The sequence below is a fragment of the Aulonocara sp. 'chitande type north' Nkhata Bay genome, linkage group LG16, assembly GCF_057382095.1.
Source record: "Aulonocara sp. 'chitande type north' Nkhata Bay isolate Kocher_YH1m ecotype deep benthic linkage group LG16, A_spYH_male_GT1.1, whole genome shotgun sequence".
Taxonomy (NCBI): domain Eukaryota; kingdom Metazoa; phylum Chordata; class Actinopteri; order Cichliformes; family Cichlidae; genus Aulonocara; species Aulonocara sp. 'chitande type north' Nkhata Bay.
In genome coordinates this window covers 38,607,356-38,751,534 of record NC_141359.1, presented here as the reverse complement: position 1 = coordinate 38,751,534, position 144,179 = coordinate 38,607,356, and the positions used below count along the sequence as shown (strand labels likewise).

General features: G+C 43.5%; 2 protein-coding genes across 5 annotated transcripts; both read right to left on the bottom strand.

The window, feature by feature from the left end:
* Positions 1–29,402: 29,402 nt before the first annotated feature.
* Positions 29,403–66,046, bottom strand: epb41l5 (erythrocyte membrane protein band 4.1 like 5). Of its 4 annotated transcripts, none has more exons than XM_086266548.1 (27): positions 65,843–66,046; positions 64,430–64,641; positions 55,200–55,304; positions 54,231–54,273; positions 53,928–54,006; positions 53,748–53,792; positions 52,738–52,790; positions 50,252–50,372; positions 49,859–49,946; positions 49,569–49,657; positions 49,402–49,471; positions 46,588–46,757; positions 45,851–45,957; positions 44,967–44,985; positions 44,128–44,173; positions 43,829–43,947; positions 36,654–36,805; positions 36,188–36,285; positions 35,905–36,039; positions 35,616–35,683; positions 34,859–34,933; positions 34,158–34,239; positions 33,154–33,234; positions 32,977–33,039; positions 32,602–32,750; positions 31,244–31,347; positions 29,403–31,028 (listed from the first exon to the last, which is right to left on the bottom strand). In XM_086266548.1, exons 2-27 carry the CDS (start codon positions 64,607–64,609, stop codon positions 30,973–30,975), a joined length of 2,397 nt encoding a protein of 798 aa, XP_086122674.1. In that variant the 5' UTR covers positions 64,610–64,641; positions 65,843–66,046; the 3' UTR covers positions 29,403–30,972. The 4 variants fall into 4 exon arrangements, with proteins under 4 accessions (XP_086122674.1, XP_086122676.1, XP_086122677.1 ...); XM_086266550.1 differs by having other exon boundaries at positions 34,859–34,930; XM_086266551.1 differs by lacking the exon at positions 31,244–31,347 and having other exon boundaries at positions 65,843–66,045.
* A 1,901-nt stretch (positions 66,047–67,947) lies between these two features.
* Positions 67,948–138,922, bottom strand: ptpn4a (protein tyrosine phosphatase non-receptor type 4a). The gene is made up of 27 exons (XM_086266547.1): positions 138,388–138,922; positions 111,710–111,864; positions 102,935–103,042; positions 101,828–101,870; positions 101,148–101,226; positions 99,638–99,682; positions 98,578–98,630; positions 95,127–95,247; positions 94,008–94,095; positions 92,973–93,061; positions 88,909–88,972; positions 86,386–86,558; positions 85,349–85,417; positions 85,133–85,267; positions 84,091–84,252; positions 80,838–80,997; positions 80,020–80,103; positions 79,721–79,777; positions 79,363–79,519; positions 77,491–77,657; positions 77,197–77,287; positions 76,898–76,959; positions 75,850–75,996; positions 75,295–75,423; positions 72,354–72,502; positions 71,792–71,927; positions 67,948–71,710 (listed from the first exon to the last, which is right to left on the bottom strand). Exons 2-27 carry the CDS (start codon positions 111,845–111,847, stop codon positions 71,330–71,332), a joined length of 3,087 nt encoding a protein of 1,028 aa, XP_086122673.1. The 5' UTR covers positions 111,848–111,864; positions 138,388–138,922; the 3' UTR covers positions 67,948–71,329.
* Between the last annotated feature and the right edge of the window lie 5,257 nt (positions 138,923–144,179).

The window sequence follows — 144,179 nt, the reverse complement described above, 5'->3', positions numbered from 1 at the left end:
TAATCATCTGTGTCAGCGTGATTGATGACTGACCGCAGTCGCTGTTTAAACATTTAAAATCTTCGAGGACGGAGAAGCACAGAGGAGAGCGATGCTTGGAAAGATACTTTTTGAAAAAAGAAGGGTAGAAGCGGAGCGTCTTAATCATCAAATTTAACGTTACATAAACAGGACAAAATTGCACATCAACGCCATTGCTGTCAAACCTTTCTTTCATCCCACATGTATCCATCCTTAAAGTGCTATGTTAGTTATATTCTGGGTTATATTATGAGTCACCACGATGAAAAGTAGGAAAGGCTCTGATGAAAGGCACTTTAAACTAGCTGGTGCATGTTCTAACTCCCGGTGTTTTAAATCGCCGTCCCCTTTTTGCTGAAAGAAAGATGTGATATTATAATGTGGGCGTATGAAAAGCCGTCGCCACACGGTTTGGAATCTGAATAAAACTGTTTTTACAGCGCGAAACTTCAGTTCATGAAACCGGACACATGGTGCTCACAGGGTTGTCATGTTGAAGGGTAGCTTTCTTTTTCTTTTCGTGTCTCCTTCCACGATTGCTTTCTGTTCTTTTCCCTCCTTTGTGATCATCTTGCTCCGCCCTAACCTGTCATTGATTGCTTTCACCTGGACTTTGGCTCCTCCCGTGTCCTTCAATCAAACCTCTGTATGTATATGCACATGTATACAGACATGGGTCGGCTGGCATATTGAATCTAGACGACGTCCAAGTTTGATGTATAACTGGTGACCCAGTGTTTATGTTTTTGATTATATTCTGTGAGTTAGTGGTTTTCTCATGGTTTAGTCTTTTGTATTTTCTAGCTTTCTAAGTTCTTCAGTGTTTTGCGATTTGTAGTTCTTAAATTTTGTTCCTGTGCCTCCCATGCTTAGTGTGTCACGTCTCTAGTGTAGGTTTAGTTCTGTCTCCATGTTTAATCATCTGTCTTCCCTGATAGCCATGTCTTCTTAAGTCTGCATCTCCGTGTCTGTCTTATAGTTAATGTTTTACTTTGACTTGATGGTATCCTGTGTTCAGTGTTTTCAGTTTTGCTTCCTCCTGCCTTGTTATGTCAGATTAGTCCCAGCTGTTTCCCTCCTGGGGCCCGTTCTTCGTACCTCGCTAAGTAAGTTAGCCGGATTTGAATGTTGACGATTTCGCGTGATCTTGGATCGTTCGGTTCTTCGAAGCTCATCCGGGACTTGCTGTCATAGCAACAGAGCCGTAAGCGTAAACCTGCTCGGGAGCAGGTTTACTTTATGTAAACAGGATTAGATCGCGGCCACGCAGGTATGTCCGCTTCATGTATACGAAAGCAACAGCGATATTCCACCACTGTTTCACCATAAATAAATATTATCAATGTAACTAAAGATAATGCAGCACTTGATCCTTTTATTGATTTCACACAGATACATACAGGTCATTTCCTAAAAAAGGGAAATGTACTATTAACATTCTATTACATGTATGTGATTATTACAGATGTAATTCATATTTCAGAGTAGTAATTGGAAATTACTTCGTGTAATCAAGATGATAGACCACGGCTATAAAAGCGAAGGTGGATTTGGGAAGTCTGTCGCAGTCATGTCCTGTCCGTATACGCGAGCCACCCATTGCGGAAGGTGCAAGATTGATAAGGAGAGTCCTCAGAATTCAGCGTATATTGCGGGATAGACAGGATCCTTTAGCTCAGCACGACAGTGTGCTCATTGCGAGATATCGATTTTCCCGTGAGGGTATTATTTACTTAACCAACTTGTTGACGAGGGGGTGCAGGACCACCACCTGTCTTTTTTTGCTCTGCCCTTTTCTTGGTTGCTGTTATGAACAAACAAACAGATTATTCCAGGGTCTCTTTCCAAGAGACGAAAAGCAATATAAGTGATAAATATTACCATTCTGTAGAATATTCTTATGTTTCACTTTTACTTGTTCCCATGTTCTAGTGGGTCCTGTTGTGGCTCTAATGTGTAAGGGGATATGATATAATATAACATATTATAATATAATATAATGCCATATAATATTGGACAATATAGTGTCATATGATAGATCTACCCTACCGCCTACTGGTGTTGGCCAGAGGGGCCGATGGCGCGATATGGCAGCCTGGCTTCTGTCAGTCTGCCCCAGGGCAGCTGTGACTACAACCGTAGCTGCCTCCACCAGTGTGTGAATGTGAGAGTGAATGAATAGTGGTATCGTAAAGCGCTTTGGGTGCCTTGAAAAGCGCTATATAAATCCACTCCATTATTATTTTTATTATTAACTTACTTACGAGTTTAATTTGTCAGCAACTTTCTGCCAGCCCTCTCTCCTTGCTTTTGCAGCCTTTGCAGTGTTCCCTTGCGTTTTAATTAAACTCTGAAACTCCTGAAATCCCTCACTCAAGAGTTCTTGCTCTGCTGCCGGAAAATACCGAGCGCGCCCCTTCGACATTTTCGCCGACCAATCAGCGGGTTGCCGATCAATGTTTCTACTATCGATGCGTAGCCCCTTTTACGACACCCAGTGATGTCACATTACTGCGTCCAGCTGTACTAATCGTCAACGGAAGGTGTGTTCGGAGAACCGGATTAGCGAGCTCACGGTTAGCGCGATGGTTTGATCTTGGATGTGTCATTTGATCTTGGATGTAGTGAGCGACGTACGAAGAACGGGCCCCTGTTTCCCATTCCCTCGTTACTCCTGTGTGTATTTAATCTCTGTCCATTTTCACGTTGTACACCCTCTTTGCTGAGCTCCTGATAATGTCTTAGTTCTACATTTCCTACCTTGGTTTTTCTAGCTTCCTACGTTTCCTAGTTTGAGTTCTGTGTTCCTAGTTTCTGAGGTTTTTGTATGAGTTCTTTGATACAGGAATAAAGCTGACTCCCTTGATTCATTGCTTTGTTTTTGAGACCTGCATTTGGGTCCAACTTCCTGCCTCCCACAGCAACACACATGGCACCCCGGCAAGGATTCGATCTATTGTTGGCAGTCTTATTGCTACACTATCCAGCTGCTGGTAATAGAAGCATAAAGAGAAAAAACACTGAAAAAAGCCAAACAGTAATATTTTTAAGTTATCTAAGTGACTTATATATCATGTTTAACCCGAGTAACGAAAGACCGCGGGGGTCTGAAAATGATGTGCAGGGAGTTCGCTGTTATCGCCCCGGCTAGCTTTCGAGCTGGTGGGTAACAGACGTCTCCGAAAACATTGGAGCACTTCTGCAAATATGCGGTGTCTTGATAAACCGAGCAGATATTTGAAGTTTACACAGCTACATTCTTGTCTGAATATATCTTACAAGTGTATTTTGTGACCCAAAAAGAGTAAAGGCGATCGTGGCTCAAGAGTTGGGAGTTCGTCTTGTAATTGGAAGGTTGCCGGTTCGAGCCCCGGCTTGGACAGTCTCGGTCGTTGTGTCCTTGGGCAAGACACTTCACCCGTTGCCTACTGGTGGTGGTCAGAGGGCCCGGTGGCGCCTGTGTCCGGCAGCCTCGCCTCTGTCAGTGCGCCCCAGGGTGGCTGTGGCTACAATGTAGCTTGCCATCACCAGTGTGTGAATGTGTGGATGAGTGGATATGTAAAGCGCTTTGGGGTCCTTAGGGACTAGTAAAGCGCTATATAAATACAGGCCATTTAATAGGAGTAATATTAAAACTTAATAGCAGCCGCCATTGTTGGAAAGTGAAATTGGCTCGCTATGAATTCTGGGATATGATGGATCACGTAGGACACACTCGACCCCAATGTTCCCTCTAAGCTGTGCGTGTGCGCAATTGCGCACTGCTGGCACGGTCTCTGCACACAGAAAATCTGTGTTGTGCACAAAAAATAATCTAACCTGAATTGAAATTAAACTTTAACAATTCTGTTTTGTAGTGTTAGTCAGTGAGTGACTGGCTGCTCCAGTATGGGATTAGAACGATGCCACCTTATCCCATAGTCCAGCCAATAATGCGATTCACATTCGTATATACGTAGCTAATCAATGTCATTGACAGGCTATGACAGCGTCCTTATGTGCCGACACCGGTGTTTTAGCGAGCAAAGCGGCTGATGTGGAGTGAAGCCACGTTAATGACAACCTGTACAACCATTGGAGATGTGAGCAGGACAGACGGAACAATTGACGGAAAAAGTGTGGACTTTATACCAGTTTTTAAATTGTGTTGATCGGCCACGTAAAACCAGAGTTATGATAAAATATCTGCAATGTTTGGTTTTCTTCCTGAATACTGTCGTTGTTTATATTTACTGCAGGAAGAAACGGTAAAAACGGCGTTTTATAAGGAAAACGCTCGAAAGCCTGTGAACAAAAACAACACCAAAAAAACCCCACCCTTTCCTATTGGTGGAAAAATGTACCATGTCGACCAATCAAAAAATGATATGGCAACATGGCATTTAGTTGTTTAGGAAGGGGGAAGTTTTAGGAGTGACGGCGGTGTTTTGAGATGTGAGAGATTTGAGATGTTTAGCGCAAATCTTGTGTAGTTAGCGTGTAGTGTAGTCAATAGTTTTGTTGTGTGTCAGAACAATGAGGCGACTGCTGAGTGTTACAGGTGTTACAGCAGTGATACATCTGCTGCTGTCAGGCCTGCAGGTATCAGGCTGTTGTTCTCCTTCATCTCATAGTGGACAGAAGTTATTTTTGGAGTGGCACAAATAATTTGTGTGGCATCAGATTTGATGCAGAACAGCTGATTGTTCTGTAAATAGTTTGAAATGTTTATTTTAAAAAATGCCTTGGCTGCATTAAAAAAAAATAGCTGCAAAAAACGTTGTTGTTTGCCAAACTCAGTTACTTTTTTTGAAGAAGAGCTTATATTATATTTTTACATGCTGTAGTGCCATTTTTGGGAGCATTTCAAGTTGATATACATCAATACAACCATTATAGCCCAAATTTTAATAATATGTATGCATTACGTCCATAGTCATTACATAAAAATTGAAAATCTTTAACATATATTAGAGGCATATCCCTCAAAACTGTAAATACAAAAAAGTTGCACAAAATAGTTTCCCACCACAGGAAATTTATTTTGAGTGTCTTCATAGTTTTATTTTTGAAATACACCAATTTTTATATACTGCGGGAAAAATGAAAATAAATATTATAATGCAAATTTGCAAAAAAACAGCATATGCATCAAAATAAACTATTTCCAGCAGTGCAATTTTAGTCCTAAGCATCCCAGAAACGACACAGAAAGTCATGAAGTCAAACATAACTTTTAAAACCACCAGTATAGGCTCATGAGGCCCTGATGGTAAAAAAAAAAAACTACATTTCTGCGAAAATGACGTCACTTCCGGTTTCGGGCAGGACATGGCGGACATGCGATAGTTCGCGCTGATGGACGTAGGAAGTGTTACAAACAGCTGATCGGATCGGCAAAGCGTATTTCTGGAATATTATGTTTTTGTTGCTGCAAGCGCTTTTTATGCAATTTTTGCAAAGCTATATGTGGAAGGAAACCGTGACCGAGGACAAGATGATGGCATAAGATGTAAGTACAACTCCTCCAGTTTCATATGCAAAAAAAATTATTGCGCTAGCTTACGTGGTTGCAGTTCTACAGGGATTTAAAAATAGTTACGCAAAACGGAGCGTGTCTGCTCCGACCGGTTTTACAGGGTTAATAAACCATGTAACTTGGATGGATTCGATGCTGCCGTGACCACATTGCACATGTCTGCTGTTGCTCACAGTGGTCCGAGGGACCGCTCAGGGAGTTTGTGTGTTCGCTCAGACACATGAAAAATTAGCGGGAACATTGCCCGACCCATCCTTCAAATTCGGGGAAAAAGAGGACGCATTTGTCGGCTGCATTCGGAGGAGTCTATGAATTTGGACAGCCTTCGGCATGTCACTGTGAAGTAATCAGTCTACAAATGCGGCCTCAGGAGGATGCATCCCATGAATTTGGACACCGCCATTGTCAGAGAACCCAAGCTTGAACATCGCACACATTTTAAACATTGACGGCTGGTGGTAAAAATCTGGGGGTGGGGGAACAGCAGACAAAGGCATTGCTCACCCCACATCCAGTTAGCCATCTCTGCTTGTCGTATATCGTGCTAGAGAAGGTCCGTGCATATGCTGTCCCACGATCCGTGGACTGTTGGATCCAAGCTCTGTAATTCTTTTTTCTTCAACCGATTACCTTGTTGTAAATAAGCCACTGAGTTTAACTTTACTGTTGCAGCAGTACTTGAAGTCAGCATCCTCAGTCACGAGTGAGCTAACGAATGAGTGCTGGGACGACGGGTGAATGGTGTCAAACTGTCCAATCAAAATCCTAAATGAGGCAGGTAATCTAAGCTGATTGGTCAGGGACGCACAAAATTGCATCCCGAGGGCTGAATTCTGAGCTCCAGTTGAAACTCGGCGTCAGACCCTCGTGACTGAAAAACCTACGGTCTGTCCACAGATCGAAGTTGGCCGGCATCCACACAAGGATACATAATGATATCATTCGTAATTTAAGGATTTTTTTCCTCGCAGTGTTTTCACTGGGGCAGCGCCCTCTATTGATGAGCCTGCACAGACACCACGCGTTAGCAGGTAAAAGGGAGATTTAAAAAAATAAAATAAAATCTGCTCTTGCCATTTGTCAGATTATCTGCTTGTTTACCGCAGCTTGTCTAGCTCTTCGTTTCATTCCCTGTTCGTTTGTTTCCTTACACCTCATTTTCGTTTAGCTCTTTGTGCTGGATTACCCAATTCTCTTGTGCGGTGCTTTCTGTTTACATGTTGTTAGTAATAAAGTTCGTTTTTTGTATCCACATCCTGTATTTGGTTGCTGCCAGATGGTTAAACAGTTTTTGGCTCATCCAAATGAACAAATGTCACTCGTAGATGCAATCCTCAGTTTTTACAGCTAAAAAAACAACTGCAGTGATTCAATCAGGCCCGTCACAGACTGAAGATACACCACTGAGGCGCAGAGCAGAGGCCAATACAGCTTGCATTAACTCAGAGTACAGAGAAAAGTGGAGGAGCAGCAGATAATAAGTCTTCAACAGGTCACACATTTCTAGTTCTTCACATTAAAGAACACTTGGTAGGAAATCTCTCCAGTTACTGAATAAAGTGAAAATGTTGTTCCTTCTGGAACAAACAGAACAATTATTTATATTATATTTTACATGTTTAACATACTTTGTTGACGAGCACAAGAAAAATAATCAGCATGAACTGAAATGAGGCCTAACCCTCCTACGACAGCTCAGAGGTTACAAACATTAAGCATGTACAGAATGACTGCTGTCCTGAATTACCCTGATGACCGTTACGCTCCATCTTTGATTAAGATGTATTTGCTCGATGTGTAAACTTCTCTGTGTGTAACTAATATATATGTCGTATGAAGCCCACCCTCAAAGTGAGTTTGGTCTTTTTAGGTTTAGGTTTCTTTTTTCTTATCAATCACCATCGCTGGTGGCGATATAATAGCACCTTCATCAAAAAGAGATAAAGGCACAAAACCTTTAGCTGCAAGCCAGAATTTCGTCTTCCTTCCTTAAACACAAAAGTGGAGCTTCTGAAAATCAGTTTTCAGGAACTTAAAGAGCGTTTACGTGAGACGAACACACAAACTGAGTCTTCCTTCAGTTCCTGAAACTGGCTTCGTGTAGACAAACTGTCGGATAGCTGCTCGCTGTGATGCACTCGGTTTGTTCACAGTTGCTTGTAAAGTGCAGAGTATGGCTCTGCAGGTAAAGTATTAGTAAAGTGCAAAAGATTTCAGACAAGCGCAGAGAAAAATCACTCCAATCCCTTCTTGTTGCAGATTCACACACTGATACTGGGAATACATTTAGATCACATTTACATTTACAAGCCTCATATTTATTCAGATATTTCTTTTTTCCTTTGAGAGCTTTTCCAGTCATCTAATAGATGAAATCACCATTGGCCAGCATGTTGGGATGGTGTGTTGATCGCGTTTCTTTGGCATTTATTTGACTAAAAAGTATGAATAGATAGGGGCTCTTTGTTTCACTGCACCGAATTTCCCAGAGGAACCCACCCGAGGGATTAATAAAGTTCTATCTTATCTTATCTTATCTTATATGGGAGTGAAAGTCTTTTGGGAAAAGGTAATAAATCTGTTAAGCCAAATCATTGCTGATGTGATTCCACTTGATCCCAAAATATGTATTTTACATATATATCCGAACAATTTTGACCTGCTGCAAACATCAGAGCTCTGTTAACGATCGGACTTTTGGAAGCCAAGCAATGTCTTGCTAAGTGTTGGAAAGATCAAAAAAATATGTGGCTTAATGGACTGACGTCTATACTAACTCTGGAGAAAATAACTTATGTATTAAGAAACCAACTGGACAAGTTTTGGGCCACATGGTCAAAATTCTCCAACTTTTTGGAGAACTGCAACGTACACACTGTGGACTTGACGGCTTGAAGTGCTAATTTGATGTCTGTCTGCCCTTCCCTCCCCTTCTGTTATGGTTTGCACTATTTTTGTTTCTATTATTATGTCTTTTGTCATTATTTTATCTTATGTTCACTGTGTTTTATGTAAAACCTGTTAAAACCAATAAACAAATGTGTGTGTGTTTTTTTAAAGTATGAATATACCAAAATATGGATGCACCAAATGTTCCTTAAAAGCTGTCACAATCTGTAAACCATCAAACTTCAGTTTTAAGACTGAAAAAGAAGGAGTGATCTTTTCTGAGACTGATAGTCGTGTGTGGACTAAAATAACAAGAAGAGAAATTTCACATGTTTCTATCAGTCTGCAAGGACACTGAGCAATGCCCAAGTATCACTAAAACATGCTCTTTCATGGGGACTTGGACACAGGTGTTACAGCTGCAAAGGTAAAAAAAAACAAGAGACGATTGAAACCAATTCCTTAAACGTTCATGGCACAGAAAACAGGAATAGGTACATGCTGGCATTTCACAAAATCCCCGGCATTTTCACTGGGACCAGCTGGTGGTAGGAAGTAAGAAAAAGAATACGGTGTGGGTAAAATGCTCTTCGGCAAACTGTTTGGATTTTTGGATTTCTTAGCTGATGTTAGCCAGCACTAGGTGATTTCACGCAACACGTGGAAAGCCAAGTGTGTGCTGCAGGATCAGGGGGTGTTTTTAGCCGACGTTGGTGGAAAACACTGGAGGTTACACAGAAAACTAACAGGTGTGAAACACCAAGGTTTAAGCAGTGGGAGGACAGGAGGAAGAGAAGTCACAAATAAAAGAATAAAGGAAGCTAAAGTTGGCGTGGATGACAGATGGGATTAAAAAAATCAGCGTTTTAAAAAGAACAGGCATGAAGGACAGAGGCATGAAGACGGGGAAACGGAAAGAGGACAGACAAGCATATTGTGTGTGTGTGTGTGTGTGTGTGTGTGTGTGTGTGTGTGTGTGTGTGTGTGTGTGGGAGTATGCCAGCCTCAGACAGACAGTCATCCCACTCCAGCAGTCTGGATGCTGAACTGTTCTCAGGGTTTCCAATATAATTCACCCGTTCCGCCATGTCAAGTTCCCCATCATGGCCCTGTAGGGCTCGCCACGCCTCCCTTTCTCCTCGCTTCCTAATATGGGCATCTCGTCCCCCCATGGCGCTCAAAGGGATTATTATGTTTATGTCTGCGCTGCTCCAGTGACCCTGTGACAGAAAAGAAGAGAGATTGTTCATGCTATTTTCACAATGCTTTCTGCGCTGGCAAAGCGTCTCCAGGACGTCGGACAGATGTGTGTGTGCGTGTTCCTATTATTATGTCACAGTGGGGATTGAATGCACTTGTATCCATGGGGACTTTTACTGTGAAGCCAAAGATGGAGGTGCTCACAGTTAGACTGCTTTTTCAGGATTTAACAGGATTTAACATTTGGTTTTAGTGTTAGAATCAGGTTTAGGTTAGGATTAGTGTCAAGATTAAGATTAACTTTCAAAACATTTAATCATGACATGGTGGAGTGTTTGAACCAGGCTGCAGGTGTTTACTGATGTGACTGCTAGGAAAAGGAGCAGGAAGGTGGCTGCAATAAAAGCCCAGAGATCATCTCAAGGGCGGAAACACAGCCCATTCACCACAAAGGATCTTCATCCAAGTACTAGAAACAATCCTTATATTTAAAATTATATTTGTTTGTCCAATTACTTTTGAGATCCTGAAAATGGGTCATTATTCAAAAACCTTATGTACCCATGTGTCACTGAACGTAGCATCCTCTGAATATAAAGTAAATATGTGATGCGGGAAAGCTAGCTTAACTCTTCACACGTTGAAAAAAAAAAAACCCAGATTCGCTGCAGTTTTACGAGCAGACGGATAAACTCACGAGTCTTCCAACGAAACAATCGTATGTTCTGTGAAATCTCCTGAGAGGACACCAGGCTGTCACTGAACTAAAAGAGCTAAAAATGAGTCTGCGTTAGGAGGCAGGTGGTGTGGTTGTGCATGTGAAGTTTCCACATTAACATGTTGACTATAAGACATAATAACAGCTTACACATATAACAAACAGGGAGAGGAGTCAGGAAGTTAGGCAGTTACTGCCTACACCAAGTAATAAAGTAAATAATCAGAGAGCCTGAGGCGTGCTGGTAGGCAGGTTTCGCCTCTAGCCTCACGTTCACCACACTGATAGGATCAGTTATCAGTTTTCCAATCAAAATAGAAACACACTTTAGCCAAAACATTAAACTTGAAAATCCGCCAAATCTTTTCCTTTTCAGTAGCTTGTTTTTAAATCAAGTTAAATCTAAAGTTGAATTGTGGTAAATGGTTCAGAGTGCTTTTATGACCGACCGAAGAAAGGGAGGCTGAGCAGGAGGGGAAGAAACAGAGAGAGAAGACCGGGCGGGGGGAGGCGGAGGGGAGGCAGGAAAAACCCAAAACAGGGTCTTTAAATGAGTTTATAGAAAAGCGTCCTGGCATTGGAACAGACACGCCCCATCACACAACGGTCGAGACATTAACTTCTCCGCTCTGTGTTTCCCTCTCTGCCATCACTCTTTCTCTCCCTCCCTCTCCTCCTTCTCTCCATCTGCTCTGACGCTGCACCTGGCCTCTTCACTTTCTCTCACTCCATTTCCTCCCTTTTACTCCTTTTCTCTCTCCTCTCTCATCATTTCTCTTTCTTCTCACTTTGCCAGATCTCACCCTCATCCTCTTCCTCTCTCTCCTTTTTTGCAGATGAATAGTTCTTTTTCTTTTGTGCGTCTTCCTCAATCTGTCTCTTCTCCCGACAGCGTTTGCGTCTCTGCTATTGGAGCCTTTTACGTCTCCGTTTCCTCCCTCTCCTTCCGTTTGATTTTTCTTTTAATGGCTTCAAAGATAATGCAGGGATCTGTTTTGTTCAGTCTATAATATCCATTTCTCATCCCTCCAAGTACTATTTCTTCCTTTCCTTTATACAGCAGTTTTTCTGTTTCCACCCTCCCCCCTTTCCTCCCATCCAGGGGGCTCGCTGTCACTCTGTCTTGGCCTAGCATGAGTGGACCACGTCTGGGCACAGAGAGTCGGGGCTCTCCTAAATATTCCTGGAGTGGTCTGACAGAGTGGCCATATGGCAGAGCACGGAGCTAAAAGCTCCAAAGACAGAGAGGGACAGCACAGACTCCAACAGGCGCCCACAGTGTGAAGGAATGGATTGTGTCCCCCTGTGACCAGTGGGCATGTCCACCACTCATTAGTTTCCCATGGAGAATTGATATTATTCTCAAATCTGCTCAGTTTGCCACAGAGCACAGCCCTGACCTCATGAATATGTGAATGACATGTGTTTGGGCAGAGAGGTAGGAGGAGGTTTTGGTGAAGCACTTGCAAATCTGATGTCAGTCTCTTAAAGGCACAATTGTACAGACTTGGGCATCACAAAAACAACTAAAATGGACCCTTAAATTCAATTTTACTGCCATGAATAAAGAATAAAGTACACGAGGTAAGAGATTTGTGTAACGGTGCAGTTGTGAAACAGAAAAAGAGACAAGAAAGCAAAACAGTGATGCTAGCTGCTTTGTGAGGCTCACTTGGCTTTCACGTGGTCCTCAGATGGTCCCGTTTCCTGAGTTGGGTAACAGCTTTTCAGACTTTGATTTGTTTGTGTGCTGTAAAGTCAAACTGTGGAAACAACACAAAGCATAAACACCTCTCTGATAAATGTTACTGCTAATAAAAGCTTTTCTGCATAACTTCACAGTCATGTGAAAAACTATGTGCTCCCTTACTGCTTCCATAGGAATAAAAGTGTCAGCCAGGTATCGCTAATCACTTGATTAGCTGATTATCAGCAAGTGTGACCACGTCTATGAAAGCAGAAGTCCTGGCGGTTTGCTAGTCTGGAGCAAATGGCAAATGTGAGAGACTGATGTAGTCCTACAGAAAATAATTCCTTCAGGATTCTGCTGCTAAATTTTCCTACTCAGTTGTATATAGTATTTGTATTTCTATTTTATTCTATTGTATATAGTATTTTTATTTTATTTTATTGCATTCCAGTGTTTTCTAATTTCTGCTACATAACTTTGCACTTTTGCTGTAACAAAACAAATTTCCCACCTGTGGGACTAATAAAGGTCATCTTATCTTATCTTAAATCACGGGGTGCACTTTTTCCACAGGACTGCAAAGATTTTTCACGATTGTACAACCTGATGCTATGATTTACCTGTTAACAAAAAAGTTTGTCATGTCTATTTGTACTGAAAAAAATAAAATAAAATAAAATAAATGTGAGCTAAAAATTTAATCTTTTCTGCCACTTTTCTTCTCGCATGACCTCGACAGCTTGGTAAACTGTGTGCTAAATTTTTGTTGACTTTCCAAAGATTTTCAGGAGAATTTTCATGTATTAGATATTACATGGTGTTTTAGCTAGATGGATGAAGTTTCATGCTAACAAGCTAACACTGTTTTGGTTTTTCAGGGAATATATAATCAATATTATTGTAAACACAGTACAAAGGTATTTGGTTTTTAACAGACATTACAGGGTAATGCAAACAAAAACTGGGTAAAAAGTTTAAGACCGTACAACCTCTTGGTTTAGCATATTAGCATATTAGCTATAACGAAAACAGCTAAAACTTAGGAGCCATTATATTTGCAGGTATTTGGTTAGAAAATAGTATTTGGACTAATGGACAGGTGCAATAAAGCCACTGGTCTTATACTTAGATCCTGATTGTATTTCGGGCAGATGTAAGAATCAGAGTTTTTAATCTATATCTGAAGCTAACTGACTAGCTGAGTTTATAGCAAAACCTGACTAAGATCTCTACTTGGTCCTCCTACACAGCCTCCAATACTCAAGCTTTACTTTTAGGTTTTGCTGCTGGTCTCTGTCACCTTTGCTTGTCTAACAGTGGGACCCACATTCTTAGAGTTTCCACAGCATTTCCAGCTGTTTCACTTCCGACAACTTCAGCTCCCGGGAAAAACAAAAAAGTGTTATTATTAGTGAAGGCAAACCGACTTAAACACTGATAACATCATTATTCCACCGCCTCTGCACTGCGCAGTTGACATCTATTTCATAATAAGTTAAAAGAGAAAACTTGCCTATTGTCTGTTTTACTCCGAACTTCAGTGAACATCTGTCTTAACTATTTATGATTCGATTTTGTGGAAAGATGAAACAAACGCGAGCGAGGCTAGATTCATTTTATTGACATAGATGCTGCGCTGTGTCTCATTGTAATAGTTTTTCTTTGATGCAATGTGTGCGATGCAGATTTTTCAAACACAGCCGGCGCCGTTACTTATTTCCACAGCAACAAATGATGCTCTATTATGCATGTATACATGTACGTGTATGCAATCGTAACAGCTTTGAATGTCACTGAAAATATACATCATTATGTCGGAGTACTGGAAACGTAGTGATTTCCCTTACATTGCCTTTTTTCTCTAATAAGATAATCATTTTTATTCATTCCACTGATTCTGCCCTATTCAGTGTGTTCCTCGCCATTACACACACACTGACTAAATTAAAAAGATTACTCACTTTTGACAATTTCAGTGTTCCTGTTTTACGGCTGGCCCATCACAGTCACAGTTCATGTAAATGAAAATGTCTGCAACCAACAGAAACCTTGTTTATCTTTGTGTTTTTGTTTTATTTTTCTTTATTGTGCTGCAACTAACAGCCGGCGCAGGCGACTGATGAAAGAAGCATCGTGACATGGGAGACTGAAACAGTGACGCAGCACAGTGCGAACATTTAAACTGCACTTTATCCCGATTATCATGGGGTCAGAGGGCTGTGGTTGCCCTGCAACACGTTATCTTGTGCATGATGTTCTCTACTGTCAATCAGAGCATCGGTATTTTAATTAATGCAAAACAATCCATCGCTCTCATGTTAAGACAAGGTTGCCCGTTCTTTAGAAAACAGAATAATTATTCAAAATGCACAGACTCCCAACATCAGCTCAGTTTGAAATCTTATTCAAGGGAGTGCATTTCTTCACCATGCCTATTGCCTTTGGTGAATCAAGTAACCCTGAAATCCCTGACTAGTGCTGTGCATGCATATTTGCATTTGTCAAATTTGTGTGTGTGCAGGCGTTGTTATGAGACTTGAAGGCTCGCACTAGTTTGAGGAACAAAGCGCTGAGTTTTAACTGGGGCAGCTGAACACAAAGACAAACGCATGACAAGGACAACAACACCGTGTTCAAAAAACAAGCAAACTCCACATTTCAACTTCCTGTTCTGTGCTGAACCATCAAAGCGCAGCGCTTCTATTTCGTGAGTAGAGACAGAGCGAAATGGCAATAAACCAAAGTTCAGACTGAATCATCCCACATCTGTCTGTAGCTCTCTCCAGCGATCTAATGAGTAATAGCCTCTGCTCTACTCTCTGCTGTTCTATGAAAGCCTCTGAGCTTTTTCAAATAACAGAAATGTTTTGCAAATATGTTGCCAGCGTGCATGTCTGCACAGTACGGATGATTGGTTCTTTGCTTTTCTGAACGATCTTCCATTTCCTGCCTCGACTTTGTGTTCCTCTCTTTCTCTCAAGGTCAGTGTTTCACAGAGCTGCAGGACCCTGAATACACTGTGCTTTCTCAGTCAACATATACTTTATGATCACCTGCCTAAAACTGTGTTGGTCCCACTTTTGCTGCCAAAACAGCCCTGACCCATTGAGGCATGGACTCCACTAGACCCTTGAAGCTGTGCTGTATCTGCACCAAGATGTTAACAACAGTCCACGGAGGTGAGGCCTCCATGGATCAGACCCACAGATGCCTGATTAGATTGAGATCTGGAGAATATGGAGGCCAAGTCAACTTCTCAAATCATTCCTGAACCATTTCTGATTTGTTGCAGGCTGCATTATCCTGCGGAAAGAGGCCACAGCCATCGGGGAGTTCTGTTTCCATGAAAGTATATATCCGGTCTGCAACAATGCTTAAGTAGATGGTATGTGTCAAAGTAACATCCCCACGTGGATGCAGCACCAGGTTTCCCAGCAGAACATCACCCAAACCATCACACTTCCTTTACCAGCTCGCATCCTGGTATCAGGTGTTCCCCCAGGTAAGCAACGGACCCACCCACCCGAACCCTGCCATCCACATGATGTAAAAGGAAGCGGGATTCATCAGACTAAGACTTCTTCAGACTTCTTCTGTGGTCCAGTTCTGATGCTCACGTATCTATAGTTGGTGCCTTTGGCGAAACACAACAGACTGTGACCCTCTGTGTATTCTGAGACCTTTCTACCAGGACCAGCATGAACTTTTTCAGCAATTTAAGCTGCAGCATCTCGTCTGTTGGATTGGACCATATGGGCCGGCTTTCGCTCATCAGTGAGTCTTGACGGCCCATGACCCTGTACACCGCACAATCTTGATATCGTCGTGTTGGTTTTGTTCCCACATCATCATAATAACTGTTGTTCCAGGTTCAACATTGCAAGTGACCAATCACATTGTTGTGACGTCATACTTTTGCGACTTCGGAAAAAAACGCCGTAAAAAAAATCTACTTAACTTGCGAGAAATCGCCTCTGTCCGCCGATCCAGCAATTTGAATTCTTTGCATTCCAGGATGCTGTTCTTTAATAAACGGTAAGCATTATACATATTGTCCTTGCAACATTCATAAATGAACAAATCACTTGGCTTGCAAAAGTATTACGTCACAACAATGTGATTGGTCACTTGCAATGTGCACCTGGAACAACATTTATTATGATGATGTGGGAACAACACCAACACGACGATATCAGATCATCCCTGTACACCATAGTTCATTCCTTGGACCACTTTTGATGGATGCTGACCCCTGCAGGGCAGGAACGCCCCAGAAGAGCTGCAAATCTGAAGGTGCTCTGCCCAAATCGTTGTCACAGTTTGGCCCTTTGTCAGACTCGTTCAAATTCTTACACTTTCCTATTTTTCTTGCTTCTAACATCAACTTTAAGGTGAAAATGTTCGCTCCTGTTCACAGTGCCACGAATAAAAGGTTACCAGTGCTTAGTGGTCAGACCAATGAAGATTCTCATCATTTCTGACGACAGACTGTAAAAAATGTTGAAACCTTTGGGTCTTAAAATTAAAGTCAGTCTGCACTGTTTAGAATGGCCTACAGGGGGCGCCTTCTCTGGTGGCAAAAAGACAACAACTCTCTCACTGTTGCACCTGTGGGCTTAGTTCTAGGTGGAAGTCTTATTGTTCATTATGTCCATTTTATAAATGAGGATCATTATAAAGTCAGAGCAGGATGAGTATCAAGGATATACGTACAGTAAGGTTCAACTACAGGAGAGTTTTCTTCTGAGGTCTGTTGTCTTCATTATTTATGCTGCATCTCTAATTTCTCTAAGCAGCCCATGTTCCAGAAAACAGATGTTTGAGAACCATTGCCTCCTGACCAGTCATTTCTCTGGGGATAGTGAGAGGCTCTGTTTTTATAGACCGTCTAAATCCTTTGGTTTTCCCTGACGATCATCAATAAGAGATACAGATTCTGAGCAGAGGGAAATTTATTCCCCAGTTTATGTTTTTCCTGCTGGCGGTAAGCAGTTTCAAAGCCATTTCAGCGTTCTGTAGGCATTTGTGTAGCAACATAATCCTGAGAAAAGTGAGCTGTTAGACCTCGTTGTCTGCTTGTTGACCTCATATTAGCAAAGCCTACTTACTGGCTCTCCACTTGCTCCCGAGAGCCCCTCCACCCAAGATGAATACATTAAAGTGACACATGATTGTCAGTGATTGTCAGATCTACCTCTGTCTTAATGATGGTGCATAAGAAGGACTGGTCAGTTGTGCTCTTTCACCAGCTCTCCTAACTTTGGCTGCACTTTATTAGGTACACCTTGCTCTTACACAGAGCTTCATTCCGTGTTTCATGTTTCATGTTGAGATGGAGCATCACACAGCTGCTGATGAGTTGTTGGCTGCACATCGACGATGCTAATCTCCGTTCCACTGCATCCCAATGGTGCTCTGCCGGACTGAGATCTGGTGACCTGGAGGACGTTTGAGTACAGTGAACTCATCGTCATGTCTGAGATGACTGGAGCTCTGTGATCAGATGAAACCAAAGAACATATCCCACCCACCAGCCTGAACCACTGATCCAAGGTAAGCCTGTCAAAAACCATAGGATCCCTGCCACATGATGATGAGATATTCATATTAAATTAAAAATTTGAAGCCATTTTAAACCAACTCAAGACAGAATTGAGCTTCTTTGGGTTAGGTGGTGTAGGTTAAGCTCCCTTCATGCTACGACGTTCATTCTCCTGTGCTTTATTTGAACTGCTGACGTTCTCTGAGCTCCGTCACTGAGCTGTTGCTGCACTTGAACCCTAAAGCCTTGTTTCTTCATTGGCATTATTTTTCTTTCAATATAAAACAGAGACAAACAAAACGAATACAGCATCATGCAGTCGTCTCAGCAGATGTTATCTCTATGGCACAGCCACACAGATGGAGAGAGACCCTGAGTGACAGAATTACAGTTCGCTAATTACCTTGAATAGAGGCCTGATACTCTATCCAGACAGCATGTGTGAGAGAGTGAGGAGGAGGAAGAAGAAGAGCGATGGAAATAGACATGAGTGAGTGATCATTATTTTCTGTTTGAATCGGTGGAATAATAACATCTTAAGTTAAGCAAATGTGACCGATGCTGTCACTGAAATATTTATGAGTGTGTGTTTGCGGCGTTTGCGTGGACAGTATGTGTGTCCGTGTGCATCGTTCCCTTCTGAGTTAGCTGACACTCTACAAAGGCTGCGGTTGCCTATCTCAATAATGGTTGTTATGGAAACGTTGTTTGGTGTGACAGATGCGTTTGTGGCAATTAGGATACGGCAAACCACAAGGGATGCTGACGGATTTGGAGGAAGTGCTGGCGAATAAATAGCCCAACAATATAAAGAATCAAAACACAATACAAACACATCACAATGGACTCGGTGGATGAACGCTTTCATCGAATGAAAAGGGGTTTGCTAAATGCCAACAAACTGGAATGAAGGCGTCAATCTGCAGTAGTATTCCACCTGATTAAAGACTTAAAGACTTAATTAAGGGTAAATATTATGAATCATATCATTACCAAGTACAATGAGCGACAAATTCAAGCATAAAAAAAGATTTATCTCCCGTCATTGTAATAACTTGGTGGCATTTAGCTGAGATGTGCAAATAAACATAAATAAAAAGGACTTTTTATTCAGTACTTTTGGACAACGCCTCCATCAAATAGCACGTGAATAAAAACAACAACTGGCAATTCATTTCAAAGTTTTTCTTACTGCTGCTTTTATCACTGAGTTAAACAAAAAGAGTCGGTAATTAATCTAATACACTAAAGAACAATACACTTTATGAATGGACAATCTGAAGTTTGGCTTAATTGTATTTTAAACAAGCAGACTTCAGTAAGATTGAAGATTTACAGCACGTAAAAGCTAAACTTTGAACGCTCTCTAAACTCGTTGACTGTGCATGATAGTCATAGTGTCATGACTGGACCAGGTGAAGCCGAGGCAGAGGCGGAGGCTGGACCAGGCGTGGGTGAAGACACGGAGGCTGGACCCACGCAGCTTCACCCACCCACTCTGTTCAAAGATGGTCGCTCACAGTGGACATAGATGTCTTCTTTCACTCCTCTTTCAAACCATCTGTCCTCTCTGTCCAAAATGTGAACATTGGCATCCCCAAAGAGTGACCTTTGACCTTTAGATGCTGAGTCTTGTCCCATCGAGGTGGCTCGTCTATGTTGTGCCATGCGTTTATGAAGTGGCTGTTTGGTCTCTCCGATGTAGAGGTCTGACCAGTGGGTGGGAGCACAGATGCTGCCTCCATCTTTTCTGCTCCCTGTGTTTCAGATCTGACCTGGCATGTTTCCCCATATTCAACCATGTTTGAGATGCTAACTGTTCCACTGTGAAAAGGCCAGTCACCCTGCACGACACACGTTTTCTATTTCAAAGGTAATAATTTAACACATATGAACACTAAACAGCGCTACAGTGTGAGTAAAATCTGATGATGTTAGCTGGGAGCACACGTTAGCGTGTCAGGCTGTGCTCATGCTAAATTCCTCCTGCTAGCACAAACTTGGCTGCTCGTTCCTCCTCTTCTCCTCAGGAAGCTAAGGCATTGTGGGTAACCGACACCATCGCACACTCTCATGTAGCTGTACAGCTCCAGGTAACATGTCGTTTCTCTCATTTTTAGTTAAAGGTTTGCTCCTCAGTTTGGCTTACAGTGGGTTTACTACCTTCCTGTTGTCTGACTGAGGTCATCTGTCCCTCATTACCTTCCCCCCTCTGTGTATATTTAGTGTCTTCCGTATAGCCCGAATCCCACTCGGGGTACCTGCACCGTGGCCACTGGAGCTGATCCACCACTCAAGCTAATAAGTGCTTTGAAAGCTTCAGAAGCTTCACAAGTTTCAGAAGCTAAAAATATGCAGGATGAAAAGCACAGAGCAAAGTGATGTGGTGCAGGCCCTCAGGTTGCTTTGAAGCCAGCAGAAGGATGGAATAAAATCAGAACGTGGCGTGGCGGAGCTGCACGCGGGCTCGTCTTTGTTGCATCATGGAGCCGTCCTCCTGTTTCTGCGCTTGCTCTCCTGGCTCCTGCTGCTCCCTGTTTGCTTTCTGTGTCGTTCTCTTTGGACTTTTCCTTATTTCACTGTAGATGACCTGCTTCCTTATTGCAGAACCTTTCTGTAACCATGTACATTTTTTAAATTTAACTCCTTATTTTCACTACCTGCCCTCCGGCTCCTGAGTGGGTCCACGTCAGAACTTTTCTGTGTGACAAATATTATAAAAAAGAAATTTTAAGTCGCCACAGTACCTGCAGTCAAAGTCTTTACATGTTTCCAGCACGCTGACACACACTTCAGCTTCAGCTTCAGGCCTTTTCTTACTGCCACCCTGTTGTGCATCCACATACATGTCTCAGTGAAGAAGAAAGTGTGGCATTAGCCCACAGAACAACGTATGGGTGGATTTGTAAGTCAGTAAAGGGCCCTGTATGTTTGTGTGTCTGTGTGTAGAGGCTGTGCATGGAGGGGGTGTCCCACCCTCATCTTTGCTTGTGAGTGACACCTGCTCCCAGTGTGCACAGGCGTAATGACAGCAACTAAGAGTGACGGGCGAGAGCACGCAGCCTGTTGTGTGTGTGTGTGCATGCAGATGACGCTGCAGACCCAGGTGTTTGTGCATGCGTGTGTGTGTTTGTGTGTCTTTGTGGTCTGGCTGATGGGTTGATGTGAGGTCCCGTTGGCATGTGGGATGATTGGCAGCACCCGTCTGGGCATTGTTGATAACACACAGGAGGGTGACTGCCACAGATGAGCTCTGTCAAGCTGTCTGCCCGTCAGCCACCCACACACAGACACACACACACCTACAACTCAATTTCTTTCTTTCACAATGACTCTTGTTTGTGTTTAACACACAGAATTCGTCTCTGCTCTCAAGCACACACTTGCCGTATAGGCCCAATATCCCCTCTATCCTGCCTCTGCGCGCACACACACACACAACCTGTCACAGCCCTGCCCATGGCCAGCCACTGAACCTGCTATACTGATAACAGCAGCCCTCTCCTCTGCAGGGTGAGGCTGTCTCATTCATATGCATCTTCTGATGTGTCGGGGAATCTCTGTCACTGTGTTTGTCACCGTGGATTGTTTCAAAAGACCGGGCTGACATTTGGAGAGAGAGATTTCACTACAGAGGTTCAGAGCTGCAGAGGGAAGCAGTGCTTGAGCTCAGCTGTGGACTCTGAGCCGCACTCAAACATGAACATTTCCAGGATTTACTCAGTAGAACTGAATGTCCAACACAGTCACATGGAGCATCAGCTGTTCTCTGACATGCACACACCTGCTTAGTATGAAGCTCAGATAATATCAGATTGCATCGTTGTGCATGCAGCACATCTAACTGCCTGACTCAGACCGTTTCGTGCATGTGAGAAAGAGCAAATGTGGAAAATATCCTGAATTAGAAATTTCCCAAGATATGGTGGGAAAATGACTCGCTGTAACGTCTCTTTACATAAAAACTGAACACAGTCCTCGGTGGTTAGCTGCGTTATTGCAGAGCTGGCTGGTCCTGGAGACAACCATGCACTGCATAGAAGATGGGCGACGCCATCATCCGTAGTTTAGGATGAAATCCTGGTATTGTGGCTGCCTCATGTTTGTTTTTCAGGATCAGACAGAAGCCACGCCCCTAACGCCATCATCCAAGCAGATGAGTTATAAAGAAACCCCCCAGACTTGACTTGCTTTTGGAACCGGCCCCAAGTGATCATTGAGTGAACTGCAGTTTTCAGCTTTACCTTCTGTTTTCAGGTCCAGGGAACGCTGCTCGGTTACAGCCTGGGCCAGAACAAGACCCTCCTGTGTGGAGCTTGAAGATTTTCCATGTGCCTGCAAGAGTTTCCTCTGGGACTTCTCCCACCGTCAGACACTCGCAGGGTTAATTCTCCCGTCACTCTGCCCTCGTGGCTTACAACTAGAGCTGGTCCCTGGGTGCTTCACCGTGGTTGCTCACTGCTCCTAATGTCTCAGATGGATTAAAAGCAGCGAATGAGTTTCTTTAGAGGAAAATACAGGGTATCTTTAAGCAGAACAGCATTGTTCTGGAGGGTCTCACTATTACACTGAGCAGGTTTATTATTATTATGCCCAACCTTTGTCCCTAATCAGGCTACAAACACAATATAGACTTAAAAAAAAGTTAAATCAATAAATCACTTTAACACATTGATAATCTGGTTACAGTGCAGTGAGTTCTTACATCAGGTCCATCAGCAGGAGGCTGCGTCCCACCAAGTCTGATCAGGAACAACAATAAAGACCCGAGTTTTACTAAAATGATGCTGTTATTGGCATCTACCACCACACCAAATTTGAAACTGTGGACAATGGACTGCTAACAGACAAACAGAACCGACTGCAAACTGCTAATAATAATAATTAGAAACAATAATATATAGTTAGTTATATATGTTCAAGACACAGGCTGGCTTTAAGACAGCATGTGACAAGGGGCCACTCGGCTCAAAGTTCACGGTGGTCAGACGAGCAGGCGGTACAGCGAGAGTCACAGAGGAGGAAGATCTCAGAGCGGTGATGTGCAGAAGGTCAGAGAGAGGTGGAGGTGTGACATTATGGGCTCTTCCACCCAGGATCTGACTAAGGCACAGAGTCTGTGTCAGGTTTGAGCTCGTGGACTCGGGAATCAGACTCAACAAGCCGACAGCAGTTTTACAGCATTTATTAAAAAGTAGGCACGAGTTAGCGGAGAGCAGGGAGGTGCCTCGAGAGAGCGATCTGTCAGCAGGAACACAACCCGAGGCACTGAAAGGGAAGAGAGATGGAGTTCAAAATTCAACAGGATCCTGCAAAACGTATGCTCAGTTTCAGCTGCCTTAGTCTTTCTGTCTCTCGTACAGCTGCTGGAGGGGTAAACGGCGGGCAGGTTGGTGAGTGGCGGTGAAGAGCGGGCAGGCAGGCAACTGGATTATTGATAATTAATTTCCTGTGAAGGGGATGATATCAGCTGGCAGTGTTTGCAAAATTACTGAGGAAAACAGGGACTTCAAACAGGGAAATGGGAAGCAGGCGGGAACAAGCACACAAAAAGCACCATGAACAGGGATCAAAGAGGGACTGATTCCCACCATATTAGCCTGAACAATCTGGAAGGAACGGCAGCAGCATCCAGCCTTTAGATACTATGAACTTACCGAACCAACACAGAGCAGGTGCGAGAACGGCAGCCCAAACAGGAAGAGACATTCCCACAGGAAAGACGGGAAAAAACCACTGGAATAGTCGTCAGACGTCTTTAAACACCTCACTGTGCATCAATAAACTCAGGAGAGGTCATCACATGTCGGCTTTATGGAGGAAAGAGTTCATACGTCATTCTCGACTTACCCCGTTCACAAAGTTGGGTGTCTGTGCCGCTCACCTGGCTGCCCGACAGCGTGACAATAACACCCCATCGGCCTTCTCTTACAGCTGAGGGGTAAAACGTGGACATTTAGGAAGAACGAGTGCACCGCAAGTCGAGCTCCGATCAGGTGTTTGCCTTCCTGGAAGCGGTGTAGCAGAAACCTGAAACGATCCAAGCGCACAGACACGACACACGGTGCGTGTCTACAAACACACACTGATATCCAGCCTGCTGGACTCGAGCAGACACAACACAATACTCAACACATGACAGATAAATAATAAGCTTTTCCTAAAGAGAGACAAACTGCTGACATGAATATTGCCAATTAAAATGACTGTCCGTGTGTGTGTCCTTTCTTGTGTGAATAATGAGGCTTTTTACTGACTCTGGCACATCACTATCTCACCTGGCACACACACACACACACACACACACTTGCTGGCACAATGCAACCCTCTAGGGATCAATTACTGCTCACTCACGTCTTTTTCATTTCAGAGCTTTAACTATGAATACCTTTCTACACTGACCAGACATGTACAAACTCTGTGACACACACACACACACACACACACACACACACACACACACACACACACACACACACACACACACACCAAGGATGTAAACCTGTTCCGATATCGGAGATGTGTAAGCTTATTATCAAAACGCTCCGACACAGGAATCCGTCTCCTGCAAACACGCTTGCCAGAAAAAACAAAACACGGGTCTTTATTGTTTTGATGGACTGAGTCTCGTTTGTGTCTGTGTAACAGAGACACTCTGGCTTTTCCCTGTCGTGGAGATTAACTGTTGAATTTCCCCGACATCTGGATGCCAATCAAACATGTACGCAAACACACACAGTCAAAAGCAGCACTATCTTTAGTTCTCCCTTTCTCCACCCGTCCAGATGCTCCACCATTTGCTCATCTTTGCGGCGGGGATTTTTCCCCCGCCAAGGTCAGTTTATTCTGCAGAAACAGGAAACTTCATCAGGATCTGACAATCACAAGAAAGAACGCCACGCAGACAGATGTGGGGCCAGGAATAGAGGACATTTCATCAGCATCTGGATTGCACCAAGCAAATGAAAGTATGTTTTAATTTGCAAAACAAATAAAGCCTGTGAGGTGCAGGTCTGATTAGAAACATTTGATTTTACATCTCTGAAAAACATCCTTTTTTCTCTCAAACTCTATGGACACAACTCAGGTTTGCTTGGAGAGGAAGTTTAAATGAAGTGGTGGAGAGCTGCCACTCCATCCATGAATCCATAAACTTTTTCCTGTTTCTCTTTGAGCCGCACCATTGAAAACACTGTTGTGAAATCTTACCTGGATCTTACTGTGACATGTAACAGACAGCAGAAACATTGCTACGGACCTTGCACAACCACCCATCGATGGCTGAGCTGCTGGCCTCCCTGTCTCGTGACACAAGACGTTGCAAAAACTTTTATGGATTAGCTTGAAAGAAGATGGCAAAAAGCAGGGGGCTCATCAGCATGTGCAGATGAGGACAGAGTTATTAGCCCCCCTGTGAAGATTCAATTTCAAATTTCATAAAAAGTATTTCCCAAGTGTCGTTAAACAGTCGGAATTTTTGTTACAGCTTTCCCCCAAATCCTGGTTTTATTTTGGATGCTTACATAATTTTACTTTACACACAGAAACAAAATTATTTCACAAAAACTTCAGGGCTCAAAATTATTAGTCGACTGATGCTAACAGCTGCAGTCGACTGCTGTAGTTTCCAACACGTCTCGCATGCGTCTCCTGAGGAATCCCGGCTCAGACTTCTTCGGAGAATCTCGCGCTCCTCCAGATTTGATGGTTTCCAGCATGGACCTTGGTCTTCAGTTCACTTCAGATTTTGAGTGGGATTCTAGTCAGGACGTTACCGACTCTGTAGCAGGAGAGTCGGTCACTTTGGTTTCTTGAGGTCGTTGTCATGTTGCAAGGCAACGCGATGACCCCGACTCTGATTTTTCTGTTGACTGCTTGAGGTTTTCTTTTAAAATCTTCACGTCTTCTTTCCACCTCGTCGGGATTCCGACGTCCAGACACATAATACTGCCACCACCGTGCTTCACCGTGGGGACGGTGGCTTTGGGCTGTATGCCTCGCCCTTCTTTCTCCAAACATACGCATCATTTCTGTGGCCAAAGAGCTCTGGTTTCATGTCATCTGCTTCCAGTCTGCATCATCTTTCTCCAGGTTGTCCTCAGCATGCTACAGGCTGGCTTGAAGGTGTCTCTTCTGCAGAAGTGGAGTTTTTCTTGGTCTGCAGCCTCGTAGTCCAGTCTGTGCAGCGTTCTAGTGTTGGGCTTCTTTGAGTGATTGGCAGTTGTTTGGGGTTGTTGGGGTCCAGGTTTCTTTCCAGTTTTTGAAATCTTTTGCTCCGACCTGTGCCAGGCTTGTTTTGCACTGTGTGACTGATGAGTCTTCTCACTCCAGTTCTTGACACTTGGAAACTCTGTGATAACTTGTACATCCATCTCCTGCTTTGTGAGCATCAACAGTTCTTCTTCTCAAGTCTTTTTTTAAACATTTTTAACAAAGGAACAATAGCTTAAGACAAAGGCTTACAAAATAACAGGACAGGCTGTAAATGACAGGAGAGACAGTTGGTTAATGAGATGCAGTCAAAAGAAAAGGAAAAGGGACAAACATTATCCTGATATACATGTTAATCTGCGCACATACAAACACAAACATAATTCTTTTGTGTACAAATAAAAATAATATGAAATGTTGAAAATCTCGTCCTCTGTGAAGATTTTGACAAATACAGTTTCATAAATTTGTCCAACATTGGTTTACAAGTGTCTGAGAAATACCCGTGATGGCGAGTTTCTCTTGGTTTTCATTTCTTTCGGCGCGTCAGCCACTGCCGACGTTTTTGTCGCCATGACTCGTGATGCTCGATCTAAAACTCATATTTTTTTGACATGAGTCAGATATTCGTATCAAGCTTAAGATTTGAACAGATGTTGTTGCTCCGTCTTCAAACTGTCATCAGAAAACTAACATATATAAAAATCCAAAGTAGCTTCCACAAAGTGTTGATATTAAAAGAAAAAAGTGACAGGTCACATTTTGGAGCCTCTTTCTGTCACAAATCACTTCCTCTTTCTAGCACCTCTTCTTGTGGAAGTGAATAACAAATAACTTACTATAACAAACACCTGACATTTTACTTTTTTGGTTATTTTTTGTGAAGAACTATGCAGTTATGTCCTCTAAACCTGGCTCTAACACATCCTTATCAGACCAAAACCCAAACTCTAAACAAGGCTGAGTTTCTAAATGCATTTGGTATTCACCCAACAGTTCTGATAGCCGGCCTCAAAGACCATTAAAATTTAAGAGAAGCCATGTAATGTCTGCTTGGTGACATCAGGGCACGGGCTGTTAGCCAAATCTGCATGAATCAACCCAGAGCTTTGAGCATGCTTAAGCAATCATGACCTGGCATAAGGTCCGTGTACGTAATCAATTATTCATTTGGAAGGTGTGGAAAGTCGGCCCATCTGCTGAGGGGAGCAGTCCTGGCTGAGTTATTGAGCTGTAGGCCGCTCTGCCTCTTCATAATGATCCAACTATGTGTTGCTCTGCAGCCAGACCAGTCACCAATGTAAACCAATATGGCTATTCGCAAATATCAGCAGGCTCTGCTTTCATTTTAACACTCGCTGAAGACTTTTCATTTTTATTTTACTTTGCATTAAATGTTTGGCTAAAGCCACCGAGCACGGCTCCAGAATAAGCACGCTGCAGCTTGTTTATCGTGCCTTGAAGGATGTTGATGTTTTGTTTCTGATAATGAAGCAACTGGAGAGATGATGCACCACTTCATCAAAAAGGGACGACTTCTACTTCTAGGGGGGGAAAGGAGCTCACTCCTGATACAAGCACACTGTCACAAATGACTCCTGTGTTCCTCATACAGACATCACTCATATGAAATCTGATTAACAGCAAATCAAACACTAATCTTGAACACAGAGATGTGATTTATAGACATGGCAGAGTATATCCAGGGGGCGAGATCCACTGGAATCCCAGTTTCAGTCTCTGATCACTCTGTTCAGATTCTTTAAATATTTTTATTACTACACATCAGATGGAATTATAACTCCATGTGTTGATTAAAAACCACCGAGTTACCTGGATCTTCGTTGGAGCTACACTGCGCCCTAGAGGTTAACAGTAGTAAAGAGCAGTCAACAGGTCCACCCTCTGCTACTACTGGACCTACTGGCCTGTGTTAAGACTCTGAAAGAGGATAAAAAAGGAGAAAACATCGACTTTTAAAGACAAAATACGCCCTCAGCAGAAAAGGCAGAGACTCATCAGACCAGGCTGTCAAGACTCGACCTCTTTGGCATACCTTGATTGTAATGAGTGCTTAGTAGAAACTAAACTAAAGCGATGGTTGTGTTGAAAAATGCCAAGAGATCCACAGTTTCTGAAAAACTCAGACCAGCAACCACCACGCCTCGTCCAAATTCAGCTTTCCTCCTTATTCTGATGCTCGGTTTGGCGTTCAGCAGGTCTTCCTGGTCATGTCTACATGCTGAAATGCATCGAGAGCCTGCCCTGCAATTGGCCTATTTGATATTTGCATGAATAGGTAGATGAACAGGTACAAGTTATTTCATTTAAAGTATACTAAATAAAGGTTTCAGTGTTATAAGCTAAAGTCAGTGCTTTGCGTGCCATGGCTGTCATTTCAGATAGACCGTGTTGGCTGAAATAGATCATTATGTGCCAGGATGCAGTCTTTTTTCTTTTGCCTTGTTCACGCTCAGAGACGAGGACTCAAATGCAGGCTCAGCTCTTTAATGACTTCATGAGTTTGATATTTGCAGTTCTGCATGAAGCCATCTGTGAAGTGATGGAAGGTGGAGCTCTGCTCAACGCTGGACTGCATCGAGAGTAACAACGGTACTCGTCTGCCATCTAGTGGTAGAAAACATGGACTACATTACTGACGGCGCTGTTGCAGCTCTGGTTATGAAACGGACCGCTTCATTCACCTACGTCAACTTTGCCATTTGACTAGTGGACTTTATTAAATAGTTAATTTGACAGTCGGTACAAACGTAATTCCCCTGTAATAACATGCAATTTCAATGTATTTGAAATTTCAGCGCAATTATATTTTACTACAAATACTTAAAGGTAGGTACACTAGAATACGAGGGTAGGGAGTCGGGTTTTTACAGGAAACAAAAAGAATACATACATATTAATTATAATTCACGTGAACGTAAGTAATTTTAAGTGGTACACAGCAAAATCTCCAGCGTTAAATTAACACTGGAGTATTTATATGAGTGCACACCTCTGAGTGTTAAATACAACACTGTTGAGTGTTAAATTAACACTTTGACAGTGTTATATGTTTAAAAGTAACCTAATTCATTTTGAAGATTAACAAAGACTAACACTGAGCAGTGCTGATTTTCTAACACTGGAAAATAACTCAAAATGTTAGAAATATTCCAGTGTTAGAAAATCAGCACTGCTCAGTGTTAGTCATTGTTAATCTGCAAAACTGACTAGGTTACTTTTAAACATATAACACTGTCAAAAGTGTTAATTTAACACTCAGAGGTGTGCACTGGGCTCAAAATCCCAAACAAACAGTGTCCCACATTCTTCATTTTTAGTTCTTATGATGACTTATTACTCCTGAAACTTTGGAGGTTTTAGCTCTTTAAACAGTAAACTTACAGGAGGATCTTGGCTCAACAACGTTAAAGCGAAAGTAACGAGTTTTGAAAATGTAATGTGCAGGAATTAGATATTTGTTTAAACATGCAGGGAGTAAAAGTAAAAAGTAGGAAAAGAATTACATAATAAGTGTATTTCAAAAGGAACATAAGCGTGTGATGTGATTATTACACTCACCGCAGTTTTAAAATGAATGAGAGACAACGACTCCTACTGTGGCAAAACTTTACTGAATCATGATCAGGTGTTCCAGAAAAATACGAGTTTATATAAAAATGAGACTTCACAGTCTGATCTGTAATACTTCCTCTGTAATTAGAAAACACCTCAAGTCTCCTCAGAGTAGTAACTATACTGCCAAGGTAGTCTTAAAAAATATACGTCTACTTCATATCAACAGCAGCTGAAGCAGTTACAGTGAAAACGTTAAACCTGTATGCTACAACATGTAATATCTGAACAATGACACTGAGCTGAGGCGTAAACGCTGCTAAGACGACATCGAAGAACAGCCGGCTTCCCTTGTTGAAGACATAATGAGAAGTACTACAGAGCCACAACCTGAGTGAGTGGCCAGACGTGGTGGTTACAGTAACAGTGAGATACTACAACTCTACCATTCGAGGGTCAAAGTAAGATATTTAATAACTCCCACGGTGCCGACGTAGGCCTCACCTCGCTCTCATACAAAACCAGCTTTCAGGATATTTCACAGGTTAAACGATTCCAGCAAAGGTGACGTGCGAGTGGCATCTCCAGCATTTCCCCATCAGACATGTAGAGCACATTCATGTACATAAGGCAAAGTAACAGCTACGACATGTTGGAGAGTCCAATCCAGTCAGATACCCGGACACATCTCCCACCACGCAGTCCAGCGATCACAGGAGCTAAAAGTTTAATGATGAGTGAGCAGGAACGAGAGTGGGGTAAAAGTGTGGATTCAAATTTACATTATAAGATGTGATCGGAATCAAAACAGGAAGTCCTCATGATGGTGGTGGTGGTGGTGGTGGGGGGGGGGGGGGGGGGGGGGGGCATTTAAAAGCATCGACAGCTACAAAGAGCAGGAACAGGATCATAAAATAAAAAAATCAGCTGAAAAACTAAAAACATCATCATCATCATCTAATGTGGGAAAAAATAAAAATCAGCTGAAGGTCCAGTGTTTGAAGGTAATCCAGTGACGTTTCCAGATCCAGTGGCTACATCATGTAGCGTTAGCGGGTTTAAACGCGCTGCACTGCGTGATCTCTTATATTCGAACACTTCAAGCTCTTCATATCTCGTGCGTCCATCATCCAGTGTCGTTCAGCAGCTTCTCAGAGGAAAGCTCAGAGATCCAGCGGTTTGCACTGCCGGTGCTTAAACTCAGAACCAGGGCGAGAGCTTCCACCAGAGTCTCAAAGCAGGCAGAGATGCTGCCGACAGCGCTTTGGGTGACTGGATGGACTCTGTAATGGCAGGTTACTAACGTGGTGCACAAACAGGAGATTAAAAATAAGGTTTTCTTAATACTGAGGCTAAAATGTTTGTATACACCATCTTACAAAGACTAAGCTCGACGCCATGAGATCATTAAAAAAAAAAAAAGTACTTCATATTGCTGATCTGTGTAGCTACGGTTGTGGTCGCGGCGGTTTGCAAGCTGCCTCTTCTTTTGCGTTTTCAGACTCGGCCGGCCTGCGTGCGGGTGGGTGAGCGGGTGAAGCGGGAAACCAGGCGGGAAGATGAAGAGCGTGATGGCGGCCGCTCGTTTCTTCATCAGAGCTCAGTGGTCAAGAGACCTCTGGGTTTGGCTCCATCCTCTGAGGCTGGCGGCTGAGCCACAGTGCTGTGGACGAAGGAGTGGAAGAGACGGTCAAATTACTGCCTCAGAAAAGAGAAAACGTTTGTGTGCAGGAACCAGTTTTAAGAGTCGTAAGTTTGAAAGAAATTGCTAAAATGCGAACACGCTGCAGTCTGACAACCTGCGACAACTTAATAATAGCTTTATAATTTTACCTCGTTCGATCAACAGTAAAATAAAATGTTATGCACTGAATTTACATTGTTGTGTGTCCAAAATGGCCGAGAAGGTCACATGGTTAGCAGTCAGGCTTCTATAAACCGTCCATATCTCACACTTACGACCTCGTAGGAGCTTCGAAACACTGGAGAAAAAAAAGTGACATTGAAAGCCCAGATTTGATGGTAAATGGCCTGTATTTGTACAGCGCTTTACTCGTCCCTAAGGGCCCCAAAGCGCTTTACACATCCAGTCATCCAGACATTCACACACTGGTGATGGCAGCTACATTGTAGCCACAGCCGCCCTGGGGCGCACTGACAGAGGCGAGGCTGCCGGACACTGGCGCCACCGGGCCCTCTGACCACCACCAGTAGGCAACGGGTGAAGTGTCTCGCCCAAGGACACAACGACCGAGACTGTCCAAGCCGGGGCTCGAACCTGTATGTATAAACCTATGAATCAGAAATGACTTCCTGTATGGAAAACAAAATGCAAGGCTCCAATACATATATTTAAGCTACTGTACACACAAAACAAAAGAAAGAAAATAAAAATCACTCGTCCTTTTATTTGTATGGAAAAAAACGTCTTTTTTCTTCTTCGTTTCCAGAATTGAAGTCAGAATTCTGACTTTTTCTCAGAATTCTGCAACAGAATTTTCGGTGGCACTAATCCTCTTCCGTATATTTGCCTTCTGTGGGTTTTTTGGGTTTTTCTGACTGCAGCTTTTATTTTTCAATAAATTTCTCATTCGACCTGCATGAAAACGCTAAAACGTCCAGCCGTGTTTTTAGAGTCTGACAAAGTGAAACCAGCTCCATCGCTATTTACAGGTGACAAAGCACAAATGTGATCTTGAGCTCAGTTTGGTGATTTAAAAATCTGGCTCGATGTAAGGAAAACATAAAAGAACCAGACACACCGTCACATTACGAGGTTAAAGAGTCGTATCCTTCAGACTCTTCTAATCACAACTTTTGAAGAACTGAGGCGTGAATGAGACGTCTGCTTGAACTCAGAGATCCTCACAGAAAGTTTGATTTGTGATGTTCTGACTTGCTGTCACTGAAACACCTGCTTTCAGCTCAAGCATGTGTTCAAGTTCTGCTGTTCAGTATTGTTTTTCATTTCTGATTGTTTAATACTGATTCATTCACAAACAAAATCATAAAAAACTAAGAAAAAGCTGTGCATAAAGGACCTGAAAAATAACTAATTTGCTTTGCTGTCTCTTCCTCCACAAACAAAATGCTCTTAACGATTCCTGTTAAACTCTCAGGGATGTTCTCTTCTGAAACTTCAGGCTCAGTGAAGTGAGGAGGAGACGTTTCGTGCTCTTCAGCGACGGCTGCGATGTAAAAAACAAACTTTGGGTTCAAAATGCAAACACTTTTACCTGGTGGAGAGGGTGGAGACGGCGTTACGTGTGTGAGTGAGGTGAGGGAGGGCTGAGGTGAGGGATGCTCCCCCATCTGAAGGGAGAAGAGGGTTGACCTTAGGCGGGGGTTCAAGGTCGAGCAGGCCGTTAGTAAAGGCGCCGGGAGGCTGCGTGAGAAGGGGGTGAAGGAGAAGGTCGGAGGTCAGTGTCTACAGCGCCTCTACATTAGCCAAACTGCACAGCGACTATGGAAGTGCAGAGAAGTCCAAAGCCTCGTGGTTCAGAACAATGAATGCAGTTAAAACAGCTTCTAAAACATTTTAACATTTCACAGCCAAACCTGGAAAAAACATAAACAGGTGAACTTTTAAAAAGTGAGGCTGATAAACTCACAGCGGTTGTGGGGACGATCCAGCGCGGTGTGATGAGAGGTTTGGTCGGCTGCACCGGTGGGAGCTACAACAACATCAGAAGAATGTTAGCATCCACGCTAAAGGTCTACTTTAACCCACACACATGCAGTGGGAGTTTCACTGCAGATTATTCAGGACACAGTGCAGTAATTCTTACCACAGGAGCTGGATCAGTGAAGTCAATAAGGTTGTCAGAAAGTGGGGCGGCGCTTTGCAGGTCGACCTCCTCTGCTTTAACCTGCAGCGTGATGCAAACACTCTTTATTAGCACACGCAGGCACTAAAGAAACCGTCTACTTCCTGTGTTAGTCACACGCAAACACCGGGCTGCGTAGGCACAGATTGAAGGGTAAATAAACTCTACTCACGCAAAGTGTTTTATTCACACATTCACAATCAGATGAATGCATCTCAGAACAACTCGCTTCAGTTTCTTGCTCAAGGATACTTTGGCATCAGACTGGAGCAGTCCGGGATCAAGTGGACGACCTGCTATTGTTACCAATTACATCACACTGAAGACTGAACCTACTTTCACAGAGTAATCAATATGCACTCACAACCCACCTCACCTGCTTGTTAATGAAAATATCTAATGAACCAATCAGATGGCAGCAACTTTATGCATTTGGGCATGTAGATGAGAAAGACGACCTGCTGAGGTTCAAAATGAGCATCGGGAGGTGATGTAAGTGACTCTGAACGTAGCTGAAATTTTTCCCACACAGCCATTTGCAGAGTTTATGCAGAACACAGCAGATTAAAGCCTGAAGCAGAATGGGGTGCCATGCTAGTCAGCTAAGAACAGCAAACTCAGGCTACATATGCTAAATGTAGCTTGCCTGGTCTGGCAGGTTTCCATTTATGATATTTAGATGGTAGGATCAGAATTTGGTGCATCCAACACGTTCAGGCTGTTGGTTGTGTGATGGTGGTGGTGGGGGCTCAGTATGCTGACCGCATCCATCCCCACATGACCACAGCGTGTCAGCAGGACAACGCACAACACCACAAAAGTTTCAGACTGACTTCATGAACCTGATGACGAGTTCACTGAACTCAAATCCCCCAGTCTGATACTAGCAAGCTGTGCCTAAAGAAGTGGCTGGTGAGTGTAAATCACAACAGTAGTCATTACCTGTGAGCGTGCAGTCACGTTACCTTTGGTGCCGGGGCTTCACTGGTCGACTCGGAGGACTTTTTGGGAACAGAAGCTTTTAAATCTTCAGCCAATCTCTCAGCGCTGAAAACAGGAGAAGAAATGGTATCACACAAGCATGTGACCGCGTACTTTTAACAACTTTTAACACTGCGAGTCACCAAAACCAGCAAAGACAGTTTCGCCACTTTTAAACTCAAATTTTAAGAGCACAAACTCACACAGCACAGCTAACTGTGCGTCTGCTTTTATGTGTCACTCTCTGCAGAGACGGCAGCAGTATCCAGGCAGAACTCAAGTCATGTGATTTAACACACAGACACACACATGCACGAATGCATTACTCAAACACACCAGCAGATGTCAGCAAACACTATAAGGACTTTAATCTGCCCCATTAATGTTTCACTGCCTGTTTGGCTGATGCAGGACTTTACATGCATCTCTGTTAACATTATTTTAAACCATTTGATCTAAATGTGCAACATGTTTTGTGTTAAGCTTACCTTAACACATTCTTGAAAACAAATCACCTTTTGCTAACTATGAAAAATCAAACTCTTTACCTTAACTTCAATCAACCTACAAAGCCAGGACACTTTGTCACTGGTCTTTGTCAAGGCCTTAACTATGACGTGTGAGAGATCTGATGCAACGAAGTACAAACCACAGTAATGTTTTGTTTTTCTAAACAAAGGCTCACCTGGCGCCTGCAGATGAGACCAGGGAGGATGGTGGCTTCAGCAGGTCCCAGGTGTCCTGGACGTCAGGGCGGCTGCTAACACAAAGAGACGAGTTACTGCACCTTCAACCTGGCAGAGAGACACACATAACGCTTATTCCTGCATAAAACATTCACTGTGGTTACCACAGAAAGACAGGAGGTCAAACTTCTCCGACTACATGAGTAAACAAATTACTTTTAAACAGGTTTCATTATTATGAGTTTCAGTAGAAATGCTTTTAGAACAACATGCAAACGGGAAACATTTGCTAAAACCGTCAACAACAGAATCTGCCAAATCCAACGTTGTTTATTCTCCAGCGTGAGTCGCTTGCTGCTTCGGTTACGAGCCGTCGTGGACTCGTTTGTCATTCTGTGGAGCGCTGCCGAGCTGCGGCTGACGTAACGTTGTGAGCTATGCTAATAATCCTTATAAATATTCAAGAGGTTAATCAGCTCGAGCAGCAGCGAGCGCTGTGATTGGCTGGGATGAAGCACTGACAGTTGGCATGACTCAGTAAGATGAAGGAACGAAGGCCGAGTTTCAAGACAATGAGGCGCGGTGACAGTGTGCCCTGTGCCGATAGCACGGTGCGCTCTGAAGAGCTGCTTAATGCAAAGATCCTAAAGGGTTAAATAACAGTCTGAGTGGAAACGTGATTCTATTTTCTTTGATTCTGAAGCTGAACATAAGAAGTTATCATATTCCTGAAAGTGCAGGTGAGTGAAAACGTACCTCGCAGAAGCCTCCTGCAGGTTACAGTTTTTATCTCCGAGCATCACAGCGTGTTCCTCCAAAGCCCCCTGCACAGAGCAAACAGGCGTTTATGAGGAGAGGGCTCACACACATGAATCAAAACGTCACTTTAGCTGTTTTGATTTAAATGTGTTTAAAAACAAAAGGCTACAAAATACTGAAGGCTTAGCTAAAGACCGCTCAGCTGATGAGGCTTTCACTCTGATGGATAAGCAGAATCAGAGTACATCGGAGGGCCCTCTTTTTCACCCCCCGGTCTGTTGCGCACCTTGAGCGCGGCCGCCTCGGCTTGAGCCTTCAGGATGTTACTCTTCAGATCCTCCGGGGTGCGCAGCGGAGTCACGCATGGACTGCTGCCCGCACTGTTCAGCCCGCACTTCTCTGTGAGCTTCACCACATCGTCCTGTTGGGTCAGATGTCACAGAGGCTTCATCACGCTGTGCCGCACATGTGTTTGTTTATGCTGAACTGCCAGTGAACTACACAGAAGTGCTGCTGGTCTCCATCAAAGCAAGCAGAGTCTGATTTTAGAGGAAATAACAAACACTCACCTGGTTGTTCATGGCCACGTTGACGTTCATGTTATTTCTCGGCGCAGCGAGAAGCGGACTGCTCTCCAACTCCAGCTGCTTCAGACGAGCTGCTGCTTCTGAGTCGCCGCACATGAACACAGAAAGACAAACAAACAGAGTTATCTTCGCTTTATTTATATAGTTAGCAAGTGATCGTCTCGTCTCAGGACACTGATGTTTATTAACAGTCAGCTCTGGGTCTTTTTCATAACGGTGTTGGCTGAGTGTAACTATTGCTTGCATTAACAGAAAAATATAAGTGAATCAATGGTCAGTAAGGTCGCACCAGGCGGCAGCCGTCACGGTGAAAAATGAGGCTATAGAGTCAAAAACTGCAGTTATGTCAGTCTCTTAAAACAGACATTTATTGTTTTACAGCAGTTTTCTTTAAAGCCTGGCTTCTAAGGAGAGTTTTTAAATATTGGCCAGTTCGCTGCAGCCTTACCAGCGAGACTCAGCGCATCTTCTGCAGGGACGCTAGCACCGGCATAGGCAGCGGCTTGTACGGGCTCCTCGATAGCTGTGACTGCAGGGACAACGGGACCTCTGAGGACATCGTCGACACACGTCTCCATTAGGTCAGCAACCACTGGCAAACTAGAGACATACAAGAAGAGAAAGCATGGCAGATTCAGCCTGAGTTGTGGATGGAAGGGTTAATGATAAATACATTCAAAGAGAAAACAGAGAATAGAGGCTGTTTTATGGGTTTTTAACACAAACTGGAAGAAAAGGATTGTGATTCATACAGCTTACCTCGACAACGTATGTACAGACTCTGCAGTGATGACAGAACTGATCCGCGCTGATACAGCAGAAGGTGTTTAAGAGCAACACACCAACATCCAATAATATGTCAAATAATTATTACTAAAACCAAAAGAAAAGCATAAAGTACTTGTACTTGTAATCCATAGTCATTAACCATTAGCATCATCACCAACGTTAACTTACAGGGTCACGTTGCCGACATGTGATAAAACGATTGTATTTTACAACATAAGTATGAAACCACGTTTGAGTCCACTCAAAAATGTCTCCGGAGGTAAAAACACTGCCCACAAAATAACTTCAGCAGGAAATAATGCGGTGTAATATTCTCAGAATTAGAGGTGCTTGAAGCAGAACATTTGACACACGGATCTTAGCAGAAGCTCTTCCAGCAGCTCTGTAATTACCTCATATTTCTGTAGCCTGAAGACACAGCAAAACATAACAAATGTTGTATATTACAACATACTGCCTGGAGAGTACAGGGGTTAAAGAACAACACACAAAAAGATGTGAAGAAAAGTGCGATTCTTTGTACGTGGGCTCAAAAATCCAATAAATATGTTAAAAGATCCACCGTGAGGAGAATCGAGCCGTCGCGTGGGGAATAAGACACGAAGGCAAGTATGACAGATGCATGTACCACCGAGGAGACGCACACCGACTGGAACTGAAACCGGCAACCGGTTACTCCCTAGTCTTTATTCAGTCCTCCACAACAGAAGCAGCGTTTTTAAATATCTGTTTGCACACGTTTATCCGATACAAGATCACTGAAAAATCCTACATCGTAATCCAGTAACCCGGTACGACTCACATATATCGACATAATTATACAATCACCAGGATTTGACTGAATATTACAGCGTGACAAATGTAAGTATCAAAGTATCATGTAAAGTATCAAACTGGGCCGAAGACTTACAATCAGGAGCTTTTTGGGTGATGATAAGTAGGGCTGCCACAAACCATTATTTTGATAGTCGACTAGTCACCGATTATTTTTGCGATTAGTCGACTAATCAGATCATCATCCATCGGACATAAAACGTACAGTTTATTGCACCAGCAGCATCTGCTCTTATATAACTATCATTAGCTTACAGCTTTAAGTGTTTAAGGTCTGTGCTAACTAAAAATAAAGACAAGATGATAGTTTATTAAATTTTAATGACATTTGCAGATTGTTTCGGTGAAGTTTAATAAACTCCTTGCTATCTAAAATATAAAAGGACACCGGAGTAAATTCTCCAGCATCTCACACTTCTGATAATCAGCTGTCTGCTTGATGTTTATTCAGCTGTGTAAAAACTATAACTTTAATCTCAGACAAACTGATTTACTCAGGAACAAATAAAATACTGAAAAAAAGGCAAACAACATTTTTAAGTTATCTAAGTGACTTATATATCATGTTTAACCTGAGAAGTGAAAGACGGTTTGAAAACGATTTGCCGGGAGTCCGGTGTTCTCACGGCGCTAGTAAGCCTAGCCCCCGGCTAGCTATCGAGCTAGTGGGTAACAGACGTCTCCGAAAACGTCGGAGCGCTTTTGAAAATATGTGGTGTCTTGATAAACTGAGCAGATATTTGAGGTTTACACAGCTACATTCTCGCCTGAAAATATGTTAAATGTTTATTTTGTGACCCAGAAAGAATAATAAGAGTAATATTAAGACTAACTAGCTGCCGCCATTGTTGGAAACTGAGCAGGGCCGCGCTATGAATTCTGGGACACAGCTTCTTCTTCGTCGGGGTTTAACGGCAGCTGGCATCCTTGTACATGCAGTGCTGCCATCTTCTGTTTATGTCTGTTATTACACTCTTAAATCCTGCTACTTATTCCTGCGTCTTTTGGGATCTGACAAAACTTCAAACGACGCGTCGACTATTAAATCAGTCGTCGACGATTTTAATAGTCGACGTAATCGTGACTAGTCAACTAATCGTGGCAGCCCTAATGATAAGTTGATTTGTTCCAAACCGAAAACACAAACTTTATCACATTACAGACAATAAAATGTTATTTTCACTATATTCTAAAGCAAAGGTGAGAACGTAAATGTACGACTTACTTCCAATGTGTATTTATTAGCTTTTTTAATTGGCTTAAAACAATTGAACATAGAATGACAAAGTTGTGACCGTGTTAAATAAAATATTTCTAACAAACATCCAAAGTTGGAGCCTTTTCTGATTTCATCATTTCAAAATAAGACTGATCTGAAATACAACTAACTTTATTTAAAACTATCCTGCTTTGATTTAAAATCGAACACAGTTTCTAAAGACAAACGCTTTGGTCATGTTGTAAACAATTAACTACGTAATATTACATATTTATCTTCATTTGGTTGAGATGTGCAATAAACAGTGTAATTACCATGTAAGATCAGTGCATTTGAATTATTTACGTGATTATTCAGCATTTAACTGTGGCATGCTCGCAGGTAGACGTTACTGTACTGCAGCACGTTTCAATGCATTATTCTAGCTCGATCTCTTGCTAGAAGTTGAATGGGGAGGCAGCATCGGGTTCATTTCAGAAGCTTTCACAGAAGCTCAACATAAAATATGATTAGACAACAATAAAATTTAACTAATCCAGACATTATTTGGAAATAGACATGGTGAACCGTTAGCTTCATTTTTCACCTACAGCTAAAACCCTTTCAGACTAATCTGCCTACAGGTGAACGACACCCACCCTCTTATCCAACTCCCTTTTAAACAGAGCAGCAGAAATGCAAGAACAGATTCACTTAAAAAAAAAAATCGAATTCATTTCATTTATAAAAATGTTTAACTGAATTTAAACACAGCAGTAGTGTGTGAAATATTACAAACACAGGAAATTGTTTCTGAGACTGAGGGGGGGAAAGGAGCAGAAGAGGACCAGCCTAAATCCCCCAGAACCTCTGACCTGCTGTTTCCTCACAGAGTCAAGACTGGAATTGAATTCATAAAACTGAGCCTGATACCATCTCACCCCTGCCTGCCAGCCTCCCCCCTGAGGTTTGGCATGAAGGTCAGGAGGAGGAAAAAAAAGAGGGGGGAGGAGGACAGAAAGGAGAGGCCAAGGAAGCAGAGGGAAAGCAGCAATGGGAAGTTATCTTTTCAAAACTGTCACTGAGCCAAAGGTCAAGGAGCAGAGGCATGAGGTGCAGAGATGGACTGAAGGGAAAGGGGGGGATGTGGGTAGTGTTAGACTTCTGCTGAGGAACGCTTCACTTAATCACAAATCTGTACATTTGCACTAGGCGAGGCGAGTCACTTCACTGCTGAGCCTTTCCCATTCATTAACGTGCAGACCAGTTCGCGCCGGTACAGCTGGTGAGACGGCGGCCAGCTGGTCGGATCTGTCCCACTCCGTTTGGGGAACCTTGATGAAAAAGAGCGGGGAGGATGGAGGGAAGAGGACACCTGAGGACAACAGGGTGGCAGTGAAAGAGTGACAAAGGGAAGGTGATGAGGTAGTGAAGATACAGGGTGTGTGAGGTGAAGTAAAGAGTGAGACTGGGAGGAAAGCAATTATTGTGCAGAAGAAGAAGATGGTTAAAAGAAAAGAAAGGGAATAAAGAAGGCAGCAGGAGGCTGATAACATGAACGTAGGAGAGTGTGTAATAACTGTGACAAGTTGTGTAAATATGTTACCATTTATTCAGTGACAAAAGCAGCTGCTCTGATGGGCATAAATCATTCTGGATAAACGAGTAAGACGCGGGTTTGCGTGACGAGCTCTGCGGTCAGGAGTATGCCATCCAGCTTATTGCAACACGTCTGCCAGCGTGCACTGAAGTGTGGTGTGACATGTGCTGTCACATAAACACTTAAGTGAAGTGACTGGACGTCTCTGGGGCATCGGTGACCCGGCTTTGCACCTCTAGGGGCTGATGTTTGATAGCTCATGTCAAATCCACGTTCATACTGTTTATATATTCCTGAGCAGAAGCTTTTATCCACGACGGGTCTCCTGGGAGTTTGAGTCCAAACTGGGACTGACTTGATGGTACGGGATGATAAGTGGGTGAACTTCCAATGACCTTTAGGTTTTGCGTGCAGTGTTTAGCAACAGATTTGATTTGTATTTTTCATTTTATGTTTTTTAAATCGTTACATTGTTTCCAAAGAGACTGAGCTGAGACCGACCCACTAACACTTACGATAACGTTCAGAGAAGTAAAACAGCTTACAGGACTGAATAAGGGTCAGGGAGGGGGCAACCTTTAAAGACACATGGCAGTATGGGACACTGATGATGTCACCGTGGGCTCATTAATGCCTTTTTTTAAAAGTTTGTAGAAATTTCAGTCGTTATTTTTAAATTAGTATTTCTCACATTTTAATTTCACTTTGTTTTTTGCTGTTACGCTCGCCTGAAATACTCCCCAATGTTTCCACTCTCACCATAACATCAAGGCTTTTCTAATCTGCTGCCACTGATGATTAGTCTTATTTATTTTATATACATGTCACAGAGATGATCATAGCGTATGTATGCATGTTAATGAATCTGGATGACACCATATAAACTGCCCAAGATATCAAAACTGTCGGCATCTATAAAGCATTTGGGGATTTTTATAACACTCGAATCCTTACAAATAATATGTGTTATGTGTTTTTATGCTGAACGGCGATGTTATGTGTGCGTTGTTGTTCTGAATAAAGTTGGTTTTAGAAGTTCTGCCTGTTATATATAATCTAGACTATAATGTCTGTATCACAGTTTAAAATCAACTTATTTCTCTGTTGACTGTTCATGTTATCAGGCGGGTTAATGGGGGGTGGGGTGGGGTCCATGCAAAAACCCAAAACGCCATTGATTTCAAAGCGAGAGAGAAAGCAGAGCTGGAGAGGAGAAAGGAAAGAGCACGGGGGATTAGTCGAAAGCATTAGTGATGTAACAATGTCACTGTCAAAGCATCCTCCTCGTGTCCACTCAGTCGGTTATAAACAGACTGAGGTCATCTCGGTTTAAGATCTTAGGCTGATGAAACATTTTTAATGAAGTCCCTGAAGGGTCGACAGCATCGCCTCAAGAACACAGCATCGCCGGCCCGTACGTGTCGCTGAAACAACATCAGACGTAAACGTAATCTTTCCTAAAAGCTCTAAAACTACTGGAGGCAGTCAGTGCTCTACCTCAGCCCCTCAGTACAGGGGCTTACGGTATCACAATCCTACGTCGCCTCATTCTCGAGTTATCACATTCACAAACTTGGGCTTCCACGCCGCCCGGCCAGTGGGTGACGCCAATACCCGATCAGCCTTTTATGGCTGAGGGGTAAAAACAGGAAATGTGTAACAGCAGCATTTTAATCTGTGTGAGAGCAGGAATGCTGAGATTTTTATGAAAAATCGAGTGAATGAATAAATGATTACATAAACTCATTTCAGGTATTTGCAGTCTGCAGACTGAGGCCATGTAAATGCTTTGGCCTGATTTAAGATCGTCTTATGTCAATTTAAAGGACAATTACGTTTTTTTCCTACTGGGCATCATTTACCACAATGGTAAACTAATTGGTAAACTGCTCTGAATCTCTTTAGCCGAGGGTACAAATGACTCATTAAGCCACATTCACAGGACGTGAGCCAGGATTATTGTTTAAGTCTAAAAACAAAAATGAGCCAGTGCACCACAGACGTGACAGGAAGCTGAGCAGAAATGGTTTCAGCCCGAGCTGCAAATCCAAATGAGCGCGTGAATGTTTCTGACCCGCGTTCGGGTCAGAAACATTCACGTTTATGCTGGGAAATCCTCGTATAAAAGCCGAGGTCTCTTCTGGGGATACGATATGATATATCTGACAGATCTGTAAATAAACACCGATTCACGCACAGCTGTGGTTCTGATACTTTCCTTAAAGTTTTCCAGTATGAGGTTGGTGGTTCACAGGATGCTCAGAATGACATCAGTAGAAAAAAAAGCAAGGATACCTACACACTACAAAGCACCAACAGTATCAAAGAGAATAGATCCAAAGCTGAAATCACATCGCCGATTCCCGCACAGCAGCCAAATCACAACACCATTCCCAGCACCGATTTGCTGCATTCCATGCTGATCAAAAGGGAACAAACAGCAAAAGGCGGCGAATTGCTGTCTGTTCGGTGCAAGAAAACCCATTTCCAAAGCCGCAGTCTCAAAGCCGATAGTGCACAGCGAATGATTGGTTAAAGCGAGAGCATGTTCAGTCTGACTGTACCTACCAGCGTGCTGCCAGACAATTATCCTCAGTACATAATCATACTGGAACACACAAGGAAACACGGGAGGTTTATAACAAAGCTGGATGCTTACATACATTCATGCAAATGCACATTTGTGTTCAGTCACACACACACGCACAAAATAAATCCATAAATAACAGATCAAATCAGAAAAAAGCCTGAAATTATTTACACATCACTCAGAGGCTGAATGACGGGATTAAAAAAAAATACAGTAGAAAGATAAAAACTGAATATCCACGTCCTGTCCACTCCGGGGTCGTTCCATACTCGCGGTCTCACATGAAAAAACTATTCTCACACAAAGGGACTCGCAGCACGATGAGGCCAGTATCATGGCCTGTTTTTTATCCAATCAACAATCAGGAAACAGTCAAAACATTTAAAAGGAATCGGGTGGCCTTCCCTTATTTTTAACCCAAATCTTTTTGCTGTGTGTCTTCCTGCATCTTTCTTTCATACAGCAATGAGCAGCTGTAAGTCGTCAGCGACATTCAAAAATAAGGAATCAACTTTAAAATCCTGATTCACTTTTCTAAAATGCTCGTCAGGGAGAAAGACGAGCTCAAAAAATTAAAGATCTAGAGGAGTCTTTAAATGTGCAGGCACCAACCTTCTTTTTTCTCCCCCAGGACTCCTGGGCAGAGCCTCGATCTCAATCGGTCCACAGGCAGAAGCAGCGACCGGGCTGACCACGGGCATGGCTGCCCATGCACTCCTGCTGGGGGTCACCTGGAGGAGCACAGAGCAAACAAGTTAAAGCTACACATCCACAGATATGGCTGAACGGATGATTAAACCTGACTTCATTTGTTCTCTCAGTGATAACATCTAAACCTGATGCTGTGTTTCACTGCTCTTCTCTTTCCCCAGATAACAGTGGAGAAATTAAACAGCAGCTTTTCTCCTCACCTTTCTGTCTTTGCTGGAATTGACTCCGTTGCCTGAGGAAAGAGCCCTAAGAGAAAGAAACAGATTTTATTTGAAGAGCAAACAGCTCTGCTCAAGCATTCTTAATACAGGTTATTTGGTTTTACACTGCAAGTAACTGAAATGACAGACAAAAACAAAAAACGCTAAGAACATTTAAGAAATAAGAATAAAGTTTTCAAGTCTTGCAAATTTGGGTGAGCGACCATCATTGGTGGCAAAGTGTTCGTGGAGCTTCGAGCCTGCAGGCCAGGACACATGCGGCACATTTTGGAACAATGAAAACATAAAAGTTGTCTTAAATTATGACAAAGTTTTAATTTAACGTCTGCCCTGAGGCAATTTGAAAACCCTCATACATAATTAAGACAGCAAGTCTTGGACACAGCTTTAAAAAAAAGTGCAGTCTAATGAGCTGTAATGTAGTCTCATTTATCATAAATGCTTTGACTCAGCAGCTCAGTTCCCACGACAGCTTAAAGCTACAGCTGACATCACGTCTTAGCCCCCCCACACACACACACACACACACACACACACACACACACACACACACACACACACACACACACACACACACACCTGTAACAAAAGGCTCTGTATCGAGATCATAGCTCAACCTGATGATTAACCCGAAAACAGTGAAAATACTCGGATAAATTTATATCATGTGACCCAGTATGGATGTTCAGAACGAAAGCCCCCGTACAATCAATAAATGAGACATAACATTTACATAAATTAATGTGAAAATGGTCACAAAAAAGACAAATAAAGTATCTTAAATGTACAAGAACACATTTATACATCTCTGTACTCACTCTGGTGGGTTGAACGGTCCTGGAAAAGCAAAGAAAACACATTAAGAACTGTGTCCACATGAATAATGCTGTTTGTTTACAGCAGACGTGACTATTTTTACTCTTGTTCATGCTGAACCAACATTTAGACCCTGAAGTCATTTCTTTGCAGAAGCGTCTTTGAGTTTAACACAAGTAAAGCTACAGTGTAGGCTGCACGAAGGGTCGAGGCTATGTCCAGCATTTACACTGGTGCATGGTGTGCCTGTGTTATAGTTTAGGGAGGGGCTCGTGAGGTTACAGCAGGTTACTTATGTTCTGTAAGATCCCCCTTAAAGGTGAGCTACTCTGTACTCTGGGCAGCTTTTCTTCAAGGACCTCTCCTTCCATCCTTCCTCCAGTACGAACCGGTTTTTCCTGACCCTGCAACACAAAGGCCCCCTGGCATGATGCTCATCTTGGAGACTACGTTAGCCTTCACATAGCTAATCCAGGGGGCACTGCTCGGGTGATGAGGAGTGCTCGTAGCTCTGCCTAGGTGGGGCAAGCAGGTCATCGTATGCTTTTTACACAAGGAGTAGAGGATTTCTAAAGCTCTGTTCATTTGTGTCCCAAGCGTACAGTGTTCCTGACTGCACGGCTCGGCACGCAGTGCACATAGGGGGACCTTGTGTGCACAGGTGCAAGTCTTCCCAGCTACTTCAGCTCTTATTCATTCAACTCACAGGTGAAATCCTTTGTGGCCAATCAGTCAGTGTTTTTAATTTTCAGAAGTTAAACTGACAGGAAAAACGTCACAAGAATACTTTCTACTATAAAATATTTTGCCCTGATGTTGTGATGCATGCTTCCATGAATATTTGTTCCCGTGAGTGTTAATGCTGACTGTCACGTTTCAGGCTCACCTCTGCTGTGCATGGTTCTTCTCGAGTAGCGTCTGCTCGGTCTCCTCTCAAATGATGCCGAGCGCCTTGCTTTGCTGGCCTTTGTTGTCTGGTATTCAGTCTTGCCGCTGATCGTGCAAACACAAGAATTTCTTTACAGTTGCAAACTGTTCCCAACAAACATTTCTTTCTTAACGATGCTCTGTGGCAAAAACAGGCGCAGCAATGACCCCTGCTGAACCCTGAAAGCATCCAGGCGATAACCTTTCATTAACAACAAACCCCTTCAACCCCCGTGTTAAATCAACATTACTGCAGAGCTTATCCAACTGGGTAATGTTTAAACACACAGTTGGGAAGCAGCTTGCTACTGCAGCATGTTGATACCGAGTGCCTGTCAGTACCACTGCAAGTATCTGTGTGTACACACATGGGCTACTTGGCATGTATAGAGAGTGATTAAGCACTGTTTGTCAATCTGAGACGGTCTTCTTGGCGCACAATGACAAACACACACATCTAATTTGTGACATATTAATCTCGAGCAGTCTGCCACAATCCCCAGTTTACGTTTGAGTCTCCCACCACAACCATATTTCTCAGAGCTAAAATCCTAATTTTATCCTGTGATTTCCTTTTTAAAAAAGCTTGGGAATTATATTTTTTATGATCTGGGATGTAAGGTTACGTAAAACTGACTAAGACCACATACACACAAAGACTCTGAACAACCACAGCCCTGGCTGTGCATCTCTCACCTGTATCTGAAGCGTGAGCCCATGCGTATGAATCCAGAGCGTGCAGAGTTCTTCTCCACAGGTCCTCTCAACCTAAAGAAAGCGTGGTGCTCCACAGCACACTTCCAGAGATGCTTACAGGCCTTGGGGTGGTCCATCCTGAAGACAAAGGTGTGCTCCTGCTCTTTACCCTGAGGAGAATCGGGACAGGGTTGGACTCGATTAAAGCGGTTTGACATCATTAGAGCAAATTGTGAACTTCTGCAGCTGGAGTAGAACTTGAAAGTGCAGCAGTGATCTGGCAGGTAAAAAGGACTCAAACAAGCCAGTGATGTCTTTATTTTTTATTTACAATTTTTATGATGAATCTAATATTTTAAGTATAGTTTAAAATCCCTGCATTTTACCAGAAAAACTAGTTGGGGCAGGAAAAACTGCATAACAAGTTTTGATTATTTTTTCCATGTCTGCATTACATGCCCCAACTACGCATGTACTTTAGCCATGCATAGACTTACTGAAGTGTAATAGGAATGACTGCTTGGTCATCGAACCTCCAGCTTTTTGCGTCTGCGATGGAGTACAGTCAGAGCTTTCCTTACTGAAGGGGCCTGATATGCGAGGAATGAACGGCTGTACCACCAGCGCAGGTGCTGCCTCATTAATTTGATTTCTCAGAGAGGCGTGGATGAAAGCCCGCCTGGCACTGCAGCCAGTTACAAGACCTGGAGCCGGTCCAGTGCCAGTCACACTGTTCCTGCATTTCCATCTATTCTCAGGTGTACTTCTGGTATTTCACACATGCATGAAGCTACACCCCAACCTCCCACTCCAAGGGGGAAAAACACAACATCCTTTACACAACAGGGGTTTCAGCAAAAAACAGTCACGTGAGTTAACAGACTGGCCAGCTGTTAGAAAAAAAAATGGTCTGAAATTTAGAGTGACAGATGAGGGGAAGTGACTGCTTCACTTCCTCCACCCGAGCAGACGGGTTTACTGTCAAAGTGTGTGTGTGTGTGCGCATCACATTACTACAGCATACATTTGTTAAAGGACAGAGTTAGGAGGTGAAAACTGTGTGTGTACCTGTTTAGACGTCTTTATAAGGACCAGAAACTGGCATTCCACTATACTTGTGAGGACACACACGCTGATCCTCACAAGCTTTTTGATGCTCAAAATGTCAAATCAAATCAAATCAAATCACTTTTTATTGTCACATCACATGTGCAGGCACACTGGCACAGCACATGCGAGTGAAATTCTTGTGTGCGAGCCCCACAAGCAACAGAGATGTGCAAACACAACAACACAAACGAGCAAAATACAAGAATGGCCAACCTGAAACTAATAAATATATGTACAATATATAATAGTGTATGCATTTCTGGATGTGTATACTAAATATTTTCCTACGTGTGTGTGTGTGTGTGTGTGTGTGTGTGTGTGTGTGTGTGTGTGTGTGTACACATTTTTACAAATTAAATAGTAAAAAAATAAAATAAAATAATAATAATAATAATAATAATAATAATAATAATAATAATAAAATATATAAAATATACAGAGTTGAATATGTGCAGAACAGTGGCATTTATATACAGTGTGGAGTGCATAATGTTGAAGTTCCAGTAGTGAAGCTGAGGTGTCTATGACGTGTTCAGCAGTCTGATGGCCTGATGGAAGAAGCTGTCTCTCAGTCTGCTGGTACGGGACCGGATGCTGCAGAACCTCCTTCCTGATGGAAGCAGTCTGAACAGTTTATGGCTGGGGTGACTGGAGTCCTTGATGAGTGGTTTGTGTGGTTTTAATGTCAGGGTTACGATTAGGTTTAGGGTCAGGCATTGCATTATGTCAATTACATGTCCTTGCTAAGACAACAAAACGAGAATGTGTGTGTGTTGGGAGGTTTGGGGGGCGCATACCAGAAATACCAGAGGGGGCAGGCTCCTTTATTAACCTCAGTCAAAGACCCGAGGGACGGACACACGGACACACGGACACGGACACACGGACACACGGACACACACACACACACACACCTCCCTGTTATAATATGGATTGGGAACAACATCAAACAAAGTTTTTTGGGGGGATTTTTCTTTGATAAGAAACAACAAAAAATGTTGTTTGTTGGAATTTTCTGAAAGGTCTTAGAAAATGATTTTACACTGTAAGATGAACTTTTCTCAAAATGCTGAAATTCATCCTGATTTGTGTTTCTTTGTGGAAGCTGACACATTAGATGTGTTCAGTGAGTTTCATGAGATCGAACAGTGTAGAGTTACAGCTGCAAAGTTTAGCTTTTATAGCGTCTGGTATTTTCTAATTTACTTCAACCAGACCAGCTGAGAAAAATGATAAAAGCTCATTCAAACAGGAGCAAACGTGCAGCAACTAGAGTTAATACAAGGTTTGAATTTTGTTAAATTAGCTTTTATTCTTATTTCATTTTGATTTTTTTTCACTTCTGTTTAGTTTCATTAAAGGTTTTTTTTTTTAAATTCGGTTTTATTTGAGTTTATTATGACTCAGAGTGAAAAACTCAGAACAGCCACTGTAATGGAGACTTTGCAGCCTAACGCACACACAAAAACACCTGCTCGCACCTGATGTGCTGAATAATGTGATCACACTGCAGGTGTTAAAGACATTTTATCTATATTTTGAATTTAATTTAGTCTTGTAAGCACAGGAGTTAAACTTTTTTTTTTTTTACACCTGGTTTTACTTTGTTTCTATTAACATTAAGAAGATACTGCCCGTCTACTCCGTATTCTCCACGGTCTGCTGCCCGTCATGTGTGCATCGTGTGTGTGCGCTCGTGATCACCTGATCATCATCCTCCACGACCACAAGCGTCAGTTTGCTCTTCTTGAAATCCAGACGAGTGATCTTGGGCCTAAGACAGTCACACAGGAAGGCAGGACAAAATATTATGTCTATAAAGCATGAAAAGAAAAAAAAAAAAAAGTGAATTAGGTCCGAATGAAACGTACCAGAAGAAAAGGCCGATCTTAGTTTGTCCTTCAAACACCAGAACTCCAGTGGGTGTCAGGCCCAGGCTGTACTCGTTACCATCTCGAGCCTGCAGGGCAGAAGTGATGAAAAGACAGGAAGGGAGAAGAAAGAAGACACATCAAAGAGCTCACATTATGATCTTATCATATGCTAATGTTGCGATGCACATTCCTTTCTCTTCCTGTCTTTCATCAAGGGCACTTCCTGTTTGGGATCCTACGTGTGCTTGATGTGTGTGTAAACGGTACAGAAAGACCGTGTCACTTACCTTCACCATATGCATGTCCACCCCGTACATTTCGAGCCACTTTGCTTTATTCAGGTAGTTGATCTCAGCCTGGGCTGGTGTCTGACCTCTGAAAAAGGTGAGGAGGAAACGCATGCATCAGACTACACTCCCCTCCTTCCCTGCCACCGCTTCATGTGCTTTCCCTTTGCCTCCTCATCCCCCAAACCAGCTGTGGACTCATCTGGTTGTTGGGGATCTCTTTAATCGTCGGGTCTTTACCTTCGGTTGTGATTTAAAACAACTTTGTGCGAATTAAATAAAAAAAATGAAAGTGCAGTCCTAAGATGTTTGGCGTATATGGCAGCGTGGCCATTACATGACTTTCTACCTGTGCTCATAAACACACTACCTCAGTAACAACGAAACACTTACCTGCACTCCTTCCATGTGTTATATATAGCCAGCTCCATCTCCTCTGTCTGCTCAGGCATGAAGCGAAACTCTGACACGAGATCCAAATTGTGTTCTAATGGATCACAGTCGCCCAACTCGGCTGCAAACACACAGACGCATCTTTACAGTTAATGATGGAATATCCCCCCCCATTCAGCATTTTACCAAACATTTCAAGTTGCTATACATCAATACAACCATTACATCCCAAATTTTAATAATATGTATGCATGAAGTCCATAGTAACTACATAAAAACATGTTTTTGTAAACGCACATTTCTAGTTACAGAAATTTCAGGTTTATCCATCAAAACTGTAAATGCAAAAAAGTTGCCCAAAATAGTTTCCAGCCACAGGAAATGTATTTTGAGTGTTTTCATAGTTTCATTTTTGAGATACACCAATTTTTATAAACTGCAGGAAAAACAAAATAAATATAATAATAGCATGTTCATCAAAATAAACTATTTCCACCAGTGGAATTAAGCCTCTCAGAAACTATACAAAAAGCCATAAAGTCAAGCATGACTTTCAAAAACACCAGTTAACCTTTGAAAGGCCCTGTAATGGAAAAAAAAAAAAAAAACTTTCCCATGAAAAATGACATCACTTCCAGTTATGGCAGGTAATGGCGGACATGCGATAGTTCGCCCTGATATTTATTCCGACGTAGGGAGTGCTATGAACAGCTGATCGGATCGGCAAAGCGTGTTTGTGGAGTGTGTTTTTGTTGTTGCCAGCACTTTTTACACAATTTTTGGAAAGCCATATGTGGAAGGAAACTGCCACCTGGGACAAGTTGATTGCATGATATGCAAGTGCAACTCCTCTGGTTTCATATGCAAAAGAAATTATAGCGCTAGCTTATGTGGTTGCACTTCTACTGGGAATTAAAAATAGTTACACAAATAAGAGCGTGCACGCTCCGATGGGCTTAGAAGGGATAAAAATAAATCTGTTCTTTATATTTTTCTAGAAAAATAGGAAATGGGTACAACAATTTATAGACTGTGCAAACATACATGGAAACACAGTATTTAAGGCATGAAGAGAGTTTGCACAATTGCTTGATCGCCCACTGAAACCATTTCCGTACATGGATCAGATGAAGCTCCAGATGCATCTCTCAGGTCCTGTGTCCTTAAGAACTTGACTTTCACATACTGTTCACGTCATCTTCTGTTTGCTGCCACGTTTTCAGCAAACAGCTCTCTGGAAATCACATTGACGGTGCAAAAGTACTGTTTTATGCCAGTCTGTGTTATCTTTACCATTTTCTTAACTGAGGAAGAGAATAAATGCCGAGTTTCTGTGGCCGGCTGCTTGTAACAAAGACAATAATCAAATTTAAAATTGGTTCTTTGCTATGTTTCCTCTTATGTGTAGGCACAACACTGAGTTAGGGGTCTTTGAGTGCCTGGATGATTTAGAGGTCAGTTACGCGGCTTAAACAAAAGCATTTCCCTGAAAACGGTCGGGTACAAGGATTGGACTGAAAGAGAGAGGAAAAAGCAGCCATCTTCCAAAGAAAGAGCACTTTGAAAATTACAGGAAAGTCTGGCTCCATGGAAGCAAAACATAAAGAAATGAGGGGTTGCTCGAGACTTCTGAACACTACTGTGTGCATGAATTCCTCAGATTTAACTGGTTTTATACTGAATCACCCACCTAAAAGTCTCCAATGAGGTAACGGGTATTTCCAGCTGCCAGCATAAGAAATAAACCATCACACAGAAAAATTGAGAGAAGGGAAAGAAAGAGTCGTGATTACGGCTTCAGTGTTTGGATACACAGAAGCAGCTCAGGTTTGTGATCTTCATTGTTTAGCTAGTCCAGCTGTGAGCTAAGCCTCGGGATAAAGGGGGAGAAAATATAACTTTAGCCTATCCCTAAACGTGGACCAACAACAGAAATGTGAAAAAGTTGAAGATAAAGCTAGAAAGCTCAGCTGAGGGGCAGGGAGAAGGCAGAAAGGGTGCTGGATTAGGGGGCCACAGAAGAGGATCGAGCACTAATGAGCTGGCATTTACCCACAATGACCATGTGTAAGTGTGAGCACACAAGGGTTGGTGCACGCAAGCCCATTCCATAAATGTCTCCAGCGACTCAGTCTTTGCTCCTCTGCAGCACCTCTGAAATGGCTCATTGCAGGTAAACACTGGACTTATGAAACAGCTACTGCAGGTGTGTGAAGGTAGGAGCTCAGAGTGTAAGTCAAAGACTGCCATGACTGGTTCCAGATACGCATCTGTGATGTGAGAGCCTCGTTGGCACACAACCTCACCAAGAACACCAAGTTAGCATTTGAGGCTACAGCTCTGCAGCCTCGTTTAGTTTGCATGGACTAAAGTTCTCCAGCTGCTGTAAGATCTGGCTGCACTGACTTTCTAAGCCGAATCTCCAGACCAGAACAATCACCAGCTACATAAAACATAAGCTGTGTGTGAAACACTGATGTGCTTACCCTGTAGTGAGAAGGCAGCCAACTCCACCGCTGTGTCAAACGGACATTCGAGCCTAAAAACACAGACGTGCAAAAATGAATCGTAGTGAAACCCATGAAGCTCAAGCCTGCAGGTTCCCTTCCATAAAGAGGAAATCAGAATTCCATATTTTAATCTCTATTTAATGACTGAATGAAGGCATCTACACTCCAATGACCAGCAGGTCAATATACAATCCTGTAAGGCTCTGAAGGTTAGAGGGCAAAGAAAACCAACACAAAGGATTCACATTTAAACACATTAGCCAGAGTTCAACAGTCGAGTGTCTCCTCAGATCTGTGTAAACTATAGAGATTTGTAGACGTTCCCCCCACGCTGCCAACATCTCTCTTACTCAGTGAATTTACTTGTTTGACGAGCTGTTGTTAATAACAAACTCCTCGGTAACCCAACGTTAAGCTTACAAGGTAAAAACTGCAAACCCAACATCGGATCACATCTGAGCAGGACAAGTTCATTTTAACTAGTCAGAGTTTAGAAACTATGACTGAGGACAGTCTGCAGAGCACACTGAGCGTTTTTTTGAAGCAGAAGTAAAAACCTAACGTAGTTTGACCTTTAAATAAATGCAGCTAAGTCCTATGTAAATGTCTCCGTGTCCTTTCAGTAAGCCAAACGTTCCAACTTTCATTCCTGACTGAAAAGCTGTCCACGCCTTGGTAACTAATAAAGCTTCTTACTTAAATTCAAAGGCTACAGTGCAGGATTGTTTAGTTACCAAACAGTTACAGCACAGCTGTATTAACAGCTGTCAGGGAAGTGTTCCCACGTGAATGAGACATGTTGTATAAAAATGCTTTGAGAGCTCGAGCAGAGAGGCTGAAAAATGCTGATCATTTTCTGCTCTGAACAAGCAGAAGAAACCTCAGAATGTAAAGAACAAATATGGGAACAGGCATCATTCTTAACACCTGACAACTTAAAACATGCCAACGCTTAAAAGTGTGCGCAAGAAACAGAAGTTACATACTTGCTACTGAGGAGGTCTTGTTTCAGCTGCAACACAAAAAGATATCTGAAAGAAAGCAGAAGGAAATTATCAGATATTTCACCCTTCTGAGTGGTGCGTGGCAAAACTTCCTTTAAAGTTCACTACAGTGGGATTTTAAAATGAGAGGAAAGAAATGCAGGTGTGGGTGTCTAAGCCCACCTGGTGAGCTCCTCGTGCAGGTTGTTCGGCTCTGAGGAGTAGAACTTGACTCTCATGTGAAGGCAGTAAGGAGGGCCAACTAAATGGAAAAATTTAAAAAAGATATTTATGAAATTTAATAACACAATAGCGTGTAATGTGTGCCTCGTGTTAGTCACATGAACACAGTCGTATTGGCCTCTAACATTTCAAAGAAATCCATTTGTGATGTCGGCTGGAGAATCCCAGCTGGTGAGTTTCTCTTCCAAAAACGTAAACATGCTCTTCACACAGGGATCAATGTGTTTGGGCTGCAATACTCACTTTTCACTTGTTTCTTGATACTTTTTGTGACATCGAGCCAATGCTGAAAGAATACAAAGCAACAACAATTAAATCAACACAGCAAGGTTTAGCAAAACTAACATGAAAGCCAACAGCAACATTACTATACATGCGCCTTTATTGAACATAGAAACAAAGCACTGGTGTGGTCAACTGATACAAAGCGACCACTTGAGTTAATTGGTTAATAAGTGCGCTGTTCTTCGAGGTTTCTTCTTAGAAGTTCAGGCTCTGCGAGGCATGAACTATGTTAGAGAGAGAGGGAGGCGTCTGTGTCCATGTCAGAGACAGAGATAGATAACAGAGGAACAGCACTCTCTCATCTCTCTCCCCCACATTCCTTATTGCAGCCCTCCCTCTCCCAGCGCTCTAAACCTGCCTCCTGTTTGCCTGCCTTTGAGTTTCCCAGTGAAGGAACAGAGTCCCCGAGAGACCGATGACTTCAAACTGTTTGTGTAAGAGGACAGCCCGACTCCCAGAGTGGACCGAGCCTTTAAGCCCTGAAAGTGAAAGTCTGTGTCTCAACCTTTCCTGGGAGAGCAGTAATGTGGGATATGTGGCTAAAACACGACTGTCAGAGACACTTGGTATCATATCAAATAAAAGCATGACACAGAATTATACGGCAGCGACATACAGATAAAGAACAGATATTTAAATTTTTGATATTTACTATAATACAGTCATAAATTAAAATGAACTCCTTACCCAACAAATACAATAAGATGTATATTTCTCCATAACATAAGTGCTAAAAGTTAGAAAAGTAAACAAACAGTGTGTAAACATTTACTTTCTATGCATCAATCCAATATCTGTAATGGGGGAAAAATGTTAACTTTAAGTATTAACAGGAAGTCTGCAGATTTAGTCAGGCATTAAATTTTTTTATTAATAAATAAACAAAAAACAACCAGTACAGAGTCACAAGACACCCTCCATGCTTACTGGAACTTGTGCCGAGTCCATGAAGCGTATTCCAAAGTAGTCTTTCTCAACAATGTCCAGATGGTACATGATCTGTTCAAACAGCTCCTCGCCTTTGGCTTTTTTCTGTAGAGGCAAACACATGAAAGAGAAGACTTCAGTGCTCTTGTTTCAGCACATTAATGAAAGTTAGGGTTGCCTCGGCCTCCAAGAAGTTTATAAATGATAAAACTGATTATTTGATCAGTCTTTGCAATGCCTGCAGCTCTGGAAAATTTTTTATGGGAAATAATATAATTCCCTGGAATACATTCTGACTTGTGTGGAAGAGATTAGAGAAAATGTTAAGCTGTCAGAAGCTGAATAGGTGTTGCCCTCTCTGACGAGGCCGTACCAGTCACTGCCTGCGTTCACGTTGGGACTGGGAAATATCTCAAATATACACCGCTCTCCTCTCAGTCTCACATTTCCATGAGGAGCAGTCACATCTCATGACAGAAGCTTTGTGTGCATCCGAGATCAATCTGCAGCTCCACAGTTCTCATAGTCCTCTAGTGTTCAGGAGTTTAGAATCAGCCTATAAAATCGGTACCAATCGGTCACCACTGCCTGATCGAGCTGGCAGCGTCTGTTCGTCCATAATAAGAAAGTAGGAATTATTTGATCAAACAGGTGCAGTTTCAGCTGTTTACCAGGTTTCACCACCCCCGGTTACTGGAGCACAAGCCTTTTTAGTTAAAACGTTCCCTGGATGCCACAGTACTTTTCCATGTGCCAGGTAACATTGTTTCTAACATACTAGGCCTAGAGTTTCCAATTTATCTCACTTCATGCAACCAAACCAGTTACATGACATTCTTTCTGAGGCTATAACGGCACAACTATGTGCAAAATGTTATTTCCAGAAATGGGTGAAGTGTTTAAGAACTAAGTAAAAAGCTTAAGCAGGATTGCCTCGATCTCTCTCTCTCTCTCACACACACACACACACACACCCCCCCCCCAAGAGAGCTCCTGGGCAGCACAGGGGGCTGGCCCCATGCTAGCTGGCATAGCTGACGAGGCATACCGCACCCCTACAGTACCCTGGGAGAGGGAGCACAAAGGACTCATTGTGTGTGTGTGTGTGTGTGTGTGTGTGTGTGGCATTGTTAGAGTCTTTGCAGTCTTTCTGCCTCCCTGTGAGCACACAGTTCTCCCTCTGAGACGCTCAGATTGTTTAATGACAACAAAAGTCTTTAACCAATATCAACTACTGCAGTACGAGTCCAACCAAGCAGCCGGGGGAGCGATGTGTCCATAAAAAGGAAACAATATCTAAGATGAGTAGAAGGGTTACGGGGTTATTTTAGAAAGAAAAACACGATTCGAGCATTTGCATGCATGTAAATTTAGTCTACTCTTAAATACTCCATTCAAAAAGCATCCATGGGCTTGACCTTTTCTCTGGTGCTACACACAAAAGAAGGTCAGTGTAGGTGATAGGGTGGGGTAACTGGTGGCAGTGGTGTAAACAAAACAGAAGGGAATAAACGTCCAAAAGGGAAGGATCCTTTGGCCTGGGGTGGTCTTACATATAAGAACCAGAGATGGTAAACCTGTGAGGTGTGGATCCTATTCAGGGTGTATTTCCAGCCACTCGGACGTCTCACAAGAATAAAGGAAACCAGGAAGCATTGAGAAGGGACACACAGCATTTCCTAAGTTACTGTATGTCTAAGCTGACACCTGGTGCCAGATGTTTATACCACTGGTTCCCAGTTGATGTGTTAAAACACACTATAGTGATCTGAGATTTTTTTTTTTACTGTGAGTCGAAGGGCACCTCTGTCCACTGAGCCAATCCACACTGCTCAGGTGGTAGAAATGTTAGTCTGCTTTAGCTTAAGTCTGACTTGGGATGCGAATATGTCACCAAGCAAACCAGACCGACACTGAAACACCACCATGAGAGAGATGTAGAGAACTTCAAAGGAGGACTGGGTCTGAACCTAAAGCCACGTTAAGGTGATGCATGGAGGGCATACGCTAGCAGAGAGGAGAAGAAGGGACTAATATGAATACAGGTTTAGCTTTATTTTTGGTTTCCCTTTGTTACACCTTAAGCTCAAAATGTTTAAAAAAAAAAAAAAAAAATCACTGTTTTATACAATGCAAATGAATGTGTGACGCACAGACACTTGACAGCAGGAGCACAGAGAGCCTCTTACAAACAGCTGTGAGTGAAATACAGAGCAGATTAAAATTAGAGATGCAAAGAAGGGATTTTTTGCTAGTTTTCTAATATAAACGTTCATTTACAAGCATCGTAAAATCATACGATTATGAGTGATGAAGCCGTTTACAATCCAGCCCGCTCTTTGTCCAAAGGTCTTCTGTCATTATTATCCTCAGCTGTGAAGTAGGGCTGCTCAATTATAGCAAAATTGGTCAGCTTTAGACTCTACCATAGAGCCTTCACTGTGAGAAGTCTGCAAAGGCAGACCGGGACGAAGAGAGGGCCAGGAGGCAGCGGAGCTGCTGCTTCGATGGCCGGCACAGTATAAATGCAGAGAGCAACAACAGCTAACCAACACTCCTGTCACACAAACCTGAAAGCTGACCGAGTGGTTAAAAGGGCAGCTGCAGGTTCTGTTAATGAGGCCTCTGCAGCAGGGCGGGCAGTTCATTTTCCCCAAGAGTCCACATGACAAACTGGGACTGTTGTGTGCACGTGCATGCTTTGTAAAATTTCAAAGGCTTTTTTAATACAAAGTGCTATTGCTGTCTTGCTTCTTGTTACTTACTTCAGCTACTTCCCTTTTAGTTCTCACTCAGTGAGAGAAATCTGGTCTGTTTTGGGCTTTAAGTGCATGAAAGTCAGGTTCAGTGCGGTCACTGGGAGAGTTTGTGTATCTGGGTTTGTTAGACTTCATCATTGAGAATGTGATGATGGTAGATCCAAAGACGGCCAACACTTTCTGAGCACGTGTGCTTATGAGTGTAAAGTTCTCCTCTTTGAGAGTAAAAACTCCAAAGTGAAAAACTGTCTGTGATTCAGCCACTTCTTAAGTTAACCATTAAAGTTACAACACCAACAACATGGTTAATTTTTAGCGCTTACACAACACCTCCTGGTGCTAAATTCCCAATTTCAGATCTCGATTCATTTCAGAACTTAAGTTTTACTGAACCATAAAACTCCAGAAACGAATCTTGAACTGTGTAACATGCGTATTATTAACAGTGTCTGAAACGCAGACATCTGGAGGCTGAAAGCTGAAGCGTTTGCTCCTAAACCTCGCTCTGCTTCACTCTGTGCGCTCACACTGTTGGTATGAAATATAATGAAAGTCCAGCTCCCTGTGCTGCTGGCAGCGTAGGAGAAACAGTTCAAACAGCATAGAACAACAAAGGAAAACAACAGCCTCTCCAAACCATCAAGGCTTCCCAAAGCGACAGGAAACAAGTTTTCTTTAAGTTCTTTTAACTAAACATTGTGCCAACACTTCCCAGTAGGGCTCTGCTGCAAGGCGGGAAAATTCTCTTTCATCTTGATCTCGTCAAATTAAAACTGATAAATAAACTCTGCATGCATTCACACACACACACACACACACACACACACACACACACACACACACACACACACACACACACACACACACAGCTTCTGGCAAATACAAAAAGGTCCTCTCTGAACATCACAACGTTTTAATTGTGCTTCCGTAACCCCTTAAAATACACTTTTGTATTCTTAGTAACTTTCATTATTATTCAGTTTTTCATACACAGTACATTGGGCATCCCCCAACGAGGCTTTAGTCAGAGTCAAAATAAAATTACCAGCACTGTAATGAAATTATTTTTAATTTTATTGGGGAGTAATGAGCTCCAACGTAGCGGATATTTGTGTGATCCAAATGATCAAAAATCACAGGACTCGAGTTCAGTCACAGAAGGTAACACAGACTGTGTCTCAAACTGATTAATTGGAAAATCCCTGTTATTCCAAATCTTTACTAATCTTTCTGATGACTACACTTAGAAAAACTGCATAACTTTGTAGTGACAAACCCACCGGTGAGACACAGCTTATTATGAGGTTATCAGAAAGACCCCCAGTTTCAGCAGCACCTCAGCGTCTGTCAACAGGTACTGCTCTACACTAGGCAGGCTTTAAAGTAGTGAAGGGCAGGACCACTGACAGAGCACAGAGGGGAGACGTCTATGACATCTAATTAAAGCAGGATGAGATATGAAGCAGACACGAAAGAAAAGACTGCTGGGACTAACACACTGATAGCCTGCGTCTGTGCTTGCTTTGTAAACAAATGTTCCAACTTCAATGATAAAAATTGATGATTAAAAAAAAAAAATTGACTCTGAAAATTAATCATCAGCAGATCTGTGTCACGAGTACCACAGAAGGCTAAGCTGGATTGCTAGCAAAGCTGCCAGAGTCATCCACTACAGCTGTGACCAGACGTTTACAGAGGCTACAATCATTTCTTTTAACTGTTCATTCTCTGGGTGAAATTATTGTACAGCATACATCTTAAATAAACAATAATGTATATTAATAAGCAGTGCTGAACTTTCTACAGTGTTTTTAAGTTGATGAGAAGTTAATATTGTGACTGACGACAACTGGCAGCTTCTCTTTGTCAACATAATGAAGAGGATTTGTTTGACAGCACTTACTGGACTGACCAATCCGATGAGTGTGGTCATTAGATTGACCTTGGACCTTCCCGAACAACAGGAAAGTCTAAGGAACTCTAAGGCTACGTTCACACTGCAGGCGAAAGCGCTTCAAATCCAACTTTTCTGACCCATATCCGATCATGCTATGACAGTTTGAACGGCATAAATCCGGTATTTTCAAATCCGATCTGGGCCACTTTCGTATGTGGTCCTGAATCCGATACATATCTGATGTTTTATAAAGCGGCTGCTGTTTGATGGTCAGGTCGCATTAAATCCGTCTTTTACGTCACTGACACAAGACAGACGCCAACTATCAGCGCCGGAGAAGGCATCGTGAACGCTTCCTGTCCATCCAGTGAAACTGTTGAGAAGACGACGTTGGAGAAACGTAGAGCTGGGCGATAGAACGATAACGATATGTATCGCGATATAACTTTTACTCGATAGAGAAATTAAGCTATCGCGATAGACCTCGCCGCTCTTGTCCTCTTAAAAAAAAAAAAATAAATAAAAAATCAGCCAATCCAAATTAAGTAGCGCAGAGCCGAACCAATCACAGCCGCACCGTCACGTCGCGTGACTTGTTACATACAGCACAAGTGCCAAGCCGCACGTGTGTTTGTTTGGGAAGCAGCCAGCGCGTAATGGAGGAAATGAGTGTGCCGACTAGAAAAATCAACCGAGCGTGACCGAAGAGAAAACAGATGATGGTTCCAACGCCGGAGAGATTGTCGAACGGAAGAGCCATAGAAGTTCCGTAGTGTGAAGGTATTTCGGCTATTTCAAGTCTGACAAAAAACAGAGTAGCGTGCACTGTAAATTGTGCCGAAAGCAAGTCTGGAAATACAATAAACTGGTGCATGCGTCACACTGTGCGCCACGTTATTGTTTCGGTGAAATGAATTTCTACAATACTGTTAATTCTACTCTCTGCAGTGTTTAAATGCTTACATATACACACAGTTACTGTCCCTCCACACATACGACTCGGTTCTGCTTCTATGCCCCAGCTTTGTTTACTTTTTCCCACCGAGGCTTCTAGACTTCTGATTGGCCAACATTTCTGCACGGTTAGGAATCTAGCGCCACCTGCTGCTTTGGCATGTTCATAGCAGCGTTTTCCTTCATTTCTGCCTTTATGTGTGGACGGGATTATTTTTTACAACGAAAACGGAAAATCTCCGTTTTCAAAAATACCCGTGTACATGTGGACGTAGTCTCAGTCTCTGACTGGAAGCGCTAATTCGTCATTCGGCTTTTGTCAGACTAAAGTAACTGTTAAAACTGTTTGAAAAGCTCAGCTATACAACAAGGAGAGATTGAGAATTTCCTTTTAGTTCTCAGTTTATTTGATATTGACAAAAGTTAGTCAGTTTTGTCTGTTCTTCTGTAAAACAAACTAAGATTTATTTTTAGAATTAATATTTTGTTTCTAAGTGGAATTGACAGTTTAGTCTGTTTCGTTTGTTCTATTTTGAAACTTAAACGCTTTAGCGGCTGCCTTTTGTGTAGTTTGCAATATTTGCCTTTATTTATCTGAAAAAGTCTCATGTTCCTTAAGTACATCTACCCTGTTGAACTTATTATGGGAAATAAATATTTAAATAAAAACAAGCTGCTGATTATTTCACATTTTACTTGTGAGCAACGGCACATTTAAATCTTACAAATATAGTTATTTGGCTGATATCGTGATAGATATCGTTATCGCCTGAAATGAAAAAAACATATCGTGATATGAAAAAATCTCATATCGCCCAGCTCTAGAGAAACGTGAACATTTTCTTTGTACTGTATAATCTGCAGCTATCCTTTGAAGCAGCGCTCCTCTAAAACAGCAACAAGGGTCATTATTAGGCCAAATGTAAATAACAAAATAACTTTATAACTTAAAGCAAAATTGGGAAACGTAAAGTCCGAAACAAGTCTTTATATTAAGGTGCATCAGTCAAACTGTTGTTCTGGGTCTAAACTGAGCGCGTTGTGTGTGACGTCTTCTTTTGCGCATGCGCCGCTTTGAGCGTTCACACTAGAGCGCGTTTGCTGTCGCATTTTATTTGTAGTGTGAACAAGCAGACAAAAAAATAAAAAAATCTGAATTGAGCATCAAGACCTGCAGAGTGAACGTAGCCTAAAATCTAAGGATGAGAATTGTGCATTTACACATTGGGAAGATCCCTTGAAGCCATTTCTGCACAACTGCAGATTCCACGATCATCAGTTCAAACAACTGCACTTAACTACAAGTTTATTTGGATGTGTGACCACAAAGTCTGGAGGAAGACCCAAACAATCACCCTCAGATGACAGGAAAGGGATTAGGATGTTCAAGAAGAACACAGCACGAGTCAAACGCCTTCTGGAGAAAAGTTTGACAGTCAAACAAGACCAAGATTGAGCTGCTTGTTTTGAAAAACAACTATTTCAGCTAACTGGGGACATTATCGTAACTGCAAACTGAAGTTAAACGAGTGAGGAGAGTACTGAGTAAGGCTGTTAACAAGTGTGTGTCTGCTGCTGCCCAATCATTGAGAGTGCGCCAAGATAAGGTGGGAGTGTTTGCAGAAGCTACATACAAGCATATCTTGGGGAGGGGAAAAACAAAGAGTCCCAACATAAAGAAAAAGGTCCTGCTGGAATGCATTTGTAGAAGCTTTCCACACACACCAAACGTCTGAGTTTCTAGATGTATGAATGCAAGCACAGGCTGGAGTAGTAACATTCCTGTAATCATCAATTCCCCAGCAGAAACAAGAGGCCAAGAGAGCGCGTCCAAGCAGATAACATTCCTCTAAGGGACCGAGTAAGAAAACAATGGCACTCTCTCTTCATGTGCACAATACTGAGCTGGTAGGAGGGATTACACGTTAAGGATTTGGCAGGTCAGGCTGAGGACGGGCTCAGATGTGTGACATCACCTGTGAGATATGCTGAGTAAAACACATTCCTGCTCGCAAATGAGAAATTCCTGTAATGAGGTCTGCACTGCTGCTGGCAGCAGGCAGTTTGAGCCACAACATCTACAACGGGGAGAGCGAAATCAGGCAGTAACAGTGAGGAGGATTTCTCCCGAGCACATTTTCCTTGGAATTTATACAAGACAGCTTTCAAGATAAGCTTCTGGCTTCACTGGAGTTTTGGCTCACGGGAGGAAGAACATGAAGTGACAGGAAAATAATAATCACACGAGGGGGAAACTGTCCTAGAAGTGCAATCACTATCACTGTGCAGCAAGGCGCTCGTCTGTGAGGCAATAAAGTGAAACGAATAAAGAGAAAAAAGGGGAGGAGTGAGTTCTGGAGTGGTGACCAGCATGTCATGTGACCGAGCGTGTTCTCCAGAGAGGATCATGGAATTACAGGTGATCAGGAGCACGAGAGCACGCGCTTCATAGGATTAACAGGACTGCTCCACTGACACAGGCACACTGTGGTCACTGGTACACTGCTTTCACTTTCCAGCTCATAACCACATAAGAACACCGTTTATGTCAAGAGCCCATCTGAAGGCAATTAGTCACAAAGAATGATTCACTCAGATGCTATTATTAACAAGGTGTCGATTTCAAGGATGAGCAAGGATCAGGACGCGTCCAAAAACAAGACTCTCTCACATGCGCGCTGGTTAATGGGTCATTCTTTATTTTTGTAACGTGCTATTCAGCCTTGCTAAGTACATTTTTAGAGCGCTGATATCAACCTAAATATCTGTCCTATCACAGACGCACACTTATCTTCAACAGTGTGCAACAACATAGTGACCAGTGTTGTTAGTTCAGGACAGTTTTATTTTGTTCTGTCACATCTGTAAAAGTTGGTTGGTTTTATAACATTGTTTCTAATATTTCTTATGAGTCAATAATCCGAGAAGATCAAAGTTTTATGAATTTCTATACGACTCAATATCAAAATTTAAATATTACTTGACTTAATTAAAAAAATTAATAATAATAGGACCACTTATTTTCAGAGTTCTTTTTTTGGTAAATTTGCTCTTTTCCCCCAGGAAATTTGTCTATTTTCTCTTGTAAGCTGCCAGTTTTCCTCATCCCTGAAGAATAATGCAGAAAAATATACTTTTGGTAATTTAGAAATGGTGTTATATTATAGTTTGTCCAGCAGAGTAGCTCTCAGTCTGTTTTATAATATACTCAGCACTGTATGCAGCACATGTAGCAGAGCAGCAAGTTTTCCTGTATCTGAACAGTTAAGTTGTTAATTACTTTGTAAGGATTTGCATTGGTGCATAATTTTTTTTAAACCATATTTTTATTGATCATAAAGGTCAGAAATAACAGGAACCTGCATGAACAAATCAGGACTCTGTACCTGAACTAGTCCACAAACTGGGAGCCGGTCTGGAGCCCAGAGAAGGCCTGCATATGTTCCCAAAACTTAACATCCACCAGTTTCTGATAGTTTCACAGAAGACTGAGCGCAGAGCGAGCGAAATTCTCTAAGACGTAAAGGCTCTAATGAGGATCATAATTATAAAAGAGAGTGCGATGTGGAGCTGACAGACTTTTCCTGGCACAATGGGAAGTATCTTTAAAAACTCCTTACCGGTAAATCAACACTGACATCTGTCCCATCCAGCAGAGACACACGGCAGGTGATGATAGACGTTGCATCCCCAGCTGCAGGGATGTGCGTTGTGGCCCGCTGGGCTTCTCGTAGCCGGGCTTTCTCTGCATGTTTCCGGATGGAGCGTCGCCCCAGCGTCCTGCGCAGGAAACTTAACATGACGGGGGGAGAGGAAGGGCACCTGTACGCACCTGAAATCAAAGAGTGTATAGATTTTTTTTTTTTAATAATTAAGGTAAAACTGTATTAGTTTTGTGTGCAGTTGGTCTGTAGTCGAGCCATGGCCGTCAGCCTAACCACGGTGGCGTGCCCACTCTCAACCTACGTTCGTACACCTCACCCTATGGCCACAACTTCCAGTAGCTGTTGAAAGAATGAGATGGCAGGTAGAATCAGTGGAAATGAGCTTCCTCTGAACGGTGCTTGGGCTCTCCCGTAGAGATCGGGTGAGGAACTCTGTCACTTCAGGGTTGGGAGGAGCTCAAAGTAGAATGACTGCTCTTCCAACCTGAAAGGAGTCAGCTGAGGTGTTTCAGACATCTGACTAGGATGCCTCCTGAGTGGTTTTTAGCTGTGACTGAACAGGTGTGTCCTCTGGTTAGGGTGTACAGCTGCACAGGTGACACATTTTATGCTAAGCTGTCAAAAATCTGATATTCAAATACAGCTTATGTCACTTTGTATGAAGTTATGCTGCTCATTTAGTCAAGAAAACAGAACTGATAAGGTGGGGCTGTAATTACTGACGGCAGGTAACCGTGTACCTGGTGTCAAACAGATGATTTTCTTTCCATCTAACAGAATCCCCAAATAGATTATAAAGACTGATGGGAGGATTTCATCGATAAGGCTTTTTTTTAATATAACAATAAATCTAGAAAATAAATATGTGCGATGTTATTTGACATCAAGAAGGCAAAGTAACGTTAAACACGACAAAACAAAGTTAGAGTTTACGTTTTAACTTAGTCTGAAACAGCTGCTAACGGTAATCGACCTTAAGTGTGCGTATTTTTAATTATTTTATTTTTTCCTGTGACTTCAGGTCACCCGGTAAACCAAAGTTCCTAAAAAAAAAAAAGTCCGAAACAGACCTAAAATAATTTTAAAAAATCCATTGGATCAACATTAATCAAATTAGCCCTAGCTTTATCGGTAACCTTACCCAGTTAAGGCCCCAAGTACCTGGTGTAAGCAAAAGCAACAGGTGTGCGTTCGTTATACCGCGCGGGCTAACCGTTAGCCACCAACGCGCTTAAGAAGTACGACTCCGACCGGGCAGGCGCGCCCCGCACAGCAAAACGAACGCCGCGTTTAGCGCCCAGAGCCGACGTACACTTGCTCCAGCAGACACTTGTGGATCCGAGGACGTCTGAATGATGGGCTACTTACAAAAACCTCCTCGCGGGAATTCACGGTGAAAGGACGCCCGCCTGCATCGCAGTCGGCTAAACAGAAGCCTCGGACATTTCCGCACTTTGTGACTTCTGGTTTTCTAATCTTCCTTTTCCTTGTTTTATTCCGCCTCGGTGCCTCTGCGGGATAATTTTCTCTCCCAGGTCCCAACAAAAAGTAGGAGGCAAGCGCTCCTCAGGAAGTGACGTCACGACAAATCCCGAAGAAAGGGACTCGATTAGCATTTTTAAAGCGACACACCTTTTCTTTTTTTAAACTTTTCTACTCACTTGGAACGAACGAACAAACAAAAAAAGTCATTAAGCGGTCATTTTCTTTGCAATTTATATTTACGTTATTTCAGTTTCTACTTCATTTATTTATGAGAGAAGAGAAAGGGGCTGCTGAGCTGGTACACGTAAAATCAAATATGTGTAAACGTGTAACTCGCAACAGCTTGCATGCTTTTGGAAAGCTGCAGCGCTTAAGGATTTAACCACTCATTTAATTTTTCTGAACTCGAATTATAAAGTATGGCCACTGTTTAACAGCATCACCCCCTACTGGTTGCTGTAGGAACTGCTGGTTCATTTAAGGGAATTGGTGTGCCCAAACATTATTACTATATCTAGACAGAAAGTAATGAACGCTGTGGAAAAACGGGAAATGACCTTTTTAAGAATAAGAAAACTATCACGAGAAATTACTCTGGAAGTAAATAGGTTTAACTTTCTTGGCCCCTAGACCTAAAGAGGCACTTGGAAAGCAAACATCTCCTCTGAGAAACTGATGCTGTTTCATTTGAAATTAGAGTTTTGTTTCCTGCACATATGAATACAGCTGTGCCTTTAAATTTAGCCCATCTTTGAGGTTTTGTGGCCAGGTACACAGGCAGACTTCTGTCAAAAGGCCTTTAAAATGCTAAAACAATGCCTTATCCTGATTCATTTCTATATTATTGTGATTAAGATCTGAAAAGATTCAGCTGTCTTCAGATTTTTGCACATTAATGTTCAAAGTTTTACAGCTTTGCCACTCAAATCCGATTCCCCTGCACCTTAAAAATGGGTGAATATCACTAAACTAAGTGCATATGCACCATGTGTGCCTTTGAAATTGTGCACATGCACTGCTGCACTGCATCCTAATGCAGCACACTGACCACATGTTTGCATCTGGAACCCAAACAGATTTTTATACCCCAGAAAACTGAGTGACAGAAGTGGATTGGTGGCAGCGAGAGTGAAAGAGAAAGCAGCGAGATCGGCAGTGATGCAGGCGAGGAGGCAAAGATGAAGATGCTAAGACCTTCTGTTGGATAAGAAATGAGTACAGATGGTCAGGGCACGTGCAGAGGAGGGACAGTGGATATGTTGGACAAAGGATGATGAAGATGGAGCTGCCAGGCAGGAGGAAGAGAGAAAGACCTCAGAGAAGATTTGTGGATGTAGTGAAAGAGGACATGCAGAGGGTTGGTGTGACAGAGGAGGATGCTGGGATAGGAGGAGATGGAGGCAGGTGCTATACCCCAGAAAGTCTATCTATATTAACACTGTGTGCATTTGGGGTCCAACATCATTTTCTCCAGCTACAACTAACAGCATCAGCACTGTGTCTCCCTTGTGTGACTGATGGCTTCACTCTACGCTTAAAACGGCACCAAATAATTCTAGTCGAGATCTTCAGCCTCCAGTCGCTCTAACGTTGCCCAACCTCACTTTTACAGTGTGGAAAAGCAAGGTGATCCGAAGCCACGTCTCCATGCTTTGACAGACAAGCTTTAATTGTTCATAATCAAGCTTATAGACATGTCCAAAGCACTGTAAAAACCAAGATACCAGAGAGGAACAAGCAACTGAGGACAAAGGATTTTATGACACAGGTAGAAGTTAACCAAGGGTATAATACGGTAAAACATTTCTCATGACGTTGTGGTTCATTATATATAACACTCGCTGTTATAGATTACCTTTCAAATAAAATGAGAAAGAAAAAAAAAGTTGGAAAGGGCATTGTTGAAATACACACCATTTGTGTCACATTTGAATCATCCAAAGGAGAGAAAAAAATAAAAATAGAAACAAAATCTTTCTGCTCACAAATGATTTTCCCTTTTATTTTAAAGTTTTTTTTTCATATACAACATTATATTTACATGTTCTAGTACTATTTACACAAAATTAGCAAGTGGCACTGTGTAGTTAGTTCTTTTTTATTCTTGATCCCTACAGGTGTCTTATTTTCAAACAAAATTTAAAAAAGATAAATTAAAAAGAAGAACATCTGAACAATGCTTTATGCCTCATCTTTCTCTCTCAGTAGGACTACCCGCCAATCAGCCTTCTACAAAGTGCTGTCTCTTCTTCGTTATCTTTACAAAAATACACCCCGAGCCCTCCCCGCGCCCCTCCACACTACTTCAGCTCAGTAACCTTGGATACACAGACAGTACCGATTACGTGTCAACAAAAACACGTCGAACACAGACGGCTCGAATCCTCCGTCATCGACCTCTCACCGCACGTTTTCTCGTCTCATGACGAGTTTTTTGTATTTTTTTTTGGTGGCACTTTTAATTCTGCTGCCAAAAACAAAAGCTTCACTTCTTCCAGAGTGCACACTCACAGATGTGGGCCTGCGGCGCGTTTGTCAATAAAAGCAAAAGTTAAAAAAAATCGCCGGCCCTCCCATGACTAGCCTCAGTTTGTCCTTCTGTGGAAAACAGGCTGTTTGATACTGTACCCACGGTATTCTGCACGGATGTGTCACTCGCCTCCAGGCCGTGCAGAGAGTGGGATCCATGTATAATGATCCAAAAAGAGAGGCAGCTGGGGAAAACAATGAGGAGAGAACTGTGGATGTTGCGTGGGCTCTGCAGAAATGACTGAAGTGTGTTAGGCCAATTTTGGGAGAGGGATGCAACACGGGAGAGATTAAGGAGGAGGAGGGAAGAAAGAAAAGAGTGAAGAGGAAAGCAGTTTCCAGGCTCTTCTTAATCCCACCTCTACAAGGATGATTCAGCTGTTTGAAAAGGAGGCATGAGCACAAAGTGAATTGTTTCACAGGCGAAGATTCAACCAGTTTCTTTTTTAAACCACACTTCAGGAAGGCTCCCTTTCTATTTCTTATTTTGTTTCTTTTGTCTTGTTTTTTCCAGAAACTTGAGATCAGGTTCGAGCAGGTCTGCGGCTTCACGGCTCAACCTTTCATTCCAGTTTACAGGCAAGCAGGCTGAGAGCAGACAGCTGCCAAAGTACATGTTAGAGATGGCTGAGGAACAGAGAGGGAGAGGTAACGGAGGACGAAAACCGAAAACACACATTCGTATTTTTCTCACACACACACACACACACACACACACACACACACACACACACACACAGCGGTATTTGTTTCCAGCAGAATCCGCTGCGAGAGCCGAGATGAAACTCATCGCCACACTCGAGCGCAGCAGCATCACCGGGTTTTACAAATAAAACCGACTACCTGGGTTCTGTGAAATGAAAATACGAAAATTGTTTAGTCTCACCTATAATCTAAACATGTCTTACAAAGATGAGGTATCGTTTAGGGAAAAGAGAACCAACAAAAAGGGAAATATCGGCTGAATGTTGTGTTTGTGCTGCTTCTGTAAACAACTCTCACGCACAGGCTGCTGTCAGACCTCTCACAGCGAGTTTTTCTCAGGTTAACGCTGAATCGCGTGACTGCTCAGAGTAACCACACTTCCACCTGGACTGTCAGCATGTACCCGGGTTTGCTCCGGTCTGGGCTGAAAAAACAAAAAGACTAAACGCGGGGAGATCGATGGAGGGAGCGATTAAAGTTTGCTACTATTGTGCAAACGCTGTGGGGGGTGAAAAACAATACTGATTGCACAAAACTTGTAGCAGCTTTCACCCACAGATGTCTGACCCTCTACCTGTTCCTTTAAACATTAAAGACCTGTGCAAAGAAAGCAAGAACTATCTGAGTTGCATAAAGAAGACCAGTATTTCCAGCCTGAGGAAGCAAGGTCAACATATCCAGGCTTTCTTTCTCCAGGATCTCTGCTTCAGGCGCACATAAAGCATACAGACATATAGTCTGACTCTTCTTTTGCAAAATGAAATGGACCAATTAACTCAAATGACTATATTTGATTAAGAATTTGATGTGGCCAGAGATTAGAGGTGTGAAACGTGAGAGGATACTGCAGGAGACGAGGGAATCACTTTCATTTCGTGGCCAATCGAACATTCCTGAAGAATTTTCTAATCGTCTTCACTTCCCGCAGTGTAATTAAAAAAAACCTTAATCACCAAATGAACACATTCAAATTCATTGCAGCAGAGTTTATGTTGCTGTAGCTTCACATCTGTAACTGGGCTCTACAGGTTGCATATATAAAACATGAATGGCGTTTTCAGGTAGACAGTGAGGAAAATGTGGCGCTTCCTGATGATTTTAAGCCAAAACACTGACATGACCTGCTCGGACCGGGTTCAGCAGAAGGTACCGCCCGGCGGGATCCAGCTCGGTTAAAAGAAACCATCTTTGCCACGATGAAGACTTCAGGCTCCACATTAATCCTAATCCACGGTGCGCCCCTCTGGTCGGAGGGACGCTGTCCGGCTCGAGGACACCGCGGTTTTTAGCGAGAAGCGAATCGATGCAGGAGCGTGAAAGTGAGCGAAAGCGGACGGGAGCTGTGGTGACGAGGATCAAAAACCCCGCCAAACAACGTCCACGTGTGCGTCTGTGGGCTCAAACACACCGCTCACAGAAGGATCGAGTACCAAACTCCCCCCAGCGCCGAACGAGAGGCGAGACGAGAAAGATCAAAGCAAGTACAATAAATTAAATCACTGTTGTTGTTTTTGCCCCCCCAAACCACAAAAATCAAAAGAAATAATGAAGTAGTTCGAAGAAGAGGAATCACACTACTTTACTACCTAAGATTTAATCAGGAAAGCATGAAGCTCTAGACTTGTACAAACAAAACATACAGCGTTTTTTTGTTCAGTGGACAGGGTTTGACACAAACTAAAACACAATAAATACTCTGAGGAACAAAAGATAAGGTTTTTCTCTTTATCTGCTAAAAGGACACTAAAAAAAAAAAAGGCAGGTCCGTCTGGCAGACTCACTCCGAAGGGGACAGGGCAACCCTTTGGGATTTAAAAAAACTAAAATAATAAGAGAGAGAGCGGAGGGGAGGCGTTCCATCCACAGTGGCCGCCCTTCCCCTTCGTACTTATGGCACTACAGCAACTCCCCATCCACGTTTTATCATCTCGTTCATTCTTTGATTCTTCTTTTCGTTACCCTGAACATTAACTCCCCCTAAAGGTACCTGTTCGACACAGCTGGGTTTTTTAACTCATCACGTCCAAAGGTTTTCATGTCAGTTTGTCTGTTCGTTTCATTTTTTGTCAGCTTAAAGTGCAACAGTGCTTTTGTTCTCTCGTCCGGCCTCCTCCCGGTGAGCCCCGCCCACCCACGTCACGGGTTAGCGGGATCGGGGTTCGCGCTGGTCTCGCTCGTCACGCTGGTGGCACTGGCGACGCTCGGCTCCTCCACTTCCTCCTCCTCCTCTTCTTCCTCTTCCTCCCCCTCTTCTGTCACTTCTCCCACATCCAGCACCTCGACTTCGTCGTCATCCTCTCCGTCCAGCTCTTCTTCCAGCATCTCCACCTTGGCCGCCTCCCCTTTCTCTGCCGTCGCCGCCTCGTCTCGCTCCTCTCCCGCTTTCTGCTGCTCTTTCCGCTCCTCCTTCTCGTCAGCCGCCTTCTCTCTCTGCTGGTAGAGGGCCGTCTTCAGCGGCTTGAACAGGTCTTCCTCGTAGACCTTGAGGATGGCCTCGCACACGAAGCGGTACTGGCTCTGAAAAGAAAAGCGGAGGCAGAGTTTAAGCTTTTAAAGTTTACAGCGTCGGAGAGCAAGCGGACGGTGCTGCGTACGCACAGGTGTCTGTATCATCATGGCCCGCTGATCTCTCATGGTCTTGACAATTTCTAGAGGATACACCGGCTGACCGCACTCCATCAGACACAGCGCCGTCTCCATGGTGATCAGAACGCCCGTCCGACCAATCCCAGCGCTGGAAAAAAATCAAGAAAGATCATTTGATTGTTAATAACACACACTAATTATTTAACGAAGTAACAAAAATCTCTGTAAGGAGCAAATAAGCTAAATTCCAACAATTCTGAGACTTTATGGATATCATTTGTGCGCTATATTGTCACGGTACTGCCCACGCTGTGAAGGAGGCGGGACTTAAGGTATAACAAATTGCCCTGAAGGAAGTAATGAGGAGCAGGTGAGAGGTGTTCAAACATTTGAGACCTGGGAAAGGAGAGAAATCATTTTCTGGTAACGGAAACTGGAACTTTTCTTGGAAGTAAACCTGTTTGGAAGAGTCACTCGTTTCACTACATCCATCGTTTCCAGCTCAGACAGGTTAACTTTTATCCTGTAATCTTTGGCTCGCCATGGTCACATGGTTCACACAGAATGGCCGTACCTGCAGTGCACCACCATTGGCTGGTCCTGTCCAGCCCGTTTGGTCCGTACGAGAGCCACAAAGTCCAGGAAATCAGTGGAGTCGTCGGGAACGCCGTGGTCGGGCCAAGCCACGTACTGAATCTGAGTGATTTCCCTCTTTTGCTCGCTCTGAACACACACACACACGCACACACACACACACACACACACGCACACACGCACACACACAGAAAATAAAGATCATCAGTGGACGAGCAGTGCTGGATTCTGGAGATGCAGATACAGTAAAGATGTTTGAGATGTGCACACGCTGATGAGTAATGGGATCAGAATTCCTGACAGGCAGTGAAAATTGTGCCGTGGGCCCGCTCTGCAAACTCAGACCTACGGTGTAACGTCAGTCTGATCCACAGAGCTTCAGCCTTTCGACCTACAGGACCCGAGGCTACCCTCCCAACACCAGACGCCACCGGACACTCCCAAGGTCCTGCATCCAGGATTCTCCGGCTGGCTGGAGCAACGGTGTAAATACAACACGTTTAAAAGGGGAAGTTAGACACGGCTCGACTCCGCAGCAGTGACGCTGCTCTGCTGCATGTGCTGCAGACCGCGAGCGTTACAGACGACATCAGATCTGCTCTGCTGAACAAACACCGATGATACAGTCGTCTGATTACCCCGGGGCTCATTTTTCTGCAACGTCTTTACACCAATACATCAACAGCCAGCCGATACTAGCCCGACTACAAATGCTCCTTTATGTTTTTATGTAATCTTTTACACAAAGACTTCTTCTTCATGATGGAGGGCACTGAAGACCAACTGAGGGTATTCACCCTGACCTCAGTGAAGACCTAAAGCTCACAAAGAATTCCTCACTTTCAAATGTCAACCACACTCACGCCAAAACAAGGAATTGTATTTTATGTGGGAGACCGCTAAGCATGTTTCACTGAGCTCTGCATCCTGGGGATACACAACACAGAACCCTGTTTGTGTAATTATGTTATGAAACGGGTAGAGCGAAGAAGTAACAGCAGTTTAATTCTTTTTACTCTGCTGGACACATTTGGTAAATCACATCTTATGAAAACATTTTTTAGTGTCTCTATTAGACACTGAATAAACACGAGATCTTCTCTCTTTTATCGATTCATCAGGGACAAGAAAAATACAAAAAAAGGTCCAACCATGATGGAAAAATCGAAGTTGGTAGGATTTAAACCCCACGGGATCACCGTGACACACAAACACACACCCTGCAGAAGAAACCAAGCACTGACCACCGTTTCTTGTGCGAATCAGAGCCGCTGTGTTCCTCTTTAATACTGCCTCGCCGTATCGCCATGGTAACACATCTATCTCCATAGCAACAATCACAGGCAGAGGAGAATGCTAATTGGCTCCTCTTATAGCCGTATACTTTAAAGGTCACGCTGCGCGGACCGCACGCAGGAAAGCGATCGGGAAAAACAGACAGCTGATCCGGCACGAAAGCTCGCCGTTCGGACGCTACGTTTACACATCACACATGTTACACGCAGCAAACAAACAAAAGCCTTCGGTTTACTTATTCATACCAACTTTATATATCAACTCCCCGAACAGTGCCCATTTAACAGGAGACAATACAGCAGCATGTGGTTTACTAAAGGGGATCCATCATCCTTTTTTTACCGTTTCCATGGCGAATGCTCATATTAAACAATCGGTGAGGTCACACAAATAATGCCTGTGAGCCAAAAGTTTCATTTCTTGCAGGTTTTTCTGTTCTTGGGTCTGTATGACGTCACCGAGAGTGGACGTCCAGGCGCAGAAGCCCCGCCCACCTCCCATGTGTGTGTGTCGCTGCACTTAAAAAGCCTGGGCTCATGCTTCACTCTGCATCTCTGGCACATTCAGAGGCACCTCCTTCAAAAAGAGGCACACGAACAGCTGGGTCAGCTGATTTGTAGCACTGAATACCCCAAACTGGCCTCCCCCTCCTCTTCCTCACAGGGAGATCAAGGCGGGATCTGCTGTGCTCATTTCCAGAAAGATATCTGTTTACTTGGAGTCAGAGGAGCTTTGGAGAAATCCGTTGGTTCGTGTTCCTCATTCTTTTCAAACCATCCTCCTTAAGATTAAAAGATAAGAACAGAGGGGTAGGTGGAGCCAGAGCGGGGTGTGGATGACCATATTAAGAATATCTATGCTCTCTGACATCATCAGAGTGATGAAAACAAACCCACAAACCTGCCAGAGGCGAGGCTGCCGGACACTGGCGCCACCGGGCCCTCTGACCAGCACCAGCAGACACAGGTGAAGTGTCTCGCCCAAGGACACAACGACCGAGACTTATTTGTTCTAGTATTCGTTTTATTTGTTTTTTGAAATGACCATAAAAAAATATAATAAATGAAAGTATCAAACAAAGAATCTAGTTAAAGGGGGTGGTTCTGTTTTGCTCTCAGGCCGCCGTGGCTCGTTCTGGCGCCCGTGCTGTACTCTGGCTGTGTGTGGTTTAAAAGCATGAAAGAACTAAAAGCGCGCCGCAGCACGCCGCAGCACGCCGAAGGCTTCGACGCCACGATCGAACCGAACTTACGTCCCCGTTCTTCAAACCATCCTCATCCCACTCTCTGTTCCTCTGCTCTCCGTCTTTCTCCTTTTCTGCAATGTGGCCGACTGGAGTGTTTGGGTTGTCGTGGCAACCAGATCCCAATATGTGGCCCGCGTGCTGCAGCGGGAGCCAGAAAAAGAACAGCCCACACTGGTCACTATGGCAACACACCTCCTCGGGGTCCTTCGACAGCTCATCCTTCCTGAGACGCGGTTCCCTCTCTGAGATTGGACCCGGAGTCTTCCTCTGGGGCGCCCTCGCCCGCCCGGGTCATCGACTTTACTTTCTGATGTGATCTGGCTGTGTGTGTGTGTGTGTGTGTGTGTGTGTGTGTGTGTGTGTGTGTGTGTGAGTTTACCGGTGTGTGTGTGAGGGTCATCTCCCGGACCAGGAAGGCAGAGTTGCCCTCTTCATTGTGGCACGTGATTTTAAAGTCTCCGTATGTGGCGCTGTTGTCAGGGTTGGGCCAGTACTGGTGACACTTCACCTGTAAACACATCAAACACCTTATGACTCTCAGCATCTACCCATCGCGTCCTCGCCGTTACATTTCAAACCATTAAACATGTCCAGTTTCTCCAATTTCTCATCCCTGGATGTAAACTGTAGATCGAGTCCAGAGATTTTTTATCTGCACCGTGTCTGGAAGCTTCGTTGTTACGTAATGTTGTGTTAAGGATTACTTCTTTCCAAAACTAACAACGGCTTGAGCTGCAGAGAAGTCTGCAGCGTGTGAGACTTTGCAGACTTTTGTAAATAATTAAATATACTGAGGCATTACGACGCAGCTCGACCAGACGCCTCAGCGTCGTAACCTGTGCCGCTTACCGGCGAAACGTTAAATTCAAACGGCTCTTTCTAACAGTACATTTTCAGTTTCCTGCCCTCGTCCTTGAAGAGATCTTTTACATACCCGCCCCCTCTCGACCTGGGTGGTCAGCATGACCACCATGGATGAGCCCTGCTCCCACGTCATCTGCCAGAAGTCGGGGCAGGTGTTGGGCAGCGGGCCCTGGCACGCGATGTAGCGGTTTATCAGGCTGGACGCAGGAATCTCCATCTACACAGGACGACACACACACACATCAGAGGTTCAGGTTAAAGAAGCAGAGACTGCATTAGATTTGCATCTTACTCCAACTTATTTTGTTGTTTTTTTGGATCAGCGCTTGTCCCAATACAACATGTCATTAACTACACTTTCTAGCTAACAGAGAATAAATGAATGGTCATTTTCCATGAGCGTCCCAACTCTATCAAATCAAATAACAGTCAAATTATCCCAGGTCTTTATCAGATTACCTACAGCCCCTGAATTAATAATGACACTGATGAGAAGCTGGATTTGTTCATGCTGATTAGACGGCGAGGAAGCAGGGCCTGTGTCCTTCACGCCGAACAACTACCGATCACAGAGTGAACAAGGCTTTAAAATGCCGCCCTTCACACTGAAACACTGTTTGCAAAGGTTGTCGTGTTTGCTGCAGGGAACAAACCTCCAGTAGGTCTGAGAAGGCATGACATGAACAGACAGAGCCACCCACAGGAAGGAGATTCAATTCATTAAAATATTACGCTCTTATATTAAATTCTTACCAAGAAGCACCTGTTCTCTGTTTGTAACCCTCTTCTACACGCAAGCTGCCGTTAGCTTTGAAAAATAAAGGCCTGGCGGGCCGATACCACAGCCTGCCATGTGGCAGAGCCAGCCCAAGAAGTCTGCGCTCCAGTTTCAGTTACTTAGCATAACTACCAGATGATGGGTGCAGCTTTCCAGGATTCACTGACAAACTAGCACTCAAGCCCCTCGTCCAAATATGGCCACAAGGACCCAAACTCACGGCTCCGAAACTGGAGCAGCGTGTGATATGATAGTCCTGTTCAAATGCACCGGCTGCGATTCAGCATCAGTGTAACAGAGCATCACGCAAGCAAAACCGCAGACATTAAAGATAACTCACATTGATGTAATTTGCATTGATGTAATCATCTGTGCTTTTCAGAATGACGCGGGTGGCATCATCTGTCGGGAGAGACGAACAAGAGAAGGGGGTCAGATTAGGCAAAGAAAAACAGCAACAAGTCCAAACTGTGTCTTTAATGCATGTTTGCATTTAAGGAGGATTTTATCCTTTGTTCTCGGGTCGTTACTTTGCTACTTCTGTTAAAAGTTGTTGGAAAAAGTCAGAAAATAGAAGTCGAGGGGAAATGATGAGAAAAAGGAGAAAGTTAGCGAGCATAGCGCTGTGGGGTCACGTACAGGGAGAGATGTCTCTGTAGCGATTTTTGGAAACGTTCTGAGGTAATTTGGCACACAGCATCGTCATCCCCGGCCTCTTCCTGTACAGTTGCTGCAAGACAAGGAACACAAATATCAGCATTTGTCTTTGTTTTGTGCGTTTTTATGTATTATAAATTTTAAAAGCGCATAAATCAGGAACGTGGAGGAAAGAATTAATCAACAAAATATTTTAAAATAAATGACAAACCACCGACTCGAGCCTGCAGTTTCACGTGTGCGTGAGCGTGTGAACTTTTTTCGTGTCCTTCTTACATCAAACTGTGCCAGTATGGCTCCGCCGCCCAGGCCTTCCTTCAGTGCGACCATAGAGTCTCTCAAAGCATGCTGGTCTAGCTGGGCCGGGTCCTGAGGGGATTTCTCAGGGATGTACTGAAAATCTGGCTCTGGATCCACCTTCTCCTCCACCACGTCATAGATGGCTGAGCAGGAGAGGAGAGGAAAACAAACTGTGACAGGAATCTATGAGCTTTTCCATCTGACACATATACAGATCACCGCTGCTAAGATTAAACAAAGTTCACAATAATGAGCTCAGCTTACATCCCTGTAAGGCAAAGGCTCTAATCTTGGATCCGCATGAAAGTGGTTGTGTCGAGCATGCGGCTCAAACCACGAGCTGCTCAAATCTGTCCTTTGCAGGAAGCAGCCAATCAGGAATGAGGAAGAGGAGGAAGAGGAGTCCAAACAGCTCGTTTAAGACAGTAGATAAAGGACTTACAGAGGACACGTTAACGCTCAACTGTAAGTCGTGCAAAGCTACACTAGTAGAGCCCAAAAATAAAAACATGGAGTTAAACAACAAACTTTTAAATACAACAAAACTCGAGCACAAAGAGAACACGTGTCCTCTGTGTGTAAATACTTACAGTCCAACATTTCAACAGCAAACTTCGATGGACTCTTCTATCTGCTTTGATCTGTTTCTGACCCACACACCAAACAGTTTCTCTGTTTCATCATCTTTAAGAGCACTTCTCCCCACTTCGCTGATTAAAGGAGACGCTTCAGCACGAGTCTTCTATGTGGTGAACACACATACGGCCGAGACGTACGGATACCACCACGTGCGGCTTCGCAGATCTCGTTTCCACCAGTTTCTGACCACATTTCATTTTCAGGAGTGTGCTGCACCATGTGTTAATACGTTAAACTCAGCCTGTAAAACACTTCATTCGAATGTTTACGGTCCTTAAATTAAAACCGGCCGCACCGCACAAACTGCAAGTCTCATCAGGAGCAAATATTCAAACCCAGGAAGTGGCAGAAGAAGCTCACTAGCATACAAAGACACTCTGAAGGTTAAAGCCTGAAGAAAATATATGAGCTACTCACATACCTACAGTACTAGTGTTCGAGAGTACTTACAGTTTATACGTGTACAAATATCCTCTAAAAATCTGATCTTTCATTACTTTCTGTAAAGGCCTAAATACCAGAAGTTTGCCTGTCGGTGTAAACGATCAGACATGACATCATGACCACCTGCCTGATATTGTGCTGGTTCCCATTTTGCTGTGGTAACCGCACCAAGATGTTAGCAACAGATACCTGTGAGGCCTGTGAGCTGTGAGGTGGGATTCATCAGACCAGGACACCTCCTTGCATTGCTCTGTGGTTCATTTCTGACGCTCACATGTCCGTTGCTGGCGTTTCCGGTGGTGAACAGGGGTCAGCATGGGCACCCCGACTGGTCTGGAGCTCAGCACACAGCAAACTCTGATGCTCGGTGTATTCTAACACCTTTCTATCAGAACCAGCATCAACTTTTTCTGCTGTTTGATCGAACCACACGGGTCAGCCTTTGCTCATCCGTGACCGTTGGCCACTCATGACCCTGTCGCTGATGCACACTGACCCCTGGGGGACACCCTGGGAATACCCCACAGGAGCTGAGGTTCTGGAGATGCTCTGACCCAGTTTGGCCTTTTGTCAAATCCTTACACTCGACCATTTTTCCTCCTAACATCAACTTTGAGGACAAAATATTCACTTCCTCCCTGATATATCCCGCCCACTAGCAGATGGCATGATGAAGAGATAGGTGTTATTCACCTCAGCTGTCAGCGGTCAGGATGTTACACCTGATCAGTGTTTAATGCACTGGGCACTCTAACAACCACTCACCATTAGGTCTGACCAATAGGATGAGCTCCCCGGAGTGGTTCTCACAGCTGGCCTTGATGAACATGACTACCTGGTCATGGGTGTGGTCAGAGATGTCCCGCCCATTAATCAGGACTACCTGGTCGCCCTCGTTAAGGCGAGGCACACAGAGGTCAGCCTGAAGAGGAGAAAGAGAAGAAACAAATAAGATAGCTGAAGTTTTGTGTTTCTGGACGTTTTATACTAAAGTCAGCATCAATCTGACTCCACCACGGAGACCTCAGAGAGTTTGGCGGCTGAAGACGTGTTTTTATGAGTGAGAGGAAAAAATGTGCAACTCACTAGAGTGTAAAGACAAATGAGGTTCTTGTTGACTTACTGAGGTTCCCGGAGCCACTCTAGACACAATGATGGGCATTTTCTGGTCAGCTCCACCCTGCAGACACACACACACACGTTAACAGCGTCTTACACAAACGTCCTTTTTATATTTAGGGTCGAGTTAACATTTGGGAAAGCAGTGCGGATGTGTCCGCGTGCTTACAGATGACGTGCCCACGGGCAAAGGTTTACACCAGGCATAGAAATAAGCTAGAAAAACACAAGTCAGACTGAGCGGCTGCAGGAGAGATAAAAGGTGGCGAGGGGAGTTTTCACTCCCGTCTCCTCAGCTCTCACCTTGACATTGAAGCCGAAGCGTCCGTGTTCATCCGGTCTCATCTTGATCAGGACCAAGTTATCGTGAGGGACTACTCCGTTCAGCTGAAAGAACACAAGTCATCACGTCAACATCACGGATCAGCACATTGTCAAACAACAGCTCCGAGCGCTCAGACTTTAACAGCGGCCGATCCTGTAAGCTTAATAGATTCATTCTCTTTCCTGTTACACGAGTACAACTGCAAATACATTACAATACAGACGGCTATAAATGCACCACAGTACACCAGAATAAAGTGGTTCACTTCAGCCCAACTTTTCTTGCATTTTTAGCACAAACGTCACTTTTTAAAAAATGTAACCAGTAAATTCAAGTCTGAAACACATAAAAAGAATGAAACAGAATGAGAAACTTCAACAGGTGTCATAATATTTGCAGGTATATGTCACCGTTTCCAAATCATTTAAAACCACCTCTAAGGTTTAGTCCCTTTTACACATACGTCCAAGCAGAGCGTGCCGCCTTCTTTCATCCTCATTTTGCCAGATTTAGAGACTCATAGAAGAAATAAGTCTTGGGACCAAAGACAGCAACGACCCCGCCTTTTTAATATGATGCCGGTAGATGCTTAACAGCCAAAACAATGAGCTAAAAGACTCTAAACAGCTTAGAAAGATTATATAAAAACGGCACAAATATAAAATACTCGGGGATTTCTCTTCATCTATTCAGATATTCAAACATCTAGAATCAGACGACTTCTGAAGCTAACACAGTTTCCATTTACTTGTACAGAAACTGTTGCAGTTTTTTTTTATGACGCCTTCGTACTGACCGTGGTCTTGTCGGCATTGACGGGAACGTCATACATCTCATTGAGGTGATTGTCCAGCAGGCTTTGCTGGGAGTGGGCCTGGATGATCTGGCTCAGGGTCTTCCTGCTCAGCTGCTTGGGCGGGAGAGCTGGAGGCTGGCCATCCACCCCATCTGGAGACCTGAGGGAGGCAAACGGCGGGAGGAAGAAGAAGAAAGCAGCAATAAAGCAAAAATGAAGGCGAGATGACAGCGAGAAACACGTTTCAAAGTCCTTTGTGTCGCCATTTGTTACGATACCGTTAGTAACACAGGATTTGTGAAGCCTGTGAAGCTGCTGTGAGCGCTCGAGGACGGACAGCAAAGCCGCAAACATGCATTCATGATAACTACACAACAATGGTCTTCCTCTTTGTTAAAGAGGTGGAGTGAAGACAAATGGAGAAAAGCAGGCGAGGAGACCGTGAGAGACAGGGAGGCTTAATAGCACTGTGTTAGTCACAATGCATTAACCTCGATAAAAGGGCTGCTGGAGGAAGGAAAACATCCCCCCTCCATCATCCCGACAATAAAGAAGCAGTCGGCGTGTACGGCGAATCAGCAGCCAGGTGAGGCTTTCAGCATCATCAGGGCTCGGTCTCTGCTGCGTAAAAGCATTTCAGTGCATGTCTGCATCCACGCGTGTGCACTGCTGCGTACGGGCGCTCCTCGGGGGCAGAAGCACAAGTCAAAGAGCATTGCCTTTGTTTTGGCTTCTGCTACCACTGTCACTTTGTCTCTTAAACACACGAATGCAAACTAACATTTATTATGGGTCAAAACCAGGTCAGGCTTTCAGAGAGAGAAAGGGCAGCGCGCAGCAGGCCTGAGCCGAGGCTGCACATCATCCTGCATTATGCATCTGCTCGGCGCGACAGCCACAACCTTAGGCCAGCCCCGGGATGAGGACACGGCTAAGCCCTGCTTTTTAGCTTTCCTTCTATCAAATACTTCCATACTGGATCTATGTTTATCGCTCGATAAATTTTTGTGTAAGAGGGAACCAAATGAGTGTGCAGTGACAGAAAAATCATATGCGGGTACACGAGAGGGCTAAAAGGAGCTGCAATAAAGAAAAATGTTGCTTTAGAAACCACAAAAAGACAAATTTAAGACCTGTTTCAGTGCACACCCAGTTTTTATTTTCCAACTAAATAATTCACCAAAGCCTGCCTTTGCTTTGAATTCAGAGAAAAGAGTTTGATTACAGCACAGAAAATAATTTATTATGACAACTTTCATTTAGATGCACCAGCACATAATTTGGGTGCACGCGAAAACAACGCCACGCCTTCTGGCACTGCAGCGAGAAGTCTGCGTGTGCAGCGCCGCGCTGTTGTAAAGAGGATGACCCAATCGACGTTTAATCCGACAATAACAAACGAAAGAAAATCCACCGTGTCATAAACTCCCAGCTCCGGCCAAAGGCATAATCACGCCAGGCTTTTTCCCTGACGCTGTCAAGGAAATAAAGACACTGCAATTAAAAATAAGGATCCCTCCAGTGTACTGTGGTTAGCTAAACAGATCATTTTCAACTTCACGCCACTAGAAAACAGAACATTGGGGCTTTTTTTAAAGGGCGTGGTGACAAAAAGCAGAATCTCCTTTTAGTTTAACTGGAGGAAAATCTCCAACGCGTAATGCCGAGGAGTGATCCACCTGAAAACACGCAAGCAATGCTGCAAATATTCACTCGAAAAGGCAGAATTTATTTGATAAATTATATCAAAGCCAAACCACAGCGGTTCCAACCAGCGGCTGATATCAAAAAGTGATTCATGGTTGAGGTTCATAACCACTGAAGCTGAAAGACTTACTTAAAAACATTTCTTCTAATGGTTAGCGTCCCAATTCTCTTCTGCACAGTTGCAGAAAACATTCACAGCAAAAGGAACGTGGCTAATACTAAGTATAGCGCTGTGATTAAAACTGATAGATGTGCTTCTGAACAACTGTAGCTGAAAATAGAACAAATTTTAAAACAACGCTAACGCTTTGTAATAATTCGACCTTCAACTGAGCGTGCAACGTCACAGCAATTTTTGAAATGATATTTACCTACATGGACTCAAAGCTGGGTAGAATAACACTAACAACCGTTACAGGAAACAAAGGAATTGTACTGGAAGCTCATTTAAGTAGAACCTCGTGTATGTTACATTGTAACTAAATTTAAATAATGCATTCAAATAATTCCAAATACTTCACAGGCAGCATTATAAAGTGTAATCAAAATAATTCACCAGGTTTAATATTATCAGTGAATTCATAGCTTTTATATATTCTCTAAACCGTGATGTGTTTTGCTTTTAACCTGAACAGGTAACATGGATCATGAATGTCTCTTACTCACGGACCTGAGGTGCTTTGACACTAAATGTGAAGACTTGTTTTCATCAGGAAAGACTAAAGTCTGAAGGGTTAAACATGCAAACTCCAAAATAAAGCATCTGAGGTTCACCTCATAAAACGCTGTTTTGGCCTGTTTTTATTTCCACTACCACGATGGACGAAGCACACAATAACAGAGAGGGAGGAAGGGCGAGCAGGTGATTATGTCATGTTCTGGCTCCGTAACAGAGCGATGAGCCACTGACTTGGCGTGTTCGTCTGCGTGTGCAGCTTTGTAGGCAGAGGAACTACCACTTAAATGTTACTTAACCATCCTGACGTCCAACTGAGACATCCATCTCTCCTACCAGCTCGATGCAAGATTTCAGACGCCGAAGCAGCCGTGTGGAACTTTATTAAACGACTCGACGAATATTTCACAGTGTGAGAGCATTTTAAGGAGATCCAGAAAGCACAGATACACGCGCACACAGACACACACGCGCGTGCTAATTCCTAGTTCAGCCCTGTTGCACAAGCGCTCCGCCCTGCTATGCGCTATAAACACATTTTACGGGCTGTTTTTCAAAGGGTTCATCTTTCCACTGGGGCCAGCTAAGTGACACTGGGAGGGTGTGAACTGTCGGGAGAAGCCACAGACACCGACAGGCAGACTAAAAACAAAAGCTGTCAACTCAGCAGTACTCTCAGACTAAATCTGATGAGTAAAATGTAAATTAAAGGGTGTCTGTGTTCGGGGGACGTTCTATTTACGAAGCAGTCAAATTATGATCCAACCACCGCTCTGCCACCGAGTCCAAAGCTGATGTTTGCTGCCCAAATACAAAGAGCTTGAAGAAACGTGAGTGGGACGTGCGTTAAAGGAGAAGGAGACGACTTACGGTGTGGAGTCCAGGCTGATGCTGTTAGCCTGCGTGGACGACGCCGACTTGTGATTGGAGGAGAAGACGGGCAGGCTGGGTGAAGCGTGGATCACGTGATCCACCAGGTGGCCGACCGACGACGGCCGTAGTCGCGTGCCTTCTTGGACAAACAGCGAGTTCCTGACAAACAAACAGACGCAGACACACAGTGTTCAAGGGCAGCGATGGAAACGTGACCCCAAACGCATCATTCGTTTATTTACCAGCAAGACGTTCAGATTTAAAGCTCGTGATCTTTACAATTTAACTCTTTTTACATTCGCGTCTGGATTTATGTCAGCTGTAAGGCTGCAAGGAGGCATTGCTTATTAAAACATCCAGATTTGACACTTTAATGACGCTCTGCCTTCATCTGATTCATAACAGATGCTGAACAACTGGAAGATTATTCACCTGCTCTCTGTCATCTTTAAGCCTGCCTTACGATTTCTCCTCATGTAAGGCTGAAAGCCATAAATGGCCATTATGGTCGAGGAGATCCCAGCAGTGCTGCTCAGACTGAAGTCGATGTTTCTCTGGCTGAATACTGAGTTAACAAACGTTGTGGTAAAAGAGGCGGAGCCACTCAGAACCAGCAACGACTCTTGAAAAACTCGTTATCACCCACCAATTAATTCTTGACAAGTTCAATAAAAACACAAACAGGTGTCCAAAAGGAGAGAAAGAAAGCAGAAGTTGGACCAGAGCCTGGTCTCCACAGTGAAGCAGACTTTTACCTGCAGAAATACAGCAGTTTTATTTACTTTATAAGCTTCTCGTTAATCTATAATAACAGAGCACAAAAGGGTGGGGGAGCTGCAGGTTTTAGATGTGCTGGGATGAACACACCAGACTATTTTCTTTTCCCACATCGGCACAATCTGACATGGACTTTGCACCAGCAGCTGGCAGGTGAACATTTGGGCTATCACATCTCTGCTGTCTGAATCCCAGATAAGTCCAGGTCTGCGGGACATAGGTGAAGAGTTACGGAGACAGCTGAACTGTACTCAGAACTCACTGATTGGGCGTGCCGGGCGGGGAGCGAGTGGGCAGGCTCTGGGTCTCCAATCTCTCGTCCGATAGGCTGTTCCTGCTGACCGACTCCCAGTCGGTTCCACTCACCAACTTCCTGGCCAGCGGCTTGCTGGGTGACCTGCTCAGACAGACGCACTAACTCAGCGTTGCACAAAATCAACATGAATCATCAGCTGACCATCAAGAACCCGAGAATTACCTGGCAAACACTCTGTCCTTGATGCCTTTCTCCTTCCCGTACTGCACAGACTGCACCTCCGTCCGCCCGCTGAAGACGACAAAAACAACTCTTAAGTTTAGGACAGTTTCAAAAAGCAGCTATCGAAGGTTTTCTGTGACAAATGTGATAAATCCATAAATGCATATCGATTTTATTTAACACAACAAGACCGTGCTGCCTTATTCTAATAACGAGAGGCACTTCAGTGAATTAGCTCCTCCGATCTTTAAGAAATCTAAACACCATGAGCTGCCTGCCAACCAGTAACAAGCACAGCATATTTCATCTTCTGAAACAAAGTTAATAAGATTTTTAACAGCACAAATTCACAATTCAGGTCTGTGCTTATTGAAAAGTCAGTCAATATCTCAACCACTCGCACTCAGCGGAGCCAAACATCAGACGAGCCTAGCTCACGTTGCATCACTGCTGCTCAATAATGCATCACAAGACCTCCAGCTCTCAGTTCAGCTCTCGCTCACATTTCATAGAAAAAGGAAACGAAAAACATGGCGCCAGTGAAGTGAAACAAAGTTGACACAGTGCAATGTCATAAAGCAGCGAGGAGAAAACCTCATTTTATTTTATGTTTCCAACTTGAAGTAAAAAACAAAAAACTATCAAACCAAACGGGAAGGAATGCTCTGTCTGAAAGGAGGAGGGCGGCGGCAGCGTGACGGAAAATGAAATGAAATGCACGGCTGGCTCTCACGTGGACACAAACACTTCCCGCAAAACTTGAAAGACAACGGTCGGAAGGCCAAACACGAATTCGGTTACTTTGTTTCAGGCAAACCATGAATAATTAAGCCGTGCTTTTCAGGGGCAAGGTAGTGCGAGAAGGTTCAAAGGCAAACGGCGGCCACTTTCAGCCTCGCAAACTGACGCGAAGGAGGAGGGCCAGACAAAGCATCCACCCACATATCTGTGTGTGTGCTGGACATGTGAGACCCTGGATGCTCAGAGGCTCTCCGGTGCTTCTCTGACAGCTCGTGTTTGTGGCCTGCGGTTCTCACCAGTATCTGAACTTGGAGCCCAGGGTGAAGTAGTAGGCGAAGAAGTTCTTCTGCGGCGGGATGGGCCGCTCCAGCCTGAAGAAGGTGTGGTGCTCCACGCAGGCTTTCCACAGGTTCTTACAGGCCCGGTAGTTGACCATGTTGAAGCCGAGCAGCGTCTCACGAGACTCGGTCTGTGTGCAGCGAGGAGAGGACGGGGTTAGTTCGTGACCTGCTCCGATCATCCATAACTGTTAGCTACAGTAACAAACTGTTGCACATGTTTGCCGCCCTGCTATTACTTTTTATTCTCTACTTTGAGCGATTTCAGACAGGTTCTTTTCTCCTGAATCACAAAGGGCCTTCAGGGGGTGATAACTGTGCAAGAAAGAAACATCGTGTGGCTCAGAGAGCAGCAAAAATCCAGGAAAAGCCCCGTCACACTTCATTACTTTGAGATAAGCTTGTCTTTAGTACTCTGAGTCTATTTCAAACATTTAGCTTGTTAACACTTTTGGTCCGGAGCCAAAAAACAGAAATAAATAAACAAGAAGCGCTCAGAGAGCACAAACTCCACCAAGGCAGCTTTTAAGAAAACTGTTTTTATTTTCTAGGCAAGGCAAATTTATTTGTATAGCACAGGGGTGCTCAATACGTCGATCGCGATCGACCAGTCGATCGCAAAGGTAGTATTGGTAGATCGCATGGCATTAAAAAAATAGATGCCAGCCTATCATCCATCCCGTCACTTGATTGATACAGGGAAGCCAGTCAGATGACATCAGATTTTTTCTGACGCTTAGGTCGCTGCGCATGCGCAAACAGCGGCGCGAAGTGTAGTAAAACTGACAAGCTAGTCAGCGAGTTAACTCCAATTTTTAGCTCTCGGTTTTTTCTCTTAAACCTGGCCGTCAGCAGCTACTGTCCGGACTATGCATCCCTGGCTGATTCAATTCAGTGCAAGTCATCAGAGTAAACTCAGGTAATGACAAAAAATTTACATAGTTAATTGTGTTGTGAAATATTGGATATTGCGGTTATGCATGTATATACATTGTAGATATAAAGAATCCTCAATATATTTATAAATAAGTATATGTTTTGGATTTTTGTAGTGGGTAGATCATTTTGACTTGGTCATTTTATAAGTAGCTCACATGCGGAAAAAGTGTGAGCACCCCTGGTATAGCACAATTCAACAACAAGGTGATTCAAAGTGCTTTACAGAGACATTAGAAACAAAAACAAATAAAAAGCATGATTTAAGATTGATTAAAACAAACAAACAAACAAACTAAACACACACATTTCACACCTGTTCGCGCGATCTGAACCCTTATCGTAAGGGGAGCTACCAGTCCTTCTGTGGACGAGCTACTTTCTATTTTAAATTCCCTGAATTTAAAATACTCTCTAGACCCAGTCTATATTTAGTTTTCTTTTTAAACGTAAAAGTGCGAGCTTTTGTTATCTGCACTGCTGAGTATAATTATTATTGATGTGGATATAGTGCATTCATTAAAAATACAAACATACTAAACTAACATTACTATGACTTTCAAAGTCAGATCAACTGGACTGAACTTGTTGGAGAGGTCAGAGGTCAAATCTGACCTGATATGTGATCATGTCCTTATGTTGAGAATCCACAGCTCGCGTGTTAGAACCACGGTTTCTAAGCTCGAAGGCTTTTTGTCCATCTTCCAATAATAACTCATGAAGCTGATCTTGAAGACCTTGGTGGGTGGAAGGCAAATTTAAACGGCTCGTTAAGATGAGCCCACTCGACACCCCTACAAGATTTATTAGAATTAAGTTTTTAAACTATTGTGTTTACAGACAGAATAATGCACACACAACCAACACCAGAAACATGAGCTTAACTTCAGACGGGCCATGAAACCAAGCTGTTTAGCAACTCACCTACACCCGAGCTCCACCTTCTACCTGACTCAGAGTCTCTGACCTGCGCTGGTCTCATGCTGGCAAATACAAATACTCGTCCTGTGTGCGCTCTCACATGATCAACACTCAAACTTTCCTGTGTATTATAATTTGTATTGTCATCAATAATAACAACTAATCTCCTGAACTATGATCTGAAACACCTGGAATGAAATGTGTTGATACAGCAACAACAACACACTGAAAAATGAGGAAGCTTAACGTCGAATCTTGAGAACGATGCTTGAGAACAGGAGTTGCCAGCGGCTGTAATTGTTTGCTTTGTAATAACGCTGAGCTTAAGATATTACGTCGGGTTTAAGAGGGCTAAATGAGGACAGGAGAGTAAATATTTGTGGTGGAGACAAACATGCTGTTTGTTGTGTTGAAAGCAGAAACACATTCAAGGGTGAAACAACACAAAAGGGAGGGATTACAACAGAGACGCCCAGGACACAGACAGCAGGGGGTTAATCTGATGCTGTCACACACACACACAGAGGTTAACAGGTGTGTGTGTGTGTGTGTGTGTGTGTGTGTGTGTGTGTGTGTGTGTGTGTGTGTGTGTGTGTGTGTGTGTGTGTGTGTGTGTGTACTTACTGCCTCTCTTCTCAGCTGGATGAAGAATTGTTTGCACTTGAAGGAGATTTTCACTATTTTCAACCTGGAAGCAGAAAAGCGGAGTTAAATCTTCAGTCCTGAGACGCTGACGTTCCACTTTCAAACAACGCGACACACTCTCCTCTTTTCCACTCGTTACACATTTTCATGCTGCACAACATTTAGCCTCCTCTCTGCTGTCACGTCTGCCTCGTCATCTCTTCTCATTTCCACCCATCCAGCCAAATCTCTGACTTAATTAGTCTGGTGTTGTATGACTGGCCATGAGGGAGGTCTTTATCTTTATCAGCAGGAAAAGCTGGAAAACTTCCTAATGCAGTTAAAAGTCCAAAATTTATCCCCTCATCCACATTTCCAGATTCAAGTCTTTGCCGGGCTAATTCTGGGCCCCCAGCCTTATGTTTGACACCCCTGTCTTAGAGGATACCATTAAGGCTTAAAATTAAGAGCACTGCAGGAAAAAGTACCACAAAACCTACTTTTACTGATGTATGCAGACACTGAAATTATGACCGAGTCCAGAAACCAATACATGACCACACGGCAGCTACAAGCGCTCAATGAAAGCAAAGCAGGTGAGCCGCGAAAGCTTATTTACAATCAGTGCATCTTTAAACAGACAGCAGTCACAGCTCGTAGACTTGCGTGATGAGATCTGAGTGTACAGATAAAATCCTTTGGGATTGGTCCCACAGTCAGGTGATTTTTAGGGTTTAGTCAAGTTTAGTTTTAAACTGTTGTGGAATATTTACATTTTAAGAAGAAACTGAATTAATTAAATTAATTTGGAGCTGATTCTGGTTCTCATACAGTGCTTTTGTACTCCTGCTTCCTTCTCCACCACAATCTTCTGTAAGTCTGACCCGAGCTCTGAAAAGCAAATCTCTCATTTCTTCTCAGCTGGCTGACTCACGTGTCCTATCAACTGTTCATTTAACCTCTGACCTCCTGCCAGAGCTTGAAGGCGTGGGCTAAAAGACCGTGCCAACACCAGAGAGTCCGAGGCTTTAACCACGCCGATATTACCTCATCAATCTGTGCATTACCTGAAACGCACACGCTATAAAAATGACTCAGAAACCGCACACGCGTGACCACAGTAAGAAAGTCTGCTGATGAGCGGCAGGAGCAGAGTAACCTAATCCCTTCCTCTAGTTTTGTTGCTGCTGTGACTCATCGCTGCTTGCTAAATATATTTTACATACTTGCTCGCACACACACGTGCATGAACACACACACACACACCCAGAGCGTGAGTCATGCCCCATCTAAGTGTGGCTCATTTGTCAGGCTGCTGTGAACAGAAATAAGAAAGAGGCAGAAATCTAAATGTCTCTCTTGACCCCTCCTCATCTGACAGATCGATCTGCGATAAGGCAAAAGGGGAGGCGGCGTGAGGTGTGACGGGAGGGAACCGGACGCAGAAACGGCGAGCTTCTGTTAAAGGAGGGCAGAAAGAAGAGGAACGGGAAGAAAAATTGGCGAGCGTAGGCCGAGAGATGCTGTTGACTATAATGTTTCTGCTCCGCTCCCTCCCTCTCTCACACATGGTAGTCAGCAGCTGTTGGGGACACCGCTGTTGGGCTCTAAATTTAGCTCAACAGACTGGATGCACACGCACACTTCCTTTAGCCTATTTTTCCTCCACTCAGGACGACTTTGCATCAGCTTCTCTCGCTTAAGCGCTCATTCCACGGAGACTTATCCGTAGTCGCTCAAACCGGAAACAGAGTCTTAACCCTACGATTTCATGGTTTGGCTTTCCTGTGGCCCAAATGGAAAGACCTCAGATTTATGAATATAGGCCTCGCAATGTCTGTAATACAAAATCCTTCCATCGAATCAAACTCATCTTAGAAAACCCCCCAAAGATGCACCTACACACACACCAGCCGCTGTGTGAGTGTGTTCAGGATGTATTAAGCCTACACATCTTCCAGCGTTACAGAGGTTTGAGTAGTTCATCTCCCACCCTCAGCACCCATTAACATTTAACCACCCACAATGCTACGGCAGAGAATGGGAGATTTCCAAGAACTGATGCTTCACAGAGAGACCGAGAGCAAAAGGCGATGAGATTAAGTGACTTGGACACAGAAAGAGAGAGAGAAGCAAAAGCAGGACAAAGAGAGAACGACAGAGAGCAGATTTGACGCCTGTAATATTTTCAGGAAACATAGTTTCACACAAACCCCCTCCCCCCACTTCCCAGAAAAATCTGGTGAAATCATCTGTATAATTCTAGAAAAGCTCAACAGGGGCTTAAACATTAATATGCCATGTCAATAATCACCATGTGAGGGGTTTCCAAAATATTATGCAGCTCGTTTCTCAGCAAAAAGGGTTCCTGGAAGCAGTACAAGAGGAACTGCAGACCGACAGGCGCAGAGGTGGATTTGTGACAAGAACATCCACCGTTTGATTTCCCAGTTCGGGGCAAATTTGGCAGGAGGAAATGACAGAGTATGAAAATATCAGTGAAGTACGCTTTCTTTCTTTCCCCCAGCAGTGCACCGTTTTTCATCCACATCGGATACGTGCCAGGTTCTCCGCTGGCTGCAGAGCTGCTTTCAAACAACCTTGATCTTTGGCTCCGAGCAGGTGAAACTGCAGCCTCAGATCATAAGCGTCTTTTGGGTTTTTTGATACTCCGAAAATAATAAGTGGAATACACGATGTTTACAGGAATACATACATGTTTCGAAAAGCATATGTAGTTTCTACGTTTTTTAATCTATCCGATTTCCTGGGTGTGCCGAGGCAAAGATTCTCCCCCCTGTGGTGTCCCTCGGGGTTTAGTACCCTTTAGTCCTCTCCTGTTCATCTTGTATATTCTCATTCATCATCAAATTCACTGATAATGCAAGTCATTCCACCCTGACCAACCACTTTACTGAAAGTACACGATGGAGAGGAGTCACCTGTGAATCCCATTTGCCACAGGTCCACACAGCCTCAGATTCAGAGTCGTATTTGGACACGTTCTGACCAGAGGAACCTCGTCACATTTTTAAACATATCATGGAGGAAGTCCTCCTTTTATGTAAGTCTACACATGAATTATTAAAGAACTGGAAACTAAAAGTTCTTATTTCCCTGTTGTGTGGGGGGTGATATTAAGCAATACTACCGGGTAAACAGGTACTAAAGAGGCATCTTTGAGTGACGCCAATCCACGAGGAACAGTCTAGACCAGTGGCGTCAAAAGGCTGGCCCCAAAGGATCTGATCTGCCTGCGCAGAGGAACCTCCCCGGCACTTTCTCTCAATTTGTAAAGCTATCGAGACCGAAAATCACACTGAAACTCGATTTCAACCACAACGGCTCAGAGGTGTCAGATGCTGTCCTTTGCCACAGACTGGCATAGTCTGGTAAGGAGAGCACAGAGGGTTCATCGGCTGGGTATTTGCTGGTGCCCACTCTAAAACCAGTTGGATCCAGTAACATTAAAGGCTTTGTGAAGGGTAAGAAATAAACCAGTCAAGTTCAGAAATCACACCAACATCTGCTAGCAATGGGAAAAGCTCCGTCCAAGCTCAGTGCTCCTTGTATTCTTACTACTTACAAGTCACTTGTAATGTTATGCTATACGACTTAAAACAGGATAAAACAGGTTCTTCCAACCACACAACTCACATTTCAAGTGTTATCACAAAACCCATGACACACAACCACCACTCAACTCTGAACTCTGTTTCCTCCAACTTGTTGTGGTTGTAGTCTGGCTGCCAGCTGGAAGCTATGCTCACAGAGCATCATACTGGCATTCCTGTTACCACCGGAAAGGCAAACACCCTGGAAGTCACGCAGAACTCAGGGGAGCATCCCAGTCATCCTCAGGGATTCCCCAGAGCTCCCTTTGAAACCTCGCTTTAAAAAAAACCATGTAAATCCAGTCATAGCACTACCTCTGTCACTTCTGCTTTTCACGTGTTTCTTACTTTGTGTTGTTGTATTTTAAAGGACACAGGAAAGTACAGAAACTGAGCCCACATACACAGTGATGTCTGTGATCCTCTCTTCTTGACGTGTGGGTCACTCACCATGGGAAATAGTTGATCCGTACCCTGTTCTTGTAAATCACAATTCCAGCAGACATCACCCCGAGGAGAATCTCTGTGTTACTCTGGTCCTGAGGAGAGGAGAGTGGGACAGGTGAAGGAGGGCGTGGTAAAGGTGGAGGCAGGTGGGAGGGAGGAGAGTAAAACTGGCTTCCTCACTGATGTAAACCAAGTATGTGTTCCTAAATCTGACACAGAGTCACAGTTTTAAACTGAGCTTCATGATTATAGCTCTCATACGCATTTCATACTTTGCCCGTCACATTTAATCCACGCTCGAGTCCCGTTTGTACATCCCATAATAACACACCTGAAAAATCACTGCTCTCATTTCCTTCAGCAGCTGGAGCGCCACTCTCTACTGCCTCAGCTAGAAATTACAACAGGCTAGAGCAGCTCTTAAGTTAGCATGGGAGTGTTTTAGCTCGCTGCTGTGAAGTGAAACTACATGAATCTAACAGAATGCAGATGAATTAGTCAGGAAGCTCGTGGATAAAAAGAACTGCATCGCAAATACGGATTAAATGCTGGTTTTCCTGCTCTGCTTCTATGTGTTGGTGTCATGATGAGAGCTGAATGCCAATGTGTGGCATTTCTGCAGGGTGTGGGCAACAACGTCAGCTGTACACCCTGCAGCTCCACAGACCTGATCTCAGTCCCAGCACAGACGTGATTGGCTCTGTGAAAACAGTGTACGAACCACGTTGTGACAGCGGGAAAGAGGGAAACCTTTTACAGATTAAAACGTTGTGATATCAGTTTTGAGCACAACGGCTGAGGGTGGGTCCGGACTCTGGATTATCACCTAACTGCTCGCGGTTGCTGTGGGGGGGAGGGGAAGGAAGCAAGACGGCTAGAGTGAGATCGCAGACGCTGGACATGTCTGACAGGCCTCCGAGCTTTGGTGGAATTAAAAAAAGAAATAAAAATGTTGCAGGTGATGAACCGTAATGCTCCAGAAGCAAGGACAAACTCTTCGTAACACAGTCTTTAACACACAGGCGTTAACAGACTTACCCTTGCATAGTGCAGCTCTACCCCATAGAGCTCCAGCGTGCGTGCTGTGTTCAGATAATTAAACTCTGACTCGGCCGGAGATAGACCGCTGAGAGAGAGAGAGGGGAAAAAATCAACAGAGTGAGAGAGGGTGAAGCAGCCGTCGGGAGGCCGTCGGGAGGCCGTGCGGAGCAGCGACGACGACGCGGTGTGTGTTAGACATATGGAGGCGGAAAATACACAAAGAAAAGCAGCAAACAAACGAGCCAGGCAGAAGGAAAAGGTCATTAAACCTGCAGCATGTGAGCCATATGTGTGCTTTTATACAGGGACAGTAATCAGTCTTTCATATTTCTACTGTATTTGGTAACACCTTATAATAAGGGTCCATGACTAACAGTGTAACACCCCTGTAATCAAATTACAAGTAATTAAATTTACCTGCAAACGCTCAAAGGTTGTCGTAACCGGTCAGGGTTTGACAGGAAACAAAGAAATAATGATACTGCAAGTCTGCTGAGGGATGCATGAGTAATTTTAAACATTGCATAACTACAGGTATTTTATAGAAACCAATTATGATGCAAGTGATTTTAAGTATTGCATCATTTCTTGATAATGTTGCAGAGGAACAAACAATATTTCCCCATCTTTCATCATGACTGAATTCTAAGGTTCAGTGTTATGGATTAACCTTTGCTTAACCTCGCCTAACTTCCAGGTACATTACAGGGAAGCAGAAACTCCTTTCTGTACACTCCTTTTGTCAGTTTAGTTTGAGCAGCGATCATGAAAGAAAAATAAATTAAGCTCCAAAGGTTGATTCTGTTCATCTGGACGAAGCGTTTACAGTGGGAGAAACGTTTCGTCACTCATCCAAGTGCCCAGCCCACTGAGGAAACAATGGGCTGGTTTCAGTCATTCGACTGTACCTACATTTAAGTGTTTGCAGGTAAATATAAATAACAATTAAATCTGATTTAATTACACGGGAACCACGCCCTTAGTCGTGGCCCGTAATATACAGTATGATGATGTAGGTGCTGAAAATCAACATAAAGAACCAATTTTCGATTTTCCGCCTCCACATGCAGGAAACTGTACCAAATCACAGGTGTGTTGTAGCGTGTCTCAGCGTACCTGTGCTGCTGGTGATGTTTGGCGACCTCTTTGTGAAAGTCTTGAGGGGGGTTTGGGATAAAGGAGTATTCAGACAGATAGCCCGGACTATGCTCTGCTTCACTGTAGTCCCCCAACTCGGCTAGAAAGAGAAGAGAGACGCACGTTAGGCTTCAGGATGTTCAGTTTTTCCCCATTCTTGGCTCAGACATATCCATCTGTGGGAGTGGATATAACCGTCTATTGTCAACTAGCCCCACCCAACTGCTGTTCAAACCTTTTGATTGAGAGGGGCAGCCAATCAGGAACAAGTTGGCAAAAGAGTTTGTTTTAAGACGAATAAGGATTATTTTGAACGCTTAATCATGCAAAGCTACTTTGGTGGAGTCACTAACTCTAAGTACTAACTGTGCACTTAGTTTTACAACACATCAGGAGGATGTTTGTTAATAACATCAAATGACCTCATCATTCGACACGTAAAATATCTTAAAGCGACCTTTTCTGTTATATACACTGTCACAATTGGGGTTTCACACTAAACACATTAAACTAAGTGTGTGAAGAACTTTTGCTCTGCCTCTGAGCCCAGAAACCCCGCCCACCAGATGTTTCAATATTCTGTCAGGAGGGGCAGCCAATCAGAAGAGCAGTGAGAGAGTCATTAAAGGAAGAGGAGCTAAATCTGCTAGTTTCAGACAGAGGCCGAACTAAAATACTGCAATAAGCCCCAGTAAAAAGCAAATGTGAAACATCACAGAGTTGGAAATGGGAATAGCTGGCATCCTTCAAAAACAAAACATTAGTAACAGATGAGTGCAATGATAACTGTCAGATCTCTGATAGCTTTCAAAGCGCTCTAAGATGAAGAGCTCAAAGTGAATCCAGCGAGCTCACTAGGCTAAAACCATCAATTCACTCAAGCAGTCTCTCGACTAACCTACAAACCTGGTGGCCAGAGCATATTGGCCAACCAATCAATTCTAGCTCTCCCTTTTATTGATGTGTACACACCACCAGGGACACGTGTGTGCGGTCAATAGCTCTTGTTTCATACAGTAGTTTAAGGTTAGTTTTATTTTAAGCTGCAGTTCTTTCTTTACCAAGGTTCAGCGCGAAGGTCAATGAACCTCAAAGACTCGTCAACCTGATCTTTCTTTGTGGATCCATCTCTTGATGTGAAATCCATACTCAGCTGCCGATTGGCTGAAAGTGGGAGATACTAGCTTGAGCTCAAGGGTCTTATAATGATGCTACTGATGATTTTACTCACGTTGCAGGTAATTTAATAGAAGTGTGTATATGTCAATGTGGATACTTGTGTTGGTACAAGTTGCGGTAAGATTAGGATGATATTCAAATTCTTTTGAACTTTTTGGTTTTCAGGCAGTCATTTTCTGCCTTTTTTTCTTTCAGAGCTTTGGAGTTGGATTTAGAGCTGTGAGTACAGCATTTGGGCTGAGCTAACTGAATTAGCAGCATAACAGCTGCTACGAACAGTTTTTCCCCAAAAGTGAACATGTATCTTCATAATCTATGCTGGCACTGAGCGACGTGACGACACGGACCTCGCTACACTCTGTATCTGTGTGTGCGCGCGTGTGTGTAAAAGCAGTAGCAGTGTGATTCAGCTAGACTAGGCCAAATCTGCTCTGTGACCTACATACTGAAGCTGAGGATATTCCCAGCAAAACATGTGATAGAGGAAGAGCGCTGAAAGGAAGAGGGAGGCAGAGTGGAACGAGGTAAGAGAGGGGGTTTATGAGCGCATAAATCGGTGGAGGAGGGGCTGAACATCGACTGCAATGGCCTAGTCTGCAGGTCTGCATAGTAATGAACAGGTTGCAGTCAGTGGGTTTTACAGTTATAGTGGTTAAATGAGGCTCCAGAACAGCTAAAGTAAGGCACAAGGTGATCACATCAAGCCAAGTGCAGAAGTGGATTTAACAGATCTGATTAGACAGAGAAACTTGATTATTATTTAATTTTTTTATATCAAATTCCCTTGAGAACGGCTGGATTTGAAATGCTGTTAGTGACCGAGTCATATGTGCTTTATTGCATAAAGCTTGATTTACACTTGTGTGCTGAACCTCTGCTTTGCTGTTGGCAGCAGAGCATCTGCACTGCTCTGCCATCACCAGTGAAACTGAGCTAACTGTGTTGAGCCTGAAGCTAATAAATATTGAACAACAGCTACTGAAATGCATGAAAGGGTGAAGCGACTGAGTCTATGCACGCATCACCAGAGCAATGAAAACCAGAAAATAGCCTGGTCCCACTGGCGTGTAGTGTACTGACTATTGCATCAGCATTCTAAGCTATACAGCTGCATGCTTCTATTTAATGGAGTGTGCTAATACGTGTTTGCTGTATATAATACCACCAAGCTGACCCGTTACAACTGCTGCAACAGTACATTGGCACGTGACACTAGAGGTTTCCACGTAAGACATTCCTGAGTGACGGCCGAGCAGCTACAGGATCCACGCCAACGTTCTGTTGAATCCATCGGTTGCTTCCATCCAGCAGCACCTTGTAGGACGGTCGAGAGGTAGAAGATGTCCAAACCACAAAGCAGATATCAGACGTTCCTGTGTTCCCTGGTTGGCTTGCTGAACTGTTCTGGGTGCTCCAGAGTTAAATCCATCCAACCGGGCTCTGAGGCTCTTACTGAGTGGCCGTGTCTCTGAGCCATGCAGGGTTACAAACATGGACATCGGCTTCTCTGGTGACTGTTTCCATTGTGGTTTCCATATAACCTCCATGTCTCCAGCAGCTCGTCGACCATCAGCTTCTGGTTTAAGGTCATCAGTTTCTCAGATGAGGAAACTCGGGTATGAAATCGCCACAGTGTCCTGTCCAGTATCTGGTATTTGTCACAATTCAATTAATTTAAGGCCCTCTTTAAAATGGGGCCTCAACGGCGTCAAAAAACACGCTCAAAGAGCCTAAAATGCTCTCACACGGCAAAGTGAAAATCTCCTTAAAAGTAGTCTACGACACAGAACCGCAATAACAAAGAAAAACGCTTTAGAACTGTGGCAGCACATCATGGGAGAGGGTGAAGAAAGAAAAACCTTCAGGTAAAACATCTCATGTTGAGAGTCTAGTTTATATATTCTCCCCGTTTGATGCACCCACAGCGTCTCAGAGCGGACGGAGCTGGCGCCGTTGCAGAGGAGCGCCGTCGCAGCAGGCTTTCTCACCACTTTCACCTCTGCATGTTATTTATGAGCAGCCATTTTTGCAAAGAGAAGCCACAACCTCATCGAATATTTATACCACTGGTGTTAATATCAAATATCAGCACGTGGCTTAATTGAAATGTAATGGCTTCAGAGCAGCAGTTATAAATGCACTCAGGCAACCACAGTCATTACATTTAAGAGCGTGTGCAGCTAAAGACAGTCCTAATGAATTGCCTTTCCATTATTAAGTAGAACTGGAGCACCGAGGGAGCGCTACTTACATTGCACGGCGTAGGAAGCCAGCAGCGCGGCTGTGTTGTGAGGACAGGGCAATCTGGAAGTCGAAGGAAGACGCGCACACACACACACATTCACACAGATTAAACAGACGTTTCAGCCTTGGATCAATACAAAAGTTATTACAGTTCATTTCAAAGAGCAGAGATTAGCTATCATCAATAACAGCAACAGAAATGTGGAGGGGGAAAAATCTATTCGAGTTTGTGTGAAGAACCAAGTAAGAGGAAGCAGCGAGCCTTATATTCACTGACAAAAAGGATAATGAGCGTGTCGTGAGTGCTTGTACGACTGCCCAATGAGCCTACGTGCGCTGCATTAACTCATATTTCCTCCAGTCACCCACATCTTGGCTTTAAAGCAGGACCCACTGTGCAACAATCAGAAGGCTGCTGAGGTGTCAACCTCGATTTCACTCACGCACAACGCCATCTGATCTATGGGGTCGAACAAATGCAACCATCGCATAATAATGCCCTCGTTTTCCCTCCACGAAGAAGAGGATGCTCACCTGTGCCGATTTCTCACGGTTAATGAGCGTTTAATGAGAAAACGCCCCGAAATGAACGCAAGGTGACTTTTATTTTTACCTCTGTGTGTTTTTGGAATTAAACTACAGCACGACTTTTACATCCTTCATGATTTAAAGAGCTTGTGTTGATCTACAAATATTTAATAATGAATTCACGACTTTCAGAGGGCCGAACTATTCTCTTTGGCAGGCCGTACCTGTTCCGCGACCCACATGTTTGAAACCCCCGGCTTACAGGGGAGGGGAAAATTAAAGCGGCTTGTTTCAGATGACCTACGCTGCTGCACCAAGGCCCAGTAACATAAAAATACGGATTAACTGTAAGTCATGCAAAGTTACCCTGGTCAAAAATAAACATGGGAAATGCCCTTTAAAGTGTAGGCTTGTTAAAAATATCTGCATAAATGGTTCTCATGCCGTAAACACACCTGTATGAGTGCATTTGGCCTGAGGCAGAATGCTCCACCTAGTTGAGTCAGCAACACTGTGTACACAAAGAACAACACACTCACCTTCCAGTTAATATATCCTGTTTGATCTGCAGAAAATACTGGTACCTGAGGGGGAGGAACAGAGCATCAGGACAAGTCATCAGTGAAACACCAGCACAGCTGCAGTGATACTGTCATGTAAGGACGAGCACACAGCACTGGCCTGGTGGGAACATTATCACAGTTACAACTTCTGCGGGATGGATGTGAAGTGTGTATATATATATATCTATATATAGTTTAGGTTTCAAACCTGAGCGTGAACACTGTTAAGGTTTTTCTGTGTACTACACTGCTGTCAGGAGTGCTTGTTAAACGTGACTTGAATGTACAATGCATCAGACGGGCACGTCAGATCCAAGGCTCTCTATTCACTTTTACAAGCTCTGTGCAAAACCGAGATAAGGCTCAGAGAGGCTGAAACGATCTCTGCAGAGCTGCGATCGCTCCTCTGCACGTGCACAAAGCAGACAGTGGATTTGCAGAACATTTTCTCTTAGAAAAAGATGCTTTTTAAAAATATTTCTTGATCTGCATTAAGAGAGAAAATACAGCTCAGATCCAGAGAATCAATTTGCTGTTTTTGGGGTTAGGGTCACTGTTTTTAAATCTTTTTATTCTTCATGCCAGAATTTTTGAAGAATCAGAGAAAAACCGATGTGGGCGACCTTAAAAAACTTCAACTGTTTATTTCCTTCACTTAAGATTAAACGCATACGTCACATATTTTGTACAGATTCACTTAACAGAATGACATTTTTGGGGGGGAACTCCGGGACTGTACTGATGTTTCCTGCTGTGTGTGGCTCAAAAAAAGCATCTCAACCAGTACAGGTATCTTTCTCCTATTAAAAACTGCACACAGTGTTTCCCTTTAATGGTCTGCAGCCAGGTCAGATTTACTAAACGGGACAAAACAGCGCTCAAAGATCGCTTCATTTCAGCATCAAGCATCAAGAGTTCCCACCTTTTACACGCAATCAGACAGTACTCTGTTTTATTTGTTTTGTTTTTTTAAATGCCAAACCCCAGTTTGGGATGTCCCAACACGTAAACCTGTCCCTAAATCTTCTGGACCAAGAAAATCTCTTTCTTTGCTGCTCAGACTGAAACACTTCAGAGCATCAAAGTTGACTTTTTTTTGCATTAGCGTGTTTAAACACCTGCTACTACAAGAGCTACTGATGGTGTGTGTTTTGTTGATGCTGATGCCATTACTGACGACTGACCCTGAACGCAGAACTAACAAATCTACAGAAACATCATTTCCATTGCAAAGCTCCTGCTCGCAGAGATCACTGCTCCGTTTCTGAATGAAACGACATCAATACAGCGAGTTCGAGTTGCTCTGCTTTGATTAGCACTTTCTGTGACGCTCAGTCAAATGACAAAAACACTTCATTCATTGTGAGGAGCGGATCTCGTTTACAACTGAGCCTTTATTCCTCTGTTAGTGAACTTTAATGTCAGCGTTTAACAAACCGAGTGGTTGCTGCTGTTCTTAGCCTGTCGTGTTGTTAGAAACTCTTACCGTGTGTATTCTTCCTGAAGTTTATTGGGGTCTGTGACAAAGAATTTGACTCTGAAGCTTAAGTTATGGGGAGACCCTCCTGCAGAAACAGAGACGAGCAGTTAGAGGGGAGAAATGTTCATCGGAGAGTGTCAGTCTGTGATATAAATGAACATGTGCTCTCTATTCAGGGGCTTCTTTAGGAAACATTATGCATGTGTATTTTTGTTTAGTGATGCAGATAATTAATAATAAGTGTAAAACACACACGTACGCTCATGCTGCTTAAGAAACAGAGCTGCAGTGTTTTTTGTCAATGAGCCAATCGACATGAAATAAAGTTGAAGCGCAGTTCAAACATCGCTGGAGGAGGACTGCAGATTCCACTCAAGCTTAATTGTTCCACACGTCACATATTATATTACTCGTTACTAAAAACAAGAGCGGAGTTGAAATTAAGTTTAATAACGGCTCAAAGCACAGGCAGAATTTTAAATGGCAGCGTGGATGAGAGACATCAGCCTCAGGTGGAGAGTGGATTTTTAACCATTGCTGGGACCACGCTGCACGCTGCAGCCTCAACCAGCTGGGAAGAAAATTAATAATAAAAATCGTGTAATGAAGTTTGACTTGAGTGAACGTGTTTGGCTGCAGGATGAAGTGAATTAGCTGAGCTGGTGTGTGCGGAGGATTTCACATACTTTTTAACTGTTTCCTGACGGGCTTATTGGGATCCAGCCAGCGCTGTAAAATATTGATAGAGAGACACTTAGAGACACCATGAAGTGTGAACACACAACTTCAATTATTTACCAGTGGCCACGCACACGCACGCACGCACGCACGCACGCACACACTGATCATTACTCGCAGGCAGACATGATTTAATTTCATCACACTGGCCCTTAAACAAGCTCTTATCAACTCCCAACTTTCCCAACAAAATACAGGATCAGCACAGTTTAAATTTGCTTTACATGAATCACTTCTTTAGTAAACACATGTGACCTAACTTACCAAAAAGTCAAACTATAATGAAACTAGCTAACCGAGTAAGGCGGCAGGAGGCGGGTCTGTCGTGTTTTAAAGATCAAATGTAATTCTATTAAATCCCCTAAAAACACAGCACCATTAAACTGATACTGGTTTCTCTCAGGCGTGCTTCACAGAGACCGGTCGGCAACCTCCTGGCAACGACTGGTTGCTAAGGTAAAGTGAGCATTCCGTCATTGGCTGCTAGCAGTCGCTAGGTGAAATTGGTTGCTAAGAGACATAAGATGCTGCACTAAAAACTCTTTTGTGATTTCTGTGGCTGTTATCAGGTCGTCATCGGGTTGTCATGGCAACTGTTACTGTACTTTGCATGACTATTTGAATGTTAAAGTGAAATTTGCACCTTTTTAAACGTGTTGGTTGCAGCAGTCAGGTGAACTTTTACTTTGAAGGCAAACCTTCTGTAGTGCTAGTCTTTAAAGACTAGTCAGCCACAGCAATCTGCAATCGATCAAAGCAATCGCGAGGAGGATTTTGGTGCAGCGCCCTCTTTGCAATCAATGTTACACAGTGACAGCTAGGAACCACTCACCACAGGTGTTCAGAGCGCACGGAGGATCACAGAGGATCAGTCTATTGGCCTGCGAGACTCAAACTTTAGGCTGATAAAGTTTAATTTGCTGCTGATCTTTACCCAGCAACACGTTGCATAGTTTCAGTGCCCATCAGTGCTCCACAGAAGTGCCGATCCCTGAGTGAAAACAGTTCACACACACACACACACACACACACACACACACAGCTGTCATACTAACTGGTGCATCTGATGAGTCGTCAGTCAGGTGCAGGCCAAAATAGTCCCTCTCGGTCAGCTCCAGGTGCTTGAAGACAGCATCCAGCAGCACCTGGCCATTATCCGACTTCTGCAGAGAACAAAGGAAAACACGGTCATCCACGCTGAGCTTTATTTACTACCAACATATAATGATAGACAAAAGTTGTATACACGATCTCCTTGATTCACCTTCCTGGAAACAGGTTTCATGTGAGAGTCACTGATGTTGACAGGTTTAAAAAAAACAAAACAAGAAACAGAAACTGCCCATCTGCACTCGAGCTTCCACGAGACGTCAAGATAAACATCAGTTTCAAGCGAAGCGGTGAGCAGGTTTCGTTTACAGATGGTTTCTGATCAGGATTAAGGAAGAGGAAAGGGGGGATTTCTCCCTAAACACAGAGTCCACAGAGAGCCAATTAAAAGGCTGTAAAATGTGAGAAATCACTTATCAAACGCATCATTAATATCACATCATTTCCTGAGAAAACAGCGAGGGTGAGAGGAGAAGCCACGGGATCACAAGTGGGGCAGAAAGTCACACCTGATCTGCTGCAACTTTAAGAGGAGGAGGAGGAGGCAGGGCACAAATGTGTGGCTCCATCAGAGCTCCCATGGGAGAACACACACACACACTCCCCTTTGCCCTGCTGACACAGTTTTACAACGCACTGTTTGTGTGTGTGTGGGGCAAACAGACACAATGTTAGCTGACAGTTGACATGTTGACATGGCAGCCCTCTAGGACAACTTGCATGTGTGCAATCTACTAATGTCAAAGCCTTGTTATGTGTGAGTTGCTGGTGTACTGAGAGAACTGGTGACTTTTTGGCCTTTCCAGTCACACTCAGGTGAACATGAAAAATTCAACATGGCTACATTTAAAAGAGGAGCGCTGCAGAGAGGAAAACCTGTGGACAAAGCCAATTTGGTCAGAACATTGTCGAAGGTGATCGGTTAGGCTTTCCTTGTCTTTGTCGAGTTACGTGCTCATTGCTTATTAGAAGAAGTTTAAAATAAGGACGTGAAGAGAGGATGACCACATTAGGGATATCCCCTAATAAGAAGCCCACCAATCAGAAAAATAAGAAAGTGTTATCAGGCAGCATGAGCTGGAAACGAGCATGAGCGGTTTAATTAAAAAATATTTATCTGCAGTTTAATAATGCATTAAAACCTGGTAAACAACTGTTTACTCTAGTAGCAAATTCATATTTCACTGCGTCAAACGGCCCTTTTGTGGCTGCTGTTCCTCTAAAGCGCACCCGAGGCTGCCTCCCATATTAAAGAGCCCAGATTGACATCACCGATAAACACGTTTCTAGAAACAGCTTTGCTACCAATAATGCATTTACCCTTCATCGCAAGTCTGCAGGGATGATCATTTTTGCCATCACTCATCTGCTAACAGGCAGACGCATCCTGGTTTTAGCCGATAGCTGCTCGAGTCACCGAAGCGGACCTCATCCCTGCTTTCTGTGATTTTAATATGAAATATGGGCTAAACATGGAAGACAAGTGGGCTGTCCTTCATCCATATTTTGTCTCTTCCTGAATTCATGTGTTAACCAACAAATGAAACATGTTTTCCTCAAAATCAAACAAAGTGTTCTTAGTGTTGATGGACAGGCTGACAGATGAGGTCGGGCAGGAGTCTCTGTGGACTATGATGTGTGCAGACAACACTGATCTGTAGTGTGCATCGGGAGCAGGTGGAGCTTGAAGAGGTGGAGGTATGCACTAGAGAGAGGAGGAAACAATCCAAAGCAACTGTGGTGAACAAGAGAGTACAGGCAGAGTGGAGCTGGAGGAGACGAGTGTCTGGGGAGCAGCAGGAGGCACAAGATGGCTGTGATGCATGGTTTGGAGACGGGAAGAAAATACAGGAAGAGAAGAGGAAGAGCTCAGAGGAGGTTCATGGACGTAGTGAAGGAGGACAGAGGATGCTGGGGATGGGGTGAGATGGATGCAGATGATCTGCTGTGGCGACAGATGAAGGGAGCAGCGCTTCATCAACATCAAGGCTCTTACATTTCCCTTCCATCATCACCACACCTTAAATTTCGAAAAATGGGGCATTTTAAATCTCTATTAATGCCTCTTTAAATACATTAGAAGGGCTTTTGAAATATACTAATTTTTTTAGGATGATATAAAATCAGTTTTTAAATTCTGGCTGCTTTAAAGTATCTGGTGGAAATCCCAAGTGCCTGAAAAGTCTGATGATTACAGCCAGCTGACAGCGGCTAACCGAAAGAATGAGGAAGCTAGCGATGCTAGCCTCTCGTGTGACACTTTCCTTCGGAGACTCTTGATAAACGTGTCTGCTGCCTCCATGAGAAACTCTGTGTGTACGCTTCTCCTTTGTACGAAGCAGCTTTTCAGCTCGATGTGGGAGCCCTCTGTGCACTTTTACACTGCAATCCCAGGAAACCCATCGCCTGTGTGTGTGTCTGTGTGTGAGCGGGCATGCTTGCCTTTTGTGTGTATTCCTGGCTCACTTTTAACAATGTATGTCTGTTTGCTCTCACAGCAATCGCACATTTGGCTCGTACGCTTTTAGAATACCAGAAGAGACTAGCACCAGCGTGTACACACACACACACACACACACACACACACACGCTTCCTCTGGACTTTTACGCAACAAGCTACACAGACTATGGCAACAGCAGCTCCACATTCTGGATAGACGAGTCAGAAAGAGCAGAGAAATGCAGAAAGACTTTCAAAGAAAAGAAAGAGAATGCAAACGTAAGAAGAGAGAAAGTCACTGAGAGGAAAAGAGAGAGGGAGCATGGAAGAAGAGAAACGGAGTGATTGACGATGCGAGCGGGTGAGACAAACCCTCTTTGTGCCCTTCACCCGCACCGCGGACTGAAACAGTGTCTGTGTGCGTGAGAATGAAGAGAGAGGAAGGAGACATGGTGATAGAGAGCAATTAGAGCACAAGAGATTGGCTGAGAGCAGAGGAGGGGCAGAGAGCGCGAGAGAGAGGGGGGGAAAAAGATGCTCTGATAAGTCTGTCACCCCGAGGGGTTCATCTTCAGGGTTGGAGGGGAGCGGACCATCGAACATCAAACACTCGGGGGGAAATTCCACTGTTTTATGACAGGTTAACAAAAAATGTGACATTTTTATTGAAGTCCTTCCACAGGAAACAACTGAGTGTGTCAATGTGTGTGTGTGTGTGTGCATGAGCGTGTATTCATATCTTTGTGGGGACCAAAAATAGGAAGTTTATTATATTTATGGGGACCAGAATCCCAGTCCCCACGAGCTTGAAGGCATTTTTAAGACTCCAAATGTGGTTTTAGTGACGGGTTACAGTTGGGTTAGGCATTCATCTTTCATGGTTAGGGTAAAGCTGCAGAGCTGCTTCAGTGACAGACTGCTGCATCCTAGATGCATGAAGGAGCGTTTCCGCAGGTCCTTCCTCCCTGCAGCTGTCAGACTGTACAATCAGAACTGCTCCCAACAAACATAGATGTTTACATCTGCGCTGTAACTGCAATAAGTTAATCAACCGATTCGCACTACAACCTGCTTTGCCTCTTATCTGTAGCTATTTTTATTTAATTTAATAACTGTACAATACTCTCTGTATATAGTAACCACTTCCTGTGTACTGTTTGTTTGTATATCTGTCTTTTTGGCTGCTGTTACAACCAAATTTCCCCTTCTGGGACAATTAAAGGATTATTCTATTCTATTCTAAAAGCTCGGGAAAGCATTATGTCAATTAGATGTCCCCACAAGATGGGTGTGTGTGGGTGTGTGTGTGTGTGTGTGGGTGTGTGTGTGTGTGTGTGGGTGTGTGTGTGTGTGTGTATGTGTTAAAGAATGACGGAATTTCAGGAAGTATGAGGCAGCTTGTCCAGGCAGGAAAGGAACAACGTGAAGGTGGAGGCGCTGACATCTATAGCCGTTTTCCTTTTCCAGTAAACTCAGCACAGACTTTCAGGATGAGAACCGAGGGACCGATCTGTGATCTCTGCACGTCCGTCCACCTCGCTGAATGAGCAGCACCAGCTCTCGTTTAATACACCGAGTCAACGCCAAAAAGCACGACGGCATGTGATGCACATGTGGTTGCTGGAGTACTTTTCTATGCTGTGGTGTGCTGGGGGAGCAGCACAGCAAAGAAGGACTCATCCAGGCTGGAGAAACTGATCAGGAGGGCTAGCTCTGTGGTCGGCATGAAGCTGGACACTCTGGTGACAGTGGCAGAGAAAAGGACATTAAAGAAACTGATGGACATTATGGACAATGCTGGGCATCCTCTGCACACGGCCATAAACAATCAGAAGAGTCTGTTCAGTGACAGGTTGCTTCTCCCCAAGACAAGAACTAACAGACTTAAAAACTCCTTTGTCCCACACGCCATCAGACTCCTCTCTGGAGGGGAGAGGGAGGGGAAACAGGAGGACAAAGGAGGGAACAACTAAGCTGTAGTGCCTCTTCACCTCACTGTACAATACCTTGTGCAATACTTTTTGTAAATAGTCAACAGACTCAATACTTGAAATGTGCAATTCACTTGTATTTTTATTTTTTATTCCTATTTATTCTATTTATCCCCTTTGTATATTTTTTTTATATATATATATATATTTTTTTTTTTATTTATATATATATATATATATATATATATATATATAAATATAAAAATGTGTGTGTGTGTGTGTGTGTGTGTGTGTGTGTGTGTGTGTGTGTGTGTGTGTGTGTGTGTGTGTGTGTATATATATATATATATATATATATAACAATTCTGTAACTGTAACTTCTGTCGGTGCTGTGCTTTTTTTGGAAGTCGAATTTCCCAGAGGAACCCACCCGAGGGATTAATAAAGTTCTATCTTATCTTATCTTACAACGGAGGTGAAAACTCATCTGGGCAAACAGTGATCTTCATTTTAAAATTAGTGGGCAGCCTTGTTTTGCTAATATTGATTTTAAACAGCCCTAAAACAAAGGACGTCGTGCTGAGGCCAAGAAACATGCGAGAGCGCACACGTATAGCACATCCTGCCCACACATGCAGTGTGACACCTCCCTCACACCTCCCTGGTTTCTAAGCAGCGTGGTTGCATTCACTATTTTGGCTCTTCCAGTCACAGAGGTGGAGCGAACCGTTTACTGTTACGCTCTCATTTTTCTCACCATCGAGCATAACCAACTCCATGAAACTGTCAGCACTACAACAACAACACATGCAAATTCTGCTGTCCTGTCGCTGGCTGCAAAAACCAAAACACACGGAGGAAGTGAGAAGTCGAGAACGAGTGGTTGTTCACTCCATCAGAATAAAATCTCCAAGCTCATCGAATCTTTTTGGCTCCACAGAGAAAAACTGATCAGGAATCAAAAATGACGCATTAATAAAAGAACAGGAATCGCTTCAGAAGGAATTTAAGGGCATCTCTTAAACAGAAACACTGAGTCAATAGAGTCCCATTAAAGGAAAAAAGAAATACAATAACTGAAAAAGGGGAGAGGTGGCAAAAACTCTGCTTGGCCTCTAAAATCCCAATAAAAAAAAAGAAAAGCGCAGTTACCAAGCTGAGCTCAACGATGGATCTACACGAACGTCTGGGGTTAAAGAAGCACACTCCAGTCACGCCTGCAGCTGGTTCAAAATGAAACACGTAAATAAAAAGAACAAGCACACCTGTCGTGGCGGTGCTTCACTGCCTGCATGTGCAGAGTCCATGTCAAAGTTTCTGACCAACAGAAACAGAAATCCAAGCTCAGAGGGGGCGGAGCCTGTCCATTATTCCACCTAGTGTGAGCACTTACTCGTTTTTATTTCATAATCGTTTTTATTGTGTGCATACAGCACTTTGTATCTGTCGTGCCTGCATTTAAAGTGCTTTATAAATAAAGTGGGTATGGTATGGAATAATGTTGGGCTAATACTGAATGTCCAAGAGAAATGTGAGCACAATAAGCCCCATTTAAAGCCATTTAAATCAGTTGTAGTGGGCCGGGCGCTTCATTGACAAACGCCAGTTCAGCTTTTGCTGTTACATTGAAGTCAGGTCTGCTTACTAGTGTGTTTAAGTACATTTAGTTCACAGGACTGCCCTTGTGGTACACACATAAAAAACAGAAAACAACAGTAGCGTGTAGCTCTGATTAGCTTGTTTGCAGCAGCTGGCTCTTTTAAAGAAGCAGTTTGATGGTTTCTACTTTAAGTTTGTTATTGTACTTTTCTCTACTGGGCAGATGATCCCAGTGCCATTTCAACTCATCGATCTCCGTATGTAGTACAGCAGTAGAGGGATATTACCTAATCACAGACATTTTTGTTTATGAAATACTCAAATGTAGTGATTTCAATGATGCAAACTGGGACACGTGGTGCTTTCTATACATGTGTGACAAACGAAAGACTGACTGTGAGCCTGGGAAAAAAACCCAGTAACTTGGGTCTTTGTTAAGAGCTGCCTGATTACCAAATAGCTGTTACAGACAGCTGAATATTCATGTTGGGTATTGTGGTTACTTTGGTTCTGCTTTCCTGTGAATTGACCATGCTGCTAACCCTGCTTTTGTATGTGGGGAGGTGGGTTTTCCAAGCACGCATATGTGAGGATAACGCGTGATATCATTGTATTTTTCCTTTTTTATTAAACGCTGCAGTGGTGACTGACTGGTGTGACTGATGGTTGCTGTGGGTTTTTGCCTCATTTTCCACACCGAGTCTGAACTTAAGGTGAACGCAGATAAAACTGCTTTTATTAGTGATCGTGTTTCCGATGACGACATGGGTGTAGCTATTACTCAGCGATGAATGCCTCTGGCAGGTCTCTCCTACTTCTGCAGTGGGTTGCAAACTATGAATATGAAATTTGGTACCTGCACCGTGCAGGCGTGCAGGATGGAACAGCCGGAAGGAAAAGGAGGAGGCGATCTGATATTTTTCTTCCTGAAAATTAAGTAAGCTGAGTGTTGTTGCTAGGCAGTTTTTAAGTGAGTCTCAATTACGTAGGTGAGAACTACAGAGATAATGTCTGAAATGTTCTGACTGTGCAGAAACTGTAAGTCCAGGGGCTGTTGTTCATTAATTTATGAAAGTGTGACACATTGACATTTAACGAGGCTTCTTCCTCAAACTAAATGTGAAAACAGGGCAATTCCACAGTTACTCAAAATTACAAATTAAAACGTAATCATTAAAAAAAAAAAAAAAAAAAAAAAGGCTCAGCATGAATGCAATTAAGAGACAAAAGTTAGAATAAATATCTGAACGTAAATCGGAATACCTGACCTCCTCGCTGAGTTATTGTCTAAAATACAGTCGTCGCATTGATCGTTGGTGCTTTTCTTGAATTTTCCATCGTAAACTGAAGCGCAACAAATACAAAACTGACAAGAAATGATGGAAACCAAGCGCTCGATGCTTGAAATTTCATCGACCCTTCTTTAGATGACATTTAAATTACGCTCGGCGCTACAACAATATCTGGAATAACACTTTACACTGATATTATTTCAGCCTACGGCTTTCCATCTATACGATCATCAATACAAGCCCCTCATGTGCCTCCCACAGCCAACCCACACACTCGCACACCACCAGCCCCCACGGTTCCCATGACAATAAGAAGCTGCTTCTGGATTTTCACTCTCCGCCGGAGTCACGGCCAGTCGGCCACAGAGAGGATCAATAGAAGTATTGTTGCTCTCGGGATGGCTTGTCCTTCCAGGAAGTTACTGCTGCTGCGGGGGCCTGATCAATGAAGCTGGCAGAGAGGCCGACAGAGCTCACACTACATTGAAGTTCTCACATTCGGCTAAGCTTGAACACACAGACGGTCTTTTACATACGTGGCTCAGACTCATCTGCATGACAAGACTGACAGGAAGTGAACGAGCAGTTACAAAGTAGCGTGGATTAACGCACAGAGTAAAAAGTACGACTTCATTATCACATCAGCACTCATCAGATATAATGTTCATATTGTCGTTCGTGCTTTTCTTTCAGTAAACACAAATCTCAACGCTAACAGGAAGTGATGTGTCTGAGAGGATGTTATTAGAAGAACTGCGCTGTGACTCAAAGGGAATTTCCCGACTGACTGTGTGTCTCTCTGTCACGGTGCTTGATCAGACGGAGAGCCGAGACAGACGGCCGTAACATCAGTCACAAGCTGGCTCGTCACCTGGTCTGAAGCGCACGCACCGCGCTCGCTTACAGACACCCTGCTTTATTTTCCCCTCGAGCTTCGCCTGCGTGAGACCGAATGCTTGTAAAGCGAGATAAAGACCGACTGATCAACCGCTGAGATCAAACCTCAAAGCCAGAAATGGAACAAACTGAAGCCAGTGGGACAAGTGAAACCCTACCCATTAGTATCATCAGAACACAAGAGAAAGAGAGAGAGAGTGGGCTGTGTTTTAAATGTCTGCCGATGTGTCGAAACACAAGGGATTTTTTCCCCCACCGACTCTCAGATGAATCTGAGGTGGGCTTGAGGGGAAATTCACAGTAACGGAAAAAGGTATGTAGGAAAGTTGGTCTGAGAGAAAGGGGAAGGGGTTTGATACTGGAAGTTTTCAATTCTAAAAAAAGAAAGAGCAGACGAGACCACTGTCTTCATCCTAACGTCTTTGTCTGGGAACAATTTCAGTGTTATTGAGAAAACACTAAGAAAAACAAACAAAAAACAAACGTAATGTTCTGCCATGTGCTTTTAACTCGCACACACAATTGAAACAAGGCGGTTGGGACTGAAGGGGGTTTACTTACATTGACTTTGAAGGCCTGGACTGTGTTGTCCAGCAGCAGTACGTTGCACACAACCTGTGTGTGCTGCCTGTCTCGCTCCAGCTCAGTCGCCCGGACATTGTAGGATCTGCCAGCAGGCAAGCGGAAGCGCGCGCTCATCACGCTCCTACCAGGGTCTGCAACAAGAGAGGACACAGCACAGAGGAGAAAACGATGAGTGAGAGCAAAACCAAAACGGGGCTCGATCAGGCCAAAGATCTAAGATTGCCTGTAATGAATGCATAACACCACGAAACTTAAAGTGCGCTTTAGGGGACAAAAACCTCTTTGTTCAAGGCTCGATCCATCTACAAACAGATGCACAATACGGCACGCAGCGACGGCAGCCGCGCAAGCCCGTGCAAGCAGGTCGAAGCATCGGCGAGCGAGTGTTTCATGGGAAAAGAATGTCAATACGCAAGCGGCAGATTCCCTGCCAGGGTGATGCGGCTCAGCCCGCCACCTCAAACACTCACGGGACAACCCAGGATGACACATTTTATTATTTTAAGAGGCAATTAGACTTCGTCAGTGAAGAATAATGCAACAACCGGGGCCATGCTGCCCTGTTTATTACAAGCTTCAAAAACCACAGCACACCTGATGTATCTTTCCAAACAAAGAACAATTCAGTTTTAATCTTAGTGGGGAGAATTAATGCAGCACGCTGTTAGCACGCTGTTAGCACGCCGCTATCTAAAACAAAAAAGGCGCCCTGTGACGGCAGAGCACAGCTGAGTAGGTGCAGCTCTCACTGTGTGATCTGTGCAGACACACTGCTGATGGTGATGCTGATGAGGAGGACGACGCAGCTCTCACTTCCAACATGAAGACAAAAACACGAAGGCTACAGCAGAGTTAGAGCAGCGAATGACGGACCTGCTTCACACAAAGCGACGAATGAGTAAACCTCCTATAGTCACTGATGCCGACTGAAGGTAAAACATGAAGGTGTGGGATTTCTCTGCTTTTACACCCTGCTGAGGACTCTTTCACGTGACTCTAAATGTGTTTGTAATCTCCGTAGATGAACAGTTCTTTCAAAGAGTAAAGACAAGATCACGGGCACCTGTTCCACATGATTTTCATACATTATGATGCATATTCTCAGATTCTAGAGCAGCTCTTATCCAGAGTAAGTCTTCATTATCTCAGACCAGGGCTGTTCTATTTTCCTTTAAGCCACGTTTGTTCTGGACGGATGCTCCATGCAAACCGAGGGTTTTAAAAAAGATGATTGGTTCACTTTACACAAAGAAGAGACCTGCGATGTAACTTGGAGAGCTTCACAGGAAGAGATAAGCAGACCTCGTCACCTTTGCTGCTGCTGAGCTTCCTGTTTGTCAATTTCAAGTGAAATAGCGACTCTGAATTTTCTGAGCTGCTTCAGAGAAATCAGACGGGCCCCGTTTCCCCCACAGTGTTTCACTTTTCCTTTACAATAAACTGTGTTTCTGTCCGATTATCCGATTAGTGAGTAACAGTTCAGTTCTGTGAAGCTTCTGATGAGAAGTCGGTGGCTCGCAGACTGTCTGGAGTCGTCGTTAAAGCCGTCTGTCAGAGGCTGGTCAATGAAACAGAGGAATGATATGATGCTGCAATGAGCTCCAAGCCCTTCCTGTCCACATCCTGCTTTTTTACTTTTAGGTCATCTAGCATGACTGCAGATGTGACAAACCCACAGGGGTCACGGTGCTGTCATCGCGGGCTGCTGTGTCTGTAGCGACGGATCTGTGGATGGGGAGAGCTCTCCGAGCTGCTCATCACTACACATGAGCACAAACCAGGATGACCTACTGACAGATGGTGCGCTCTCTATAAATGCACATTTATACTTCAGGTCACCGCTAACAAACTCTCCCTCTCACACACACAGACACACAATAATCTATATGTCATATGCACAGAGGAAGTTCTGACAGTCGCCTCATCCAAAAATAGACCAAAAATAGACACAATGACATGTGACAGACATCTCAAGAAAGCATCTATCACCCTGTGGTCACATTATATTACTTCATCGTGCTGAATGTCCAGTGACTTAAGAACAACTCAGGAAAGCATAAAAATATGAGAAGTGCTCCACCAGGGCCAATGGTTTATTCTATATATTCATTTAGCTTTCTTGGCTCTCCTTAAATGGACTTTAACTTTGTAATTGTACCCTGCTGAGACTCATTTTAATATACCTGACACAATTTATGTGGATATCATGCATGTATAGGATCCTTTTTTGGTAAAATGTCTGTAAATGTAATAAAGTGAAAAATGTTTTTGATTGAAACAGTTACAACCTGTTACTGTAACATTATCCTTCCCTATATGCCTACATCTCATCAGTCCAAACACTGGCAGTAAGACACACAGTTTTAAATGATCAGATCAATCTACTGACCTTCAATACACAAGCTATGAGGTGTTTTTTCTTTTGGTCATTTTTTTAATCATTAAGCTGACTTGAAGACCTTGGTGGATATAAGTCAAATTATAGCTATCGTGTTTGCAGACAGCATGACGCTGCAGGTGTTTAATACAAACATAAAATATGCAAAGTGTGGATTCAAAAGCATCTCGCCTTCACTGAACTAACAGGGAAACCTCAGAAACTCATTTCTCACACTGTCAAACTCCTCTGTTCAATGACAGGCTGGTGAAAAATATCCATTTATTATTTTAGTTTCAGTTAACTCATTGCCCTTTGCTCCCCTCCTCCATGCAAAGATAAAGAAAGGCATGTCTTTGATAACAATTTCAAAATTATACGATTCAAAAGCACAACCGCCTCTGCCATCCCAGAAGATCTGACCAAACCCAGAAGCGCGATCTCTTGTGCCTACTTACCGTTTACTGACATCTTAAACCGGAACATGTATGTAATGCCTCCAGCTACTTAATTACAAAGAATTTTTAAATTCATAAATTTATCTCTGATGTTCAGTAACAATCTCAGAAGAACTAGCAAAGCATTAGCCTATCGAGGAAAAAGAAGCTACAATGTGCAGCAAGCTGATTGTTTATGATGTCACAGTAACCAAACTGATCACACAAAGACATCAGTCTGTATCGGTCTTAATCACATCAGTGGGTCACGGTTTACCACGTCCGCTCACAATTTCCTGGGCAAGAACTGCCACAGCATCAGAGCACAAAGTGCTGCAAGATGCAGAGCTGGTCGTGCTGTAGGTGCTCCTGGTGGGATCGGTATATTCTGCCAGCGGAACGAGCACGCTGGCCTCAGTGCGGGCAAACGCACGCGGACGTGGCCAAGCATGCGCGATGATGCCAGCCACAGCGCTGCGAGCTTGGGAAACAGAGCGAATAGAGCAGGGAGACGGATGCAGGGATGAAGCCATGCAGAAGGAAGGGAGGGACGGAGCAATGTGCTCCTATCGCTGGCTCTCTCCGAGGACGAGCTGTGGGATAAACACACACACACTCCACAGGCTGTATCGCCTTGCCCTGCCCTTTTCCTGTCTTAACGTTCCTCTGCTTATCCACATGAAGACAATTTCAAAACTGCAGACAGGATGATCCCATCCTGTCTGCAACCATTGAATCACGTTTTCACGTTACCTACCTGAGCCTGAGAGCTTTAATGATCAGTTTAAAGTCCGGCATAAAACCATTGTTTGAAATATAAATGAAAATAGTTTGTCAAGAATGATTTTCATCAAGGTTTTATCTCATTCGATTTGTTCTCATGAACTTTTACTAGAGTGACGCAATTAATCGAAATGTCTATTCAATTAAAATTGTGGCCTCCATGGATTAGGAAAACGAGATAAAAGAGATAAAACAATTATCGTGCCTGCTTCCTTTCACAACAGTGCTTTTATTTTGTCTTCTGAGCCGCCACAGCGAGCAGGCTTATTTTCAGCCTGAGCCACACACAGAATCTGGACACAGTTGAGGACTGGATGGATTAAACTGGAGGTGCTCATTAGTTAACCGGTCAACTAGTATAAAAGTAGGAACCCACTTAAACAGTCTAAACTGGTTAATCGGTGCCTTCGTGCACAGCATCTCAAACATATCATACTAGATTAGTTTGCATAGTGTTGCTATGACATAAGCATCAGCCTTAGCATCCATGTCTGTGCAGGATGTGGCTACACGTCGCTCCATTCGTCTGCTGTTCAGTCCATTTTCCATCTTTACAGTGCTGCAGGACCATGCAGGGTGGTGCAGCTTGCTTTTACCTGGCTTCTTTACAACTTCCTGTCACAGAGTGACAGAAAGCCATCTGCCGGGGTTGCAGCCCTTGGCGTATAGAAGGAACAGTTAAAAGTGTTGCACATAGATAAAGTAATTTGTCTGAGTAGTATTCGTGGTATGGATCAATGAGTCGACTAACTGGATAATAGATTAAGCTCATTTGTTTTTCTTTAGGTTTTTAAAAGTTTCTTCCTCCTTATTCATCTCTTTCCTGTCCTACTACACCGTTTCCTCTTCCACTCTTTCCGTTCTCGCCGTACTGAAATTTTCTGCTCCGCTGTGGTCCTTCCAGCTTTGCTCTGCTGAGCTGGACAGGACAGCCACTCTCCCCTGAGAGAAGCCTCCGGAACTGCAGGAAGCAATTATTGTAGCGTGCTTCCGAAGTCAGCGGAGCTTACAAACAGGCAGAAATGCGTGTGTGTGTCTAACCAAGGGCCCTTGACCCTCAAGCTTCCCTCACTGGTGGGCTCCTGCGGCTCCCTCAGCTTATTGCAAACACAGACGCTCCTGCAGCCTTCCTGTCCATGCACAGGAAAATGAGCCTTTAATGTAAACGCATATATAAACATGCTGATATTAGCATGCACACACAAACAGACTTATCTAATGCGAAGATCGGGCTGGGCATTTCGGTCATTCTAGTTTAAAGCTGCGTTTCATGATTTCTTCTGTAGGTTTGTGTCTCTCTTCTCTCTCGTTCTCCACACAGAGCAGTTCCCAACATCCTCTCTGCATCTGCAAGCACACCCGGCTCCAATGTCCCAATTTTACCTCGTTTGTCTAGCTTCATTATGATTTTTTTTTTAATAGCAGCTGCATAAATTTGAGCTTTGAGTGCTGCCACACAATCGCCAGGTCTCTGTTCAGTGAGTCGGCTCACCAACAACTGAGCATTTACCCACATTCAGGCAAAAGTGACCAAAGTATCACCTTTGCTCCACATTGTATACATGGCTCTGCTGTTATTAGCATGCACACCACTTGTGTACATAATAAAGCAGATCCCAACAGGGCTGAAGCACCGTCCTTCCCCGTGCCTCTTATTTATACTAGTGTCGCCGAAGTCCTCAAAGCAAAAGCTTCACAACTGGCGCCGTCTGCTCCAGCTCAAATACGGGCTCACAGCTGAACTCTGCTTGCCTTTTACATTTCTATTTATAATCCCGATTCCTTCAAAGGAACTGCTACGTATGGTTTTTCTGTCCCTTTGTGCTGCTTTGGAACAGTTGAACTAAGAGGCTTGCAGTTAGGAATCCCAAAGGAATTGTGCATAACAGCTTCACAGCACAGCGTAAACTAGGTCATACACAAACAGGTGGTCAATTACAGATGTGTGCCACTGCGCGTGCGTGTTTGTAGACAGCCTGCGATTTCCGTTTTCATTATAAATGATTAGAAAAACTACTTTAAAGCCCTCGTGGACGATTTCAATCAGAATAAGAACGAGTGGCGCAGCACTCGGTTGAACACTGGAGGGTTTCACCTGCACCTTCATGCAACTGCTGTTTTTATTTGGTGCTATACAAATAAACATGAGGAAATAAACTATTGTTTGGCATTAAGACAGAAAAACACTTCCTATACCAGGTCTTACATCCTTTCCCTTCTCCCCCATCAGATCACCACTATGAACCCTTTGATTTTACTTCTTCTATGTAGGAACCACTTGTGATTTTAGGGCAGCAACAGCATCGGGCTGTTGCGCGTCTCTGATAGTCTGGGAGTCCAAAAACTCGGGCCAGTCGAGGCGAGAAAGCTGAGGCAGCAAATAACCTTGAGAAGAGAGATGTATGAAGACCCAACAAGAAGCTAGAATATCATTTATAACAGCAACTCTGAGCAGTACCAGAGCCAAGTCAGACTTTGTGTTGCACGCGTTCAGTTTGCCTGTAACAGACACTGCTAATCCACAGATTCAGTAAATCAAATCAACTGTGCAAACTATAAACTATAAATGTCCGGTTCCGTTTCTGCCCCCTTTGGTCTCAAACCCATCATCATTCAGCCGTGCAGAGTTGCAAACGTCTGCAGACCTCTGCTTGAACCTTACCGAGCCCTTGTGGAATAAACCTCTCGGAGAGCATGAATGAAAATCCTGACTCAGCCGGCCCGACTGCATTGATTAGAAAAACTACACCGTCCATTCTAGTTCTCAGCTTTCCAGAAGCACTTCATCGGGCATTTCAACACAAGTGCACCAACGTGTGCTACAAAACCAAAGAGCAATAACAGCCTGAGAGGGGGAAATTTCATTTTACGTATAGAGCACGGAGCACAGTTAAAGCAGACACACGTTTAAGGATTCACACGTTACAGATTGTATGAAAACGTAAAAATATAATTAGAGCAAACAAATCTGCTGCGCAAAGAGCATCTCATAGAAACCAAAAACCAAAGTTATTTATATTTTGGAGCTTCCTGACCGCTTCAGTTCTTATTAACTTCTTTCACACTCGATATTTCATCACTGAATTATATTAAATAACCTGACACGACACAGACTTTCAGCAACACTAAAGCTTTCTGATGAAAAAGGAAGCACTTGTGATTTTAGTCGAGCTAACAGAGATTCAGCGTTTCGCATTTAAACCTCACAAAATGCCTTTGAGATCACGAGCTCCATTTGAAGATTCACACATCAGTTGTGCACTTTCACCTGTAGTTACAAGAAAGAAAAAGAGGAAAATAACCTGCTCCTGAGACATGAATGAGAAACCGCTGAATTAAACGTTCCTACCGAGCCCCGGGGCAACGCGATTACAGAAAACCTACTAAATTAATAACAATAAAAACATATTTTAATAGGTTTTTGCCAAAAGGATAAAACGAGGTCATTCAGTCAGTAAAGCCGAGTGTTAAAGGTCGAGTGTTAGGCAATCAACAATAATTAGAACTATCAAAAATGGGAAAGTCATGCCCAATACTTCTCATATAAAAACATTCAGATGTAATTTGCGTGTAATTATTAAGGCGAACTAGCAGAGTCTGTTCACTTTTTTTAAATGGTTTACCTCCCCAGGAATATTTTACACTTTAACATTCGATCCAGCTGCTGCTAACCTGCTCTGCCCGTCCATTCAGGGGGTCACTGAGGAGCGGGAGAAGGATCACCGCTCGCCGACTGGAGTTTGGGTTCAAACAGATGAAGGACTCCCCAGAGCGTCACACAGTGGGCGCACGTTTATTTGCACATGAGCGTTTTTATATATGACATTATTTAAAAATTGCAGAGTCAGTCCCAGCTGTGTGCACGGGCAATGTGATCGAAACAAGACTGACGTAGAAAAAGCGAATAAAACGTTATCCTCCAGAACTGCACCAGTTTAATGAGGAGCACTGTTAACATACATGTAATTTACCTCATTAGTACTGAAGCATTCAAGTCTCTTCATAGTATAAATCACAGCATTACTGTTATTATTGCAAGTCCACCAGTTACTGCATGAGGGCGGAGCAGTAACTGAGCAACTTCCTTCTAATGAATTTAAGAATAAATCCTAAATTTGTGAATCCGATTTTCCAAACAATGCAGAAACATTCCGATAATCTTTGATACTAAATCCCTGACTTTTCTTCTTCTTCGCCTCCTCTTCATCCTGTCTTTAAGTGTCAGTATGGAGCATGAGTCCATTATGCAAATTACAGTCATCAGTGCCAGAGAGCAGCCATTTACTTCTGCACACAAACACACACAGAGCCATTGATAAAAGCCAACACCTGTCACAGATTCCTGCTGAATCAAAGATAACACAGAGGAGACTTCTCAGCTCGTTCTCCCGCTGCAGTCCTCGTCTCTCCAAGCATCTCGAGTGACATCTCATCGTCCTATTAGATTTATTATAATGTCATCGTCTTCACAACCTCCCCTCTCCCATTGGCTCTTCCATCTTTCACTTCTCGCTTCTCTTCTGCTTCTTTTCCCGAGTTATTGGCGCCACCGTCTCCCCTTTAGAAGCCGCTAACGTGCATTTTCTGCTAAGAGAAGAGCTAACTGTGTGAGCGAGTAACATCTACTCTCTGTGTTGCATCACTGTGAGTTATTTGAGGACAGATTAATCTCAACAGCTGCGCTGGAATAAAGAAAGGTTGCAAAACAGTGGTCGTTCCACCACAAATGCACAAAAGCAGCACATCCTGTCCACTTGATTTGTCTGCAAAACAACATTTAGCTTCAACTACGGCACTCTTCAAGGCCTGGAGACAAATAATCGCTTTGTTGTTTGCACAACAGCCGTGAACACATCTGCATCTGTAAAGTGCACACTGAATACTTTCTTAAAATATTGAGGAGAAATAAAACATGTCATAGTCTGAGTACGGTAAAAGAAATAAATGAATTACAGTAGACATTCACACCTGGGGTTCTCTTCTTCTTGTCATGCACACACACGTCGCATTTTGTTATTTTTGCAATGGTATCAGTGGCGACTATCTCAGGTTTGAGGTTTCCTGCTTTTAGCTAACAGTGCAAATAATCATTCATCTATTCATAATGTTCATCACATACACAGCAGCATTTCTGTGTGAGAAAATTACTGAAACAATGCCAACAAATATCCTACACGTGGTTAAAAACTGATTTCATTAGCACAGGTGTTACTAAATGAACAGGTGAAAAGCAAACAATCTTAACAACAGACGAGCAAAAGTTGAAGGACGGGTCCAAAAAACAGCGCGGAAGAAAAGACAACAAAACAATGCATTAAAAATGGATAAAGATAAAAATATTAAAACAGGAAAATATGGAAGGAAACCAGAATAAAAGGAGATATAAGGGCCATAAAAGGGCACCTCAGGCTGTACGGCTGCAGACTGGATCACGCCGGGTCATCGTTTGTGCTCTGAGGCTCAGGGCCAGACGCAGGCGTCGCTTTAAAACAGATCCACAAAATCAATTGTAAACACATACAGGAAGTCAATGGAGATAAGCCAGGAGTGGGTGATGTAAAGACCACATTTGTCTGTCACCGGCACTAATGAATTAGCTGGACAACAATAAAATACCACTTAGGGTTTGTCAGAGTGGTCACTGATGTTTTAAACACACCACGGAAAGTTTGGACTGAGAATGTGAGAGGGGAGGGCCCCCGTTTATACAACAGCAGGCCCTCTGTGCAGTAATATTCTCACACACACGAGAGAGAGAGAGATGCAGGTCTGATTAAAGCTGCACATTTCTCCTTTCCTGCTGACGCCGGCGCCTTTACGTGCAACCGGGGTCGGTTTCTGAACACTCTGCAAATTTCCACCCGCATCCACCCCAACCCTGCACATTCCTGCCCCACCAGCAGGGAGGCCAGGTGTTCTATAGCAAGCGCACGCCCTCCTGCTGCAAGGCAGATAGATTAGCTCAGTGACAATGCAGCACTTCGCACGATCCTTCGAAAGATCCCAGTGATTTAAGTGGCAAACACAGCTCAACACATCTCCACACCCAAAAGCATTGAAATATAAATAAATGAGTAAATAAGCAAACTACAAGCATCTAATGTTGATATCAGTAAAACCACCGCTGACATTCACCGTGTCTCTGTGCCAAGCTGAACCCCGTTCCCTGAATCTGGTCCTGTAAGCGAGTGTGTGTTTAACAGTCTGTGGAGTCAATAAGCTGTAAGTTAATCAGCCTCTCTTCATTAAGGTGCAGAAACCCCGCTAGAAGCCAAGCACACTACAGTAGACAGGAGCAGGCTCTTTATGTATAAGCAGTGTGAGATTATCTGAACTGTGTGCGTCTGTGGCCTCATCACCAAACTCTGCTGCCACAACAATTAAGCTGACACACGTCTGAACATATTTGTTTGTGCTGCATCTGAAAATATCTTCACATGACAACTTCAGCTCAAATTCCAACAACATGCATACATTGAAAACATGAACAGATGCAGCATTAAGTGCTCCGATGCTCTGATCGTGCGAAAGCAGCTTTTGTCCAAAAACACAAAATACTGTAGTGTGAAGCTGTTAGTGGGCAGATCTTTGACTCATTAAAGTGGAAACTGCCTCAAAGTAAGTCATGGAAGTAAAAACATATTCCAAGATATTCATTTGGAGGCAGGTAAAATCTCTTTTTTTGGTAAATATTCAAATCCTAAGCCCATCGGAGCGGGCACGCTCCAATTTGTGTAACTACTTTTAAATCCCGGTACAACTGCAACCACATAAGCTAGCGCAATAATTTCTTTTGCACATAAAACCAGAGCTGCACTTACATATCATGCATTCAACTTGTCCCAGGTCGCAGTTTCCTCCCACATGTGGCTTTGCAAAAATCGCGTAAAAAGCGCTGCCAACAACTAAAACATAATCGTCCTGAAACACGCAATTCGATCAGCTGTTAATAGTACTTCCTACGTCAGTGCGAACTATCGCATGTCTGCCATTATCTGCAAAAACTGGAAGTGACCTTTCAAAGGTTTACTGGTGTTTGTAAAAGTCACGTTTGACTTTAAGCCTTTCTGTATAGTTTCTGAGAGGCTTAATTTCACTGTTGCAAATAGTTTATTTTGTTTTATTTTGATGAACATGCTGTTTTTTTGCAAATTGTGTACAATAATATTTGTTTTTGTTTTTCCTGCATTTTATAAAAATTGGTGTATCTCAAAAACGAAACTATGAAGACACTCAAAATGAATTTCCTGTGGTTGGAAACTATTTTGGGCAACTTTTTTGCATTTACAATTTTAAGGGTTACACCTCTGAAATTTCTCTTACTAGAAATAAGTGTAAAAAAACAAAAACGTTTTTTGTAGTTTACTGCACTTTTTTGCAAGCTATGCAGTTACTATGGACTTTATGCAGGCGTATTATTGAAATTTGGGATATAACGGTTGTACTGATGTATAACAACTTAAAATGCTCCCAGCTATGGCACTATAGCATGTAAAATATAAAGATAGATCCATGCTAAAATATAAAGCCTATGATAGACTTGAAAGAGTTAAAAAACAAACAAACATGTTCCTGTAGACGTTAACAAGAAGGCCAGCATAAAACGAAAAAATGGCTGCAGTTCAGTCAAACCTGTTAAAAACAAACTAATTGTTGGTCTATGGCGACTGCAGCACGTGCAGAGCTAACATAAACACCATGAACGAGAGTCGCCCATATTACCGGTCGCTCCACATATTTCTGACCCTCAGTAACAGCAGATAGCCAAAACACATACATGTGGGTCTGCAAAGCTTTGCAGAGCTGGGATTAATCCTAAAACGGTGTTAAAATGGTCGTGTAGGTGGCGATAGTTTTGTTTTCAAATACCACTTTGTAAATGAAAACGCAGATGTGAGGAGTCAGCCTGAGGCACGGGATTTTTCTTTGTCAGCTAGGAACTAACATAATGTGTCAGCCTCTCAGACGGGACGGCATGTGACAGTCAGGAAAACGACATGATTCACTTACTCCCCGTCACCCTCGGGACGAGCCTGTACTCTATTCTCAGAAGCTGTAGCTGCTCAGGTCAAAACAGTCAAACACCAAACCAGTCACTACTCATCTCATCAAAGTTCAAACCACCTCTTTATTAGAGGTGTCCCCTTACACTACTCCAGCCTTTTCTCCAAGAAGATGCGCATGTTTTATTTTTGCTCCTTGCTGAGAACTTAATTAAACAGCGGCTGACATTCAAAATGACACAAAGGCAGCTCAGAAAACAGGAAAAGGCTTTTTGCACTGAGCACAGCCTTTAGATGCAACACTGGACGTTTCTGCAACTATTACGGCAGCTTTACCGAAATGTGACCATAATATCATATTATCAGTGTGCAGGATCATTCCCCCCCCCACAGTTAATGAGTTATTAAGGTCCTATTACAAAAGAGACAAAAGGCCCTAAAGATTTATGCAAACCTGGACCTAGAGGATTCTCACCACACCAAATTATGCAAATGCAGCAAACATACAAACATCAGCACATAAACAGCCAAAATGGATATTAATGCAAAACAAGCCAGGTAGCGTAAGTGCCACTCCATATATGTGCATCCACACAACCACTCCTTTTTCTCCTTATTCCCAAGCACACCGCATTAAAAACAAAACACCTGCTGCTTTAATGCAAAACCTTCAGAACGGCTGACTCTTGCACTAACATGCACTAGCATTTCAAACCCAAACATACAGGCCTAACCCCCCGCAGCATGCATATCATTTACAAACACAAAGGTGAGAAGCACAAAATCCAGCCACACCATTAGGTCATGCTGTAAAAACAAGCGCTACGATGGGGGCTCTGCTGATACTGAGCCCACCCTGATGATGTGCATGCAAATTAAACATCTGCATATAAATAATGTAAATAACATGAATAATACTCTTTATTTCTTGAGGACACCAGTCGAATGCTCCAAACTACACTCTGCCATCTCGCCTGTCACCCTGTCGCGACGCAGCGATGGCACCAAAGGAAAAAGCTTGAAATTGGGATGTGAGTGCAGATGTGCATGCCTTGTGTCACTCAGCTGTGGCCTGGCCTAATGCACAACAACCTCAAACCGGGTTTCACAAACTCGGGTTAAACGGTGCTTCATTTAGCCTGTTCTGCATTCGCTAGAATTTACAAAGAAAGATGAGTGCAGCCGCAGTCCTCAGCACCAACTACTGCTGTGCATCTACTGTCTATGCTTCTCTGCAGACACAGGCTTAAATCAAACAAGGGCACAAAAATTAGGTAAAGTGAAACACTTCCACTCGCCTCTTTGTTGCAGTGATGGCCAACAGTGTGAAACAGAGGGACATGCAAGCAAGATCTTCCATGCAGTCTTTAAAACATCTCAGAGGTTTTTTTTAATCACATACGTGCACTTCTGAGCTAAACACCTTTAGCTTGAGCTTCTGTTCGTGGTTTCTGGTGTGTGTGTATACATCCACGTGCACAAATTCAGGATGTCCTCTGCATGCTACGTTACATTTACATGAGAATGGTTTTGTCCTTTGAGTGCTGTGGTTTAGGCTTTCGAACTCAATGTGAAGACAGGTGACAACAGGCCGGGCTGTGGCTAGTCGTACGGTAAGCGCTGAAGACACAAAACCTTAAAGGTAATTTAAATATAAGTGGGCTTGGGGGAGATCATAAAGAACTTCAAACTATTTCGATCCGCCGAAAAACAGCCAAAGGCTCTGCTGCGATACGGCCAATTCGAGCGGAAGATGTGATTCAAAAGCAGTGTTGATGATTAAACAGCTTGTTTGAATGTATTATATAGCTTAAATAACACGAAGCATGTGTGTGGGAGAGGTGTTAGGGGATGTCTCTCCACCACGGCTTGTATGAAGAGGTGAAGATGAAGAGATGGAGGTGGGTGGAACACATTGCGGTTGGTAAACAGGGCCAAAACAGGAAAGCGTGGGCCTACCTGACAGTCACCTCAGAGCCTGTAAAATGTTGCCACGCTTTAAAAAATAAGGTTAGCTGCTGGTGAAAAAATACTGAGACAGCAATTTGTTGCCTTTTTTTGCATCTCCTGAGGTGCTTTAGTTTGAATTTTTGTGTGGATGAGCCGCCTTTCAGGCCACAATCTGCTTTGCAGAAAAAAATGTGACGCATGCTTATGTGCTAAACTCAAACAGCTGATCCAAATCTGCAAGCAGCGAGTTTTTTCCCCTGAATTTTTATTTCTGCTAGCATCGCTCAAACCAGTGAACTGTAAATGTCCTGACGCAGTAGGGACAGCCTTCAGACGGCACTCGCTCGGGTTTGATGTGGAATACTGTGCGACAATAAAGCTGCAGCCGTGTCACTGATCCGAGTATTGCGATGCACGCCTGACGTACGAAAAAGAGTAAAAGAGCACTCGATTTAACCTGCCCCGCATTTATTTGATTTCACAAAAAGAGTGCAACCTGATACTTAGATGTCGGATCCTAAAAATGAGCTTCAACTTCAGAGCGAAGCTGTTGCACAAGAGAAATGACAAAAAACGGTTCTGAAAGCAACCAAGCATCTAAAAACACATGACTTCAAAGAGGCATCATATCATTTCCGATGGGTTTTTAAAGGCCGCTAATGATTTAAGGTCTTAGCGTCTGAAATGTAATGTCCCAAAAAGGATGCACATCTGTTTTTTTAATATGTAGAAGGACTGGCTTTAATCCATACGAACACATGACTGTGGTTTTGTTTTTCTAGCTTGTTCAGTAAAGCCTCAGCTCTACGATTCTGACTCACATCCAACAACCACACACAGCTCAGTGTCAATCTAGTGCTGTTGATCAATAAAGGGTACATAAAACAATTTACCAGCTCCTCTAAAGATCAATACAAACGAAACACGAACAGTCATATCCTAGGATACCTAATATCTAAATAAGGGGCCTGTCCTCAGCTGCAGCCACTAAAAATCAGCCTTTAATCAGCCCGAGCAACAAGCCTGAACAACCAAACCATAAAGAGAAATTACTGCCACCGCTCACCGTGGAAGTGGAAGCTTAGCCAGTTTTAATCAGTCGGTAGGTTTCTGCTCAGGGGAGTTGCAAAAAAAGCTCAGATTTATGGTCCTGTAATTAACATGTCTGAGATTAAAGTGACGAAATGTCATGTATTGTCCTCTGGCTAGAGGCTCCAGTGCTGGCAGAGAGGCCGAAAGAGAAAGAGCGGGCAGAGCGGCCATGAGTCAGCCGGAGCCAGCCCCCTGCCTCATGCTGAAATCAGAGAAACCACAAGAATGTAACAGCTTCTGTTATTATCCCTCCCTGCTGCCTCGCAGCCTGATGGCCTGCCCCAGAAAATAGCAGCGAGGCTGGCTTCTCTCTCACTCACACACTCTTGTTCTCATGTTCTCTCGATCCTCTCATTCTCAAATCTGACACACACATTTTTCTCTCAGGCTATGGCTGTCCATTTTGTTTAGCTTTCTCCACACACACACACACACACACACACACACACACACTTAAAATTTAACCGATATACGTCCAAATTTCAACACCATCTGGGTTTAATGGTATTCTGAGGAGGGTTTAAACAGCAGCAAAGTGTTTGACCACAGTTACATTGGTCTCTTTTAGCAGGATGAGTCGCAACACTGCTAACAAATGACGAGCGCAGTCGATAAATTGCATACATGCGGCACACGTGCTTTTGTCTAAAGCGGCTCACAGTAACATCATTCGACCGTCGCAGACACGAGACTTCCTTTTGTTGAAATGAAGCCGCACAGAGCCGCGTACACTCAGCAGCCTTTATGTAAAGCGTGAGGCTGACTCAGCAGCCCTTCAAACTCTCCGGTGACGAGTGTTGACCTGTTGCCTTGTTTGGCAGTTGCACAGAATTGCACCAATGCAAACAATTAGGATTAAATGGAAATCGCTCGCTATAGCCTCAATCTGTTTTCATAGATTTACTACCAAGCTTAATTTGCAGAAACAGATCTCTGCATATGAATGTGCAGAATCGGGAGACAAGGGATTTTTCCTCAAGAGTCCATGTAAATAACTAAATAGATAAAATAAAATATGGGAAGCTGTACTTTCCAAACTGGTTATAATCTGCCAACTTTAGCTTTTTATTAGCTCTTTGCAAAGTATCTATACGGAGGCGTTTCATCAAATTTAAATTATGATCCTGAAAACAAGAAAACTGGGATAAAACCTTTACTTTTAAAAAGCTCTCGTGCCTCATTTTTCTAACCAATAACATCCCTTTACTTTACTGCGGTGTGCTTTCAGCCCTCCCTAAAAGTCCCAGCTCACTAACAGTTTAGCTCTGCTCAAGCCAAAATGACAGAAACACAGCATTAGGTCAATGAAACTGGACTGTGGATGGCCAGAGGCTGCCTCGTAGGCTTAAATTGCTGAAATTATATATAAATTATTCCTCAATCAGGTGTTAGCGGTACGATAACAATGTGAAAGTGAGTGGGAACAGCAGCAACTGAGCCGTGAAGTGGTAGGCCACATAAAATCTCAGACCGGGGTCAGCGGATGCTGAGCCGCACAAAGGTTACCGGCTTTCTGCAGAGTCAGGAACAGCGCATGCATAGATGTGTTGGTGGAATGGGTTTCCATGGCGACCAGCTGCACACAAGCCTTACATCACCGAGCGCAATGCAAGGTGTCATATACAGCGGTGTAAAGACGCAGCCACTGGATTCTAGAGCAGTAAAGACGTGTTCTCTGGAGCGACCAATCACGCTTCTCCCTCTGGCAATCTGATGGACGAGTCTGGGATTGGTGGATGCCAGGACAACGGTACTTGCCTGGCTGCGCTGCTAAGTGTAAAGTCTGGTGGAGGAGGGATTTATGGTGTCTTTCAGGAGTGGGGCTCGGCCCATTAGGTGCAGTGAAAGGAACAAAGTGCACAAAGCATGATCCTGAAAGACAAGGATGAGCGAGTCTGGTGAGGAAGAACTTGACTGGCCTGCACAAAGTCCTGACCTCAACCTGACAGAAGACCTTTGGGATGAACTGAAACGCCGATCCAGGCTGTCCAACATCAAGGTGTGACCTCACAAATGCTCTTCTGGGAGAAAGTCCTGTAAACACTCCTAAACCTTGTGGCAAACCTTCCTAGAAGAGTTGAAGCTGTTACAGCCAATCATATTAAACCCTGTGGATTAAGAATGAGATGACACTCGAGTTCATGTGTGTGTGAAGGCATACGAGTAAATAGTTTTGATGTGTGTACTTAGTGTATGCCAGCTATAATCGGGGTTTATTGTTTTTTGTTTGTTTGTGACAAAGTCGGCTCTTTGAAGGGACCGTTTCTATCCTCGGGCTTTGAGTCCAGCTGAGAAAGGCTGCGGAGGCCCAGGAATAAACAAAGGAGCGCAGCAACTTAAGCATGTTGACATCCCCATCGCTGTCGTCCCTGCATCGACTCATATACACAGTGAAAACATTTTCACAGCACAAATTTATAAATTTACATTTGGCACAAGCCATCTGCTGGCTAAAACTGACCAAATTACAGAGAGAGAATTTACAAACAGCTTTGTCTTGGACAAGCTGGTCCTGTGGAATATGATTCAAGACCAACGAGGATTTTTTTGGACAGAAAACAGGCCTGACGGTGAGGAAATAAGTAGCACGAAGTAAAAATAGTAATGTCCCAGGTTTTCAAACTCCTCTTTTAGTGAGTGTTTAGGTTGGATACGGAATCACTCCGGGCTTCCTCGACAGACCTCCAACAACAACAAGCAGCGGATAAAACCAGGTTTTACCATGTAAACCGTTGACGTTCCAGTAATAAGCCCGTCAAGTGCAGCACAAAAATAACGCTGCATGTCTGAAAAAAGATGGCATAAGACTGAAAAGTTGGAGATGTTAACTATGTCACCAAAATAACAGCACTCTTACTGTCACTAAGGTAGGCTAAATATCTCCTATGACCCGTTCTCATTACTTTTAAAATAGCTCAAAACATTATATTCAGGATAAACATTACAACGGGCTAAATTTGGGATTTTGCAACTCAGTCACGTCAAAATTCCCTTTGTCTACAGAGGAAGTACAAAAGCCCAGAAGCCCTTCAATGCAGTTTTTACATCGAGGGCACAGCAGAAAAAGAGCAATCCATTTTTGGCTCTGACCCACTGTTCTTAAGCAACTGTGTCCTCTGACCCCCCGAGGTATTCAAGGCTCTTTAAGCAGCTGTTTCAAAGGCAGACCTGAGGATCTGAAGGTGACACGCACACACCGAGCTCAGGTTGCACAGGTGGCAGGTTAAAATGGGCACGTGGCAATCGATCTACAACTCAAATGTTCATTGGCTTGTATGTGTAAGCGCACACGTGTCTACCTGCTGCTGGGTTAAATGGATGTGGGATGGAGGAGAGTGAAGGAAAACACAAGTCTGAACAAGCACTGGAACATAACCAGGGAGTCAGCTGTGCTCACATACCTGAGGATAGTAAACACGGGGGTGGGGCAGCACTGAAGAGGAATCCTGATAATAATGTTAGGATGTAGCAGTTTTACTCATAAACTGGTATAAAACTTCATTTTGCCAGGGCAAACTTGAATTACATTTCTTCTGCTCGCTCCAGAGCGCTCTCCAAATTCAACAGACAACTTCCCCAAAACGTCAGATATGATTATCTCACCGGTGCAGCAGTTTTACAAAGACGTTCCCAAAACGCAGCATATTGAGGGCATCGCGGCGTTATTACCCACAAGTACGATTAACATCGCATTTTCTAACTGGTTTGACAAAGTTTGCCAACACTCCCGATAATTTGAACGACAGCAGTCTGAACAAGAAGACTGCAGAGAGGTAGACAGATAAATAAATAACGAGCACAATCATCTACAACTGGTTCTAGACACCCAATAGCTGCATTAGATGAGTACCTCCCCGGTATTACTTGGACTGTTCTAGAAGGAGTTCAGTTCATTTTTTGAGTTTATTTATGGAAAGGATCACAGGAAGTTCCTGGTATTTCAGAGCTATGAGGTTACCGGTATTGGTAAACTCATGAATGTAACCAATAAGAACAAACATCAATTCACACATTAGACACGCCCACTCATGCCAGGAAGTCACCCTCTTTCCTTTCTGTCTCCACACCTATCAAACGGTCATTTCTCTGTTTATGCCTGTTTATCCATCTCAAGTGATCAGTGGCTGTACGAAGATTTACATGTATCCAAGTAATTCTGTCTCACAGCTATAATCTCACCCTCTAATTGGGCTCCCTGTGAAACAGTTTCCAGGCCGTTCGATTGGTTTATCTGTCTTGTTGCCCAAAGTCGTCGTGTCTCAGGCTGGTTTAAATTGGCCTCAGCCTTTCAGGGAGTCAGTCTGGCCTTTCGGAGAGGTTCAAACGTTGCGAAGGAAAGAGGTGAGCTGGGTTTCTAACACAAGACTAAATGAGAGCAGCTGTACTGTCAAAGCAAGGCAGCCCCATCATTGCTTTATTTCCATCATCTTTGTTTTCATAATTGTTAGAAATCATAATTTTAATTGAATAGGATTTTTGATAAATTGTACAGCCCTATTAGAACACACAGATGACTCATAATAGGGCCAATAAAGGATGCTGAATTACAATAGACGCCTCGAGTCACAATGTTTCCAAAGTCTACAGCAGTGTGGGTGTCAGAACACAGTGAATCACGTTGAAGACGGTAAGAAGACAGAAAAGTTTGTGTTTCCAGCGCATTATTTTTTTTCCATATTTTCATTCTGTGGTCCTCCATAACAACGGGTATGATTCCAAAACTCAGTCCTACCTGTACGCAAACACATTACTGTCCAAAATCCTCAAGTACCTTTTTCTTTTTTTAAAACAGGATCCTCTCCTAAAGCCATTAAAACACACAAAATTTGGAACAAGTCTGAAGAACCGTTACAAATCATCCTCATACGTTTGGTTTAGATGCGTTTTCACTTCTGGGAAAAGCTCAGTTTGGTATAAGTGAACATGCTGCCTGGGTAGAGCACGCAGGATGCAGCGAGAAGACCACATACTTGCAGAGTATTACCTGCACTATTCTTATATTAGACAAGACCAGTCATCACACAGACTTTTAATTAGGGCGCTGGCAGATTAAAGGCTGTATCGGGCATTTGCGTTCTCCTCCGTCAACTAATGCCAAGAACAGTTTAGGGATGCAGTGAAGGGAGGCTTTTCATGAGATCTTTATCCCTTGAAGTCTCATCCTAGGGCCTCCGCTGGGAAAAAAAGGACTGTGGATGATCCAGGCCGGCTTGATGTGATGATACAGCACGACAGCCACTTAAAGCTTCCAGATCATCCAACAAAGACAAAGCTTAGACTTTGCTTCAACTTACATGCTGTGAATAACGGAACATTTTGACCACCTTTGTAAAAGTAAACGTTTGATTTGTGATGGTTATTTTTTGCATGCCAACCTCAGTTCAAAGACAGTTACTACTTACTCAAATATCAGCGATTGCTCTGATTGAACCCTAAAAATGAACCTGTCTGCATTTCTGCAAACAATAATTTTATCACCTAATAGATACTTTCGAAATGTGTCCATCGGTGATGTCCTGTTTTATTTGTCCATTAGCCTGCAGGATAAGTAAGTGTTACATTTAGAATATATCTGGATGTCTTTTAAATAACTCAAATGGATTAATTAAAGATTAAAATCATCATAATTTTCAATTCATTCTCCTCAACTAAGCAATGGAGTAATCGATGCAGCTCTATGAGGCATTAATTGCGTTTGCCTAAGCAGTAGGGGGTCTGCATCCACCTCCCCTTCGCCTGGACAGCATGCTGCTCCAGCTAATCAAACCATTATGACCCCCCCGCTAAGTGAGAGCACCATTATCATAATATGCAGTTTCACCTGATTAGTTATGCGTGACTCAAGCACACCGAAGCTGGACAAAGAATAAGATTTCTCAGAAGTAAATCAAACATGGCCAACAAAATATATCATGAAGAACCGCTACAACACCTGCATCCAGTCATAACATACAGCATTCATTTGCAAATAATATTCAGTGCAAGAACAGCTACACCCAATCCACAAGGCAGCTTTTATTTTTGTCCCGCTGTTCACAAGCAGACAATTATTATTTTTAGTCTGGGATTTCGATTTTGAAAAACTCGTGCATGTCAACCTCCCGCTTTACTTTCCATTGATATTCAGACAAGATTTCTAAAAGCCTGTCACACTCATCCACCATTTGATAACTCGTTCGTCGCAGCATATCAAAAACAAAAATCTGTGTCATTGTAAATGTGCCGCTATCCGCTTTCCATTTTGGAAGTTTGGATCTGCCGAGGCACCTTCATCCTGGCGTCCTGTAGCTGTGGTATCTCGCGCCAAATAAACACAGCTGTGTTTGGAGCTCGGGAGACGGTTTTCGCTAAAAAGTCGTGCCATATCCGCCCAAGCAACAGACCACTAACTAGCTGCCTTTCTGAGAGATATCTGGCTGGATATTTGTGTGAATGAATGGCTGCTGGTTCACTTGTGCACAGCCAGTCTGACAGACTAAAGGAAGTTCAGTCCAGCGCGATAATGCTGACGGCGTACGGGTAACTGCAGAAAGCTGGCATGATACTCCAAAGTGAAACGGCCAAACTCTGTGGATCAATGGTTAAACTTCCATTTCATGTGTGCAAACAGGACTGCGAGCTGTCCAAAGGGTCATAACGAAAGGTCGCTGGTCCTCTTGGCTAAACATGAACAGGGCTGTGAGCAAAAGGTCACAGGAAGCTGGTGTCAATCAAATAAAGAAGGCAAAAATGACAATAACTACATATATGGCCTCAAAATGTTTCGAGTTTTACACAAAGTTTCTGACGGGCTTTTTCACAGCGTTTCTGGCAACATTTCCAAGCCTACTTATCTGAGGCTTGCAAATGCTAGCATCTTTAAAGCATGATAACGTATCTTGCCTGCAGCACCCAGCCAGCAATCTTCTTACCAATACTCTCAGTTAGCAGCAACACTAAGCTGTCAGCGTGGAGAAGCACCACGCTGAGAGAAAGGGTGTGCTTTCCAACGTTGAGACTAACAAGAGCAGGCAGCCGGACGAGGAGAGGAGGGGGGAAGGAAGCAGAAGAAAATAAGGAAAGGACAAAAGGAGACGGCGAGGATGGAAGAAATGCTGGAAAGATAAAGTCAGACGGACGTTCCCCTGAACAGACATGACTTTATGACAGTACAGAAACTCAGCATCAAGTCCTCAAGAATTGTTCAGTTTTCTAGGCTCTTTAAAATCACATTTCCCCAACACTCTGCTGCTCCCAGCCCAACCCTGACTGTACACATAACAAGAACAGCTGACCTTTGGCCAAACTGCTAGGTGGGCTGGTTTATGACCTATGTTTAACCGAGGGGCTGACATCTTTATGCACCTTCCCTGCAGTTACAGAAATGGTGTGATGATAAATTGACAATGAGAGGACTAATCAAGCTGAAATAGATGCAAATCTGCTGCACTTTCGACCTCCGCGCGTCACTTTTTTCTGACTTATGTGCAACACTTGTGCTGGTGGTTACTCTGGCAATCACCAGCACAAGCATTTTGTGATCCTCATCCATATCACTGGCTTGTTTTGATTGTCACACAGCATGAGAGGTTGACGTAGTTGTCATTTTGTTGACAATAAAGCTCCCGAGTGAAATTAAACAGCCTTATGCTCACATGGATACGCTTATGCACTCACTGCAGTAAAAAGCCCATCAGATATTTAAAGTCTTATTGAACAATAGAAAATTATGAGCAAAATAAATGCGTTGCAAACTCTAATGATAATCATAACATATGTTTAATATCTGTTTTTTTCATCTTGGCTCATGTAAATCATGAAGTTTAGCCATGTAAATATTGTCATCGGCCAGAAGGGTGGCACGCTCTCTGTTCGCTCAGCCAGAGTCGTGCACGCATTCTGCTGCGTCTTCTCTTTTTCTTTCTTTTTTTGCAGAACAAACCATAGAGCGTGCACACACATGCATGCACGCACACACACACGCACAGCTGTGGCCAAGCGCTTGTTCTGTTTCTGCTCTATTGTTCGACATCTTGTAAATTTCCACCAGGAGGATGATGGGAAATAATCCGAGAGGAATTTTTGTTGTACTCTTGCAAATATTGACCCTGCAGCATCTCCAGTCTTACAATCTATGATTAAACCTCTGAGTTTTGACACACCGTCTTCAGGCTTAAGTTTTCTCCAAGTCTTTTCAAAGCCTTCCAGTCTGTGGCGCCCATAAATGCATAAATTATAGTTTGCCTCCTCATCACATTCACTGAATCATTCACAAATCTGAGCAGGTTACCTGGGGATCTGATCATTCCTGACACCAAAGGTGCTCCCGCGGGAGCCCCCTGCCCTCTGCTAGCAGGTGCAGTTTATCCCAATTACCCTTGCCACACCTGTACCCCTTATGTCTTTCTCCTCCTCGCACACACACACCCTCCTAATGTACACCGCAGGGATGGCAGGTTCAGGTGTGGCGCTCAAGTAAAGCAGGGCTGTTGCCGCAGGCGATCTAAGCTCCACCAACTGTGTCTATCCGCTGCTTAAACCTCTTCAGATTCGGGCAGAGCAGACGGGGTCAAAGCAGGATTCTCCTCAGAACACCGCTCATGAATTTATAATGTGTATAAAAATAAAAACGATGAGTGCATTTTTATTTTATGGAAGCAAACTTTGCTCTGCTGTCCTTAGTCGTATTTAGATGCTAACACAGCCACGGCACAGCACCCACTCCCACTGTGTGCACCAGCGTTCGGGGTGGGATTCTGCTTCGTGATTATGGATTGTCCGGTAAACGGATGGACACTCGCATCTTCAGCTCAAACCCCATCGTGGTTTGGCTTGTTTTCAAAGCAGTATCACATATTTACGTTTCATATTTAAAACTAAATCTTGCTACCTGCAATTCATAACAAAACCAGCATCAGTTGCAGTACTAATGACTGCACAAGCCAGCAAGTCTCTAATGCCAAATAATCCTTGCTTCCACGGCTTAACACGATATGGTCGCAATCAACAGCCTGGAATACTGTCCCAAATAAAAATGTGATGCATGACAGGCCTAATTCCCAGGATAAGTAGTTCAGCTCCAGAAACTAGCAGCCTGAGCAGGGATTCCCACATGGATTCAGGTCAAGACCAACACCAAACAGCAGCTCGCATACATTTCTGGACAGCAATCTGTTACCTTTTTTTGGAGGGGACAAAAACACACAGAAACGCTCCTGTCGAAACAGCTCTGTGTCTAATACATGTAAGTCATGTGTTGTATGCCAGCCTGCCCTTAAATCTAAACATGAAATAGTCCCAAAAAATAAATACATAAAAAAGAGCTCATGGACATGACTTCTCCTTTTTCCCCCCCAAAGCCAGTCAGCATGACTTTGACATGTATTTCAATAGGAAGCATGTTTTGTAACTACAGCTGTTGTCTAGTATCAGCCGGCTTATTTAGAGGGTCCTGTTTCCCTGGCAACTAAGAAAGAAACCTAAAACCTAACCCATTAGCTAATCCTAATCCAGTAATTTTAGTACTTCTAAAGCCTAAACCTCAGGAGTAGTTTTTCTTGTCTAAGTATAACTCCGTTCCTTTAATTCCAAAACCCAACAATGGACTTCCTAAAGATGATTAATAAAGTACTTCAAATAACAATTGAAAATCTGTCCATATTTGTGCAGATTAAACAAATATGTAAGACTGCGTTCTTCCATTTGTGCAATATCGCTAAAATTAGAAATATCCTGTCTCAGAGTGATGCTGAAAAACTAGTTCATGCATTTATTACTTCCAGGCTGGACGACTGTAATTCATTATTATCAGGATGTCCTAAAAACTCACTGAAAAGCCTTCAGCTAATCCAAAAATGCTGCAGCAAGAGTCCTGACAGGGACTAGAAAGAGAGCAGATTTCTCCTGTTTTGGCTTCCTGTTAAATCCAGAATTCAAAATCCTGCTCCTCACATACAAGGTCTTAAATAATCAGGCCCCATCTTATCTTAATGACCTTGTAGTATCATATCACCCTATTAGAGCACTTCGCTCTCGCTCTGCAGGCCTACTTGTTGTTCCTAGAGTATTTAAAAGTAGAATGGGAGGCAGAGCCTTCAGTTTTCAGGCCCCTCTTCTGTGGAACCAGCTTCCAGTTTGGATTCAGGAGACAGACACTATCTCTACTTTCAAGATTAGGCTTCAAACTTTCCTTTTTGCTAAAGCATATAGTTAGGGCTGGACCAGGTGACCCTGAATCCTCCCTTAGGTATGCTGCAATAGGCGTAGGCTGCTGGGGGACTCCCATGATGCACTGAGTCTTTCTTCTTCACTCACTATGTGCTTATACACCTCTCAAGTTATTATTAATCTCTGGCTCTCTTCCACAGCATGTCTTTTGTCCCATCTCTCTCCCATCCCCACCAAGCAGTCGTGGCAGATGGCCGCCCGTCCCTGAGCCTGGCTCTGCTGGAGGTTTCTTCTTGTTAAAAGGGATTTTTTCCTTCCCACAGTCACCAAGTGTTAACTCATAGGGAGTTGTCTGATTGTGGGGTTTTTCTCTGTATGTATTATTGTAGGGTCTTTAACTTACAATATAAAGCACCTTGAGGTGACTGTTGTTGTGATTTGGCACTGTGCAAATATAACTTAATTGAATTATGGGATTGTAGTTGTGCTGTCTGGTGTGAGCAGAGGAGGCTCTCTCACCAAACCCCCCAAAAATGCACTTTGTTACTCTTTAAAAGAGTGAAAACATTCACATTGGGTACATGGACACAAATCAGTACATATACGACCATCATACAAAATTTCATGTGCAGGAACACAAAACAGACTGAATGCAATGACAGTTTCACGAACTGCTATATGACTCTGCTGTTTATGCACAGTATGCCGTGCAGGTTGGATGCCTGGGTTTGTTTTGGAGAACACTGAGCCCAGCTCCTGGTTCCCATTCAGAGGACATCACTCTAAAGTCATGTCACAGTTTAGTCAGGGAGCGAAGGGAGACGGAGACACGGTCAGATAAACAGCACAGAGCAGGGTACATATGATCTCAGCAGCGGCAGCAGACTGGGGAGCAGCAGGCAGCAGAGGAACCGACTGCGACCCAAAGATGTGGCACGGATGGTGGGGGATTACGTCATCGAAAAAATGAGGACGCCTCATCCCAGCGAACCCCCTTACATCCATTACATTAAAACCTTACCGATCAGCACATCATCTCCATCATTTTATTCACATTAAAAAATAAAAAAAAAGAATAAATACGAATGCACGGGCTGCGTCTCAGCAGCTCGTCCACGCAGGCCCCCCTCCCGTGACATTTCAGGAATGTGACATGTACACAAACGCTGCTTCACCAACAATTATTTAGCAACGATTGACCAAAAACACACAACCAGCTCTGTGGTCGCTGAATGCACCAAGCTACACGTTAAAATAAATCCACGGAGCCCGTCAAACAACACACGGGACGCAGGAACCGTGTAATAAGCGCTCACTGGTGCCTATCGCTCGATAAGAGGTGTGTGCCATATTTAAAGCCACAACATTAAATGACGCCGCGCTGGTTCCAGAGAGCTCTAACTGCTCATTAAAGGGCTTATTGTGCGCTGTCCGGTGACTGGCAGATAAACGAGCCGTTTATCTTAACACATGAAACGGATCCGGGGAGGCTGCTAACAAAGTTTCATTGATTAAATAAGCCTTTAAATGCGCACTAATGTTGCGCACATTGGATCAGCTTGTAAGCTGCGAGATATCGAATGAGCTAAGAAACAGCTAGCAAGCTACACAACCGCTGGCTATTAAGGCTGTGGGAGAAAATGTGTATGTGCTGGGGCTTTTTATGAGATTCCACTGAACAAACACAAGCGCAGTTGCAAAACGTGCCTTTTGAAACAGCGCTCTCCCGCTGTTATTTCGCAATTCTGGCTATTTAGTGTGTGCGGGAACAACTTGGATAAAAGTGACAGCGCTAAGCTAGCTAGCTAACCCGCGTCAGCTGGCTCCAAGAGGGGGGGAAAAGCTGTGACTGAGCGTCTTTCTTACCGTCATAAACTGCTCCAGGGGCGTCCAGTTTTTAAGGAATACAATTTTTGTTATGTGAGGAAATGGTCTGTGTATACAGGGGGGGTGGGGGGGCAACAGAGCCCGAACATCCAAGATCAGTCCAGCCGCTGCCGATAAAATCCAGGCGACATCTTTATCACAGCGCTCATCAGTGGCTCAGAGTTCCGCGCTGATTCACGCACATCCATCCAGCAGAGAGGGGCCTCCTCCGGGCTCGACCATGCGACTGGCTCGGCGACGACGGATAATCCACAGGACAGGACCCCCAGCGGTAACCATTGGCTAGACGCGGGGACCAGCAGTCATTTCAGGCCGACGGAATGAGAAAATAATCCCACGCATGCACCGAAACAAAGAGTGAACGTTTCAGGCGCGAAGAAAGCCGCACATTAAAGCCGCAAATTAGGAAAATGTTGCGTTTCTGAGTTTCCCAGCACGAGCCTGTGCGCTGTTGTCAGCACTCCCCGCTGTCTCCGCAGCTGCTTTGCCTGTCTGCCCTGCAGCACAGCAGCGGCAGCGCGGCGACGTAATTGCGCAAAGCGAACGCACAGGGGCGGGGCCACGCGTCGCACACAGGTAGCAGTGCCGCAAAATCTGACGCTTTTCACCCCGTTAAAGTCTGAACCGTGACAAAGTTACCAGAAAATTCAGTGTTCTTCGAACCCTCCGACTTTTTTTGATGAATGAAATATAAATTTGCGTAAACAACTTTTAATTTGAATCGCATTTTCTACATCCGGCATTTTTTTAAACGTGTTGCTTAAAACGTGCTGGTGATCAAAGAGTCTCAAAAACTGACTTATCAGATATGATACACTAAGGGGTTAAGGGAGGGCGTAATAACCAAAACGTTTGTTGAAGGCAATACCATGCCATAGAGCGGGGGTGTCAAACATAAGGCCCGGGGCCAGTATCGGACTCCAGCCCGTTGGACTGCTTTGGAAAACGTGAAGGAGATACATTTTGAACTTCTAACTGTATTTTGAAAGGTTTTGCAGCTTTTCCTAATGATTTTCCTATTCACACTAACCCAGTGTAAATAAAGTGATAGTTAAATTACAGAAAAGGTCTTGTTTTTCGCAAACTAATAAAGATTTGTTGTTTATTTTTTATTTTGGTGATTTCAAATTTAAAAAAAAAAAAAAGTTTTCTGTCATTTAAGAAAAACTTTCTATATTATGATGACAGGACAGTCTGGACAATGAAATACCAGAGCTTTTTCTGCAATTTTGCACATTTATTTCTTACAAGTTAAGCCCAAAGAGCCATGCTGACAGATTTCTTTCATTTACTACAGCATCATTTCTTTATCATGAACAAAAACTCAGACATACTGCTGAAATTACAATTCTTTTTCCTATATTAAAATAGCTACAGAAAGGGGAGTTCCACTGTTCCAGCCCATTTAGATCAAAGTAGGCTTTATGTGGCTCACAGAGTAAAATGACTTTGAATGGTCCTCAGTTTCTTTTCAGCTAGTGTAACATTAAAGGGTCAGCTTGTTTGCCAGTTAACCAGAAGTTGGCCTCATGGTTAACAGCTTCAGCGAAGAACTGAAGCTGTCTACCATGTCTGTTAATAGATTGATGGAAATTGGTGTGAGACACGTCAACTTTTATGCATCTCAAACATGTTTCCTGTATATTATCTTTAACCATTTTTCTTTCATCTACTTCATATTAATGTGTTTCAAAGTACAATAAGTTTGACCGCGTTTTACCAAACACAATACTGACAGAAGTGTACTCTTTACAATTAGTTTCAGCTGTGAGGTTTCCATGGACACAGTAAAAATGGACAAAGCTCTGGTTTTTTTAGTGTTTATTGAACCTTCTGACAAATAAAAAAAAAAATCAATATTAATTTCCATAAATGAGTTTTATTATGTATCATATCTGCTACCAGCTTTTATTTTCCAGTTTATTACTTGAAACCATAAAGTGCAATTAATTTATGTTTATCCGAGGGGAAAAATCACACAGATGATGTAGAAATCTTAAAACATACAAAAACTCACATATCAAATGTGATACAGCCCAACTAATGTCGGGCAAAAACCTCCACTGTCATTGACATAAGGAGATGACACGTAATAATGTTTATCATAGAATGTTGGGAATAAAGTAACATGTGTCAAATATATTTCTGAAGTTTAAGTTTTTCTTAATTGTAACTGCAGCATAAGTTGTTATAATGACGACTCCTGAACGCTTGGCCCTATAACAGAACAATCAGCATTTTACGTAGCGGCAAATCACACTAAAAGTCACCTCAAGGCCCTTTACATTGTAAGGTAAAGACCCTACAATAATACAAAGAAAAGCCCAACAGTCAGATGACTGGGCAGCTGGCGACAGTGGGAAGGAAAAGCTCACCTTTATCAGGAAGAAACGTCTGGCAGAACCAGGCTCAGAGAGGGGGACAGGACAAAAGACACATTGTGGAAGAGAGCCAGAAATTAATAATAACCAATGTTTAAATGCAGAGTTTTATATTGCATTAAAATAAATAAATAAATAAATAAAATTATATATATCTAAGGGAGAGAGATAGGGTGATATATATATATATATATATATATATATATATATATATATATATATATAGGAGCCAGCTGAGGTGGTTCGGGCATCTGACAAGGATGCCCCCTGGGCGCCTCCTGGGTGAGGCGTTCCGGGCATGTCCCACCGGGAGGGGGCCCCGGGGCAGACCCAGGACACGCTGGAGAGATTATATATCTCGGCTGGCCTGGGAACGCCTTGGTGTTCCCCCGGATAAGCTGGAGGAGGTGGCTGGGGAGAGGGAGGTCTGGGCCTCTTTGCTTAGGCTGCTGCCCCCGCGACCCGGCCTCGGATAAAGCGGATGAAGATGGATGGATGGATATATAGGTGGTTCTGCATACCTGAAATGCATTTGATGTCTCTATTTTTCTGTATACATACTGATAAATTGCACCAGGAGTAAGTGCCCGACCCCTTAACTTGCACACAAACAAACACAAACAAAGCTTTTCCACCTTCCATGTTTGCTCTGCAGGGAGCTCTGTATCTCTCTGCTGGAGACAAAAAGCTGTGCTTTTCAGAATAAAAGTAAATGTTCTCTTTCATTTCAAATCCAAGGCTGCCCATTCATCAATTCATCAATCTGTTTCCCATCCTTTGTTTCTAAAAGACAGTAGGTTGGTAATCTGGGTTATACCGCCCTCAAGTGGTTAGCAAAAGAAACAAGCCACGCTGTGGCAAACAATGGACCATTGTTGGGATAATTCTGTGGGGAACACAATGAGGTAAGCTGATGAAGCGCAGTAGTAAGAAGAAGACAATGACCCCAGTGTTGTTGATCTGCATAATTCAAAAGCTGCTTTGTCGTTGATGGAGTGGAGCAGAATTGTCAAAGCTTCTTGTCTCGTTTTCAGTACTCTCCTGCCTTCTTTTGAACTTCATCATTTTTCCAGCATCGTATGAACTGATGGAGAACAAACAAAAACACATTTATATCATGTGTATTTGCTAGAACATTTCCCAATAAATACTGCGGCATGTCAACGCCCACAATGTGCTGCATAACCACAGAGCTGGAGCAAATTCAGCATGTTGCTCAAGGGCACTAATGCACCGAGGATGGTGGATGTTTTTGAGAAGAATGCAGCCACGCTTTCGTTCTGCCTCACCACGTCTCCCATCTTCACGCATCTTATGTCTGGATTTTATCAGAGCATGCACCTGCTCACGATCCCATTCACTCAACGGTGAAACAGACTTCTGTGTCACTGAAGGACAGCGATGTTAAAAAACAACAACAAATCTGTCTGCACATCTATCTACAACACGATTAATTGCATGCTTCTATATTTAGCTCAGTCCATGGGGCATAAGATTGGAAGTGTAATTAAAACGTTATATGTGAACCTTGTTAATATGCAGACAGATGACCTGAGGGAATCTGAGTGAGCATGTGATGAGTCCTGAGTCACCGTAAGCTGTGTTAAGATTATTATCACCAAACAGTTTAGTTGCGCAAATTGTGGATCCTTACAGTAGCCCTCTCTTTAAAGCCATTAGGAGTTATTTATTCTGAACTGGGAGGTGTAATTGTCCCCTTACAGGTTTAAGGATCTCTGTGTACAATCAATGCTTTTATGTGGCGGTGAAGCATTCCTGTTGATTAAGAGGTCACTGAATGGTTTGATGAGAATGACTCATGTCAGGTTTTATGCATTATGTGGCTTTTGCAGTCAGCTTTGGCAGATTTTGGACTCTCCATCTTTATCATCGTGACATTAAATCAGGTGTTTTCTTTTTGGAAGAATCCCTAAAATAGAGTTTGAGACTTTCAGATTCCATTTGAAGGCACAAAGGCAGCAGCAGATGGTGACCCTTCTTCTTCTCCTTTCAGCTGCTCCATCACCCTATCTCAGCAACCTCCTCCATCATACCTATGCATGAACCTCTGGCATCGTCTCGCTCTTTTTCTCCTGCCTCCATCTTCAGCATCCTTTGCCCGGTGTATCCACTCTCCCTCCTCTGCACCATCTCAACCTTGCATCTCTAATTGTGTCTCCAAAACACTGAACTTGATCTGATTGATGTCTTTCTAATCTTGTCCAGCATCTTCAGCTCGGCCTCCTGTCTTTTTGTCCCTGCCACACATCACAGCAGGTCTCAGTAACACCTCGTAAACCTTCCCTTTCACTCCCACTGCTCTCCACCTGTCACAGTTCACCTCTGACGCTCGTCTCCACCCACTTGACATATTTTTTACTTTTAAGACATTTTCAAGAATTTCAATTTTCAACTTTTTCACATTGTTACCAGTTTTCCTCTCATTCACACTCGCATGTATTCTGTCTTCCTTCTCCTGACTCTCGCTCGCCTTCTCTCCAGGGCAAACCTCCACCTCTCCAGGCTCTCTTTCACCTGCTCTGTACTCTCGCTACAGAAGCAGGTGGCGAGCCAACACTTTAATGACATCCCCTTTTCCAGTGAGATGCTGTGAGCTTCTAATCTGAAACAGACTCCATGCATTTCTAAGGAAAAAAACGGCTTTGCCTAAAATTGGAATCACTGGCCAGAGGAGAGCAGACAGCAAGAGAATCGGCAGTGATTGCTCAGAGGTTTTATCAGCCATGATGTCCTCCCATGGAAAACACCCCTAACCTCTGCTGGAAACTCCGCATAACAATCTTTCCCAAAGCTGCTGAAATGTGGACCTTGCCTTGCACATGGACTTCTTTATTGTGGGGTTGTCCTTTGTTCATATTTGGCCAACAGAGGGCACTGCTGTACCAATAATGTTTACATTGTACACGCTTCCCTTTGGTAACATTATTAGAAAACCTGCATACATTTTCACTGCTATGCAGACGATACCCATGTTGGTTTATCCATGCTGAATCGAGCAGTTAAACTGTGGGCATATCATAAAGACAAATACCTGGACGATTGAATTTTCTGCTTCTAAATTCAGATAAAACTGAGGTTATTGTACTTAGCTAAACATCTCAGAACATGGATGGCATTACCCTGGCCTCCAGTAACACTGTGAGGAATCATGGAGTCGTTCTCGACCAGGATTTGTCCTTCAATGCACACATTACACAAATGTGTAGGACTGCCTTGTTCCATTTGTGCACGCAGTGTTGGGTAAGTTACTTAGTTACATTACTAGTTACTTCTATCAAAAGTAACTCAGTTACTTCAAGTTACTCGTTACTTTCAAAGTAACTAGTTACTAGGGAAAGTAACTTTGGTTTTACTCAGAATTCTCTTGTT

What these genes read in the sequence shown, in the direction of transcription:
- ptpn4a (XM_086266547.1), bottom strand. Translation starts at nt 111,847, where the DNA reads ATGAGCGCGCGCTTCCGCTTGCCTGCTGGCAGATCCTACAATGTCCGG. An exon ending in TCCAGCTGAGAAGAGAGGCA is followed by an intron (nt 86,559 to 88,908) that starts GTAAGTACACAC and finishes CGCTGCACACAG; the next exon opens with ACCGAGTCTCGTGAGACGCT. An exon ending in GGCTCCAAGTTCAGATACTG is followed by an intron (nt 85,418 to 86,385) that starts GTGAGAACCGCA and finishes TGTCGTCTTCAG; the next exon opens with CGGGCGGACGGAGGTGCAGT.
- epb41l5 (XM_086266548.1), bottom strand. Translation starts at nt 64,609, where the DNA reads ATGTTAAGTTTCCTGCGCAGGACGCTGGGGCGACGCTCCATCCGGAAA. An exon ending in AACACATGGAAGGAGTGCAG is followed by an intron (nt 49,947 to 50,251) that starts GTAAGTGTTTCG and finishes CACCTTTTTCAG; the next exon opens with AGGTCAGACACCAGCCCAGG. An exon ending in GTCTCCACCCTCTCCACCAG is followed by an intron (nt 31,348 to 32,601) that starts GTAAAAGTGTTT and finishes TTTTTTCTCCAG; the next exon opens with TGTTTCGAAGCTCCTACGAG.